Source organism: Netta rufina, assembly GCF_964035555.1.
Source record: "Netta rufina genome assembly, chromosome: 2".
Lineage (NCBI taxonomy): Eukaryota > Metazoa > Chordata > Aves > Anseriformes > Anatidae > Netta > Netta rufina.
In genome coordinates, this window is record NC_140124.1 from 49,195,708 (window position 1) to 49,339,886 (window position 144,179).

The 144,179-nt window shown below is 38.7% G+C and overlaps 2 protein-coding genes across 2 annotated transcripts; one reads left to right on the plus strand and one right to left on the minus strand.

Annotated features, from left to right (window-relative positions):
- Nucleotides 1-6,312: 6,312 nt before the first annotated feature.
- DCDC2 (doublecortin domain containing 2) lies at nt 6,313-64,333 on the plus strand (the record flags this gene model as incomplete). The annotated part of the gene is made up of 11 exons (XM_084306934.1): nt 6,313-6,605; nt 9,955-10,006; nt 21,398-21,412; nt 27,335-27,411; nt 27,542-27,673; nt 32,527-32,673; nt 33,814-33,868; nt 35,822-36,020; nt 54,938-55,038; nt 62,959-63,312; nt 64,244-64,333. The coding sequence occupies 11 exons, from the start codon at nt 6,313-6,315 to the stop codon at nt 64,331-64,333; spliced, it is 1,515 nt and encodes a 504-aa protein (XP_084163060.1).
- Nucleotides 64,334-75,980: 11,647 nt separating this feature from the next.
- On the minus strand, nt 75,981-77,515 carry NRSN1 (neurensin 1; the record flags this gene model as incomplete). The annotated part of the gene is made up of 2 exons (XM_084281222.1): nt 77,324-77,515; nt 75,981-76,379 (listed from the first exon to the last, which is right to left on the minus strand). Exons 1-2 carry the CDS (start codon nt 77,510-77,512, stop codon nt 75,981-75,983), a joined length of 588 nt encoding a protein of 195 aa, XP_084137348.1. The 5' UTR covers nt 77,513-77,515.
- Between the last annotated feature and the right edge of the window lie 66,664 nt (nt 77,516-144,179).

The following is a 144,179-nucleotide window of genomic DNA, read 5'->3' on the forward strand; positions in this document are numbered from 1 at the left end:
GCATTATAGAGTCATCATTGTAATTGTCTGGAAGGGTAGACAATAGCTCTTATTTTTAGAAGTGAAGGTAACGCATTGGTGTGAACTAGCAGCCAGGGGTAAATTATGAAGCACAGATACCATGCCTAATAGCATACTGCTGCTGACAAAAGATAACCGGAGATTTAGAATCACCATCTATTTATTTCAGTTCTAAATAGCAATGAGCTGCTTGTTGCTTCTGTTGTAGTCACATTTCAGGTATCTGGTGTCTCCTGCTAACCTTTAGGAAGAATACCCTGTATTTCATCAGAAAAAATAATGGCTCATCTGCTGTTTGTTGGGAATTGAAGAAGCTCATTGACACAAATAGGCGTGATGGCTATTTTCAATTTATCTAAAGCGAGTGGATAGCTCCGGCACAGCTTTTTTTAGCCATAAAATTGCCATCCGAAACACTTGTCATTTATGAGGATGAATTCTGTGAGCAACTAGTTCCTCTGACAGCCTAATGTCAATGCAGACATGAGGGGTTAATCTGATTGCAGATGGGGTATGCGGAAGTGAAAGAGCAGAAACACCAAAGAAACACAGACACCAAAAACAAACAAACAAACAAACAAAAAAAACATGGAGAAGAACATCAAGTATCATCAGAAAAGTCCTGAAAATTCTGTACCGAGAACTTTTGGGTAAAATTATGGTAGAAAAAGATATCTCCCATTGTTTTATTTGTTCCATGTTCAAGGAAGACGGGATTTGTACATGTAATCAATTTGGAGATTTAGATTTATTTACAAAGATGTGCCTGAACCTGTTACCCGTTTCTTCTCCTGAAAGAAATACTCAAAGGAGCCCCATTTTGTTCATGTTAAGATAAAAATAACAGATGAATCAAAAAATATAAATTCCTACCAGACAGTAGATTTGTGTCTGGTAGGTTATAAGCGTAGCTAAATCATAATATGATTACAGAGAGAGAAAAAAAGACCCCATGGAAAAATAAATACATAATAATCATATTTGAGTATTTTATTATTATTATTATTGTGTGTATGAAAGAATCAGGAGTATTCAGCTGATAATCTCAGGTGCCTGTACCAGAGTTAGCTACTAAGATACTGAGAGGTCTTTGCCTAGAAGGCATGACTTCACTTTCATTACTTTAAAAAAGACCTGATGAAAAATATTTTTCACCTTTTTCTCAACTTAAGATAGCCACCTGGAATTTGTTTCTCTATGGAGAAACTATTTCCTCATGGGTCTCTAAAGGTTTCCCAAAGCCTTTTCCCAGGGCAACCCCTTAACATCTGAGCTGTCTCAAGAATACTTTTTAAAGAGACTTGTATCATAAAAACGAGTTGCTTAAACTGTGATCTTTTAATCTTCTTTAGCAAAAATATTTGATCATAATATGTTAAACTTTTTTTGATCTAGCAATTGTATAATATAAGCAGGTAAAATTGCTCTGACACAGGTTTTAAAATTCACATTGCATCAGTACTTTATTTCTTCCGGTCAGAGTGTATGCATGAAAGCTGAACCACCTGGTATTTAGGTATTTAAAACTGTAAGTGCAAACAGTCCAATTACTCTTGAGTTACAACTTGAAATGCAGTGGCTGCTGTTGCTTAGTCTGATTTTTAGATAAGCTGCACAAAGGTCTAGTTATTATATGTGATTCCCAGCTTGGTATGCAACAGAACAAGATAAATTTCATTCTCTGTGTTTAGAAACTTAATCCTTACCATTTCTGTACATTGTCAGTCCTTTCTTCTGGACTAGGACACTATGTTTTCAAGACACATAGTGTCTTGACATAACGTTTTCAAGACATACTGTCTTGAAAACATAGTGTCACTGAGCCTTGTTGTCAGGGTCATGCAACAAGCTGCAAATTCTTTCCTGGTCCAGGAATGGCAGAGATTTCGAGGTGTTTTGCTGCAGAAAAAGGGATGCTGCTTAATGCTGTGTCCCTGTGCTACAGCATTGGACTCATCATTTGCCCCAACGTGCACTGGTTACATGACTTCAGGTCCATCATATAATCCCAACACACAGCCTGACTGACGTGGCCTCATGCATAGACCTCCAGTAAGATGAGATGTCTGACATGACTCAGTCAAAAAACAATTATGCATCTCTTCACATTTATCTTAATTGTGTGAGGGGGCTGAGCAGCTTGGCGTGTTGCTGTTGAGAATGTGATAGGAGACTGCTTAGAAACTGAACCAATAATGGGAATAAAAGGTCAGGCCCTGGAAAGGCTGGAAGGAGCTGATTCTCATGGATGAAGGGCCTGCTCTCAGAGGCAGTGTTTCAGCTTCTCCTAGCTTTCAGGCAGTGGTCATACATAGGCAAGATGGAAAACATGCTGACTTTATACTTAACGTATTGGAAACACTGTGTGTGTGTTCCTATTACTGCTATTAAACAAAATATTCAATTCTGAAAAAGTTGGTGTGAAATGGTGGACCCTGAAGACCATGATGAACTGGACAGTCATGATTGGTTTTCAGGGACTGAATTTCAAGGTAATAGTAAGAAAATATGGAGATTCCTATGCACCGCGAGTAAACAAAAGAGGGCAGAAATGCAACTAGTTGCATTTGAAAGATGGAGTTTTCCGAGGCACACCTATTAGCTAGGTAAAGGTTAAAATACAAGCAAAATTCTGCACTGCAATTCCTTGAAGGATTCAAAATCTACTCACAGTTTTGGACAAAGGTTTTGCCCACCAGCTTTAGCCTGCCTTAAGACTAGCAATGCTATTTCATTGCAATCTGCAAAAGTGTTTGTTACTAGCCTGGTCAGATGTAAAGAACAACAGTATTTTGATATAGCAGAAGTGTCAAAATGAGTTTAAGAGTAAAATATTCAGTGGCTTAATCCTATGACAAGGCTGTTGTGTGACTGCAAATTAGGTCCAAAATCACTGAAAGTGGTAGAATCTGGCAAAAAATAGTAGATAGTTGACATTGGCTACATGACTGCAGAACAGTGTGAAGGTCATCAGCATTTGGTTTTTGCAGGTAAGTAAAGCATGTTTTTTAATATAAATTTTAATTTCAGGTTGCAATAGATCAATGTTCAACAGTATTAAAACAAGGCTGGTATATGCTTGTTTCTCTTTATTAACTATAAGAAAGCCAGCAGTGTCTACAGATCTTTAACTGTTAACCAATAACAGTAGCATATTTGACTTCACTCACCCTGAAACTGCTCTTTTTGTAATGGTTAACTGCCCTGTTGTAACTCACAGCAGGGGGCTAATTTTCCCATCAGAGGAGGTAAGATAAAAGGAAAGAAAAATTCCTGCCATCACATGTGTTGAAATCTATTTGGAAAAATCATCATTACAGTACACTAAAAAATTCCAGGCAGGAAGTCTAAAGCAGTTTTGGTCTTGCAACAATTAGTGGGGAAAGGGAGATGTTAAAGGAATTCAGATTGAATTTAAGACATTTTCTCTTTATTTACTGCCAGGTTTTACGTTTCCTTGTACCCAAGGTGTGGCAACAGTCTGGTAGAGTCTAAGTCTTTGTATTTCATTATGCAGCTTCCTCGACAAAGCAAAACACACAGCATTAGAAAGCAGAGCTTAAAGTCACGTATGCCTAAAGTGTTTTCAGGAAAACAAAACTTATCTGTAGTCAGAAACTGGATACATGAAAGACTCATCTATTAATTGAGTAAGCCCATGAGATGCATGCTTGTTTAATTTATTATCATTTTTAATAATCCGAGGAGATAAACCAATCTATTATTCTGATAATGTAATATCCAAAATTACTTTCCAAACACTGGATAATATGGAGATCATATTTGGTTGAAGATAAGCAAAGAAAATACAGCTTCAAGTGGATCATTTGTTTACAAAGTGTTCTAAATAGCTTAAAGTCGAAATTATATCAGTTGAAATTATTTCATGACCTATTTATCAGTGAAATCCAAGGGAATCTTTTTATTATATTAGAGGTTGGATCTGGCCCTTAATGTGTATATTAATACGATTATTATATCTGCTATGTCATGTTTACTACATAGAACTATGGAAAATGTCTGACTCAATAGAATGCAAAATCAACCCACCTTGACTTTATATTACATTCTCTGAATCACAAATGAGTTATTTTACTTTTTTTTTGTCTTTCTGTTTTATTCTGTTGGTTTATTTGTGTAAAAATAAATAAATAAATAAATAAATAAATAAATAAATAAATAAAATTGTGCCCAAGGATATCTGTGTGGTCTTTGGCATTTGAGATTCATTTAGAGAGGTAAGTAACCCCTGTATCTGATTAACTGATTGCAGGTTTGGGCCAGCTCAGTAGAAGTGATATTAGCTCTTGCAATAGAGCCCTGATTCTGAAGAAAAGAAATTGTATCTGACTTGGTCAACCAAAGAATGATAAAAGTATTGAAGAGCTTTTAAATGCTTCCAGAATGCAAATAGCTAAATAAATTTACACAACTACTAGGAGACTGCAGTTTAATTTTGTGTTATTTTCTAATTTTGCCCATTCAGATAGTAGACTGGGGGAAAAGCACCCAAATAATATATGTAACATTTACATATTATCTCAAAGAGACATTCAGAGGGCATCATCTGAGTAGGTTCATTAAAACAAGAAAATCAACTGACTGTACATATTTGCAATTAATTTGTGAAGTGTGAAAGCCTAATTTCAGCCCTATTCGTAATCTTTTTTTTTTTCTTTTTTTTCTTTTTTCTTTTTTTCCCCCACAAATATCAAGGAATACCAAAAAGAAGACACTGCCTTTTTTACCCTTTTATTGTGGCTTGCCTGTGTCTTTACACTGACCAACTGAATAACATTTTTGTGAATTTGATCTTGAAGGTGTAGTAAATGTCTGTTTTATTCTTGAGAGGGAAAAAAATGACCACTTAACAAGTAATCCCAGGATGAATTGGTGAGATGTGATCAAAGATGTGTTTTTCACCCAAACTTCTTGTGATGTCAAGATTATATCTTTTTTTTAAAGACAGCAAAGATTTTTCCAGATTTTAATATTTTGAAATTCTGAGGAGCAACCACATGGCCACCAAATTTAAAGCCCAGCCCAAGCTCCTGCCATCCCACCCCACAGTGCTGTGGGATAAGCATCCAGGAGGCCTTCGCTTAGGGATACACCCAGAGAATTGGCCATCGGTGTGTGACCGAGGTTCATCCAGTGGGTAAACACCTTGTGCCTCTCAAACATGTCTTCAACATTCATGGCGTTGAGACCAGCATGCTGCCCGTCACAGTGGGCCAAGCACGGCGTTATGGTGCGGTGGGTGTTTGAACTGTGGTGGGGTCCAACTAATGCTGGGCCAAGCAGCCACCTCACCCATGTGCTCAACGGCACCCATGGGCAGGGCAGCCCCTCCAACGACTGGCCACAGGCAGCGGTCACCCGCCAGTACCGGCCACTTGCCCCACGCTGCCATTTCACAACAGCTCTGCCTTGCGTGGCTTGGCCTGGCCGCCCCCCTCCCTGCCCACTGCCCCGTGTGGCCAGGCACCCCCAGCTCACTGTGGAGTGCCCCTCCACAAGGGGGTGGCACAGCCACCGGGGTGGAGAAGCAGGGACTGCCCTCGACTGCCTTCCTTGGCTCTGCTTGGTCCTGTTCCTTCTGCTCCCGGTGCCTTGTGCCCTCCTGTCCCTCTGCCCGCCTCTGGGCACAACGTCTCTCCCTCCTTCCCCCAGCTACCGCCTGGTGAATAATTCAGCAGGGTTTTGTGCACGCTGTACGCTGTCCTGCTTGTGGCATGACCGCTGGTTCTGGGCTGAGTCTGCCAGCTGCCTGAGGAGCTCTCGCCTGGCTGGGCAGGGAGGAGGAAGAGCAGACGTAGGATAAAGTATCCAGAGGGAACTGGCGTGATAGAGGCAAGTCACTTTCCGGGACAGCAAAGCCAGAGGATAAAGACCCTGGGGGGCTATGAGTCCACAGCTACCCCGGTCCATTATTTCCCTGCTGTTTGGGATCCGCTTCCGTGTGATGTTTTGTTGTGGTGGGTGAGTGCAATCTGTGTGAACCTCCTGTGCACCAGGGAGTAGCAAGACCTGGTTGCCTAGGAGGAGCTGCACTTTGAGAGGCAGAGCAGAGCCGTGCTGGAAACCCAGGGGAGGCTGAGATCCCTCCCCACAGCTGCCGGCTCCCTCCTTTACCTCCTGGAGGTGGGCTCTCCTGCTGCGGCCCTGCTGTGGCAGTTCTCAGGGTGGAGCTGAGAGGGGTGCTCAGGCAGAAGCCCTCTCCCAAATAAACAGGTGCAGGCAGTGCTCCACGGTGGATTTGGCTACGCAGCAGGTCCCGGGCCACCAAGCATGACTAGTGCTGGCACAAAGGGGTCGTTCCTCTCGCAGCCGATGGTGAAGAGTGTGCTGGTGTATCGCAACGGGGATCCTTTCTTCCCGGGGCGCCGCATTGTCATCAATGAGAAGAAAGTGTCCAACTTCGAGGTCTTCCTGAAAGAAGTGACAGGTGGGGTGAAGGCACCCTTTGGAGCCGTGCGTAACATCTATACCCCCCGGGCTGGGCATCGTGTCCGGCAGCTGGAGGAGCTTCAGAGTGGAGAGCAGTATGTGGCTGGTGGCAGGGAAGCCTTCAAGAAACTGAAGTGAGTGGCTGAAAATTAACTTAAGATTTATATGGAACTTGAAAATCAGCATTTGGGATTTTGCACTGTGGCAATACTTGAGACCTCCCCCCATCCCCTGCACCCCTTTTATTAGACATTGCACAAAACAGACTAAAAGGCTGTTTTGCAAGCCAAAAGGAAAGTTAGGTATTTGTGACAGAAAATACTGCAAAAGAGCTTCAGAGGTGAGCCATAGAAAGCCTGCTATAATCATTAGTCTCAGAGTGCCATCCCCTTGACATGGTAATAGAATTGGAGAAGCAGTCCTTTACCCTGAAGGTCATGCTGTATTGGCATGTTGCTGTGATGGATGTGCTTCACGGAGGGATAAGTGTCAGTGTTTGTGCTCAGTGTTAATAGGGAGAAAGCTCTAGAAAGGTGGAGTGTTGACAGTTGTGGCAAAGCTGATGAGCCCAGGAATTTAATTCCCAATTTTTCCTTTCTTGCTTTTTTTTCAGAAGTCTAAAATACTCTACTAAACTATCCACATCTCCATCCATTTCTGTTCATTTGGCTTTCTTATTGAAAGAACATTGGCTTTCTTTCTGAGCTCCTCCTCTTCTTTAAAAGATGACTTTGCTTTGTGTTCCCTGTGAAGACACAAAGACACAAATTAAACTGATATTTTCTGTTTTTTAGTGACTGACTAGGAGAATATTGTAGAGTAGATCTGTGCTTTTATGTGTGGTTTCGTGAGTGGCTCTGAATATGATCAGTAATGATTCTTAATTCTGGCAGTGAATTTTGTTGTCTCAACTGCCTAATTACAAGTTTTGTTCAATATTTGTGTGTGTTTTTTGTACAGCTCAAAAATAATCTCAAAATTAGCAATCCTCTTCTGGGGGGTGGTTGGGAATTTATATGATAAAGTACCAGCTCTATAGAACTGTGCTGTCTTGATCATGTAGCATTTTTCTGGAAAGTTTGGGACATTTCAGAATAAAGCTTTGTGTGTAATGAACAGGTTTTCTGTCGGCAGTCTTACCATTTTTGTCACTGTTTCTAAAAAGTTATTGAAGTGTCTTGGGCTTCAGTGGCAAAGTTAGAGAGAAGATGTATGACAGGTTAAATATAAGCTCCTTTCCCACTCTGCTCTCTTCCATGTCAAATGCAGTGCTCAACTCAAGAACCACTGTATCTTTTGGTATTAAATTTTGTGGTCCTGTGAATGGGTTAAAGCTGTTAATTGTCAGCATGTTTCACCTCTCTAAATGTGTTTTATGTTCAAGAGACAGGCTAAAAGTAAGTAAGTGTTTGACATTAGCATGCACTGTGTAGAGAAGTGAGTGCCCTGGATTTATTTTTGGTGGGAAAAGGCATTTATTTCTGTCATTTCATATTTTATGATCAGAGTGTTGCGGTGAGAGCTTTTTGGACTTTTATGATTGCAACGTGCAACAGGATACTGAAGTAGTTAAGGTCACTGAAGAGAGTACCTTCAGAAAGGCTATCCTAAAGCAGTCAGTAAAAGCAGGCTTTTAGATATATATCCCTTGATAGTATGTGATAGTCCTATGCTGTGGGTAGGATTAACTGGATGACTCAAGATCTTTTCTGTTCTTGTGTTCAGAGTTAGGGTTCTTCACTATTAGTATGTATTTACATGTATATAGTACTGTAAAAGTAGGGAATGCTTTTACAAGCATTATTTAAGGCAGGCTGGATTGTTTAATGTTGAACTTGTTCTTAACTAGATTGTAGACAATGATAATTAGGGGTACTTCTTAGCTAGAAGAGAGGAGGGGTCAGTTGAAAGGATTGCTTTCTGGAAGAAATTGAAAGAATTAGAGAAATGAATGTATGTTTCTGTATGTGTCACGGGCAAAGATAAAGCAGTTGCATCTGTAGGAGACCAGAACTTCTGTCATAAAGGATCTGACTCTGGTTTTACAGCAGCAAGAAGTTTGTAATTTTTTTATTTATTTTTTTTTTTCAGTGATGCTTGTCAGATTCATTTGTTGTTATGATAGACTAAGCAGGGCTGAACTTTGGATTGACAACTTGTGGCACCCATGCATGGGAGCGTAACAGAAAGGAGAGAATACCCAAGGAAAAGCAAGAGCTGAAATTGCCATCGTTCCAATTCAAGTGGTGCATTTGTTTCTTCACAGATGCCTTATGCTGAGAACTGAATCTTATTTTTTCCCTGTCCTCAGTGAATTCTAAGCTTAACTGCTTTTGCTTGTAGCACATGAACCTCCATCAATTTTAACATCTTGAGATAGACAGGTAGATAGATAGACACTTCTGAGGTGTCGCATTCTACATCAGAGACAGCTATGAGAATTAGAAACAGCTCGATGTGCCTGCAGGTTCTGCAGGCTGAATTCATGAGAAGACCAGCTCTCAAAGCTTTTAGAGTTCCAACAAGGGAACGGAGTTAGTGTGGTCTGGGTACCTGTCTGTTGGCCAGTTTCAGGGTTACTCATGCTTGAAGGTTTACTTAATTCCTTTTTCTTTGGACTGACAACATACTCCTAGTCCATCGCAGTGTGTTTTAATTGTCACTTTTGTGTTAATGCAGTGTTTTTGTGGGAATATGTACTCTAATGGAGTACAGTAATGTTCAAACAGATGCATTTTGTTTTCTTGTCCAGTCTTGTTTTTTGTTAATTCCTAATATAATTGTGAATATTCTATTATTTCATCACAACTGCAGTAAAACAGGATATATAGTTTTCAGGTGTGTCTAAGTCATGTTGAAACGCAAGTGGTACAGATCCTCTTAACCTAGCCAATGTCCTGGCTAAACTTGAGTCTGGAGAGAGGCTTTAAATATATCAGACTTAGGGTGAGCAACTAAGAGGCAAGATGATGACTTTGAAAATCCTGATAAATTGATATCATGCTGAGGTTTATTGATCCATCTCACAGTACTATGTGAGCTTCTTTCTGACAACTAGGTTACTGACAGTCTGTACTAATCACCAGTGATGTGAAGTCACATGGTTATCTCTCCCCATCTTTTGTAATGGCCCAGAGTTAAATGTTTTTCTTGTTACTGGTTGGGAATTTTCTTAGCATCTTCTGGGTTTTGTGCAGTGACTTATTTTTGTTGGACATGTTATAATGACAGGATGGATCCTCACCCAGCTCTGTATTTTTAATATCATCTTCGGGTTTTAGTTTACCAGCTTTTTATTCTTCTTATAACTGCTACCTTGTAGTTTTATATTAACACTCCTTTAAAATCTTGAATTAGTTACTATATGTGTTATAATGAGGCATGATAAATTCTAAGAGCTTTGGTGCCAAAAAAAAGTAAAAATATTTGTACTGTGTAAGTTAGATGCTTCTGTAAATAATCAATAATGTTATCCTTCCACAGCTATTTGGACATAGGAGAAACAAAGAAAAAACCTGCTGAAGTCAACAATGAGGTAGGATATCTGAAATATTTAGGAAATAACCCTGAAGTTAGTATTAGTGACATGCCTGCATTTACACCTGCTTTTTAATATATATTTATTATGTTCATAAATATTTATCTAGCATTCTGGCTATAATATTTCAATGACTATTACTCTGATTGCTCTGAACATAATAAACTGATTGTCTTCCATTCAGCTTTCTGAATTGCCACATCCACTCATAAACTTTCAGCAAAGAAAAATTCATACTGTTGTCACTGGGTCACTGGTCATATTTTTTTTTTTTTTTTTCATTCATAAAAGCATATTGGAATTAGAACTTTGAGGGTTTTGGGCCAGGAAATTTTATTCAAAATACAATATTTTCTCTGGAGAAGAGACATTTTTGACTGAAAAGTCACACTTAGTTGAAATGTTTCTTCCAGTCACTGCCAGTGTCAGTTGCAAATTTCTAACTAGTTCTAGTCCATGATCTTCCAAGCTCACCAGTTTTGTATAAATGGTATTACACAATGACTAATGACACAACTGCAGGTTTCAAAAAACTTGGTGAGTTTGGGTTTTTGAGACACAACTCTTCCTTATTTTTACTTTTATTATTATTATTATTTTTTATTCTATAGAAGAATAGCAATGATTTCCAACAAACATTTGAATTTCAGCTTCTGCCTGACAAGAAGCATCAGTTCATAAATTTTTCCATTTCTTCTGTCTTGTGCTCCCATTAATAGTGTGCAGTGTGACTGATTCCAAATGCCCCTTGGTGAGAAGGTAGTTGTCTTCATGAAAGATCATTAACCGAGTTCTGATATTACCACTTACCAGGATAACCACAAGGCTTGCTACTTTAAGGCTAGTTTTCAATCTGTGGATTTTGCTGCAAATCATTAGCAGACTCAGAGGATTATTTTGTTATACATACATTATATGTATATACATATACAGAGATTCTGAATATAAAAGAAATTCTTTCCACTTAGAGAAGTGGTTTTAGAAGTTGTTTCCATTATTTACAGTTGCATGTTTAGTAAGAGAGGCTTCTGTTACTTCCGTATTCAGTGCTTCTTGTATTCTGAACACATTTGGCTATCTCAGGGCTTTGCAGTAAACCAGTATAAGCCATCCGTTATATCAGATTTATTTCCTCCTGTTTGAGTAATGTTTCCAATCTTCATGGTCTCTGTGAAGAGTTTAGCTCTCCACATTAAGTTTAATTTATGTAATTAATTTATTTGAAGAGTCCTAAAAATGAAATAAACATAGTACTGGTCTACAGATTTTTCTCTGGGCCTAAGAATAACAATTTTTTTTCATGCCCTAATGATTTAATTCTAGGAATGAATATGCAGGGGGCTAGTAAGAGAAGTTTTAAACACCTAAATATATTTATGTTAAAATGATTTGAGGATGCAAGTTCTCTTTTTACTTTTTTTTTTCAAGCATTCACTTTGAAATCAAAAAGCTATACGTGTTCTAGGACTAGGGTAGCAGTATTGCTGTATTTTTGTTCTTTGATTCTGCCAGATTTGCATCAGCAAACAAAAAATCATTATTTTCCATGGAGTCTTGTGGGAATCTTTGATTCTAGCCCACAAAGATTTTTTGCTTTCATAAGGCATCATTTTAGATTGAATTTCAGAAATAAAACCCTCCCTGTTTGCTTCATTAGAAGAAAAAAAAAAGAATGTATGTGTGAGTGATAAAAAAAAACACAACACACACACACAAAAAAACAAATAATGGTTCAGTCCTGCAAGCACAGCAACAGGTACCTTTAAAGAAGTTAATTATTTTAGTGACTTCAGTAAGAGGAGTCCTGTGAAATTATAAATGTACAGAGAAATTTGTGGCTTGGATCTAAGTCGTAGTGTTCTGGTTGGCTAAGAGGGTGGGGGCAGGCTTACTAATTCCTTAGTGTCCATTCCTGTAAGGTGATGAGATTTAACATTTAGGAATGGCTTCTGCCTCTGATGAGAGCAGTGTTAGTTCTCTCTGTTATGCCATGTTTCATTTTTAGCTGGAGCTTCTCAAATACCATGGTTCTGCCTTTGCCTTACTTGACATGTTTGGTGGTAACAAGGATGTACAACTTATAGCTAGTAAATAAGTGCCTTTTTTTTTTTTTTTTAATGTCCTTTACAAATGACAAGAGGAGCTTTGGGGAAGGTTTGGTCAAGAATTTTTTAATGTAGGTTTGTTGTTACAATACATCAATGAACAAATGATGTCACACAATAATTCATTAAGCATTATCCATCTATTTCATGTGAAAAGTGGAACATGCAAATAGATGTGATTGTCTGTAAGATGAGTCAGTGTTGAAATAGCTTGAGAAAGCACATTTTATTTTGTCTAAACAGATAGATTTATAGAGAGTCTATACCACAAAATGCCTCATTATGATATCACCATCAGACTTCATGGGCTGTCTTTGGTCAAAGAAAAATGAGGTGGAAAGAGTGTACTATGTATCCCCCACCAGTAGTGAGGCTCAATCATTGACAAGAGTTGTGTCTTCAAAAATATTTAGAAAGTCCTCATTCACTCTACTGATACGAATCAGGCTTCAGTGCGGTCTTCAATGAAATCATGTCATTGTCTGATAATGTTTATAATATCAATTATATATTTATTTAATCCAGTGCCTTAAAATCTAATTCTTTACCAGTCTAAAGCCAGCAAATGACTGAAGTATCTAAGTCAAATGTTCGGCTGATGGAAAAATAGTTATTTTTATTCACTAATCTATACCAGCTGTGGACTTGCACTTGTAGTCCTTTTCTGTCAAGTTTTGTGTATAGACCACTATCAGTACAAAATGACGGAGGGCCATTCTGTCATCTTGCTGTAAATGGTGTACTTTCATAGGAGCAAAGCACATGAAAATGGTACTTAACTTTTATTACATTTCTAAGCAGCAAGAGCTTCAATAGATTCTCTTCATGGGAATGTCTAATTCAGTGATCATTGACTTCAGCAGACTTTTGAGCCATACCCAGGGCAGGAAGGGAGATGGCATGCTGGCATACTGTAGGTTTTGAAAAAAAAAAGAAAAAGAAAAAAAATTTTTTTGATATACTTTATAAGTATATTGTTTAACAACTTGATTATTGATTAACATTTGATTGTGAGGATAGAAGCCTTGTTTCCATTTTTGCTGTTGAGGCTGTCATACTTAGTGCATGTGATGAAGAGAATAGTTCAAGAGAAAATGGATAACTGTGTAGAAGAAAGGTAGGAGTTTAGAACAGCAAAAACCTGCAACATCCTTTTAATTTCAGAACATCTATCTGCATGTTGTTTAGTTTCACATTAACATCTTCTCTCGGTTCCTGGATTTCTGAGATAAGCTTAGATTCAGTAACATTTGAGAAACTGTCAAGTGCGTCTTCACAAGCTTATACCCTACTGCATGCTTCTAGAGCTGGTAGGATTTTAAAGTCACATCATTTGTTCTTTTAACTTCATCCACTGTCAGGTGTATCCACTGTTAGGTATTTCCTTGCCCATTTGTACTCTACTCCACTTAGCATTAGCAGCAGTGCTCAGTTTAGATAAAGCCCCTTAGTCCTCATGCTGCTGTGACACCAGAACCTGAGCGTGCCACTCAGCTCATTTTCACAGTGCTGCACCTTCACTTGAATGGAAGCGTGTGTGACAGTCAGAAAGGTGAGCTGCAGGTAATGAAGAGGGAGAAAGAAAAGAACAAATCAGAAATAAGGCAATGAGCATCAGTGGTAAAGAGAGATAGGCTGTCTGTATGAGCAAATTTTTCTCTGGCTCAAACTTTTTACTGAGGTAGTAGTACTCTTTCCCTTCTGTTTTGATGTTTAGCCCATCAGACAGGTGACAACATATCTTTTGCACTATACCTTGTTATGGTAGTTGGTCTGCATGGAAGGCTGAAGCAAGCTTTCTACAAGAAGTCTGCTTTTCAATTTCCTTTTGTTCGCTTCTGCAACAAGCTAATCCCCCAGAAGTGTCACATCCCATCTTAGTTTAGACTTTCGGGGGGTATTGTGGTGATAGAGAGTAAGTTTGGATTTCTCCCTTCTCCCTCTTTCAGAGACAACAGTAAGGATGAAAGAAGACACTTGGCCCATGAGCATGAAAAAACTGTGTGCCATGCAGCAGAGGCATCCAGGCTCTCAGCCCCTGTCAGAGCCCTAATGCTGTAATAACATGTTTCAAAACTTTGTATTGTTACAATACTGATAGAGGAAGTAGTAAAAATATTTAATCTTAACCCACGCTAAAACTTTTATAAGAAACATTATTCAGGTATATATCTGTCCTTCATGTTTTTTGGCAACTGGTCTTCATGCTTTGAAAGAGAGATTTGTTTTGCAGTGAAGGTGATCTGCAAGTGTAAATACATGTTAAATGATGTGCTTGAGGAATTTAACAAATCTCCTGAGGAAGTATGGACCAACACAGTTACCATTTGCTTATTATAAGCTTAATTGTTTGTAAAAGGTACAGAACATTATTTTCCAATTATAATGTATTAAGAAAGAGTGGACATTGATATTTCTTTAGGCACTCTCTCTACTCTACATAGTTTCTCCTTGTGCACTCAAAAAGATAAATTTTCCTTTGGGCTGGTTTGTGGGTAATCTGCTGAAGAGTAAAACTGGGTTTTTGGATTTGCAGATTCTGTGGGCAACTATTTGTTTTAAGTTTTGTGTTTGAGACAAATGTGTGTGCATCTGAAACCTACTTTCTTTGTCTGACTTTTTATGACCAACAGTTTTTTGAACATACTGAAATAAACCATCTTTGCAATGAAAGTAAAGAATTGAAGGCACCTAAGAAGAATTGATGTACTTTGATATCAAAGAACCAGTCTCTTTCAACAGGAAGAACAAATGAACATAATGAAACAGATTTGATTTACTAAGTTTATAGTAGGCCTGTGTTAAGCTGCATTACTGGCCATATAGATAAATTTGCCCTTGGTTGAGAGCTGACAGATTTTCTTAGGTAGTAACAACACTGACTTTTTTAGTTTGTTTGTTTGCACTTTATTTTTTCTCCTGGGCTTATAGGACAAGGTGATTGTGTAGCAAACACTAACACAAGTATCTCTTGTGCAGCTCAGGATTCATTGTCATTGCACTTGGATCTCTCTTACCAATTTATATTCCAGAAAAAGGTTTTAAAAATATTTAAGAAAACTTTATGTATATTTCTTACTCTACATAAGTCATATCTAGATCTGGATCTATATTATAGAGAAACAAGGATGATGTACACTCCTTTCCTCAAGTTCACCATTGTTTTTTATGATATTTAAGCAGTTGGGACAATGCTATGGAAATATCATGCTCCATACTTTATAACATGTTTGCCTATTGATAGTGTATTTATAACATTATCGCCCTTTGATTGGGAGCCAGTGAGTATGAAAATTGGCACTGTAAGAGCTGGTTGGCAAGTGTTGGGCTAGTTGAGGAAGGATCTCATTAACCACCTTCTTTGAGTGGTGGGTTCACTCTGGAGCACTGTTTTTTAGCATTACAAGTGACTGTGTATATGCATGGTCTTGGACTGCCAGATTCAGTGATGCATGTCAGGGGCCCAGGTGCGAGGGATGCACTAGGGTCTCTCTGCCGACCACCTACCAGACGTTATCCTACCTTTCACAGAATCACAGAATGGCTTGGGTTGGAAGGGTTCCTCCTCCACCAGTTCCTCCCCTCCAGGAGGATCTGTTCCATGATCTTCCCAGAGAAGACCACACAGAGGTGAGACTCACCGATCTGTAGTTCCCTGGGTCTTCCTTTCAACCCTTTTTAAAAATGGGAGTGATGTTTTCCTTCTTCCAGTCACCAGGGACTTTGCTGGACTGGAAGGACTTTTCAAATATGATGGAGAAAAGCTTGGCAACTACATCAGCCAATTCCTTCAGGACCATGGGATGCACAGCATTGGGCCCCATATGGGGTTCAGGGAAACCCACCACCTTTCTACCTCTAGATTTCTTGCATGATCAGCCTGGGTATACTTCTGTAATGTTATTGCCTGAAACTTAGTAGCTGTTTCTTGATCGCTTTTTTTCCTGTGCTTCAATCCTTTTTTCACTGTCTTACATAAGCATGTTTTGCTGTTACATTATTCTATTTCATTTGCAGATTCTTCTTTTATAGGCTGGTTTGGATGTGGTCATATTTGGAGAAGCATTTGTAGAATACAACAATCAGTATTCTCACTAATGATTTTTCAGAGGATTAGTAAAGATTCCTCAAAACTTTCATGCATTTATGACCAGAATATTAGCATCTGTGTGCAACCCCAGAACATCCCTCTGTAGTGAAACAGCTTGATAATTACAAGGATGTGAATAAGTGCTTTAATATTTTGAAACTTTTTCATTTCCTTTTCTGATGCAGTGCCTGTCAGTCCCTCACGCTGATCACATGCTGGATGACACAGTCATGTACTAGAACATGCAGTGGAGTGCATTTGCCTGCTAGGGGACTTCACAGAGTGTGTCTGGTCCTTTGATGAAATGTGGCTGCAGAACAAGATTGTGACTGGCAGAATGTGCCTTCTGCTGACAGTCTCAAGCTGTAGCACATCAGCTATGGGATCTTATGGGGCAGGCATAGTTTATCAGCAGATCACACTCTAGGTCATTTAGATGCTCTGTCCTTGGTAGGATCCTGGATCAGGAAGGACTCCCTAGCACTGTCCAGAGTCAGCTGAAGAGTCAGGCACCTTGACAGGGCAGAGTGAAATGGAAAATACCATGTTTGAGACTTGACAGATCAGAACTTGTCATTAGAATTTTCCTTAAAATACATCTGAGATGTTGCTATAAAAATATTTTGAAGAGTTGTCATTTCTGTTTCCCTCTGTTCTTCCACATTTTAAAATGTTGTTGTAGTATCATTTCGGTCAATTATTTCTTCTGTATCCATTAAGTTCATTTTTCTTGCTACAGTGGAGTCTCCAGTCATCTGTGGGCAATTATATAATTGCATGAATCTGTAAAAATTGAATTTTTAAAGTTTATAATGTCTTGACTTCACAAATGATTTTGATATATTAATGCTGGATATACCTTGTCTCTAACACACTCGTATATTTTTCTAAGTACGCTCTCATGAAAAATCTCAGTACTTGCAATTATTGTTTATTTCAAACCTAATATTTATCATATCCAAGACTTCTAATCATGGGAAAAAGTGGCTGTTTTTCAGTGAGTGGTCTTGATTCATTTTAATTTTTACCTGTCACTGAGAAATGCTTCATCCGTATTTTCTCTGTACAGGATATAATTTTCTGAGGGTAGAGTGCCTGGAAATCACAGAATGGTTAAGGTTAGAAAGGACCTCTGGAGGCCATCTGATCCAACCCCCTGCTCAAGCAGGGACACCTAGAGCAGGTTGCCCAGGAACACGTCCAAATGCCTTTTGAAGATCTCCAGGGAGGGAGACTCCACAGCCTCTCTGAGGAATCTATTCCAGTGCTCAGTCATCCGTACTGCAAAATGCTTCCCAATGTTTGATGGAACTTCCTGTTCTGCAGTTTGTGCCCACTGCCTGTAGCTCTGTCAGTAGGCACCACAGAAAAAAGCCTGGTTCCATCTTCCTCATCCCCTCCCCTCAGACATTGATAAGATCCCCCTGATAAGAGCCTTCTCTTCTCCAGGCTGAACTCCAGTCCCAGCTCTCTCAGCCTCTCCTTAAAGGAGAGGTGCTCTGGTCCCTTGAGCATTGTGGTGACTCTCCATTGGACTCTTTCCGGTACGTCCATGTGTCTCTCTTGTACTGGGGGGCCAAGAGCTGGACACAGTAATCCACATGTGGCCTCACCAATGATGAGTAGAATGCTGTCTAATAAATACCTTAGAAATGATCCCAGTGTGTGAAAGCTACAACCGTTTGATGCCATACTCATGGGAATGAATTTTTTTTCCTAACAGAAAGAAACAAATAAATATTGTGATACTTTATTGTGGTACTTTAAATTACTGTATACAGAATATTCACGTCTGGAAAGAAACTGTGCATAAAGGTCCACTTTATAATTCTATGCCAGTATAAAAACCCTCTCGGAAGTTCACATCTAAACAGCTTGATTTCTTCTGCTGCTCGTAGGAGACTGAGTGACATACTTCTCATTTTTCTGATGCTGTATATAATTAGGATTTCTATAATTAGGAGTATGGGGAATAAGACTATCAAAATGCAAAGATTAAATAATTATGATATACATCTTTAATCTCCTGAGCAGCATCTTTAATAGTTAAACTTTATATTGCATTGTTTGCTATTTAGTATCCTGGTAACATAATTAGCAAAACAAGTCATACAAAACAGATACTCTTCCCGAGTGTTCATAATCTAATACCAGGAGGAATCAGAGAAGAAATGACCAGACATCCAGTTAAAACAGAGCTGTGTCCTTTTTTTCTAACTGGGCCTGCAGATTCATAAAATTACAGTTTGTATAGTTCTGTATACCTGAATTGTAAAATTCTGAGTATTTTAATTACCAGATTGCTTACAGATTGGCTTTAGTGGATTTTGGAGCAACAGAAAGATTTGTAGAGGCCTTGGTCCATGGCACTGGAGATTTAATGGTGTGTATTGCATCTAATATGGAACTTGAAAGTTCGTCACTTCCTCAGTTGGCACAGCTGCCTCATTCTGTAGGGTTACTGTGATGAAGGTGGAGGGAAGGGAAGAGATACAAGCACTGAAGCTTTTAATGAGGAATGTTGGTTTCATTAAAAACTTTTTGCTGCACGTTAAGTTTTCTTACTGGAAACATTAACAACTTCTACCTTTGAAAAATTTGATCTTTTTGGAGTTGCTTTTTATTCTTCAGCTGTCACTGTTTACAGGTTCAGGGCCTTTTAATTAACCAGGAAGGTGAAAGACTTAGCTTCAGTGTGTAAGGAATTCAGGGAAAATACTCAAATAATGAGAGGTAAAAATGGTGACAATTGACAATACTGTGTCAGTGACAGAAATAAATGTCAGGATCTATTTTGCTTGGATAAAATATGCATTATTGATCCCATCATTGTCTGTGTTGTAACAGTGTAGGGTATAGTATCATACAACTAAGACAAAGAATGTGCTGTCATTGGGATCCAAAAGGAACTCAAATGTGATATATTTTGGAACACTACACAGGCTTAGTGCCTGGGTAGAGGAGGAAATGCAGTTGACTCATCTAGGACAACTGAAGATATGGCCCATCGTACAATGCCCCAAAACTATGACAGATCCTGAATGAAACTTTTCTTTCCAGGGTTTAGCTAATTGGGCCAAAACTTGTCCCCCAGATGCACAGGGCATATAACCTCCAGCTCACCTACCATGGCTGAAAAGGAGGGTACTTTACCTTGGAGGTAAACACAGGGATCCCAGCTATTTCTTTTGGAAGAGAGTGGCTTTAAACACTTTGGGAGTTCTGTTGGAGCCTTGTAATCTGGAAGTCTCGATGTAAGTGCCTTCTGGCATAGTTCATTTCCAGTTCACCTGTTCTTTGTGTGGGCTGTGTACAGCTGTGATGTTGTGACCTATTTATGCAAACTTGGAAATCCTGGCAGGTAACAGCAGTTTGAGTGGTGCTTTGTATTCATTCAAGAAGAAAGGCTAGTAGTCTCTTGCTCAAGGCTGTTTTGTACTATCCAGTGTACCATCTAGCAATGCAAAGTGGCAAGAGAAAAGTAGATTACCCAGGTTTATTACTGTGTAAGATAACCAAAATGGTTTTGTACTGACAAAACTCCTCTGTGAATCTGACTCCTCATCTTTAGTTAAAGTGTATAAAAATGCCTGTTTATAAGAAGTCATGTTTCTGTGAAGTAGGTAAGATATTTCCTATGTTGTAATAGCTTTAGAAAAAGTAACTTTTATCTTTCTAATTAGCTTTTGATCACTGAACCTTGAACATTCCTTTCTTTCACATCACAGGATGGTGATGGTGTGTATAAATGGGGTTTTGGTTCTTTTGACCCCAGTTCTACCCTAAGGGAATGCAAATATTTGCTCTCAATTTTCCTGTGCACATTGATTAACAAACAGTCCATTGTAACAAGCTGGTAAAGCCATGGGTCATTGCATGAGCTGATAAATTTGGTATGTAACATTGTGTTGAAATATTTAAAACTTAGGTTAGTTATGAAGTGGCGTGAGTCATGAGTGAGATGGTAGTAGCACCCAAGGCTATACTAATACAGTAGTAAGAAAGGCAAGCTCTTTAGACAGATTTATATCAAACCGGCACACAGTACCTAGATCAGTGAGGTTAGGTTTTTTGGCTGTTGTTTTGCTGCCATCCAAAATGGCTTTATAAATACATGTAAACCTGTAAATCTTGCAGTTGCTCAGTTTGACCCCTCTGATAGGGCTCTCTTCTGGTAAGAAAAGGAAATTTATTTCCTATTTCCTGTCTAAGGAAATTTCCTGTCTATTTTTCTGTCTAAGGATAACTAGCCCATTTCTTCATGGCAGCCTGTAGAGTTGCCACCAGAATTCTGTATTTAGCTTGTCTCTAAGTTTTTGATGTACGCTGGAGGGAAAAGCCAAGCTAAGAATGTCACATTTCTACTTTAAATTATTCTCAAGTGCATTAAAATCACCTTGTTTTTAGAAGTTAAAAGTGTAGCATGGAAATATCAGAGGACAATTAAAATACTATTCAGTGAACTACATCATTTTCTGGTTTAGGATTGATTCTCCGAAGTGTCACACACCTTTTGCAAGCCCTGAGAACCCAGCTGAAATGTTGAATAGTTTGCTAGGTCTGTCCTACCTTCTGGTCTAGGTTTGAGTAGAATGTGTGAAAAGTACAGGGTAGCATTCACAGAAGCAAAAACTTTACACATAGGGATAAGCAAACAGCTTTACGCGAGACAAAATAAATATTTAACATTTTTACCAGTTATTGTATTTATGAAGAAGTGAAAACTCTTCTTTTTAATCTGTGTATTTCAAACCAAAGCATGGGTTGCTCAGAGTCCTTACCTGAATAGCCATTCTCAATGATGATCTTCCTACAGTGCTACACTTCTAACCTTGTCTTCTCTGTAAAACATTTGAGTTAGAAGCACTGCACAGCAAAGCATTCTTGATCTTCAGTTGACGGCTGAACCCATCCATAAGGTTTGAAAAAAGAGTAAATTTTTAGCTGATCTTCAGTCTTTCACAGCTGAACATAAACATAATAGAAATTTTTGTATGAAAAGTGCATTAAGTTGATCTGTGTGTATGTATGCATATATATACACACTATATAAATGTTTACATGGTAAATATAGGCATGATAATTCAAAATGATTTTCATAGAAAAACTGTTTTTCATATATGATAGTATACCTGAAGTAACAGTTTGGCTGCTGAGTATTTATTTATTTATTTTTTTAATTTTTGCCAACAGTCAACAGTGGAAGATGTAAGTACCTAAAGTAGATTATGTGGTGTGTGGTATATGTTTGCTAAGTGTGTTGCATGTGTTAGTTAAATTTTGTGAATATTTAGCATATTTTATAAGGGAAAATGTTGTATAGAATGTTTTTATAAAGCAATTTGTTTAAATGTCTCTGGCTTGCTTAAAGGTTGCTTAAAGTTTCCTCTAAGTTTCAACTAGTATGATGCTTTCTTCTTCCTGTTCTAAATGCTTTTTGTTACTGCTGTATGTTGTCATTTAGTACCTCAGATGAGTATCTCATCACAAATAATGAAATGCTGGCAACAAATTGTCAGTAGGATATGGAAGCTGCCCTTGGATGGGTCTTTTGAATCAAACTGAAAATGCACAAAATTTTAAGATAAAATCATAATGGGACCAAACCATTGATTAATGTAAATCATTGATTAATGTAAATCTACAAAAGCTGACGTAAATGTGAATGTGCTGATTTACATCAGTTGTGAATGTGGCTGGTAAAATTAAAAGAAAATAAAGGACTTAGGGGTCTAGTGATGCTGTTCTGTTAATGTAAGCACACACTTTCACCCAAGACCACTTCCTTGTTAATATGTAACTCTGTAGTGCCAGAGGGTCAGGCTATTCCAGACACTGCAATATTGTGGTACCTCCTACAAGAGAAATATGAGCAGTCTAATGTATTCTTTAATTAAACCCTGGATCAGGTCTTCCACTGGGGTGGTTTTGCATAACTCTGTATACTTCAGAGGAATTATATTGATTTATAGTAGCTGAGCACTTGGTATTTTATTAACGTCTACCTCTGTATATTTAAATTATTTGTCTTGATGTAGAAAATAAGTTCTTTTTCATACCCTTAAGTAGTTTAATATTGGTCACACAAGTTGTTCTAAACAATAAGAGATGGTAAAGTGAAGACTGTATAGGAAGAAAAAAAAAAAAAAGAAAAATAATAGGACAGCTTAATTAAAAGAATATTGTATAGGTTGTTTTTGTTTGTTTGTTTGTTTTTTACAGTGCAGTATAGATCTAGCCAAACCGATTTTTAATAAACGTGGGTAGAGTAGCTTGTGTTGTGTTTTTGCATTGTTGTACTTGGAGAGCTTGATAAGCTATGCTGTAAACAGAACATACATTGACCATCTGCAAGTATGATATCTTGAGCATTGTGGAAATGCTTGCTAGTTTAAAAAATGAAAATGTTGTGCATGCCTGTGTGCTTTAGCAGGGTTTACATTCTTTTGTTTGTTTGTTTTGTTTTGTTTTTCTCCTATGATTTTTTTTTTGTCCTCTCAGAGCAGGTGTGGACCCCATGGAAAGATGCAGTATTCTTGCCTTTACTGTTCATGCTGGGTGTGACAAAAGACTCTTCAGAGAGTTCTGTACCAATATGATCCAGTACCTGCTTAATTTACTTTGGGATACTTTGTTCCAAACTCCCAGAAACAAAGGTGTCATCTATGCACTGCGCCAAGCACATTATTGGGGTGTTTTAAGCACATTAATGTTGTCAGAGTCATCTTAGCATTTGCATACACTGATTTTTGTGGTCATACATTAGTGAATTAGCAAATGTTGCATTAACATATGCTTTTTGCTTTTTGATACAGAAAGGAAATTAGACTTAAACATCCTTAGAAAAATAACTCAAGTTTGTATTTTGTTCTGGTTTAGGCTATGTTTAGGTAGAAAAGAAAAGCGTTAAGTTTCTGCCCAAGCGGGTCCCATCTTACAGTTCCCTGCAGCTTTCTTGTTTAGGACCAGTGCTGTCTTTTCGGCCACAGAAGGCTGTCAGAAATATTAATGACTCTTTGAGAAAGTAACCTAAAAGACAGACTTGCTAGCTGATGCCACAGTATCTATTGTTGGCAGAAATACAATCCTTCAAATAATAAATGAGCCCTTAACATCTGTCAGGTTGCTTGTTTTCTCAGGGGCCCGGTGACTGGGCTGTGTGCAATAACATGATGGCCTTCTGAGGAACCTACATCAAAATTAATGGTTTCATCAGCTCGCAGGAACAAGTAAATAATTGGACGCACCTGGGACTATCCTGAAGGGCTTCTTTATATTTAGTGAATGCTTTCTAACTAGTTCCAGTAAAGATCATTGAAACCTGAGTGTTGCAGACTGGATCAAAGCACTTGACTTTATGGTCAGTTTTGAATGTGTGCGAGCTTGGGCATGGGTATCAGCTGCAGAAGTGAGAATCAGGAATGAATAAAGAATCAGCTTTTAGGAAAAGTGCTGTAAAGCATTTCTGATGGTGAAGTTGTGCATGAACAGCAAACCCCAAACTAATCACAGTAGGTTAGAATCACAGATCAGCCCATGTTGGAATGGACCTCAGCCCATCAGATCACAGAATGGCTGAGGTTGGAAGGGACCTCTGAAGACCATCTAGTCCAACCCCACTGCCGAGCAGGATCACCTAGAGCACATTGTGCAGGATGGCATCCAGGAGGGTTTTGAATAAAACCTCTCTGGGCAACCCATTCCAGTGCTCTGTCACCCTCACAATAAAGTGTTTTCTCCCAGTGTTTCATTTTGTGCCTGTTGCTTCTTGATCCAGCCTTTCATGGAAAAAGAGAGTGTAGCTGAGATTATCTAGTACACCATCCCTGCTGTCTGCTCCCTGATGGCTAAAGGAATACTGCTTAAACCATTAGGGCTTTCTTAAAAAAGTTGAGCAATGCCATGTCATCAGGTTGTAGCTTGTTACCTAAATAGTAATCAGAGGTAAAGTAGCACTGTAGTTTTGAAACAGTTAAGGCTTTATGTAGTGCCTCAGTCACTGGGATCAAATTGTTAGTTCTTAAATATTACTAGTTCTTAAATATTACTTAGTTCTTAAATATTGCTATGACAAACATAACGTAAAGCAGGAGTTCAAAATTCGTTTACAGTGTTGTGCATGAGAGGTGGGTTATTCTGAGAAAGTAAAGCAGATACCTAAAGAAGGACCAGGAAAGCAAGATGTGACAAGGACCTTTAAAAAGTATCCCTACTGTCCTTAAAGAATTATCAAGTGTACTCAGTATGGATTTCTTGTGCTGTTGTTTCTGGGTATCTTACATTGATCTTGCTGTGGAAGGCTGAAGAATTATTAGATGCTGGCAAGCAGAGGAAGAATTTCAATATGTGCATTGTATCACAGATGAGAAATACTTCTCTTGCTGGAAGTGAGAAGCCAGTTTAGAGGGACAGTGTTTGTGCCTGGGAGACAGTGTGGTGTTGAAGATTTGAGTGGGCTTTGGGAGACATAGCCCTAGTTCTTCCCATGGGTTTCTGTGTCATTATTCCAGTGTTTGTTTCTTTGTCATTAGAGAAATCAGTATCAAGTGCTCTGAGGTTTACTAATGAGAGTACTGCATGAGCAGATTTTTGAAAGGGCTAACAGTCCATCTCCTCTCATTACTTCTCTGAGGTCTTCAAATGTAGCATTTTGGATTTAATGAGGAAAAAGTGTTCCAGAACTTTAAGTATTTTCCTTTTACTCTCTAATACCTATGGGTAATGCTGGTCAAGGACATCTGTAGTGACCTGATTGTTAGTTAGGTTTGGAGTTTCTACAAGCATAGGATCAGTCAGTCTTTTAGCCTTGTAATCTAGTTATGTATCAGATACTTTATAAGGGATAAGCCTGGCAACCTAGCAGATATAAGGGAGGTGTAGGGACAGCCTGAGTTAAGTCATTCCCATTTTGAATGCATCCTGTGTTTGGAGCATAAATATTAGGACCAGATGTAAATCAGTATTACCTCAGCCTTCAATAACATACTTTTTAGAAAGTTACCATATTTTTTCAAATTTGAAGCTTTCTATTAGATTGCTTACAGTGTGCAAATAACCATTAATGTCTCAAGCAGCAATAGAAATGTTTTCAGATGTTACAGTTTAAAGTGTGTTTTCTTATTCTTCCTGTGACCTAGTAATTTTTCATCTCAAATTTTAGTGACCTAAATGACAACTTATGCCCTGAAAATGTGCTTTAAATGTTTCTTCAAGAATGGCTGAGTTCTTCCATTATTTGGCAATCTTCAAAAATAGCTTTGCCTCCCATAATTATGAGAAATATGGAATAGAATCATTAAGGTTGCAAAAATATCAGACAACTTTCTTACTCACTTCCAAGCCTGTAGTCATAGGTGTGAATCTTCCACCTGGTTCAGAGCACATTGGAATTAATGTCAAGTCTGGGAACCGAAATTACTTCAGGCAGTAAGGCATTGTTTATGTACAGACTAATGCAAATGCCCTCGTTGTATAAGGGCAAGACAAACATGTATCTATTAAACAGATCTTAAGGTGTAAATATGCTTGATGAGGAAAAGGAGGTCGACAGCCATGCCAGGGGCTCATTTCCTGGACTGGCCCAGAAGCACTGCTATAACAATGCAGCTATATCTTTCTTTCTGTTTCTCCTCTTGAAGAAGAATCTGACTAAAATGTCCCTTTTACTGGTCTTCAGATCACCACGACCCTAACGCTGCTGATTGCTTCCATTTAGTCGCTTTGCTGTGTGAAGGCTAATTCTACCTTCCTCTGTCCACAACCAGTGCAAGCTTTCAAGCCCTCCAAGACTCTGAAAATGGCAGGTTGGGAAGGCTACATTGCTTACAAGAGACTCTAGGAAAGGCAAGATGCTAAAGTGAATTCAAGTGAATTTGATTATTTTAAAGATCATTTTTAGCCACTTTGGAATATCTACTAGACTGAGCACCTCTTTTATTGTTTTTGTGTTTGTTTGTTTTTCTTTTTCTTTCTCTTTTTACAGTCTATGCAAGAGAAATATGTGGAAAGCAGGCCTGTAGCCCTAACTCCCTAACTTAAGTTTTATGAAAACACATGCAAATATTAAAGCACTGAAGCCCAGAACATTTTCCCTAAATTTAATGGGAAGTATTGGTTAAGTTAGCACAAAGTGTGATAAAGCTGCAACACATCACATCATTAGACTGTATTACACAATGATTGGGAATGTTGCCAATTTAAATAAATTTTATACATATATTTTAAAGAATGTCTCTATCTGATCATGCCAGCTATTTAATCCTTTAAGTTTTTATAGCTTTCTAAAGAAATGCTGCCAACTTCTTAATGTATTTGAGACTTTTGAATGTTTTTTTGGGGGGGATTGACACTTTACTTTGATATTCTAATTATGAAGAATTAGGAAAATTTCCTAATGATTTTGGAGTTTGTTTTTATTTTTCCATTTTAAATGGAAATTAAATTTTAAATTTGAATGTATGTTTATTAATTCCAAAGGGAATTGTAGCTAGGCAGTATTGCATAACCTTCTATTCAATATAATGGGATTTATGTTGAGCAACCTTCCTGATCTCAACACAGTATCAACAAAAGGGTACAGGGCATAATGCTGGAATGTTTGTATTTTATTCTGCACTTCACCTCATTTGAGTCAATTCTCTAAAATGAGGATAGTATTCAGCAACCTTTGTAAATCACTGATGAGATAAAGACCTATACATGAGTAAAAAAAAATACCTAACTACATAATAGAAGAAAGACCCAGAGATAGCAGTTATTGTTAAAAAGATAAAAGTTTAATTGTCTGAGCTATGGTTACAAGCAGTGAAGACTAAGAAAATAAGAACAATGTTTGGAGGTATTTCCTCATGTGCTTAGGAACATTGATGGACAAGTCACAAAAGATGCCCGTATTATTCTGTCATCTCACAGGACACTGTATATTGTGCCATGCGGTGGTTGTCATTCAGCAATTATGTGAACCTGCAATAGTAATTATATATGCTTTGTAAAAGGTGAAGCTGGAATGGAATAAAATACATATTTTAAAAACAGGAGCTTCTTTCTCCAGATACCCTGCCCTTCTTGCTGGTGGTCAGCTCTATCTCAACGTGAAGACAGAGTAATTTCTAATTCTCTTTGTTCTTACAGGTCAAGCCAGTTACTCATAGTAGAATTACTGCATCAGCACGGTTTCGAAAGCCACTCCAGGAGCCCTACACTATTTTGTAAGCAGAATTTTATATTAGTAAAATATCTGTCTTTTTTTGTTTTGTTTTGTTTTATTTTTCTTTCTTAATTTCAGATGGGTTTTGCTTTAAATACTCTTCCAAACTATTTTACTTTGCTTTATTTCAGCCTGATTGCTAATGGAGATCTAATTAGCCCTGTAGTGCGACTCCTTATTCCCAGGAAAACACTGAATCACTGGGACCATATTCTCGAAATGGTTACAGCAAAAGTTACCCTCAGAAGTGGAGCTGTTCACAGGTATCAAGAAACTGAACATTTATGAGATACAGTTGATATGTTTAGATATGTTCTTAAAACTCCCTAAGCAGATATAATGGATCCTTCCAGCTTTATGGGAAATTTATAAGAAAATTCTCTTAAGAGCTCACTCCCAACTCAAACCATTCTATGATTCTATGAAAATGGAAATATGTTTACTTCAAGTCACTTTCATGTTTCATTGCAACTGCTATTTAAAATGAAAAAAGCCCCTCAATTTGTTTCAACTGTTATTTCTTGATTAAATATTTTATTAACAGATATGCAATAATGCAGTGTATTCAACATTAATAATTAAGTTGCAAATCATTATAAAATCAATGACCTCTGTCAAGTCAGTAAAATGTTTGGAATATCCAATAATGGATGCAGTCCATTTTGACTGACGTTATGGAGGTCATTTATTTTACTCTGACATGTTTTCCTTTAATTTTGATAGTTCTTTAAAGTCATTGGGGCAAACAATTTCAAGAAAAATGTTTTAGATCCTTTTGTTTTTGAAGACCTGTGCTCAGTCAGTTCAGCCTCCTAATATGAACCAGGGCCAAAGCTGTAGTTGAGGGTTTTCCAGTTCCAATATTTTCTGTAGGTCTGAATTGTTGTGGTATCCCAGGAGTAGCAAATGACATCTTGGATACGTAACTTTAAATCACCTTAAGGCCTGAAAATAAGCTCTCTAAAATAAGATCTGATAGTTATTGCAAGCTTTAGAGCAAAATGATATGCAGTCTCCATGACAAACTTTGCAGAGTAAGCAGACTGCCAAGGTGTGTACTGGCAAATTACTGACATTCCAGTGTTGCCCCATGCAGAGCATATTACAGAAATCCATTCTTCAGACAGGAGAGGGCCTTTTGTTGGAATCATTCTTTATAGCTTACACAATGTCTGAGGCTAGTCTTGCAATCTATTTCTCAAATCAGTGAAGATAAAATCTTCATAATCTCTTTCAGTTCTTCTGATTACTTTCCCAGAGCTGATGCAGACCATAAAAGGTGAAGTTAATGCTGTCTGCTGGGTGTTAGCTCTCATCTGTTTTTTCTTCTCAGTCAGGCATTTCCTTGCTTGTGTTATCAGGCTACTTAGCACTTTTACTTCCCTTAAACTAAACCTAAACACGTTTTGCAGTTTTCTGGATCTGATTCTCAGCTATCATAATTCTGAGGTGAACAGAGTAACAGCTGTTCACAACATCATTTTTTTCCTGCTTCTAGGTTGTTTAGGGATTTAACAACCTTTTGCATTTTATTCTCTTTACTTGGTATCACTCCTTGGTAAACCTGAATAATGTATATGAAAGCATATATAATTATATACATTTTAAGAATTGATTTTAAGAAGTTCCCTTCTGTATTGTTTTAATTATTTAAAAATAAGATAATGTACATTCATTTTTGAATTATTTAACATTTTCCTTTTTCTGGTTTTCTTTTAATGCAGTTTTCATTTTCTTTCCTTAAAATGCTAGGAATGCATATTAAATACGTTAGTAAAGTGATTGTTGTTCTTTAATAAGTTATACATTAATTTCTGGGGTTTACTGAAACTATGTCAGTGTTAGGGGAGGTCTTGTTAGACCACTGATTCTGGGAAGATATAATTTCTCATTAAAGAAGGGTAAGTGGAATTACGAGAACCTGCATTAGGTATATGGCAATGTTTCTTTTCTGAGTAATTAAATGACATACAAAGCTGCCAAGTCCTACGTAGTTTCACATATGGCTTTACAAGAAAAGGAAAAAAAAAAAAAAAAAGGAAAAAAAAAGATCATCCCCATCAGAATAGGGACATAAGTAATATGAGAGAGAAGACAATGAGAAAGTAGCCTTTCTCTTTGCAAAATTTTGCTTGGGGATGGGGTACAGTAACCTGGTTGGCAGGTATCTGGTGTGTGGACAGGCAGGTATTTGGGGATACTAGTTCCACAAGCTGTATCTTTGTTGTCTGCTTCGTTAGTCTGTATGCTTGCTTTGTTTTGGCTGCCACTTTTTTGGCTTGGACTCGGGAGGGAAAATGGAAGTCTACTGACAGTCCACAGGATAAACCTTTGATCATCCCCCAGTGACCAGAAGACATGACACCAAGGACATCTTCTGCATAATACTAACCAGGGAAATATTAGGATGTGTTTGAATGGTTCAAACCAGGTGGGTGGGTAAAAAGCTTCAGAAGCAAGAGTCGCAAGAATTGTGTGATACTTGTTAAGTCAATAGTTACTTATATATTTATCTGAAGTTCCTTTTTTTCTTTGAAAAAATACATTTTTAATTCCCTTGTCATATTCAGTGACTGATATGTTTCATTCAGTTATTATGGCTATTATTTTTAGGATGAAATATACAACTAGAGACTGCTAGATATTTGTCCATAAAAAAAAAAAAAGGGAGTTACATTAAGCAAACAACTTTTGTACTTTAATATTAAAACATAATCAAAGTGAAAGATCAGGTACAAAAACCCACAGTCATGTTTGTAAGTACATTACATGCTGTGTAAGTACTGTAAGTACTGCTGTGTATATGCAACACCATACAAATATATAAAACAGTACTACAGTACACCAATTTGCCTTTTTTCATGCAAGTTCCACAAAGCGAAATGTAATCTAGCAAAATACAGTCAGAATAATTCAGAAATGAGCTTCTGCTTATGCCTAGATTTCTTTTTAAAATTATCATTGTTTGTGTGTAACTGATGTGATCTGAATGGTAATGAAGCATAAATTTTTCTTCAAATTGTTGGGATGTCTGTGAAATGTTTGCATTAGTTAAGTAAATGCAAAATATAAGTAGTACATACAGAATGCTTCAGAGTTAGTATACTTTTTTTTTTTTTTTTTTTTTTTTTTCTTTGAGGCATTTGCTCTTTGCTCTTAGAAAACCGAAGTACTTCTAGGTGCAGTACTTTTCTAGGTGCAGGATGCACCTAGAAAATCAAAGTGCTTTCTTGTGGAGAGCATAAGAAAGGCATGGAGATACTGGAGCAAGTGTAGCAAAGGGCCATGAAGATGAAGGCCTTGAAGGTGCATGTTATGTGAAAAAGGGCGGAGAGAGCTGGCATTGGTTAGCCTGGAGAAGGCCTAGGGAGGATCTTACCAATACATCTAAATATTTGTTGGAGATGAGTGAAGAAGTCAGAGACAGGCTTTTAGTGGTGTCCAGTGACAGAACAAGAGACAATGAGAGCAAACTAAAATACAGAAAATTCAACCTAAATGAAAGAGAGAAAAAAAAATACTGTGTCATCAAATACTGGAATAGGTTGCCCAGAAAGTTTCTGGAGTCTCCATCCTTGTAGTTTTTCAAAACGACTGGACATAGCCCTAAGCAACCTGCTGTAATTGCTCTTGCTTCTTTACAGGACAATTGGACCACACAGTTTCCAACAGTCCTGTCCAAACTCAGCTATTCTGTGGTTCTCTAAGTGGTTCTACACATTGCATTTTTTTTTCTGTATTTATTCAAGATCATGCCACTATGTGTATGAACTTAAAAGGCAGCTTTTTCTCTGTTCAACTGATGTTTTTTGGATTTTATAAGTCACGGATGTTCTCAAGGCAGGCTATTTTTATTATTCATAAAAGGTTCTTTATGTACATACATGTATCTTATTATATCTCCTAATCTTATTATTTGTCCTTGCACTATTAAAATTTATGAATAACATATAAAGTAGCTCCTGTAGTAGGCTTAGAGAAAACAATTTAAGATGGCCATTCAACATTCCTGCATTTAAAAGACTTAGAATCATAGAATCATAGAATGGTTTGGGTTGGAAGGGACCTTAAAGATCATCTAAGTCCAACCTCCCTGCTATGTGCAGGGACACCAGGGATACCAGGTTGCTCAAAGCCCTATCCAGCCTGGCCTTGAACCCTGGGGCATCCACAACTTTTCTGGGCATATTGTTCTATTGCCTCACCACCCTCAAAGTGAATAATTTCTTCCTTATATCTAATCCAAACCTACTCTGTTTCAGTTTAAAACCATTACTCCTTACCCTATCCCTACCTGACAAAGATTCCCTCTCCAGCTTTCCTCTGGTCCCACTTTAGGCACTGGAAGGCTGCTATGAGGTCTCCCTGTAGTCTTCTCTTCTCTTGGCGTCTCTTCTCCAAGTCCCTCAGCTTGTCTTCATAGGAGAGGTGCTCCAGCTCTTGGTCATCCTTGTGATCCTCTTCTAGACTGGATCTAATAGGTCCACATCCTTCTTGTGCTGAGGGACTCAGTATTTTAATGCAAAAGTGATAATGTTGGCTTTTTAATTTAAACTTAAATATTGCCAAATTTTGGAATGTGCTTCATAGGAAAGAGATTAATTCATTATAGAATGTCTCCTCCTTTCCTTATTGCATTGATTATCCATAAATAAAATTACAAATTTGACAGTGATCCCAATGAAGTGATTGGCATAGCTTGGAAATAATGTGTTGTCATGCATACTCCCCTCACCCCTAAGTCCTTGATGTTTCTTCCTTCTCAGTAAAGTGTGTGAACAGAAATGATTATGGTGAAAATCTATCTGGTGTTAAAGACCTAACTACAAAGTAATTTATTCTCCATACTTAAGTAGAAATTGTGAGAGTATTTTATCTGTCATAGTGCTTCGTATTTTATTAGTTCTAACTATGATTAGTTTAACTGTGATTTAGGTCGTTTTGCTATGCCTTTTCTTGTCATTTTTTATATAGCAATTTATCATTGTATCCACTGTACTTTATTGGTTTTCAAATCTGAAAATATACATGATTAGATCAGCATAGCTTTCAGTACTTTTAGTAAACATGATGGAATGATAAGGTTTATTATTTTAAACCTCTCTGTGTTTTTCAGACTTTACACTTTAGATGGAAAACTTGTACAGGATGGGTCAGATTTGGAGAATGGGCAGTTTTATGTTGCAGTGGGTAGAGAAAGGCTTAAGAGGTTGCCATATGGTGATCTGCTGTTTAGCAAATCTACAATAAGAAGGCCACAGGGGTAAGTTCCATATGTGTGTGATATGATTCTTATGCTTGTGTGCGTGTGTATCAATTTATTTACAAAGTACCACCACTAAAGTCAAAATCACAATGTCAGAAATGTTTGTAAGGAATGGATGGATGGGTTTATATGGATGCAAATTTTTACTGAGCACTTTTAAGAAAGTTGAGATATAAATCTCTAATAAATGAAAAATATAAATTCAAAGTATTATTTCACATCGTAAACATTGTAAACATGCCATTGATCACGTTTCACACAATTTTTGCCAGATAAAGGTTTATTTTGGCTTTTTTTTTTTTTTTTTTTTTTTTTTTTCCCCCACTGGTACACAAATGAGATTATGAATTATGATCTGAATGAGATTATGTGTAACTACACCTGTTGACATCTACTCTTATTTGGTTAGGTTTTAAGGAATATGTACTCCTTTAAGAATGCTTTAGGTTTGTGTCTTTTTTTACTTAGACAGCGTTACTGCACAATGGAGCCCTAAACAGGGTTTTAAACAGGGTAAGGAAAAAGGTGGGCTTTTAGTATCTTTGGAAAATACAAAGCTAAATAGGGAGCCATTCCAATGAAATAAATGGAAAAAGATGAATGGAAATTCATCACACAGATTGCAATAATTTAGGGGATTTGTGCAACAGTCTGCACATAAACTGGGGTGCAATTTATTTATTTATTATTTATTTATTTACCTTAGCAAGCAACTATAGACAATATGAATAACAAAGTATTTTGAGAAACAACGTTTACAATAAATGAATTTAAAGATAGGGGGAAATGTTGCTGAAGATGTGTTGATTAAAAGAATTTTATTGAAATTGCTGGAACTTTTCATGAGATTAGTTTTAAGTATCTTACACAGTAATTCACTGAATACTGCTCTGTGGATTTTCAGTACATAAATTGTGCATTTTGGGGAAATGTAATGCACTTGTTTGAATAAGTTCATTATTATGCATTTAAATGTTGTGTAGTGAACAGAAATTACTGATTCTTAGTAAAGCTGTGCAATGGACAAAACAACTCTGTTGGCACAGCTGGCTTGGTGTTATCTGAGTAGGTTATAGAGGGATATTGTCTATGATAGTGACAGTATACAGAATAATAAGATATGACTTATTCCTACAGTTCCAAAGCATCTGTACTACCTCCAATTGTGGGATCTCGAAAATCTAAAGGCAGTGTAAGTATCAAATGCCATAATAAAGTTTGTTTCTGATTTTGCTTAATTCCAGCAGATGGAAAGTCCTTGTTCTTTGGGTTTTAATTAAATATGAAGGGAAAAAATCCTCAGCCACCGGGTGTAATGCTTATTAATGCTTGATGTATCTGTAGATATTTGCAGTGTCAGCTATACAAAATAAATCTAAGAAAATAGATTTTTTAGATTCTAATTTTTTAGAAGACCTTCCATAGCAAAGATTACTGTTGCCTTGAGGTCTTTCCTATAACCCTTTTCAACTTTTCAACTATATTTATGTACTGATTCTTTTTTTGTTTTGTTTTGTTTTTCAAATTATACACCAAAAAGCAAAACACAGGACCTTTTACAAAATTTACTAAAGAAAATGGTGTTTCTGTATGCTGATTCTGATTAAGTCCCTAAAACTGTTTCCTGGCTGATCATTGTTTTATCACTAGCTAACAATTACTACACAGAGCTTGAGTATGCACTGTTTTGTGTCCCGTACAGCTACTTATATGTGTCCAAAATGAGTCCACTGTAGATTTCAGGAAGTGCCAGATCAGAATAGAAGTATCTGTTTGCACCAGTTGCATACAAGTGTAGTTTACTGTACCAGTACAAGACAGCACAGCATCAGACTCTCAGTCTGATTTTTACTATTTTTACATTTTTGCTATGGCAGTTGGTCATATCCAACCACTATTAACAAACTAAAAAAAACCCCACACCCACCCTAAAGCCTCTAAACAAAATAAAGTGTACAAGTCTCTGTTCCATATTGCTGTAATGCAGAAAATAAAACCTCAATAAAGAATATGGTTTCATTTTAAATGTGAGTTTAAATGTGAGGTGAAAAGAATTGTCCATGACCCTTGCACAATGAAAGGCCTTTCTGGTGTGCAGTTTCTAAAATGGCATAAACTGTTCATGCAGCTACACTAAGCAAAAAAATAAAGCAGAGTATACCTGTCTTCCATGATTTAGCTAAGTCTGAGATAAGGTGAATGGTTCCAGATGCTAGTTAGATTTTCTGTCCTCTACTCTAGTGCTTCGTTGTTATATTGAACATTTTGACACAACTGGATTAGTAAGACACTACACATGCCATTGGACTGGCAGAATTAGGAGGCTGACAGCCGCTAATGAGAGGCAACAATGAGGGTATTCAGTTGGTAAACTCTTAACCCAGCCTAGTATGATATAAACAGCACCCTATAGGGCTACTATGTACAATTAAGTTTTTTATATTTCTTGTGAACAGATTTAGACTCAGGAAAATTTATAAATTAATAAAATCTCTAGCTATTAGAATTATTGATAAACTCAGAATCACACATACATCAAAGCTGAAGAAAATCAGGACCAGGTTTCTGTTCCTGTTTCTAGATACACAACAGAACAAGCAGAGGAATGGGCTGATTTCCTTGGAGGTAATTCAGAGGTGACATGCTGACAGACCCATTTCTAAGCATGATCCTGCTACACAAAGACTGTCATCCTCTTCCAGCCGTTTTTGATGCTTAACAGATTAATACCCGTATTTCATTTACACAGGCAAAGAATTATTCACAAGTTATATATTGTATATCTATTGACTTTCTATACATATGCATAGATGAGATACAGCTGTATATTATATGTATGCATGTATAGATTTGCCTAGCCATTTCTTTCATCAGACGAAACAATATTTCCTTTTAGTAAATGCGTGTTTTCTTCTGAGAATTGTTGGGGAGCATTTAATCAGTCAGATCATATAGCAAGTTGATAACACAGTTATGTTTTTTCAGATTGCATTAGATATCTTTTAACTGTACTGATTTTAAATTAATGTGATTCTGTAACACCTGATACCAACCTATAGATGTTAAAAAGTTTGAATAAAGTTAAGATATAAATAATAATAATAATAATTGAATTCATCAGTGATAATTATGAACACTTTTCCAGGGAAATGATCGGCAGTCTAAATCTACCGTTGGATCCAGTGATCCTGGAGAAAACAGTTACTCACCTCAGCCTCCAAAAGGGAAGGACAAGAAATGCCACAATCCGGAGGATTCTGTGTCTAGAGGACACTTTTCTAACAAATCTACAAAAGGAAAACAAACAGGAGTAGCAGCCTCCGCAGGAGTCCTTCAAGATAATGGTCAGTACCGAGATAAACTCAGTCATAGCATAGCATTTTATCTTCTGTTAAACCGGTGAAACACACTGTTAGTATAGTTCTTGAATTGTCAGCTTACTCTGGCTGATTTACCTTACAGAAGTTCTTTTTGCTAGGAAATGTACCTATGCAAGATATTACAATTCAACAGGAGGCTGCGTACAATATTTAGAATATATTGCAAGTGAAATAAACTAATATGGCCATATCATTTTTCTTTTGTTATAAGCGTAATAGAAAATATGTTTTGACCACTGTCTTCCACTGTTCTGCACTGCAAAAAAAAAAAGTGAAGACAAGAAGCTGGCCTACTCAAAGAACTCTTCACTTTCTGTGAGGATCCTTAGTTAGCACTCTGGTTCTGTATAACAAAAAGACTAGGGAAGGACTCTATCAGGGAGTGTAGTGAAAAGACAAGGAGTAATTGCTTTAAACTAAAAGAGGGTATATTTACATTAGCTATAAGGAAGAAATTCTTTACTTGGAGGGTGGTGAGGCACTGGAACAGGTTGCCCAGAGAAGTTGTGGATGCCCTCCTCCGTGGAAGTGTTCAAGACCAGGTTGGATGGGGCTTTGGGCAACCTGGTCTGGTGGGAATTGCCTCACCCATGGCAGGGGGGTTGGATCTGAATCATCTTTCCATCCCAAAACATTCTAGGGTTCTATGAAATGTAGTCATCAACATCCTCTTTCATAAACTGTTTTTCTTGTTTTGTGCTTTATACTTACTACCACCACCTGTGTTTTTTTATTTAATGGCTAGAAGACTGTCCCCTCACTACAGATTCTGCTGACATACTGGGATGGCTATTTTTCCGCATTGGTAATAGTTTTAAAAGTAATTAATAATGGTCAATTAATATCTGTCAGTAGAAATAAATTATATTTTTCATAACATTTGACACCACTTCATACTGCTGTGTTCATAATTAAATGTGCAATACTTAATCATGGTTTAAAACTTCAGTATACATCATCTAACAACACAGTTCTGTTCATCTGCATTTGTCTAGAATCATGAATTGTAAATTTACTTCCAGAGTCAGGAGCATTCTGTAAATCTGAGTTTTAAAAGAACAGTGAAATACAATCTTTTTGCAATGTAACAGTCTTTTTTTTTTCAGAGTAAGATTGTTGAATTTCTAGTTCATTTCAGTCTCGAGTTAAATACCATTTTTATCCTGTTGTTGATAAGTGGATATAATTTTAGCCTATACTTTTTTTGATAGATTTTTTTTCTTGCTGAAGAATGGTGATTATATTAAAATTGAAGTGAGTGGAAATGTTCATCCCTTATAACTCAGGAAATGACTGAATAGTTCCTTCTGTTTGAAATTATCATGGTGTGTCCGTACTTTTTATGGAGTTAGTGGTTAATGCTAAAAACATTTAAGAAAGCAAGTAGCAGAGCTGACCTCTCAGAGGAGAACTTGCATGTTTGGCTTACCCATTTTAAAAGCTCAGTGAAAAGCTTTTATATTTAATGGTTATCCACTCTGGATACCTCATTTCATTGATAAGTTTTCAATTAAAAAAAAAAAAAAGATGCATTATTTTGGGAAGTAATGGTACAGAATTCTTTACTCAGAGCTCAAAATCCATATGTTGTGGTCTAGCATCCTCTTCAGAGTACTGAACTGCTCTTAGTAGAGACTTACCACAAAATCACAGCATGGTTAAGGTTGGAAGGGACCTCTGGAGGTCATCTGGTTATAGCCCCCTGCTCAAGCAGGGACACCTAGAGCAAAATGTCCAGGACTGTGCCCAAGCGTCAAAGCCATCTAGGCTGTAATTAGGTAGATCTCAGTCAGATCTCTTACATTAAGAACAGACAAAGCAGGTAACTTTTCCTGATAGTTATAGTGACATTATATTGATTTTCTATATACATATATATATATAATTTTATTTTTTTTGCCTGCACATTTTGTAGGTAAAATTTCTGGAGATGTCTTCTAGAAGTAAGCAGACCACGCTTGCTAAGGCAAGAAAGATGTGCTCTATGCCTTGTGGACCTTGCATTAGTTTAACAGGTTTCTGATTGCTTCCTTTCTGTTCCCAATGGTGAAAAGATTACTAGAAGCAGTAATAGGTTTTCCTGTCCTTTCAGCAGGCAGTGACTAAGAGTCAAATCTTACTTTGGAAATATAGTGAGACCTTTCTCCATATTTTGCATTATTGCTTCTCCACCTGCTGACAGAAATGTTTGGAAATCCACTGAGTTTATTGAAGAAGTGATTGCTTGCTATTTTCACTTCACTTTTTCCATGCTTTATGAGTCTTGTGTATCTGGGAGAAGTTGTTCATGGCCAATCCTCTGGTTTGAGCTAAAGTATACGTTGGGAGAAGCTCTCAGTTATCTCTGTCCACCTTTATTTATCCTCCATGCATGAAGACTTGCTGGTTGATGTGGGAATGGGCAGTTTGATGTCTGTGCTGTTCTGCATATCTAGACCTAGCTGGTAATGCAGGCAGCTGCTGAAGGAGATAATGTCTCTGGATTGAATTCAAACAACAGTATGGGATGAGAAATCGATAGCTGTGTAATGAGTTTCTGATGGTGTGCAATCTCTGGTCTCAGTTGATGAGAAATTGTATTGTTGATGAGTACAGCTTTCTTTTACAAGCACAAAACCCAAACCATTTCATCCTCCTGTAAGTCTTCAGGCCAACCACCGTTAGGATTGCAGGCTTAATAACATTTACAGACTTTATCTTTCCCTAATTCACTTCCCCTGTATTTGTTCACTTGGATCAAATGGAAAACATCCCAGGAAGCAGCTGCCTTAATATTCATATTATAAGGCCACTAGTTCTAAATGATTTTAAGCCCTGCTTGTATTTTAATAAGTACATCCTCATTATTTAATTCCTCTAGTTCAGCTTAAATGTATTTCTTTGCCAAATGATTCAAACTAAATTTCATGATGTGTTACTTTTTTTTCCCCCTCCCTTTCTGGCTCTATTTGTTTTTCTGTTTCTCTGGAGTAAGTTGGACTTTATTAATATTATTATTAATAATAACAATAATAACAACGATAATTGTAAATTATTAGTGTGATAGGAGTTTTACAGCTGGATTTATTCTTGAGCATATTTATTCTTGAGCAACCTACTAATGGTAGGTTTTATGTTACTCAGATAATAAGTTTTCTACTCCTTATGCATGCAGAAATATTATTTCTTTTTCTATTGAAACCTAGGAATGTAAAAGAGGAGTTAACACACTATGCTCTGCTTGGTAACCAATATTTATCACATTGTTTTGCTTTTCACTGTTCTTTCCCATGAAAATGAATAACAGGCCTTTCTCTGTACAGTCAAAAATACTAGGAAATAAACATCTCCTTGTGTGATACAAAGGATTCTTAAACTGCTTTTGAATGTTTTTGCCCATATTTGTCTGCTTGTGAGAGACTCCAGCATTTGCAGACAAAATATGAGGAAGGAGCACAACCCTTGAAAAAACAGAGCAAGGGTCTTTTCACTTAAGTCTGACCCTGAGTGAGGGCTCCACTGCTGTTAGAACACAGGTAGCTTGTAATGACAGTTTAAAGAACATGTACTATACATGGCCCCAAAGAGTCATCATCTATGAAGGTGTTGTGTCCTGATTGTTTTTTCTAGTCACACCTAAGATGGAGTGACCTGAAGTGCAGGCCAGCAAGGCTGTGGGAGCTGAGAGCTGTTAGTGTAGAGTGCTATAACTTCAGTATCCTCTGGCCCAGATAAACCCTCTGTGTCAAAGATTTCCCTTGTGTCAGTGTCCCAGCATTCTCTCAGCTTAATGTTGGACCATGAAAATATAGAATTGCAGAGGTCAGCATTACAGCATATTTCTGTCGTTTATTATTTGGAGTGACTGAACTGCTGTGTGATTTGTGATGATGTTAAACTTAAAGGCATAGTGTTATGTGACCTCATGCCCTGGTTTATATCAAGCTTGCTTCTTTATTTCTCACTAGCTGAATATTTTGCACCCATGTTTAACACGAGTTAAACATAGTACAGAAGCTTGATTAACTATTTCCACCAAATCATCTGTCTTGTAGAAGGGATGTGAAAGTTCTTAGTTTGTCGATTTAATGTACATTTTGGATCAGAGATAGACAGTGAAATAGTCCCCTTCAAAAGCTTTCCCTAGAGAGACTCTTCAGCCAAATGATCATTGTGAGCCTACTGACTGAACTTGTGGATCTGAGAAATGAGTAGATGTATCAAAGTAAGCAAAATCTGAATCATTCTGTCCCCATCAGCATTGGTGTTGCTTTATATAGTGCATCATATGAGAGTCACCTGGCTCCATTTTGACCTGTGCAATCCTTTCTTTTTACCAAAAAGAAGCTCCCAGTGATGAATTCTTACTACATGTTTTTTTTGCTACCAAAGGAAGCAAAACAGCTTGCCTCCTTTAAGTAGGCTGTGGCTGGCTTCTCTGCCTGCTTCTTTTGACACACTAAATTAGTATACCAGTGAAACAGGACAGAGAGATGTCAAAAATATTCAAACATTGAAAATATTTTCATATCCAGATGATCTAATGTGTCTGTCATACAGTCTGTTTTCATGGCTCGGTAGGCTGCTTGGGTTCAACCTGCTGGACCATCCATTTTTCACAGGGACATCTGAATGTACTTACCACCTTCTTGAAAAAAAGAAAAAAAAAAAAGAGGATTGTCACTTGCAGTGTTCTTCAGAATACGTGTTTTTCTACATCATTTGAGGGACCACACTCACAAGGTTGCACATCTGATGGTATCACAGAATCAGAGAATGGTTGAGGTTGGAAGGGACCTCTGGAAATCATCTAGTCCAACCAACCCGCTCAGGCAGGGACACCTAGAGCAAGTCCTCCAGAACCATGTACAGACCACTTCTGAAGATCTCCAAGGAGGGAGACTCCACAACTTCTCTGGACAACCTGTTCCAGTGCTCACTCACACACACAATAAAGTAGTGTTTCTCGATGTTTAGATGGAACCTCTTGTGTTCCAGTTTGCGCCCATTTCCTCTTGTCCTGTCACTGGGCACCACTGAAAAGAGCCTGTCTTTTCCGTTTTTGCACCCTCCCTTCAGGCACCAACCTTATAGACATAGTCTGTAGACTGTCTACATATAGTCTACATTGGTCTGTAGACTATGTCTATACTTTCCCACCAGGACTGCTAGATTCTTTTTTGCTGATCTGCTTTCCAGCTGGGTGACCCCCAACATGTACTTGTGCCTGGGGTTGTTCCTTCAAAGGTTGTTCCTTCCCCTAGTCTTTCAACTAGTCTTTCATCCTAGTTGTTGGGACCTGGAATTCCACAAGGCTGGTTTTGCTGGTTAAAACTAACGCAAAGAAGGCATTCAGTACTTTGGCCCCTTCATTATGACCAGGCCCCCTGTTTCATTTAGTAGAGGGCCTACATTCTCTCAAGACTTACTTTTGTTATTGATGTACTTGTAGAAGTCTTTCTTGTCACCCTTGACATCCCTGGCCATATCTAATTTTACATGGACTTTAGCTTTCCTAACTCCATCCCTGGATGCTCAGACAGTGCTTCTGTATTCCTCCTAGATTGCTTATCCTTGTTTTCAACCTCTTCAGGCTTCCTTTCTGTATTTAAGTTTGGCCAGCAGCTCCTTACCGATCCACTCAGGCCTCCTGACATTTTTGATTGACTTCCTTTTTGTTCAGATGCATTACTCTTGAGCTTGAATATTAAGTAGCTTTCTTGTGCCTGTCATCCCTCTAGGTCCTTATCCCTTGTGACTCTTTATGGTCTTTATGGTATGATCTTTAAGGTCCATTCAACCCAAACCATTCTATGATTCCCTGGTTCTTGCAGGAAAAGATGTAGGATTCTGCAGGAGATGGCATGGAGTACAAAGTCAAGATGAACCACTATTGGAATATGTTTGTGTCTATTTCTTTAGCCATGTGGCGCTAATATGCACACTTCCATTTTTAAGCACGCAGCTTTAGTTCCATTTGTGTCACTGAAACTCTGACACTTTCTTGTTCAGAAGTAAAATAGTGTGTTCTTGAAGAGACAGTCTATCGGTCACATACTTACTTACTGTGTCTTTGTTAGACTTGCACATGTGCTTAAATTTAAGCATGGGCATTTGGATTAAGAAGATTAGGACTTGCTCTTTGAAGAAAAAGCTATTATCCTAAGCCTAACATATATATTATCCTCCTATATTAACTCCTATGTTTTCCAGATCATGTGTGCTAAGCCTAATATATATATGCACACATGATCTGGAAAACATAGGAGTTCATTTAGTCTTATTATTTAATATTTAATGTCAGTTTTTCTCACACATTTTATCCTCTGTATCATCATTTAACAGTGTGGATAAAACAATATTTCATATGAAAATTTATAATCTTTGTTACAAGAACAGAGCTAAAAGCTTATGATAAAACATCAAGAAAGCATATCGTTCCTATATGAATTACTAGTGTCTGGTATATATTTCACAGAGACATATTCCATGCCACAGAAATTATTCAGCACATATGTGGTCATATGAGTATATCTGCATCACAATATTAATTGAAAGAATCTATTAATGTCAGTGATATTGATATATATTATTTTAAAAATCTTTTATAAGGCCTGTCTTATAAAACCCTCTTACCTATACAGTGATCCAGTGTAAACATATGCCCATTTTACCTCTGTGTTTTATTCTCTTCTTTTTTTTTTTTTTTTATTTAGTGAGTAACAATGTTGTTAAGGATGCTTCTGTCTATTGTAAATTGTACAATTTAAAATATAAAATGTACACCTAAATTTTTATGAAATGGCTGTGGAAATATGTGAAAATCCTTTTAGTAGGGTGGAGTGCATGTTCCATTAGTGCAGTATTAGGCTTTTTGTATTTATTTATTGTTCCTTTTGACAGAAGTATTTTTAAAAGGACTTACACATACTTTATCAGGAGTGTAATGATAGGACAAGGAGTAACAGCTTTAACCTGAAAGAGGGTAGATTTAGATTAGATATAAGGAAGAAATTCTTTACTATGAGGGTGGTGAGGCACTGGAACAGGTTGCCCAGAGAAGCTGCGGATACCCCATCCCTGGAGGTGTTCAGGGCCAGGTTGGATGGGGCTTTGAGCAACCTGGTCTAGTGGGAGGTGTTCCTAGTAAGGGATCTTTAAGGTCCCTTCCAAACCAAATCATTCTATGTTTCTAAAACATTGGCATTTCTGTAGTTCCTAGCTAACATTTGAAGATGTTTGACCTGCATTAGACTTATTTAATGGAGACAACTGAATTTGTCCAGAGCCAGGATCCTGCTTTTTTATGGAAAGAGGAAAAACATAAAATGTCCACTAGTATGTATCAGAATTTTGGAGTGTTTTTAGCTCCAAATCATTATGAGAGTGTAAAAGATAACTTTTTTCTGACTAATACAAAGTTATTCTTTTAAACATGTCCGTTAAATGTTTGTCCCGATGCTCTTAAAAAAGTTCTTGTCTGTACTTTTCATGGTTGATTTATGCATGATGTGTTTTTAAAACAAAAGTAATTTTCTGTACAGGTAGTTTATATTACTATATAATAGTAAATTAGGAAATATAAAAAAAATATAAAAAATAGGGAATGTGGCAAGAACTCACAAGAACAAATAATATTGTTTGTTTGTTTTGTTTTGTTTTTCATTTTTATGTATTCAGTAGATGTTAATGTGAATGCAGCACTACAGCTATGGAACAAGAATAAAATCAAACAGAATAGTCAGAAAGGACATAAAAAGATCATTGAGACCAGCTGTCAGACTACTTCAGGGCTGACCCAAAGTTAAAGCAATACCATTAAAAGCATTATCCAAATACCTCATAAACAAGGACGGGCAGGCATGGGGCATCAATAACCTCTATAGGAAGCCTGTTTCAGTGTCTGACTGCTCATTGCATAAAGAAGTTTTTCCTAATGTCTAGTCTGAACCTCCTCTTGAGCAGGCATTCCTACACATCCTATCACTAGATACCAGGGAGAAAAGATGAGCACCTCCCTCTGAATTCTCCCTCTTTAACTCAGTTAAAAGGGGAAGGTGGGAAATCAACAGGCAAACCCTGAGCACATTTTGCTTAGAAAATGATGAACTGTTGTTTAATTTTAAATTAAAAAAAAAAAAAAAAAAAAGCTAACTACTTCATTGAAGTTAATTGAAAGAGTACAAATGAGTAATCATGACTTAAACTGGCACTCAGACATGCAGCAGTGTTCTTTTATTTCATGGCTGCCGTGCCTGAATCTGTACTTAACCTGTGCATGTGTGCTTTATTTGCATGCGTGCTGAAGACCCATTGCACTCCCCTTGGGTGTGAAGGGAACTTACACTGCTGAGGTGGCATGATAGCAGCCAGAGGGCGGTTGAAGGGTACATGCCTGTTTCTAAGGTTGTTGTTTTTCACAGAATCACAGAATCACAGAATTTCTAGGTTGGAAGAGACCTCAAGATCATCAAGTCCAACCTCTGACCTAACACTAACAGTCCCCACTAAGCCATATCCCTAAGCTCTACATCTAAACGTTCTTCACTTGTTTTCAGTACTTCTTCAGTTACTGAAGACCTGAGTTAACATCCACCCCGAAGTGAAAGAGCAGAATATAGGCAGTTTCTCTGTGTGTTAGTGAAAGCTCTTCCCCTTCTCCTAACCCTAATGCTTTTAGTGCTCTGAAAAGTCTCTCTGTCAATAACCATCTTTCCCACACTCCGTCCTGCTTTGCTAACTTGCCTCTGAGTTTGATGGACTCCTGTGACTGTTATGTGAGACTGAAGTGGATGATGAAGTGCCTTGAAAGATGATAATGGGGATGGGTTTTTTGGTATTAAGGCCCTTGTATTGTCCCTGAAAGTGACTGCTTGAGATACAGCTCTTATGCAGACAACCAGTACCATACATTTAAATAGTTGTACTACTTTGGCTAGGTTCAGTTAGCAGACAGGAACACTGCAGCTTTCTTCCTAGTTCCCCAGTGCTTTTTGAAGCCTGCTTCAAACGTATGTTTGAGGACCAGAAATTGAGATGGAAAGGAGCAAGGGTGTCTTGCATTCTCTTCCTACCTTTGCCCACAGATGCAAGGCTGTAAGAACTGCACGTATGGAGTTAAGAGCAAAAATAAGAGCAAACACAAGAACACCAGTCTTAGCACATCCATTTTCCATCTGCATTATTGGCTGTTAGCCAAAGTGCTACTTGGGCTAATTGCATTTTAACTCCACATAGCAAGACTAAAATAGGATTATTTGCAAAGACTCCAGCTGTAGTGTACTTGGCCTCACCTTTGTGCTGTTCATTCAGAAGGCATGTACAGAAGTTTTGAAAAAGCTTTTTATTTGGAGAGGCTATTTGGTCTTATATTTTTCCCTGTGACAACAAGAAAAGAAGGATGCAGTAAATCCTAAAGGCTTCTTGACCTTGGTAAAGTTTCAGACCTCAGCTGCTCCTGGAAACTTGTTGAGGGCAAGACACATCTTGCCTACCTCCCGTTTTATGAGGATCAGGGGATTAATTCAAGCTTGGATTCTAGGCTTCAGCCATCCAGGAGAGACAAATGTGACAGGAGATGCCCATTCTCTCAGCTGACAAGGAAATTTGAAATCTAGTTTACAATAGGTGCTGGAGTATTGGATGTGATTCCTGCCTTAAATTATGACATTATCAATTTCACTTTAGAGAGAGGAATTTTATTCTGAAACGGACGGATTTTTGATGGAGACCTAGAAGACTGCTCCCGGTCTTCAGTGATGATGATTGCTCCCAAGTACTGTTTTGATCAGTATATTTCTGCTCCAAAGGCTTGTTGCAGTTACTCAGTTGGCTTTGCAGGGTTATTCCAAAAAACTCGTTCAAATTCAGAGACTTTGGGCAGAGTAGGGGAAGCATTTATCAACAGTTTACAAGTTTTTTTTTTCCCCTGATGGACAGTGGAAAAGCCTCTTTGCATTTTATTCAGCTGCATTTGTCTGTCACTGATGTGGGATTAATTTTAATCTGCAACTAATAAACTACAGTGAGTTTACACATGTACATTTCAGAATGTACTAAAACAGACAAAAAGAAAATATTCACAATAGAAGATGTGTCCCATATTCTTTGCTGTTCTCCCTGCCAATTTAGCAGTTACATGAAATCTTCTCTCTCCTGAGTGCCAGATTGTTTGAAAGTGATTGTTTCCTGAGACTTGACATCTGAAGAATTATACTCATACTGTATTTAAAAGCCTAACCTAATCTTCCAAGAGTTTAGTTGGGCTAGTCATGTATTCACTTGGAATGTTGTTTCTTTTTAATACATTGAGAATTTCACCAGTCTGCCATTCATATTACAACTGATCCGTGTCATAATCCTCTCAAATCAAGATGATTAAAGAATTATTCAATTTTGAAAGCTCTTTGTGCAAATTTTAAAGACACCACTTCTTAGAACAAATTCAGTAGTCTGCAAGCTGGTGCTTCAGTTTTTGTAAACTTTAAGGCTTTAAAGAGCATTGAATATATTATATGCAACAGTAATTGCAACTGGAAATATGAGGTTTAGATCTTTGATTAGTACAGCTGTTTCAGTAGAATTTAGGCTTGTAAAAGTGATACCAAAGACATATTTAGTTATCATTATCTTGATTTAAGATTGAAACAACAACAACAATACCCTACTCTCTTTTTTTTTTTTTTTTTTAATATTTTATTTATTTATTTATTTGGTTTGCACCACTCTGTAAATACTGCTTTAAGAAATTGAACAGGAAAGTAGTGAATTTAGAAGCATAATAGAAAATCCTTGTAAGGGAGCACCCTCAATTTTATGGCCTATTCTGTTCAAATGCAGTGGGTTAATTATGATCACACTGCTTGCAAAGTAACTCCCCATCCAAACTACCAAACAAGTTATAGATGTAATAGAATGTGAAGTTTTACTTCTGGCTATGATTTGGAAGAGTATTATACTGGAGATGGGATTAGTCACTTCACAGTTTTTCACATCTACTTTCGGGTATTATAAGGCCTTAGAAATTAGCAATTATTTCAATTTCTTGGTGTTACAGTTGGCTAAAAAAGGGAAGAAAGAGGCCAACCATTAAGTAAAGGGAAAGCTGCACAGAACATCAGGTATGGCCGTTGCTCCTGCTATCATGCTCTGAATTTCTTTCAATAAAATTGTGAACCTGTGAAAAAGTATACTTGTGGACTACTGGATGTCTGCTGTGCATTGTGAGCTAGAGCTGCTGTTGTCCATGTTGTCCTGCTGGCAACTTTTCTGACTGAAAAACTGTACTTGAAACAGAGATGTATAGACTGGATCATTGTTGCTTTGTTGCCAGTGCAGATAATAACTATGCTGAAAAAGAGAGGTCATCTTTTTTTTTTTTTTTTTTTTTTTTCCCCAGAGATTTTACAGGGCCTGGAGGTTTATCCCATGCATAATAGGAGATAGAATTGCAGTCTAATAAGAACTGAGAACTCTTGCTGCTGTTAGTTTGTATCATTATTACAGAATCACAGTAGCCAGAATATGCTGATGCCAGTGGGGAACTGAGGTGATGGTAACCCTTATGGCCTTCATCTCCAAGCACATCATTCTTCTTTAGGTTTGCTTTTGCTAAGATGAATACATTGAAAAAGTGAGCAAACAGTACTGGGCAACAGGTAAGCCATGGTGCTTAATTCACAGCAGGATAGAGTGTAGGTGTACTGACTCAGTTTGGAGTGACAAGAACAGAACAGACTACTCAGGGCTTTGCTTTGTGACAATTAAGACCTTAGGACCAAGCTGTACCCAAGCAAACACTGGCTTATGGAATGAACATGGAAGTCAAAAAGCTAATGCTAAATAGGATTTGCTTTATTAATTGCAAAACGCAAATTATCTTAATGATATGTCATTTAAAAAAATGAATAAAGTAGATGTTTAGAAACAAAGAATAAATGAAGTGAACAATTAAAGTAGGGGGAAGGAAGAAAAAAACTCATGACATGCAGTCCTTTATTTTTGTAGCTGTTTATATACAAAGATGAATGAGCTGTTGCAGCTGTTGAAGGCAGCTTTTCCTTTGCACTAACACTACCACATTTCTTATCAACAAAGGGAACTGCTTTGTACAAGGTTAAACTCTAGAAGCACCTTTGGCAGTTTCTGTAGTGATGCTGAGAAGTCAGCAATCTGTAGTAGCATGAAATGTTAGAATTTGAATATTTTCTGCATAGAGAAAATAGCTGCTTAGCAGCTTGAGGTTGCAATAGTATCAGGTGAAAAAAAATACATATTTTTTTAATATTCCCACCAGTTTCATATGTATTTCCTACCGGTTTCTTTTTAATTCTGCTACTTTTTGATGACAGAGGTCACAGGCACACATACACATCTGTCACCAGGGTGGTGGCTTTTTGTTGGAAATGGGCCTTGATACTTCGAAAGTATAAATAAATAAATAACAGAAAATTATGTTGTAGACAAGCATAAATGCACCTCCTCCCTATTCCTCATAGCAATCTATTCAATTTAATGAGCCACAGATTTTTTACATTTTGTTTTTTATTCGACTTAACATTTTTATGAGACAGCCTCTGTGGTAAGTCACATTAATTTTTTTTTATAGTCACATTAACTTTCTTGCTTACATACAGAGCTTGCAGTTAGTAAATGCCTCTGATTTCCATAAAATATTCAGGGCAGGCTATTATTATGATGATTTTTTAGCCCTACTGCTAAACTTCAATCAGTTTCAAATTTGAAATGCATTAATGACTGTATAATGTTGTAATTTGTGCTGCAATAAATCTTTTATAGTTAGTGCTGTGTAGGAAACAAGCTTATACAAGAGCCATTAATTGCTCTGTTTAATTATTTAAAATATATATATTTCTTATGAGTTAGCTCAATGTATAACTCAATTACTATTTAATAAAGTCATATTACTTTCTTGTTTATCAAATACAAGAGGATTCCAGCTGAAATACTGAATGGCATCAGACACAAGATGTTTGTGTTGTAGCCAAGTTTTGCTCAAGTTATATTTGCACCAATTCATTGCTTCTTTCTCTACATATTAAACTGAATGATTGCATGATACAGTGAACATCTGTTTATGTAGTCAGTTGACAACATGTATCATGTAAAATGTTGTTAGTCAAAATGTTCTGGGCATTTTAGTTTTACCATTGCTGATTAATGTACTCTGTACTTACTGGGGGATTAGCCAGAAATAAAAATATCCAGAAAACTTCCCTGATCAGCCAGTGGCAGACTTCCTTTTCACAAAGTTGAATTCTCAGGTGCTACAAAGTCAGTATAGCTGGCATGGGTCAGTCAACAGGACAGAGTAGGAAACTGAATATGAAGATCTTGTATTGTATTGGTTTTATTTTCTTGTTTACAACTAAGTAATGGAGGTGGAAAAGTAATGTCAGTAATACAGTGCCACCTGTTCCTAGCTTTGCTGAAATTAATAGAGGACCAAGGCACTAAGTGTATGATACAGACCTTAGCCATACAGTAGGTGCCAGTGTTTCAACAGCCGTATCAACTGACTTTGCTTAGGGCAGCTTGAGTTGGTTCACCACTATTTTGAAATATGTGCCACCTTTTTCAGTAGAGCTGTGATCAGGCTCCAGGTGTTCCCTTTCCCATTAGCCCTCACAAGGCTTTGGGGAATTCAGAGCTTAAAGCAGTCTGGATTCCCTTGAAATTTCATAGGTCTTTCTCTCTGTGCGATCATGAAGCTGGAGAAGAGGTAAGGCAGAGCACAACTCTTGAAGAAGCTCCATAGGAATGTACTCACAGTTAAAGTTTTCATTTACTCCTTCATCCTGAATTTAAAAAAAAAAAAAAAAGTTCTAAGAATTTTTACCCAGAGTTTCACTAAATGTTTTTTATAGGAATAAACAATAATTATGAGAAGAAATCAAGAAAAATACTTGCCTGAGAAAAGTGAGCATTTTTTTCATTGCTGCTGTTTGCAGCACCTCTGTCACAAACGGGTATATATGGGAGCATCTGAACATACAAATTCAATTGCAGATAGGTACTAGGAAAATTACATTCCTGTTCTTAGGTTTTTCTGAAGGAAGATTCCTTTAAGACGTTGAAATTGGCATGGGTACCTGCTGTTTTATTCTTTCCCCTCCTCTAATTCTTTCAAGCTTCTGCTCTTCCACTGCACATAACCTGTTTTTTGTTGTTGTTGTCGTTTGTTTTTTAATCCCATTTCTTCCCTTAACTTACACCAGTGCTTCCTCATCTTCCTGTTTGCTCTTGCATAGTTCCTCATTCCGCATGTTCCTTTTCAGGTTATTCTGCATTCATCTTATCTTTTCTCTCTGGGTTCATAACATATGGCCTCTGTATATCCTCTCTATCAAGTTGACTGCTCCTCCTGAATTCCTTTTTCCTCTTATGATCCACTCTCTGCCCTTCTGTGGATTCTTCTTTCTCCATCTTGCCTGAATTAATGAACATGACCCTGCTTGAAAATAATCAGAAATAATGGGAGATGACACTGGTATTTGTTTAGGTTGCCTCACTTTTCTCTGTATAGGATACAGAGATATATGAAATGGGGGATTCTAAATTAAGGCAGTGTGTTTTCAGGTAGTGACTGGCAAAATCTTTAAAATTCCAGTATCTTCTGTTTGCATGGACACAGAATCACAGAATGGTTGAGGTTGGAAGTCATCTGAAGGTAATCTGGTCCAACTCCTCTGCTCAAGCAGGGACACGTAGAGCAGGTTGCCCAGGACCATGTCCAGGCAATGTTTGAAGGTCTCCAAGGAGAGAGACTCCACAGCTTCCCTGAGCAGCCTGTTTTATTGCCATGGAAAGCACCACAGAAAAAATATCCTCGTAGAAGATCTGGAGCCTCTCAATAATATTTTGCTTGGCCTGTTGTCTGAAGCAGTACTTAGTTTGGCATAGAGAACGGAGAACTGAGAACCTAAATGGAAATAAATCCTCTAATTTATACTTGGCAGCAGGCAAAGCAGTAGGGAGATATTTGGGTCTTAAAGTGACCTTTAATTCCTTGCTGCTATCATCTTCTACTCAACTTGGAGCAAACTGGTAAAGTATGCCACAGCTTGACTGTAAGGCTTGGACCTATTTTCTTTTCTTACCCCCTTTTAGAGCAGTGTTGCCAGGACCCTGACTTTGACCACCTCCATCTTTGAAATTTCCAATTAGTTTGAGGCACAGGAAGTCAGAACTAGCTCTTGCACGAGCATCATGTTTAACCTACAAGATTTCATTAACCATTTGGGGGTAAACATAAATGTTCCATCTAACGAAAGTGCTGGGAATTCTCTTTTCAGTGAGATACACTACTTATTTCTAATGTTAACAGAAGTTCAAATATAAACTTAGAACAGAACAGAATGATGATTTACAGAAATGTTATTTCATGTGATTTATAGTGGTTTCTAAAATGCCTTGTTTTTTTCCTCCCTTAGAGAAGTGTGTAGAAACTGACTAATGATTTGGAGACAGAGATGTGAAATATTGCATCAATAAGATATATTTTTTTTTAAACCAAAAAGCATTTCTGAAATATTGCCTATAAAATAGGATGCAAAAATATCCAACATATATACATAACATAATTGCTTGTGAGGAGCTGAGTAACTCATGGAACTGGTAGTAGTGATTAATATGGTCTGCAAACACCTGCAGACAAGATCTTGACACAGAACACATAAACAAGGAATACATTGGCCTTTCAACCGTCCTCCTCCAGATATTTTTAGATTCACATGCAAAAAGAGTAAATTCTTCTGTCTGAAACAGAGTAGCAACATTACTAATGTTTACTTCTTTGAGCTATTTTCTTAACATTCCCTTTAATGAATCTAAATATTTTTTTACATTATTTTACAGTTTTTGTATTTCTTTTCACTTCTGAAAAGAAAGGTATGTGTCCCAATGTAAGCCTAATCTCATTCCTTGCCATTTTCTTTTGAATTTTTAATTTGTTCCACTGTTACAACTTTCCCAGTTTTCAGTTAATGCCATTTTTTAGTTCACGCATTTTGGCACATCTCAGAGCTGTGTTGTTTTTTTTTTTTCCTTCCATGACTATTAATGGTACATTTGTTTTGGACATTTGTCTTCCATACTCTTAATGTTTGCACAGAGACAAATAATTCTTTTCTCTTTGGTTGCTGATTTTCAAACTTGCTTATATATTTTGTCTTTTCTGAAACCAACTAATGTTATCTTCTGTTGTATGCATTTGAAATATGCTATCCTTTTAACTACTTGTTTTCTTTAGAGAACACAGCTGTTCTGAAAATAGTATAATTTCCCACTTTGCCTGAAAACACCATTCTTGAAGTTTTTCAGTGATTTTTGTGACACTTTCTCATTTTTTAGCATCTACCACAAGCAACTCTATGGAAGAGCAGGAATGATATTTCACTTTAGCATGCTTTCTATGCAAGACAGTAATAGTGGCGTCCTTGAGAGCTGCTAGAAGATTGTGCAGGGCTCTTTTCAACTAATGTCTTCTAATTTATCACCAGCTTTCTAAGCAGACACCTGTTAGAAAATCCTCAGTGGAAATCACATTAAGTTTTCAGTTTTTGCTTGTTGAATCCCCCCTGTTACAAGCTTCTTGTGAACACTTGTCTGAATGTGAAAGTCTGTTGCATGAGCCAGGTAGAAAATGATTGTCTTCTCTTCTCTTACAGCTTGTCTGTTGTGTGGATGTTAGTTGCTGGGTTATTCAGCATAGCCCTGAGGCTCATCTGCTTCTCAAAGGAGAGGTGCTCTAAAACTAAAAACCCTCAACTCTTGAGATTAGTTTTGTAGATTTGGCCTGCGTGGCCAACACATGTTCATCTCCCTTGTACCTCTTCTCTTGCCCTGCCAGAGAAGAGCCTCAGCACTAAAGTCCTTTTATCTGTAGAGGACAGATCCCAATTTGTGGTTAAAATAACTGGGGAACTTGAAGATAAAAGAGTGTGAAGTGGATTATGATGATATTAAATGCAGTTCTCAGATGCTGATTTTACTTCTTACAGTTCAGTGAGCCAAGGAATCTAGAGCAAGCCACTGTGGTTATTTTCTCAAGACACTTAAGAGGCCTTGAGTTAGAAGGGTCATCAATGATGGCTTTTAAGAAACATGTTACATTTTCCTCTCAGAATATGGTTGTGTTGTATATCTCAGTCTAATGTCTGTGATGAGAGACAATAATAGCAACGTAGAATAGAATAGCTTCAGTCAGAAGAGACCAACAAAGATCATTATCATTGAGTCCAACTGTCAGACTATTTCAGGGCCGACCCCAAATTCAAACATATAATTTAGAGAGTTATTCAGATGACTTTTAAGCAAGGATAGGAAGGCACAGGGCATCAACCTCCTCTCTAGGAATCCTGTGTCTGAGTACTCTCTCAGTAAAGAAGTTTTCCATGATGTCTGGTCTGAAACTCTCCTGGCACAACTTTGAGCCATTCTCACACGTCCTGTTAACTAGACACCAGGGAGAAAAGATGAGTACCTTCCTATCCTTTTCTCTTCCTCAGATAAGATCACCTCTCAACCTCCTTTTGTCTATACTTAACAAAATTAGTTGTTCGAGATACTCAGTGTATCCTCATACTATATGCCTTCCAGACCTTTTATCAGCTCTGTTGCTATCCTCTGGATCCTTTTGGGTATCTAAAGAACCTTTTTATGTTGTGGAGTCCACAACTGCACACAATATTCACAGTGAGGCTGAACCAGTACTAAACACAGTGGGAGAATTACCTCTTTTGACTGGCTAGCTATGTTAGGTTCAGTGTACCCCAGAACAAGGTTTGCCCCCTTGGCTGCCGGAGCACACTGTTGACAAATTTTGAGCCTATTATTGACCAGTATCCCCAGTGCTGCACCCAGTCTGTACCTGTGTCCAGCATTACTTACCACATCCTGGTTTGGCAACAGACATATAGGGCATAAGTTGACACTTTTCCCTGCAGTTATCCATTTTCAGTGGTATAGTATCTCCAAATTAGATAGATGGAGAGAGAGGGAGGTGATTTAGACCAATCCCCGTGTTTTTTATTTCTATGCTTTTTATGCTTTGGAGGGAGGGAAGAGAGAAATGTGTGTAACTTGGAAATTGGGTGGAAATTTCTGTATGTACTTGTCTTACTTTGCTAGTTAGCTGATAGCAAAAGACCCACATTAGAAACCTCCTAGACCCCCTACTCATTACTTAGACTTGGAAAAACAAACAGACAAACAACCACCACCACCACCAAAACAAACAAACAAACAAACAAAAAAAAAACAGAAAAACAAACACCCCTAAATGGTGCACAATATTTGCAGAATTGAATATCATTGTAACCATTAACCTTGTTAGCCAGGTGTATGAGCTTCTTAAAAGCAGATGTGGAGTTTTAGCTACAACTCTTCTTGTACAGGCTCCAGGGATGGGGGCAGCAAGAATCCCAACTGTCTTTGTTTATCTTTTGCTCCTGGTTCACTGTGTTTGTTGTTGATTCAGAGCCTGAGATTTTTGTTAGATGTGTGTTTTATGCTAATTTCAAGAGGGTGCTATCACTGGCTATAGAACTAGAACTAATATGTTATTACTGTAACATATTAAGTTCAGCTCTACTCCCAACCTCTCCTAAAATGGAAGGAACTTGAGATCCATGTTTTGCTTAATCTGTTTCCTTTCCCTTCCCCAAATGATGTAGCATGTAATTACTTTTTTATTAAAAAGGAAAGGAAAACAATTTTAGAGTAATGGGGCATTAAAACCATTAAATATATATATATATGGAGAATGGTGGGTCAGCTCAGAAACCTGCTTTAAACAAAACCGAGTGCAGTTCAGTAGTTGTGCCACACAGTGTCATAGTTGGACTTCACTTCCTTCCACTCTGCATCTTTTCCCATTGTAGGTGACGGGATTTACAAAGTTAGAGAAGAGCAGTCTGAAATGTGGGGGGCAGCTGAAGTGCAGGAAGATGAAGACACTCATGTAGAAGTTCCTCTGGACCAGGTATTGATCAAACTTTAAATAAATGTTTTGTGTTTGTTTGTTTCAGAGGTTGCGCGTGTTGTTTATTCTTTCCCCAGTTTCTTTCAGGAGTACAGCAGCATTTTGTGAGGGGTGATAATAACTGCTCAACAATACAGCTTCACTTATGGGAACTTTAGCAAATATAACTTTGTTAATGTCAAACATCAGTTACCTTTTCATCATACATCTGTTTCAAAACTGATCTGAGAGCCTTTAGAGGGCCTCAGGATTATTTACCAAACAGATGAACCCTTTATACCAGTGGAACAGCATAAAGGGACTATGGCATAGAATCATGGTCAGAATTCCCTCAGTCCTGAGCCAAAAACAGGCATGGATTTATCAGATTTTTATTCAAGCTGCCAGCACTGTCTTCTGTTGAAACAACCCAGTACTTAATTGGCCAGCTTAATTGGCCATCAAGACTGTTCTGGTTCTTGACATAAAGAATGCTTCAGCTGTGTGTGTCCTTTCCCAGTGAATACCTGCCCTGGCCTCAGAGAGTTGTGTGCTAAGCAACATTGGGATCATCAGCCCTGTTAATTGCAGTTGTCCTTAAGAGGTGTTGTGATAATTAGGGTGTGTTGGATTGTACTGGTAGTACTGAAACTGGGGAAGAACATATTGCCTGTCCTCTTAATCTTTGTTCCTTATGACATCATGAAGCACATTGTGCCCTGGACTTAATGTGCAATAATTGAACTGAGAAATGATTAGCCTGTTTATTGGCCTCTGAAGGTGTGTACAGAATTCCTTGGGGTAGTGTAAAGCATTTGATAGTAAAAATTGGGTCCTCAGGTCTTAGATTTTAGGTTGAATGTGATTCTTGTGAAATCCAGGGACCCTTGAAAACACATCTGTACTCCTCCACAGAGATGCTACAGCATAGTCAAGAGCTTTGCCTGACAGTCTTGCCAGTTTACCTCAGTTACAGGATGGTGACAGTCACTGGAGAGGGGAGAACAGTTAACTGTCTGCTGCCTCTTCTGTACTTGGCAGTGGGAGCTGTGGTTGTTGATACATTTGCTAGTGAGCATCCCTTGTGCTGATAAACTTGCAATGCTAGGCACTTGCTTGATACCTCTAAGCTCATGTGCTGAAACCAATGCGTAGTCCACAGATGGAAATACTTTTAAGTTGCTACCAATTGATTTTGATACCTGGACAAGGAACTGTCATCTCTGGAAGCAAGTGTGTGTGTGTTGGGGGGGGGGGAGAGGGGAAGGCATGCACACTATTAATAATCTGATTTTTATGTCTTCAGAAAAGCAAAACAAAGCACCAAAATTTATTGAGAACTCAAGTTATGATTTATTTCACATTTTAAAACTGCATGTTTCCTAGGTAATCTGGCAAGAAGCCAGGTCCTTCTGAGTAGCACTGAGTACTCTTTATTCCCAGATAACTGAGGTTACTCAGCTCTTGGAAACATATAGCATTTTAAATGTTCAGATTCTTATTAATGAACATTTTAAGTTGTTTTTAATTCTGTGGTATAAACCTTTAGATATTTTTCTTATCTGAAGTGCACTTTCTGTTATGTGCTAGAAGTATGGAAAAGGACAGGCAGACAGGTCTTGACTGTCTTGCATAATGCATAAATATTTACATGCCAGCTTTCACTAAAATGCTGACACTTCTGATATGCTATCATTTTTCCATCAGCCACATAAATGATGTGATGAAGATAGAGCTTAGTGTTTTTTTCTTTTTAATTATTATTATTATTGTTATTTTTATGCACCTTCTCTGTCTTGCCATTTGAAGTACACGGTTGAACAAATGCCAGATAAGCCATTAACTAAACTTAGTGTAATACTGGCTAGACACACGCTTATGTCCTGTTCTGTAAAATGCAGTCTGCCAGCTGAGAACACATTGAAAGAACAGGATTTGCTTTATTCCAGACTAGCTGACAGTTGTAATTGAACATCAAGGAGGAAAAATCAGTGTTTTGCCTAAAACCAAACCATAGCCTTCTGTTCTGTATTCTGTACCAAGACTTCAGCTTCCAAATACAAAATGGGTAGTTTCATCTTTTGACATGCAGACTTACTCCAGGTTGGTTATTTACATCACTGTGTCAACATCTACGGGAACTGATGACAGACTATGAAATCAGATGTGCAAATAGCAAGGGAACAATGTGGTCCTATTGTAGTTCTTGCTAAGAAGGGAGCAAAACAATACAAGTTTCATATTTGAAATGCTAATTGAATATATTACTTTGAGTTTGTTGTTCCTAATATAGATATATTTAAAGTAGCTTTTTCTGACAGATAAAATTTTCCAACTAATGAAGTTTTGGAATAGACTACTACTTTTTATGTAAATTGTGAAATACAAAAGCAGCATTTGATACTAATACTACTGAAATAACACTGGAAATTTCCATTGATTTATCGATTTCCGTAAGTCTGGTTGTTGTTCTCCTGCACTGAGCCCTTGGGAAGTGGGGTAAGCATGAGAGTTACAAGATATGAAATTGTCCACTGCATGATCCCTACAAGGAATTCAGGCACGTTGCTGTGCCAGCCTTCTTTGCCTTGGGGGATATGATACCGACTATTAAGATCTAAGTGATGCATAATGATTCTGAACTCTGTTTTTTCCCCCTCCAGATTCATCATCCCCATCTCCCTCTCTATGTCTGTGTTTATTTATAAAAATCACTGAATGTTAAATTTTTTTAATGGGCATTGATTTGGGGGTCTGTTGTTGATGTTCATGCTCCTGGTTCTTTCACTAGCCATTTGCTTTCCATTATTCCAGATGTGTCCACTGATTAATGCAGTCCTTGATGCCACTCATTATTTTCCATTTCCTGGGCTGTGAAGTGATGTGAAATTGTGGCGCTCTCTTAGGTGCTCTCTCTAGGTGGAACATATCATCAGTAGCAGAAAATTTGCACCTTTCATTGGCGGTTTTCATTACAGAGTATATGTTTTGCTTTAGAGACCCAAGATTCACCTCAGTGTACAGAACATGATGTTTATCTTCCATATTGCTTAAGGCAAAAGTTTGCATTGATTAAACATTAAAATAGGCTGACTGCTTACAGAGACATTCCTTGATTAAAAGGCTAGAACTTTTCATGAGGAAACATTTTGTATTACATTCATAAGGATTTCAAAATGGCATTTGGAAAAAAAACTTTTTATGCTGAAGTTTTGCTACAATTGATGCCACTGCAATTTAAACTTTCTGGATTTTGAGTGCTGACAAACCAGCAGATAAGAAAAACCCTGCCTGTTTTTCTTCCAGCTCCACTAATTTACACTTTTTTTTTTCTTTAATTGTCTGTGGATGAAATATGGAAACCTGTTCCAGTTGGTTCCTTGCAGCTCAGAGTGAGAACGGAGACCTTCCCTAGTTTTCTGCATTAGATAATTGTGATTTCTGAAGCTGTAACAGCAAGGCCTGATCTTTTCTTTATAGACCTGTGCAGCCAACTGTTGAAGGGCCTAGATTCCTCAGAGTGAAGACTGCAAATACAGTTCTATTATAAAATTAGTGTTGATAGCACTTTGAAAGAAGTTCTCTCTCTCTGTGTGCACTTCTCCGGAAAAAAAATAAAATCTATGAGTCTTAGAGCAGACAGTTTTTCAAATTGCTTAACTTTCAGGGTGGTTTTCATTCACTGTAGAACAGTCTGTTTATGGGAAAAAAAATATATCTGCAACCTTTGTAGGGCTTCTTTTGAAATGCTTTTAATTTTCTCATTGTCTATAGGAGTGAATGTATGAAGTTTAGGCAGGTTTTAATGTACTCTTGGAAAATGTTATAGAAAAACTAAACATGACTATCAATGCAATAGATGGAGAAAAATACTCTTGGCTTAGGTACATCTTAGAAAATTAAGGATTTGTTCAGATGTTTTCTCTCTTCCATGGCCTTCTACTGATTAGGGAGCTGTGCACACTTCCATTTACCACACAATGAAACTGAGGAATGGATTTTGAAAACCTGTTTTCAGTATGCTTCAAGTTACATAGCTTCCATTCATTCATGTTAGCCTTCTGGGCACTATGACCTTACAAAATTAGACTCTATGGACTCAGGTGTTGAATTTGTTGCAAAAAAACACATCCGACCCATAAAAAGGTTGGAGTTTAAAGTTGTTTGTTGTGGTGATAAAGACATTTTTTTTGCCTCCAGGAACAACAGCGCATTTACTATGTGGGAAGTGTAAGACTGATGAACCTTAACTATTCATTTGCTTGTTTTTAAGTGCTTGGGTTTTGTAAATGATGTGGAAGAGAAGAGGGCTGCTGTCACTTAGCAACCCTGCCTCATTCAGGAACAAAATGTTTTGCTGCTGGAATCTGTGCAGTGCAGCTACAAAGCATTCCTGGCTGGGTGGGAGCAGGGGTAGCTCTGTTCTGGAGACAATTGCTGCAATCAAAGTTAAGTGTTCCTGATACTTCATTTGTGCGATGTATTCATGCTGATATATTTGTGACCATTAAGATTTTTGTTGTCTATCTCATTGTTTGTCTGTTGTGACCATTAGCCAAGTAAACATTTACAAATTGTCTCAATAAAGGAAAATCATATTTTACATTGATGGTATAAAATAATTTCTACCTTAAATGATTTGCGATACTGCACTTTTCAGTATTCTAGTATCAGTCATGTACAAACCTACTGAGAGATTACATTAGCATCCCTCGAGGAAAAGAAGCCAAATGCTTCAATGTCTAAAGATTTCCTGACTTACTGCTTTTGAATGATGATGGCATTTGGTAATGTAGCTCTTAATGAATGATAGCATGATGAGTGCAATTAGAATACATCTTTCTTTTTTAAACACTGTGTTTTTGTTGACATTAAAAAATACCATCAAGCAATCATACTTCTTGAATGCAAAATGAAATTCACTTTGTTCCTCATCAACCTGCTAGTAAGTCAGCAGGTTTCCAGAACGCGAGCTGGGGCCATGTTTTCAGCATGAAGTTGAGATTGATTTCACTTGTTTCTAGTGCCTTTGGTTGACTATACCTTTGAATATATGCAATTCTTTTGTCAGCGATTCTTTTTAGTGGTAGTCTATGACAAGCAAAGAATTGTGCTTACAGTCATTGAGATATGGTTTGAAAAATAGTTAACTAGTGTAAAACCAACCAACCAAAAAAAAAAAAAAGCACAAACAAAACACTCTAATGTGAAATAAATAAATTAAACAAAAACTAGTGTTATATTAAAAAACAAAAACAACAAAACTGGGTGACTGCAAAAGCATTGTCTTCACTTAAAGAATGCAGTCAGCTGCAAAAGGAAGAATGTTACTTCATATTTTCCTGCAACCATACAGAAGGCAAAATATAACCCTTATTATGAATAGCAGGAAGAATGAATATAGTCCATCGCAGTTACTGAAAAGGTTTCCTGTCCTGGAAGACACTTAGTCCTCTATGATTATTACCCCAAGGAATAAGAGTGTAATCACCTCATGCTTCTCCAGTCCTAGGTTTATTGCTGTTGGGTTCAAGTTGTCCTGTGTCCACATCACAAAGAACAGCAGCATTACAGTAACACAGGAATACTTCTTGTCAACTTCGTTACACTATACCTGTTTAGTTACCTTTGGCTAGATCTGGCTGCGTGCTTCCAACATAAATTTTAGAAGTGCCATTTGCTTTCTATTGTTATCAAGGAATCTCATGTTAACATTAATATTTGTTATTCATGTTTCTTTAGTTGAGGTAGTAGACCTCAGTCACTCAAGGCTGGAGATATAGCTCTGGAAATAGCAATATAGCTGGAAATAATATCTTAGATCACTGCAAGAGCTGACTGAGAAAGCCTGGGTTTATTTTTATTCTTTTCTAATGCCGTCTTTTCATTTGATGATTGTAATGTAGCAAGCAGTTGTCATTACGCAAAAAAAAAGTAAAAAAAAAAAAAAAAAAGGTGTACTTTTAGCTGGAAGTGCCAAAGCGTTCAATTTGTCCAGTCCTCCCCTGATATGGTCAGAATCCAAAGTTGCTAAATTCCATAGCAGATTGAAAACAAATTAGTAGGTCACGTGTGGTATAGTAGGTGGACTAGATCGACAGATTCTCAGATTCTTTGCTGTCTTTATGTGCTGGTAGTTACAAGAGTTTGCTCAAGTTTGCTTTGTATGGTAGCTTCTTTGAAGGTGTCTATAAATACTTGGCTTGTTGAATTTTTATTTTAGTAGTAACAAGACCTGTTTGATGTTACCAAGTGAAAGTAAGTTAGGAAAAAAAAAATAGTTAAGTTAAATAAAAATCAGACAGAGACCACTGTACTTCAAAAAGTACTTTTGGAGCCATTATTTATCTGATCAGGTGACCATGTAATATTCCTAGTAATTTGTCATTCCATGGATCATCACACTGGAATAACTTGTCCTGTTTGGTGCTGTGTCAATGGGGTATTTTGTACTGCCATAGTACAGGTGCCTTACATTGCTACTTAAATACCAAAGCAAAAGCAGGGTGGTTCATCAAGATGCTCCAGTCAATTGGTGGTATTGTTGAACTGGCTCTTACTAATATGCTGAAGAGAATGAGAGATTTCTTTTGAAATGTTGCTATTAGTGAGGTAAAGAGGTTTTTAGGACGGAACTTACAGATTGTAGGAGATTCCTGCCTCCTTAAAGGATCTGCTAATGATAGTAAACTTCCAAACATTTTTGATTAAGTGAGAAGCTATCTTTTGCTCTCAGCTTGTTTGCTTTAGATTTAGAATCTGATGAGGCTATGTGAGAGGCAGACACACTTTCTGTCCTGTGGGATTTTTACTCTTTGATTCAAACATGAGCACAAGTACATAAGTCAACTTGGCAGTAGGGGCAATGGTTCACTGGTCAGGTGAATCTTGAAAGCTGAAACTAGAAGACAAATGACAAAAACTAGATAGCATGCACATCAGTCTTGCAGATTGTCATGAAATAATGCTACTAGCAGCATTATCTGCAGTGAGTTTCTGCTTAGTCTTCTTCAATATGGGACAAGATCCTGTTCCTCCCATCTGATGGTCTGCTGATGTAGGAAAGATGAATTGCTAAATGTCAAACAAATCCTAACTATGCAAACCTACACAGGTGTTTTGGTGAAAAGGAATGATGTTATGCAAGTGACCAATAGGTCTACCTCTTCTCTCTTGCTACTTTTCTGTGGATGCAAAGATGACAGGTTGCAACCAGAGTGACTGGTATGGCACAGTCTGGTCCATATGTAAAACTGGGGAACAGTTTGTGGAAAATAACAATGAGTTTATTTTTTAACAATATTTTATTGTGCTAGGAGTTTATAGAAAAGTATGTACCAGATGCCAGAATGTTGGAAAACCTGTAATATCTGGAAGAAAATATCTGCTTCTGGAATAATGAAGTCACAGAATCAGAGAATGGTTGGGGTTGGAAGGGACCTCTGAAGATCATCTAGTCCAATCTCCCTGCTGAGCAGGATCACCTAGAGCACATTGTGCAGGATGGCATCCAGGCGGGTTTTGGATATCTCCAGAGAAGGAGACTCCACAGCCTCTCTGGGCAGCCTGTTCAGTGCTCTATCACCCTCACAGTAAAGACATGTTTTCTCACGTTCAGCCAGATCTTCCTGTGCTTCAGTTTGTGCCCATTGCCTCTTGTCCTACTACTGGGCACTACTGAAAAGAGGCTGGCCCCACACTCTTCACACCCTCCCTTCAGATATTCATACACACTGTTAAGATCCCCTCCCAATCTTCTCCTCCCCAAGCTAAAAAGGCCTAGCTCTCTCAGCCTCTCCTTGCATGACAGATTCTCCAGTCCCCTAATCATCTTAGTAGCTCTCTGCCAGACTCACTCAGAAATGTCTGTCATGTTTCTGAATTGCTTGGTGTATTCTGTTCAAAAATGGCTGATAACGTTGCTGTGTTTCCTTTCATCAGAGGCCAGCAGAAACTGTAGATGAAGAGGAAAATGCAGAAGAGGAAGATGACAGGGAAGAGGAGGAGGCATATAAACTAAAGGAAGAATATCCAGAAATGAATGGAAAGGAAAGCAGAGAAATTGTTAAAAAAAGAAATAAAGTGGAAGAAAATGAGAAGAAATTAAATGGGAATTATAAACACAACACGGAAGAAACAGAGAATGTTGACCAACCAGAGGAAGAGGAACTCACCCATTTAAATTCCAAGATAAATGAGGAAAATGGTGAGGGAACTGAGCAGTTGAACAGCCAAGGTAATTTTCAGTCTAAAGAGGACATAAAAGAAAAGGAGTATTTTGACAGTCAGAACCAGGTAACTGTTTTTTTTTTTTTTTTTTCCAGTTTGTTTTTCTTAAGTTACTATTCCTCATTTGCATCAGCTTTAGGCTTCTTCTCAGCTTGTCTCTAAGTATCTCACTACTGATAAGTCTCTGGGTGTCCCTAATAGAACTGAAATATGTGGGAAAAGCTATTTCCCATCTATATAGATTTGTTATATCAGTAATTACATTATATGCCCTCCAACTGAGAAGGCAGATGTTTCTCACTGTTCAATGAAGCTGCATGTCCTGCTTCCTGAGTATGCTAGACTCTGAAAAAAAGAAAAATCTTGCAATTTCCAGGAAAGCGTAATCATTATATATTTTCCACACTTTATTGTCCTTTAGGACAGAGGATAAAGATGTGTTCATGAAAACACAGTGCCTTATTATTTTGATGAGTTGACTTTCACAGAAGTCGTATTTCTTGAAAGGTTCTTGCCATTGCTTTGTGGAAGTTTAATTTCTTTTTCTCAGAAGTCTGAAGAGACAATGGAGATGATCAATGTCTTGAAAGCAAAGAGCTTTAGTCAGCTTAAGAGCAAATATCCTGTTAATTTAGGATTTCTGGTAACATGCTGTTGGCTTAGATGGAGTTATGCAGCCCAGAAAAATCAAGTGGACTAACTTGAATGTAAGAATGTGGGAAACAAAGTGCTTGATAGGAAGAATCCAGCTTTTCCTAGAGCTGGATCAAGTGTTAGAAGCAGAACAACTTGCTGCATATACCCTGCATATAGACTGCTGAAAAAACAGACTCTGCCTCTTGGGATACTGGGTATGGTTTCTCGTTTCCTTGCTACTGGGCTTTCTTCTGTTTCTGTATTTCACACAGGAACATTTTTTGAAGAAGTTATCTAGAAATCTTTGTTACCTGATGAAGTTAACAATACCTCTTTTTTTTTTTTTTTTTTTTTTTTTAAGGTTGATTCCCGTATCGAAAAAACATCCACAAATCCAAGGGTGACAATCACCAGCCCACAGGAAAATGGAAAAAAAGGACCAGAACAATGACTATGCTGCAGTTGTATAGATATAAAAAAGTAATGAGTAGAAAATGAAATATTACAATACTTTAAAACATTTTTTGTGATTGATAACTTAAAATGGGAAGATAGGTTGAGTACCCATGTGTTGCACCTTGAGATGATAATGCCATTTGGAATGATAGAGAAAATAAATGTTAGTAGGTATTAAAGGAGCATTGAATTATTTTTACAAGATATGACTTTCTGATGGAATTTGAGAGGGAAAATGTAAAACTGTTCTATATTTGTATTAGAAATAAGTGGACTATTCTGTGATATAAAATGGTTAGCAGTAGCAGAGTCAAACATATATATGGTATTTTTGTTACAGAAAAAGGATAAACAAACAAGTTAAATGTCAGAACATCTTTGCAGACTTGTTTAAAAAAATAAAAATAATTTGTGACTTTTAATGAGGACATATGTAGTGCTTCCTTTAAAATTCCATGATATACATGATTCTCAGGCATAACAGTAAGATATAAATAGAATACATTCCTCAGTTAAAGGACACAAAACACGGTGTAGTAAAATGAGAAGCCAGTCCTAATATTACCGAATAGTGGATTTTCAGTATATTAATTTGATCGTTAGGTTTTGAATTCTTAAACAGCACTTATTTGGCATTGTGAAGATGTGTTGACAGCCCACAATACTGCAGTTTCTTCCCACTTGCAGCAACAAGTTATGTTGATCGTCCTGCACTGATTTACTAAAGAGTGAGTTGTAGTGAAAAAGGAATAAGGGAAGGGTATGTAGCAGATTAGTTCATTTGTAATTCAGTCCTTGTGAAATGTAATTTATTAATGAAAAAAATGAAGAGGCCCAGATTCAGACTGAAATTGGTGTGAAATCCTTGCTATCAACTGAACCATTTTAACATTAGGATAACCCACCAGTTTTCTGTAAAACTCAGAAGCTATTGTTGCATTTATGAATCCTTTACATACTCTTAATGCATGAAAGTATAATACCATATTTTTGAGTAAGATGGTTCCTGATAGGCTGTGGCTTAATTTGCATTAGTAAATAAGGCATTGATCCACAGTATTACTTCTCTTAATGACACCAATCCCATTTCTGTTATTGTTTCTCTGTTAGCAATAATTTGTAGTTCATGAGATACAGCTCTGAGCATTATTTCATTAATTATACAAAAGAAATAATGAGTTTCCTTATCATTAATTCTTGTAAATTATTACTATGAGAAATTAAATGTCACTTTTGTTGATTTCATGCCATTAAAACAAAAATTACATTCATGAACAAATTTAACTTGAAACACCATTTGAAGAATGTATAGAACCACTTGTCATGACTGAAACTCATACAGATATCTGTGCTTTTCTGCTGACTAGAAATGGAGTAGTTTTTCCGATGGAGTAGAAACATGCAGAGTATTGACAATGGAAGTGTAAAAAAAATAAAATAAAATAAAAAAATGTAACCCTAAAGCTAAAAACCATAGGAACAGGGTTAGAGTGGTTTGCCCGGTTTGCCCTATGGTAACTCTGAGATGTCTATGATTTGTGTGTCCTTTGTTGAACTGTCTGTCAAAGATCTAAGGGAATATTACAAATATTACATCCATGGTTCAAAATCAGATGCTAATCTAGGCAAGCTCTTAAGCAAATATATATGCTTCTTTTATTTGATGTAGAAATTAAGCCTATGTTCAGATGTCTTTGATTTCATTGGGATTTAAGAAGACACATAAAAATAAGCAGAAGTAAACCCAACCAAACAACAAAGTAAACCGCCAAACAGTACGAATAAAATAACTCCAAGTGCTAATGAAGGAAATGACACATAGCGATCCTCTAGGTACCTTTGTAGTTAATCCTGCAGTTGACCAATGTACACAGTAGCATAGAAAGCCATCAAACAATGCTAAACCAGACATATCAGGCAGCTCTGTTTCAGCATACCTGCCAAACTTTCTGTGCAAAGACCACCAGGGAAAATGGCTAACACTACATCTTTGCTTACTGAATAGCTCATGTGCTTAACAGTGAGCATGGTCTTAAATATGCTGCTGAATCAAGACAAATAACAGTGAGCTTGTATTTACTTTACCATGAATTAGCCCTTTGCTATAAGTTAATGGTGTACCCAAATACAGGACTCTACTTGCTGCCATTGTATCACATGTTAAGACTTGAACAACCTCGTAGATGTTCTTCATCCTCAGAAGTTTGAAATTAAATTGACATCCAAAAATATCTAGTGGAGATACTTAATTAGGAGAATATTTACTTCAAAATGTTGTACTTAGAAACAATATTGAGAAGAAACAGGGATTTGTATGGTGACTCTCTCATTGCTTTCTATTTGTAGCTTCTGTCTGCCAATGGTTTTTTCTTTACTTCGTTTTCATTACTTCGTTTTTCCCCAAAAGTTCAGTGTCTTCTGTACTTAAAGACGTACAAACATCAGTAAGAATTATTTAAATGCTTAAACTAAATTCTAGTGAACTGTGATATGGTAACTGTCTTTCATGGGAACATGAAAGTCCCGATGAGTGCTATTCTGCCTTTAAAATGTTCCCTCTCTGTTGTTTATCTCCTGAGAGACAGAATATTTTTCTTCAGAATAGCAAACTGGACTTTCTGAAAATGGAGATGGAATCATTTTATCATTCCTTCTCACAGTACTGAAAACATGTATTTTTTTGTCGGATTCTCTTATACAGAAAAAAATAACTTATGCATAACAATTCTGATGTCAATATAATAATTAAACAATTAAACAATCTGAAAGAATTCAGATTGTCTTGCTAATGTTTTGTGTGTGTATGAATTTGCTGTGTGATAGCTTACATCAGCTTTACATGAAAAATATGTTATTTTGTTAAGCTTATATAATGTTATTTTATTAAGCTTCTAACATTTCTGAGTTTTTTTTAAAGAATAGTTTTCTCATTTTGATGTTATTTTTAAAAATAATTTGCTATTAAAAAGAACTAGCATACAGACACTCCTGTTTTTGTTTCATATCGAGGCCAGTTTGCCATTAAGTCTATGTGTTGATGAGGGATATTATCACCAAGACCTGGTGATATTTTTAGCTGTTAGGATACTTCCATACCTAGAACTTCAATAAATAAATAAATAAATAAAATGTGTTAGTTATGGTATTGCAACTGTGAAAGAAAATATGCTGACAATTTGGGTATTATATAGTCTACAAATCTAAGAACTAATTCCTAATTTTCAGCAAAGCACTAAAGCATACACTTAAATCCCATAAGGCTGCAGTTTTCATTACATTTTATTTAATGCTTCAGTGCTCTAACATGTCAGAGCCAAAATAAAGTTAATTTCTGGAAAGAAATGGGTGAAAATGAGGAAAATGTGTTCCTCCCTCAGTCTCATCTAAAGTAAAGCTAAATAAATCTGCACAACAAAGAAAAAAAATAATAAATGCAACTATTTGGGTTATTTGAAAATCCTGAAAAAATGAGCGTTTCTTGGGTATTTTGATGGATTATCTCAAAGGTACATTAAAGTAAGTATTAGATAATAAATGTAAGTACAAAATGAAGTATATTGAAGAAGAATATTTAAATGGTAACAATCAAAATGATTTAACGAGATGCAACTCAAGGACATATTGTTTTGGGTGGCTGATAGTCTTCAATCTAAATTTTAATTAAACAAATTGCTTTAGACATGGCAATAGACATTGAAGCCATCCAATGTATTTGGATTATTCTGTATGCACATATTTGCATTCATTAACTTAAAGGAGTGTGTATGAACATGGTAACTGAGTGCATTTTTGTGTGCTTGCATATACTGCAGACACAAACAATTTGCATATACAATAACCTAGCAGTGGGGAAAAATACTATTGATTGTAGCTGGAATTTCCTATACTTATACAAGAAAGATATCAGTAGATCTAGCAACCTTTATTAAAGGGTGATATTTTTTAACATTATGTGCGTACTTTGGTTCTTTGCTGAGACAGGTTTCAGAATACTTGACACCCTGAAGTAAAATGGAAATAGCAGCCTAAAACTCCCTTGGAGCTAGGCGAGTCATAAGGAATTGGAAAGGAGCTGGAAAATTCAAGGAAGAAAATAGAAATCTTTACTACAGAATGCAACACAAAAACATTCAAAGTTCTTTAGTACTAGGCTACTGCATAGATAACTTCTGTTTTAAGCAATGGGATACTTTTGAACAGTAGTCAAACATCCAGCAACCTGTGCAGTTACTATGAATGCTTTCAAAATGTTCATGTTTTCCTTGCAGTCACCTACAGATATTTTCCAGGCTCCAAAAACAAAACATAAATATAAGAAAGTAATTAAAAAAGGCTAAATTCCCCTCCTGAACACCCAATTCCTGACACAAGTGATTTCCATGAGAGTGGCTCTGCTCTGTTCCAGATTTCCAAGTGTGCAGAAAGCACCAGCCAGATAATAAAACCACCTAAACACAGTCATCCTCTGGTTATACTAGTACACTAGCTCAGTTTCTCTAGGCTGTCCAGTTTGTGACTGGTGAAAAATTGCCCTCCAGAGGATAGTATGAAATACCTGAGATCCCGGTTGAGTCACCTGTAATGGACTGTCTGGTTCAGCAAGCAGCTTAAGAATTAGCCTAAAATTAGATGATGTTGAAGAATAAAGTCCAGGTGAGATCCACTTCACAATGTGGCCCCTTTGCCATAAAGTCAGATTTATTTTTTTTTTTTCAAATTTAAACAAGCATGAAATAAAGTATAGCTTGCAAAGGTTGTGTGTAAATTAAAACCTGTGCTGTAAAATTGAAGAATGCTCTTATTAACAGAAAGCACATAACTATAAAGAGAGTTGTGTTTTTCTTTGTAGTGATACTTTTGGTTTGGGGTTTTCTCCTTCAGCCTGGGTACGAGATCTACTGAAAAAAGAAGTGTGAAAAGAAAATTAGAAACTGACTTCTGGATACTTGATTGTGGCAGCTAGGGAAGGTGTCAAATACAGAGGCAGAGCCTAGCACCATGAACCTGAATGTTTCTGAAGTCAGTGGAGTGACCTCCAGGTGTCACAGCTGTGGAGGCTGTACCTGAGTGAGGAGTGTCATCAGGGAGGCTGTGTGCATAAAGAGATAAAGAATTAATGCAGGTATCACAGATCAAATCAGTGCTCTCACATAAGGTTCCCCCTCATCAGCCCCTCACCTGAATTGTGGCCCTAAATCAAAAGCACATCAAGCCTCACCATTTGGAGTACAATAACATTCTCCCAATAGTGGGAGAGTGTGTTGAGGCTTTGAACAAAAGGTTTTGTAAGAAAATTAAAAGGGAAGCTACATTTCTTAAGACTCACTGCATTGCTTTCAAATCTTGCAACCTTGGGGCCACTTCTCTCTTCTTTCTCATCCTGTCCATATCAAAAACTAGAAAAAACAGTTCAGCTTTCAAATATGAAAACATTTGAGTTTCTCTATCCTTCAAAAACTGTTTAACTCTGCAGAATGAAAAAGCATTGCTCTGACTCCAAATCCAATGCATTATCTAGTAGGATAGATCCTGTCAAGATGTTGGGGGAAAAAAAAAAGGCATAATTTTAAAGGATTTTATTTAAGAGGTTATTCTTACAGAAATTAGTCATTAAGACCTCGTGACTGTTCCCAACCTTCCCCTTTCTCCTGTAGCTGAGCAAGACTCACCCACACTGTGACTATGCCTGATGCATACTGGTAGCTGGCCCAGCTGCTTACCAGATAAAATTTTGATGAGACAAATGTGGCTATCAGGAGTATGGGGGCAAGTTTGACGTTGGCAGCTCAGCCATCACCACTCGCTTTGTCACAGCGAGTCACAGTCAGCCTTATTTCTCTCCCTTCCAGGGATGAAGCAGTAGCTGTATATGTTGTGGAGTAGTAGTGGCCATCTGAGCCCTCATCCTCATCTTGGTTCACCTTCCCATCCCAGGTGAATTGATCAGAGGGACTGAGATTCCCTCTTGCACAGTTGCAGCTGAGCTGGCTGGAGGGGAGCTGCTGCTGCTCAGCCAGAGATAATCCTGGTGGGACTCTCTGGGACACCTAGGAGATGGGTCCCATCTCTTCTACGCTTTCACGTGCTGTTGCTTTTTTCTCCTGCTCTTGAGGAAAGAAAATATACTCAGTCCTCAGCACTCACTGATATGCAGATTTTTCTGCCTGTCTCAGCTGGGAAGGACTGCTGATTTCACTTGAGGTCTGATTTAAATTTCCTCTGCCCCAGTGATGAAATGTTGGTGTTAGAGATGAGCAGTTGTAATGTGCTCCAGATACCCAGGCTGGTATCGTTGTGAAGAAGTTAGCTTTGTTTCCTCTCCTGCCATGGGTCATCGTTTCATTACCATACACCATCCCTCTGTTTCTCTGCTGCATTTGTTTCTTCCACTTTGGCTGTGAGAAATCATCTTTCTAAAAATAGTGCCTGTGCTCTACATTATTTGCGGGTTAGAGATTGTTGGTGCAAAGTGAGTGTCCTAGGAAAAAAATGAGCTTTGCACTTTCCTCTGCCATTCTCATGTTGCTCCCTTAGAGTTAGCAAGAAACAGGAATTAACTTGGTTAGCCGAGGTCTAGGATTTGTGCCCATTGGATAGAAGTAGTCGCTATCCATAGAAGGGGAAATGAGTGAAGGCTATTTCTCTTTTCATGAAACATAAGGCCTTGTTCAAGGTGACCAAAGGGTTCATTGTTAAAAGTCTGCTGACCATGTGGCTTATCCCAGGACAAGGAAGTAAGTTTAGCGAAACCTCTTAAGTGCTTTTGGCTGGGGATTTCATCCTCAAGGACAGCTCTTCCACAGCCCTGCCGCTGTGGCTGTAAATAGATGCAGGGCTTAGGAAATAAATGTCAGGGCATGAGGCTGCTGAAGAAGGCAAGGAGAGAAAGGACAGCAGGTGCTGAAGTCGTTATGAAAGCAGGCATGGAGAAATAATGATGCTCCAGAAAGGGTTCGCTCCATCTAATCCTCATAACCTTAGACTGGAGGCTGTCTTTAGCTAGACATCAGCCTAAAGTTGCAAGTGATTACTGGAGTAGCATATCTGGTGTACCATTAAATTGACTGGCTTATTAGGAGTGTTTAAAAATGATCTTCCATCTTTATTTGCAAAAACCCAGAAATGGTAAATAATGGAAAAAGTAGGCCTTCGAAGACCAGCTGCAAATGATTAGACAAAACAATAAAGCCAGTTGCTTGCTTGCTGTTTTTTTCTGTTTGCATGGCCATGAGAAATGTTTGCCTGACTTATTGTTAATATGCAGAGATTATTTTCATAACAGTCCCTCTGTAAATTATCTGAGAGCAAAACTGAGCTTTGCCCTGCTTAATGTACATCAAGTGAACTAATACAGGAAACACATGCTGTGTGGTCTGCCTTGTGTCCAGATAAGAGCTGAGGAAAATGAGGGCGTGGGCGGATTGTTTGCCCAGGCATCAGAAGGCTCCATAAGGAGCACAAAGAGTCTCTAAATACTGAAAACAGGAGGATCCTACATGGGTCTCCTCATATGTGGTGATGCTCCCTGGGGGCAAACTATGCTGTGGGGATGACCTGGCAAAACCCAAACATCACTTCTATAATGATGTGTGGACATTAACCCCAACCAGCTGGAGCAGTTTAATGCTCCCTAAAAACGCCACTAAAAACACCGCTAAGAGAGCAGTGAGAGTGGTGGGATGAGGAGGGGGCAAGTCTGTGCCTCCAGAGCCCATTCAAGGAGCATCGTGTTGTCTTGCTAACCCTGTTGGGCAGTGTGTGAGCTTAGAGAGCAGCCTGCCATGCAATGGCAGGATCGCCAGTCAGTGCTGATTGAGCTCAAGTGCTAATTCCTTTATTTTAGCCCTTTGATAGAAGGCTACGGGCAAAGTGCATCCAACTTTGGCTCTTGCAGTCTTTTGCTGTCTCCAAGGGCTTTCAGATCCCTGGGGGGCTGAGCAGCCTTCCTCAGAGTGAAGGCTCTGTGTGCTGCTCGCTCCCTGTCAAGCCTCATTCTCCTCTGGCTGCTGGTCAGGATGCTGCTGCTGCTGCTGCTCTCATGAAGAGCTGTTTGCTTGCACTTGTGCATAATTGCAAACCTCATACTTGGAAATGGCAGGCAGAGGCTGTAGCAGAAACTGGAGAATTAAATGTGCTTATAGGCAGCTCAGGAGGAGAGAACACTTCTGCTTCTCTGCCTTAACTTGTGATTCACTGTGCATTGGGAACAAATGGAAAACAGAGGGGTCAAGGCAGCCTGGAGCGGGGAGGAAAGAACAGATGTGAAGAGGAGCTTTTGCACAGTGTGGTAGAGGATGCAGACCTAATGATCAGGAGAGCATGTATTAATCAAGTCACTGATTACCAGTCAGACTGAAAAATGCAATTTATTTTTTTTGCCACAATTGCAAAGAAAATGGTGTTGGGCTAAAAGGCGTTTCGTTATAATTTTAAGCCAAATAAGGCTAGAAGGGCAAGAAATAAGCATGAAGAAACTGACAGAAACCTGTTTATCAGGAGGTCAGTAGGTGGGGAAAAAAAGGTCTCCGCTGTTCAAGACATGATTTATTTGCACTAGTTAATCCAGTAATATGTCCTTTGGAAAGGTGATGGCAACCAATGTCAGGAGGTGAAGTCCTAGGCAGTCCTGGAGTGGAGTGATGATTCAGTGGACATGGGAAAAGGGAAAATATATATGGCAGGGAAAAGATATGAGCAAGGACAGACTGTCCTTAGCCTCACTGGGAAGTTCCCAGAGAGCTGGGCTGCCCTTCATTGCTCCCCACCTGGAGGAAGTATCACCAGCATTTTCTGTGGTAACAGCAGAAAGCACATCACCACTGCTCTTTTGCCGACATTTCAGTTCCTGCACCAAAGGCTGAAGGTGCTAAAACATTACAAGGAATCAAATCTCAAAAACGTTTCTAATGTGCCTTAAACTTTCTGGTGTATGACTTATTAATATAAACAAAATAATTTTATGCTCAGCATTTCCAGAAAAACCCTGTGTGGATCAGAAACTCTGTTGTGAAGGATTTCAGCCTTCAGAGGTGTCAAAAAATCTGCTGGAAAATCTCTAATCAACTGAAACAAGGGTTTAACAAGATGAAGTGTGTGCGGCACCATTAGCTGTTACAGTGTCAGCAGCTTTGCTGCTGCTAAATCCCTGACACATTTCCTATCCCAGCAAGCTTCGGTAAGATCCTTGAGGCTTTTTCTTTTCCTTAACACCTGAGTAATGCCGTGCATGACTCATCCTTTCTCACAATGTCAAAGATGTTCAGTTCTGCAGGAGCGATGCACTGTGGGACCAAATGCCTGTTGGCTGTTTCAGCTCCATGCACTGTCAGGTCATCTGTCCTATGTACAAAAAATTAACAACACTTGTATGATATTTATGCATGGAGTGTGTTTAAAGGAGAACCGTATTCCCATATAGCTACTTTGGGTAAACAAGCCCAACCTGGGCTTTCTTTTCCAAATGGATTTTCAGTACAACTTTCAGTACAGCATTAACAAAACGTGCATGGAAAGATGCACTCAGTAATAGCTACGGGAGCTATCATTCCAATCTCCTTCAGTGAACTTCACTGTGAAACTTAAAATGTCACATCTCCTCCATGCACAATTTTTAATTAAAAACTGCATTGAAAAGGTCAGGACAGCTTGACTCTGTGCTGCCCACATACTGATAACCCAACAGCAGTGAAAGTAAGTAGTAGTAAACAAAATCCTTCCCAGCTTGAAAAGAAACTGATAAGGACTCTCTCCACCTGAAGTAACTAACAAACAGCAGTGGCAATGGCTCTTTTCCATATACAACTCGTAAGTAATCACTACTGCTCATCCCTGATAATGAAATTCTTGCTGGCTTTCCTTTAAAATAATACACAGCTCCTTGTCTTATCACTCTCTTCCTCTTTAGCACTATTTTCATCTGCTTCTACCCTGAGATTACAATCTTATATTTAAGAATTGGGTCCAATGTGCTTTTGCACTTGTAATATATGGGTGTAAGCAGCACCAAAACCAACTTCATTTCATTCTATGTAGTTAGGTGCTTGTGACAAGCTCTTAGTTGGACATCTCTTTAGTGTTAACACTTGGAGACTGCACTTGCATTGCTTAGATAGGCAGTTTTCACTTCTTTCAGAAGAAAAAATTACTTCTGATGCCATTGTCAGCCATCATAATTACTACAGATTCAGCTGAAACTTCCCTACACATGTATTCAGGTTTATTTATGTCATGGAAGTCTGAACTGAGTAATGGAACATGACATGTTTTATCATCAAGGACGGGAGCATAGCTGTTACAACATACCTGGCACTACCACGCCGGAAATTTTTGATCCAGCACCAAAGTGATTTCCTCATGTAAGAAAGCTGAAATGCAGACTGCATTTGAGTTTTGACCACCAATTTCTCCTTTCCAAGTGAAATATTAGATTCATAGAGAAACTTGTCTGACTAGAAAGAGATTTTTCACAAATGTCATGATTGGCTCACGCCTAGAATTTTATTCAATCCATTCAAAAAATAGACAGAACTATAAGGTGGCACATATTGTCAGAGAATACAAATGTCACATCCTCCTTTAAACAGTTTAATTTAAATCCATAGATTAAGACAGTGAAATAATTGTCCCAGGTGAGAAAATAATCAAGGGTCTTCAATGAAAGTATAAGTCTTCAGGAAAGCATTTACACAAATGTATCTGGTAAGCATAACTTTTTCTATCATCTATAAAAATATAAACAGCATTTCAAAATGTCTTTAGATAAGTATGTTAAAGTCATCTAACATGGCATTAACGTACTGACAGAAAATGGGGCCTGGGCATGTCAAACCGCACCTAGTAATCCATACCCAGCCAAAACTGAAACGATCTGTATGTGTTTCAAACATAACACAACATAACAGTAGAAACAATTTCAAACCAAAGATAGACAAGTATGATGTTCCTCCTTTCATATGAATTCCTTATCTTTTTTTTTTTTTAATATTTTTTTTTTTATTACTATGACAATGATTAAGAGAACAGTGGCAGTTCTGCACAGCTAGCTGTAACTCTGGAACAAGTATAATTTGCCTTTCCCAGAAAGTAACCTTACTGGGAAGCGAAGTGTGCCAAGATCAAATTAAGGACATTCCACTGTCATGGATGTTTTACTTGTGCATTATTACTTCGATGAGGACCATAGCATGTGATAGGAGGACAAGTGCACATTACAAGGGCAGAACCTTGGCTCCCTGGACAGCAGAACCAGGCAGAGTAAAGAGTATTTTAAAGACAGAAAAAACAAAACACCAACTCATCTAAACTTTAAACAGTGCAATGTAAGGTATTCCTGGTACAGCTGTCATAAATGCACCTTGTATTTTCTAGGGATGCAATCTGGTAAGCTAGACACCTAATCATTGTTGCAAGGACTTACTGGTTCAACACAGATTAAAATGTTTGAATACACTGCATATATTGGTCACAGGTCTAATCACATAATTTCACTTCTCCGAATCCTAAATTTGCACTGGAACAGCTTCCCAATCAGCTGTGAATTTGTATAGCAGAGCACTTGATGTTGTAATTGACTAGCACGTATGCCAACAACAGCTGATATTTTCCATTAAAGTGATCTACAAGTGAGAAACAAAACCAAAGGGTCAGGTTTCAGGTAAAGGTTGGACATTTTGAACTTTGGACAAAGTGACAGGTATCTTTGATTCTCCTGGTGCTGGCGCTTTTGTGACTGGGGATGCATGGGCTTTTACATCTGCTATTCTCTCTTTAAATCTTTGCTGGAGGTACTTTTCTTCTTTGGAGTAACTTTTAGCAAAAGCAGACATCAACAGACATGCTGACATGGCGGTCCCTCCAATGCAAAACAAGATTGCTCCCGCCAGCTTGCATATATCAAGGGACCCATTAAACTGAATGGCACGAGTATCCACCACAACAAAATCATCTTTCCCAAGAGCTTCAATTTTCGGTGGCACAAGAAAACCCACTACAAGAACCGTTAAACCTATCAGCATAAAAGCCGTCCCGGAGATGAGTCCGACCTGGAAGACAAAGAAAATTAAACAATGAATATAGCCTTCTAGTTTACTGTTAGTAAGCAGTTCTAGAGAACATTTATCTTTTACAGTGCCTTGCAGATGCATTTTTTGTTGTAACCAACGGCCGATGTTTTCCTTTTGGGTGGCTCTACTGGAACTAGAATATAGAGAGGAACTACCTTTTAACAACTCATATAATTCAATATTGACATTTCTGGAAACACCAGAATACATATCTATACTTCTACATAGCACCTCATGTCCAAAGGGCCTGTCACAGAAAGGATCACAGTTTAACCCCAGTACTGTGTGACCGATTATTTTTTTAGCTTTAGGTGGTGCTTAGCACCAACTCTTCAGTCCCCAATGGTGGTCTGTGTCATATCCACAACTTGCCATGAAGAATTCACAGAATATTCCTAGCACAATTCCCATTAGTGCAAAATTTGATTCACACAGGATGGGCTACCATCAGAGCAGAAGGTTTGGATTAGATGACCTCCACAGCCCCCTTCCAACCTCTGGTATTCTCAGACTCTCTGAAGTTCCCTGATCTTAATGGAGATCTTACTGTTGTTCTTAATCTCCAGCTCACATGGTTCCACTGTTAACCTGCCATTGCCATTTGTAATTATCTTACAGGACTATTAAGCTCTTGAATTTGGAAAACCCTGCCCATAACAAGACTTTGAGGTTTCAGTGATGTGGCTCCCTGTGACAGAGAAGCTAGAGGATTCAAAAACCCCAGAAGTCCCCTGGAAGCTGATGTATCTTGGTTTAAAAAAAATAAAAACTAACAAACAAAACCCATACACTTTTGTGTTAAGACAGATGGTTACTCAGTCATCTCAGTGAAACCTGAACAACTGAATCCCTAAGATCGTTAGTTACACATGAGTATCTCAACATAGGAGTTTCTCTCTCCAGCACCCAGCAATGGGTAGTACCTTCCAGAACGTAGAGCTCCACCTGCTAGGCGATCTCTGGATCTGAAAATCATCCTCATACTCCCATATTGAAGCTGTGCAGTCCTCATAAAACTGATGCAGGTAGGACCGAACTCCATAGCGTTGGTAACCTCCTTCAGTGCTGCCCTGCGTGTGCTTGGTCCCGCAGATGTCAGCATAGGAGCTCATCCTTCCTACCTGCAACGAGAGGTTTCATGCAAAGTAGATCTAATTATTGACGTGGCAGGAGATGAAAGCTAGCTACACACGCTCCAGGTGACACGAAGAAAAACAGCCTTGGTAATGAGCCTGGTAATGTGTGCAATGACTCAGCTGAAGCAAACCCAGGGCACTGAGCATTTTGGTGCAGCACAGCCTAAAGATGCTGCATGAACACTCCCTCCCATATGTAGGGTGCCTGGTCCCCATCCTTCACACTAGTGTGCTACTGGGTTTCCGTGGAGATTGAAAAAAGCAGAAGATGACAGGTAACAGAAGCCATCATCCCTCTAGGGCTCAAATTGCTTCTGAGGCTGACTCTAGTTCTATCAGTTCACTAGCATTTGCAACCTTACAAACTTCCAAATTGCTGGATGAGTTGGTTGTTTTTCTGTTTTTTTGTTTGTTTGTTTTTTTTAAATCCATTTTTACCTGACCTTTTGAACTTTAAGGCTGTGTGCTGATGTAACATTCCTAGCCATAAGAAATGCAGGCAAAGTAAGTTCTAACCAGATTGAAACTCTCTGTATCCTGCACTTAAATACAGATAGTTAAAAATGAAAAAGATGGAATGGTACAACAGCATTGATGTGCTCACCTAAGAATGAAATGCAAATACTGAATTTGTTGCAAATTACTGCTCCCTTGGAGAATTCAATACCCAAGCTCCCGCTGACTTTAATGAAATAAGAATTTTGCCTGCTATGGAAACAGCTAACAATTTTTTTTTTTCCACTTCACTGAAGTTATCCTAACTTAGAAAATTAGTATTTAACTATGCAGGTCTGAACTTGCACAGGTATGATGCTAGTGAATTCATTAAAGTAATACTAGCCCCTCAAAAACTTGAGCAATAGGTCGGTATTATTGAAGCTGAATGGCTTCTTTTTAAGGAGTTCAAAAAGTCTTAGTCCAAAGGGAACTGTTAATTCCTACCCAAATCTGAATGTCACAACTTAATTTATCAACTTCAAACAGCTTCAGCTGGTTTACCTGATTGCCACAGCCACTGCAATTTTACTTGGAGGGAGGGAAGGAAGGAAGGTTTGATGTGTTCATCACAACTAGGACCTCTGTTTTACAGCTTTGCAGTCCCTTTGCCCTTCAGTAATGTTTGATCTTGCTGGATATTAAATATCTGTTTATGCAAGGAAAAAAAATAGATACTGCTGCATTTAATTTCAGCAGAAGCCAGAATGTGCCAACAGGTAATGGCAGCCAGCTGGAGCTCTTGGCTGGTTTGGAAATCAGCACTGGTATGATGATGACCTAAATTTTTAGAATTTGGTTGCATTCTTGGCCCAGTGAGAGAGGGCTTCACTGTCTCCTCTTAATTGCTAATCATCTTGGCTTTCATTTACTTTGTATATTTAATATGCATTTAGTTTAGGATTGCATGATCTCAACATCTTATGGTTGCAAGTTTCTCTACTGTGATTCATGGCAAGGTTTCAAGGCTCTCAGAGAAGTTATGGCAAAGATGACATTGATAAAAGAGCTTGAAAAAACCAACTTTTTCAATGCTCTGAAGTTTTGATCCATAGTTCTTTTTGATACAGCAACAAGATAATAGTGACAAGGGTATGCATGACATTGTCACATGCATATAATCTGCACCCTTATGGAGAAACTCTGGAAATTATTCTGGTTTTCAAGTCTGCTTGTTCTTTTACAACGGTGGTCTTTTTGCTTGCCTTGGAAGTTTCTCCTTCTATTTATTCCTTGACCAAAAAGAAATGAAAGAGTCCTCTTGTTTCACTGCCACCATTTCTTCAATAGCTACCTAGCTGCCAATTTCCACATGACAAACAATGAAGAGAGCTCTGTCTACCCACTACAGATAAAAAAGACAATACCTCAGGGTAAAAGAAGAACATGGCAAGATCATCTATATGTAGATTTCTCCAAGATGACAAGAGACAGTAAAGTACGTTTTGAGTGTTTCCATGAGAAATCATAGACAATTTCACCATTCAAAGGAAAAGTAGCAAATGATATTCAATAAAAGCGAGAAGTGGCTTAACCTAGAAGAATAGTGTTCTGAACTCCTAGTTAACTCCTAAATACTTCATAGACAGTAAAAAGTCACTTAGTTGTCATGTACCCATTATCCATGCCCATTCAAAGAATGAGGGGAGTTAGGTATGCCATTCGTCAAAAATCATCCCAAACTGGTGCTGAACTTAGAACCAAACTGAGAAAGCACTGTACCTAATCTCAGTGTAGGATTGCACATCACAACAAAGCCACAGTGTGCCACAGTGTATTTTACCACAACCACCTCAACTGTCACACACAGCCTATATTTTGATATCACTTAGGAGCAGGCCCACATACCTGAACCTGCCTTTGGTTATCGGTAAGCAAGTACTGCATCTCCCATATCACAAAGAAAAGAAAATAAAGAGGTCAACCAAACTCCACAGAGAATCAGGCTTTCAGACCCTTACTCTGCTTTTTATTCTCATACTAGAGCTACCTCCTTAAATTACATGCAACTGGTTGCCAATTTAGTGTACTCAGGTGAGCATATTTAGTGTCACACAATGAGCAGAATGGGAGGCACTTTTCCTGGATGTAATTGACTTGACAAGGTCAAAGTAGGGAAGTACTGGACCCAGCATCAGCAGGAAACAATTTTAGAACATTTTTTTCATTCCAGAATTCTGGAAAGAAGGTGGAAAACATTGATGAATTTGGATTTTCTTAAATTAATGTAACTGTAGTAAACTAAAGTTGCTGATTCAATGCAATGTGACAGAAACCTATACAAATAGATTTTTCTTGAATTCACTGCACTGTCTGTATGTTTATCTGTTGAGAAAGATGTAGGGAGGATTGGTGTTTCTAATGATGAATTACCTCCAAGAACCCCATACCCCGTAATCACTTATCTTACACAGATTCTTTTTCTGTAGCAATCTAAAATGCTAATAGGTGGTTTTGGTCAGGCATATGAGCAAAATGATAAACAAGAGCTTGGGAGGTTGAATACTAGACAAAAGAAAATGATATTTTGTCTGAAAGAGCTGTGACAACATCAAGTACTATGACCTTTTAAAATGGAAAAAAAAAAACTTGATCTAGTCGGCATCATTAGTCCTTTTCAAGCGCTGCATAATATGAGTGCTACTGCACATTTTCTTTACTTATTATAAATGGAAGAGTCTGAACATAATCCCCTACCTTTTGGAAAAATCTCATCCCTTAGAGAGGAAAAAAGAGAAGGCTTCCCAGCCCTATATGACTCACTGAAGCAGTCTGGTAATTTGGCCTAAGATGGTCTCTTTTCTCAGCTGCAGTGTAAACATTATGTTCTTGCTATGTACTGATGAGGCAGAAGAACTGAAACACTCAGAGCATGGTGGGAAAAAGCAGCTTTACATAAATGTTAGTGCCTGCATCGATTTACACTGGGTGAATAAATGCTGCAGTAGATATGTCCTCTTGCATGTTGATGTCTATTTGCATGTCTCACCTTCATGGCTGAGAAACTAAATGCTGAGATGTTGGGAAACTTGCTGGAAAGAAAGACTGACTGTTACTCAAATCTGCATTAAGCACGAGCCTAGAACACGCACCCAGGCCGCAGGAAGTCATTTATCTTTACAAGATTTTCAGTGTCTAAACCCAAGATGTCTAGGAACATGCGGGATAGATGACCGCGGCTTCAGCGCACGCCACTGCGTAGCAGCAACCCATCCCCTAGCAACTTTTGTTTCCATGGCAAAAGCTGTCCTGTTTACGTTAAGCTTTACTATTCCCCACCGATCCACAGAGATGTAACCGGACTGGCAAGCAGGCAGGTAAAAAAGATGAGCACGACCCCTGAAAAATTACCCGATAACGTTTTCCAGCTCCTTCGGATTACTTCCCACTGAAGGGTTGGTTGCATTTTAAAAGCCGTAAGGGACGAGGAGGGCAGAGCAAATTCGGGGATGCCACTTCTGCACCCCACGCAACTGCCGCGGCGACGGGCAGGAGCAGACCCCGGCTCCGCGGGGGGGGGGGGGGGGTCCTGAGAGAACACCCCTCTCTCCTCTCTCCTGTCCTCTCCGCAGTCGCACCCCACGGCCCCGCGGATGCCCTTCCCTGCTCAATTTCACCGCGCTGATGGGGAGGCAGAGCCCTGCGGGGAGCGAGCATCGCAACGCGCACCCGGTGGCACCAGGCACGGTCCCCCCCCCACGACAGCCCCGGCCCTCGGGGCCGCTCGCTGAGGGACCCCGGCCGGCCGCGGGCTCGGAGGAAAGGCTCGGCGGGGCTCTCGGTGCCCCCCGCGGCCAGCCCCGCTCCGCGCCCCCCGCCCGGTGGAGCCCCACGTCCCCGCTGGGTTTACCTGTCCTCCCGCCGCGGCGGCGCTAGCTGCGGCTCGCCCGGCCCGGCCCCGTCCCCATCCCGCTCGGCGCCGCCCCGCACGGCCCCAGCGCGCAGCGCCCGCCGCGCCCTGCCTCGGCGCTGCAACGCCGCCCACGGCCGGGACGGACCCGGCTGGGCTGGGCCCGCAGGGACAAGGGACCGAAGGCGGCCGCCCACTGAGCACGGAGCCCCTTGGGGCCCTGCCCGGCCTCAGCCGGGTGGCGGTGGGCAAGACGTGGATGTCCTGGGTCTGCCCCGATAACGAGAGGTTGTGGGGTCAGCAGGAGGGGCTGCAAGGCAGGGAGTTTGGGGGAATAGGGAACGGAGCGAGGGAAGAGTTGGAAGGCATGACGAGACGCTAAGGTGTATCCCGCAGAGGCAACGTGCGATTCCCCTGGAAAATAAATACAATAAAAATAAATACGTGGAAAGAACGCTAAAGAGTCATTTTAATATCCCACACTGAAATACATACATACAAAAAAAAAAAAAAAATAGTGTCACTGCATGCAGGAAATACAGAAGTGCATTAAAGCAAAATGAGGTAGTAATAATGGAAGGAAAAATAATCGTTTTACTATTATTATTTTTAGTGTTTGAATCACTATAGTATCTGAAGAAAATAAAATTAATGGTAGTTTAATTAATAACAATGTCCAAGCTCCTTTAAAACAAACTGCTTTTGATGACAAAAAAAAAAACAAAAACAAACAAAAAAACAATGTTGAACAATTGCAAACTAGGAACCTTAAGAATGGCTATGAAAAGTGGAAGTAAGGGAGTACATTCAGAGGAAAAAAATGCTCATTTATTTGGGTTCCATCCTCTTCTTCCAAAGCTGACGTGCCCTTTTCAGTTCATGAGCAATGACAAACGTGGTTTTCCTAACCTGAGCAAAGCTACTTCCAGAGCAGTATCGTAATCAGTGAGTAGTATTAGCATGCCCTAGCCCAAGGCAATTAACAAGGCAATAAACTGACAATTATTTGTGAAAAAAATCCAGAAAATACAGTGAAGCCATAAATTAACAAGTAACAGGACAGAATAGCAGAACAGATTTTCTGTTTATTTGTACTGTAAGGACAGCTAACACCTGTTTTTACAGGTAGTATCACTGTTAGGTTTGAATGCTGCTTTAAGCCAAATCAAGTGGATGTATTCTATAGAAAATGTAATTAATCGACACGAGCTGTCCTCTACTTACAAACATAGCTTTTGATTATTTACATAGTGACAAGGGAGATAATTACAAGATGAAACACATGTGTTAACTGGTACAATTTTGTTTTCTTACACAGAAGGAATATGCTCAGCAAACTATGACAAATTAGCATTGTAGCAATAAGAACATTTGCAGTAAAGCTAAAAATGAGCCGTTAACTCCAAACTAACAACCTTTAAGATTCACCATTGTTAATCTCAGAAGTTGCTTGTAGTGCACATCTGGATGCAGCCACGTTTGGCTGGGAGGGGAAGGTGGCTTTTAGGCATACAACCGTGGCTGTGTTGTGTCAATAAAGGACAATATTATTTGCTATTGATGGACTTTGAGTTCCCTCCTGCCTGTGCTTAGCACCAGCGGTGAATAGCTAGTGGCAGCTGTTGAAGTTGCTAGGTTCACTGCTCCCATTACTGTTCTCAAGGACAAAGCACACACAGCTGAGCTGGAAGATGGCTGTGTTATAGCTGGACACCACCTGAAATAAATGAAGGAGGGAAAGGGGAGAAGGTATGTCTGCAGAAGGGTTTGGAGGAAGATGTTCGTTAGGAAGGGCATAAACTCAATCTGAGATTGGAACTGAGGTTTAAGTATAAATTAACATGGTTACGAGAGATGTTGAACAGAGTGGTATAAACGTCCCATTTAACCAAGAAATTAGTAACATTAACGTAAAGATTTTTTTTTTAGAATACTAGCACATGTAAGTCATACCTATGACTCATAATGCGAGCTGCTGTTATAGGAAAGAATTTCCAAATCTAAATTTTTCCTCAATTTGCAGCTTTCACAAAACTTAGGCTGTGTTTATACTGAAGGTTTTAGCTGGGAGTGACGTGGAGAGTGAGCTTAATGTCTCTGTCTCTCAAATTGTAGAACTTATTAACTTGATTTCTTTCACTTTTGAGGAAGGAAGCTTTCTGTAGCTTCCAGTGGTTGTGCTAAAGGTACGTGATGGACAATAGTGAACATTCAGAGGAAAGAGTCCTGTACTGTCAAGAGCTTCTGGAGGTGTTGGTTGCCATAGAATTTACAGGCTTCTCCCTTGCTAAGAGGTGAAGTGATCATGACAGCCAACTTGCTGAACACAGCTTAGTTAACTTCTGGGAGCCTGTGCTGAATAGGAGGAATTACAGCTTCTGGGAAACATGCGTTTCTCTTGTAGCAAAATACTGCAATTGGTATGAGGGTCATGTTCACTGAGTAGCAGATGTCTGTCCATATTTGCTTAGCAGCCTTGGCAGCCTTCCAGAGACTGTTCTTCAGTTTCATGTGCTGCAGAAAACCTTGGCCTGAATAATTTTGCAATAGTGACATTATTGGCACATTTGCCTTTCTTTTCCCAGTGTCTGGCTCACTTTCACCTGGAGAACAAGGTCCTGTAATGCTTCCACTTTCTGGAAAAACTTCAGTTGACCTGGGAAGCTTAAAATAAATTTTTGTTTTGTTTGTTTGTTTCTTTTATTTGTCTCTGTTTGTGCAAAATGATGTGATGTTACTTAAAAAATAAAAAAAAAAACAGAGATCCAGAATAGAGGCCAAATCCTCATTCCACATAGCTGTTTAGGGAAGGATACCTCCAGGTGCTTATGGGGAATCCAGAGTTTCAAGTCCTGGCCATATCCACCCTCAATTGGTCTCCATGTTTGGCTGCAACATGAGTCTATGTGTGTGGAATTGCTTGACACCTCTCTTCCTCTCAGATGGCATTCAGTAATAGATCGTGGTAGCTTTATGAGACTTGTCCATGCAGAGCCACAAAGAGGAGCTCAGGTATCTAAAGATGATCCCACCCTTCTTCTCTGTAAAGAAACAGCAGGAGAGAGGTGGGAGAGCTTTTGACACTGCAGAAGTTGCTGATGGGGGCCATGTGGATCAAGAGCTAATAGCTGTTGTTCTGCCCTTCTGGCTTTGCATCTCTGCAAGGGGCTGTTGCTGCTGTTTAGATGGTACCTCTAAGTGGACAGAAATACTGGGGAAGAACGTGGCAAAAAAGGTAGAGGTCATTTCAGGTCTGTAATGCTTCTTTCTGCAGCCTCTCTAGCAGTTCAAAATAATGAGAAAAGGGTATGAGGAGAAAGGTGCCAATTTTGCATCCCTTTCTCTCCCATGTGAAATTAAGAGCAGATGTTGCTCTTATGACGTCCTGCATCCACATTATTTTCTGATAGCAAAAGGACAAACCTGGAGGACAAATTTGCACAAGTGCAAACTGAACATGCAGAGCTACCTTAGGAGACATGAATACTTCTATGAACACATTGCGTTCTTGCCTGCCTTTCTCCTGCCTGAAAAGGGATTGGTGTCCTCTTCCAACTACTTTTGGACCAATGTCTGGTGAGACAGGCTAGTTCTGTGGGGGGTAGCCATTGCCATTCACCCTGCATACTAACTTGAATCCAGGACCCAGAGCAGCTGTCATGTTCTTTCTGTTTGGTAGTAATATGAAACTACCATTCTGATGGCCTGTGTTGATATCTGGAAGGGCTCTTCAGAGGGTTTCCATAGGCCTGCACTACGTTCAACTCCAGCAAGTGATATCTTCTTGTTGTTCCTTTTAAATATTTTTAAAACTTATGATGTGGAAGGTAATTTACAAATTGAAGGCATTTTTTTTTCCCCAGATTCTAGACATATTAGTGCCAGCTGCTCCATTCCTGTTTTATCTGAGGTAATTTGGCTATTGATATTGCATAAAAATCTGTGCTTAATTTCTTGCCCTTCAAATATTGCTGTATTTTCCAGAGCTTTCTTGAAAATGCTCTATCTGGCAAAAATATTCTGCCATTATCTTTTTATATGAGTTTGTCCTTGTTCCCTGAGCTGGTAATAGAAGGGGCTTTCTTGAGAATCCACACCATTTGCCGAGGTGATCGGCTCCGGGGCAGACGCGTTCTGCAGCGGAGCGGGGGATCGGACAGGCAGGGCTCATTTTTCCAGCACCGAGCCCACTCGACGGAGCCGCCAGGGCCCGGCAGCCCTCGTGAGGTAGGCGAACGAGGCGAGAACGAGGCGGAGGCAGAGCCAGCAGCGCCCCCTCCCCGGCTGGTCAAAAGCTGCCCCTAGGGAGCAGGCAGGGCGAGCAGGCAGGGCAGAGCACTCCCCCCCGCCCATATGAACACCTCCTCTAACGGCGGTCTGCCGCTAGCTCAGCTGCAATGTTGCACACCAGGCACAGTGCTCTCTGTAGGAAGTCTGTACACAGCCAGACCGACTGCCCACTCCAAACTGCGGCAGTTCAGGTCTCCGGGTGCAGGGAGTGCCTGAGCCTGTTGCTACCACCTGCGAGGGGCAGAGAGACTGTGTGTGTGAGGTGCGAGCAGGTGGACGACCTGGTCCGCCTGGTGGCAGAACTCGAGGAGGCGGTCGAGAGGTTGAGGGATATCAGGTAGTGTTTTTTGACCATGGGGCGCTTTACTTGTCACCTGGCCTTATGGCCACAGATGGGTCCCTATCTCTAAGGGGAAAATGGATCCTGGGCCAGGAGCTGTTGAGGCTCATTGAGAGGGCTTTAAACTAGGTGAGAAGGGGGACGGAGCTGAAACAAGGCTTGTTGGAGGTGTGCCAGGGGGAACAATGGCAAGGCTGGGAGAGAAAGCAATGGCCCAACTGAAGTGCATCTACACTAATGCACGCAGCATGGGTAACAAACAGGAGGAGCTGGAAGCCATCGTGCGGCAGGCAGGCTACGACTTGGTTACCATCACGGAAACGTGGTGGGACCACTCTAATGACTGGAGTGCTGCAATGTCTGGCGATAGGTTCTTCAGAAGGGACAGGCAGCACAGAAGGGGTGGTGGTGTGGCTCTCTATATCAGAAAGAGTTCTGATGTCATGGAACTTGAGGCTGGGAATGATAAGGTTGAGTGCCTATGGGTTAGGTTAAGTGGGAAGGCAAACAAGGGAAGCATCCTGGTGGGGGTCTGTTATAGACTGCTGAACCAGGATGAGGAGACTGATGAGGAGTTCTACAGGCAGCTACAAAAGTTGTGAAATTGTCAGTGCTTGTTCTTGGGGGGGACTTCAACTTCCCAGATATATCCTGGAATCACAACATAGCCCAGAGAAAGCAGTCTAGGAGGTTTCTGGAGAGCGTGGAAGATAGCTTCCTGATGCAGCTGGTTAGTGAGCCTACCAGGGGAGGTGCCCCACTAGACCTTCTCTTCACAAACAGAGAAGGACTGGTGGGAGATGTAGTGGTTGGAAACTGTCTTGGGCAGAGTGACCATGAAATGCTAGAGTTCTCCATTCTTGGAGAAGCCAGGAAGGGGACCAGTAAAACCGCTGTCTTGGACTTCCGGGGGGGTGACTTTGAACTGTTAAGGACACTGGTTGGCAGAGTCCCTTGGGAGGCGGTTCTGAAGGGCAGAGGAGTCCAGGAAGGCTGGGTGCTCTTCAAGAAGGAAATCTTAATGGCGCAGGAGCAGTCCGACCCCATGTGCCCAAAAACGAGCCGGCGTGGAAGAAGACTGGCCTGGCTGAACAGAGAATAGTGGCTTGAGCTTAGGAGAAAAAAGAGGGTTTACAATCTTTGGAAAAGAGGGTGGATCACTTGGGAGCACTATGCGGATGTTGCGAGGCAGTGCAGGGACAAAATTAGAAAGGCCAAAGCTCATCTGGAGCTCAGTCTGGCTACTGCTGTTAAAGACAACCAAAAATGTTTTTACAAATACATCAACACAAAACGGAGGACTAAGGAGAATCTCCATCCTTTACTGGATGCGGGGGGGAACTTAGTTACAAAAGATGAGGAAAAGGCGGAGGTGCTTAATGCCTTCTTTGCCTCAGTCTTTAGCAGCAAAACCAGTTTTTCTCTGGATACCCAGTACCCTGAACTGGTGGAAGGGGATGGGGAGCAGAATGTGGCCCTCACTATCCATGAGGAAATACTTGGCGACCTGCTATGGCACTTGGATGTACGCAAGTTGATGGAGTCAGATGGGATCCACCTGAGGATACTGAGAGAACTGGTGGAGGAGTAGCCAAGCCACTTACCATCATTTATCAGCAGTCCTGGCCATTGGAGGAGGTCCCAGTCAACTGGTGGCTAGCAAACGTTACACCCATCTACAAGAAGGGCCGGAGGGTAGACCTGGGGAACTATAGGCCTGTCAATTTGACCTCAGTGCCAGGGAAACTCATGGAACAGATTATCTTGAGTGTCATCACGTGGCACTTACAGGGCAACCAGGTGATCAGGCCCAGTCAGCACGGGTTTATGAAAGGCAGGTCCTGCTTGACGAACCTGATCTCCTTCTATGACAAAGTGACACACTTGGTGGATGAGGGAAAGGCTGTGGATGTGGTCTACCTTGACTTCAGCAAGGCTTTTGACACCATTTCCCACAGCATTCTCCTCAAGAAACTGTCTGCTCATGTCTTGGACTGGTGTATGCTTTGTTGGGTTAGAAACTGGCTGGATAGCCGGGCCCAAAGAGTCGTGGCGAATGGAGTCAAATCCAGCTGGAGGCCAGTCACTAGTGGCGTTCCCCAGGGCTCGGTACTGGGGCCAGTCCTCTTATTATCGATGATCTGGATGAGGGGATCGAGTGCACCCTCAGTAAGTTTGCAGATGACACCAAGTTAGGTGTGTGTGTTGATCTGCTCGAGGCTCTGCAGGAGGATCTGGATAGGCTGGACCGATGGGCTGAGGTCAACCGTATGAAGTTCAACAAGGCCAAGTGCCATGTCCTGCACCTGGGGCACAATAACCCCAAGCAGAGCTACAGGCTGGGAGAGGAATGGTTGGAAAGCTGCCTGGCGGAGAAGGACCTGGGAGTATTGGTGAATAGTCGGCTGAATATGAGCTAGCAGTGTGCTCAGGTGGCCAAGAAGGCCAACAGCATCCTGGCTTGCATAAGAAGCAGTGTGGCCTAGGGAAGTGATTGTCCCCCTGTACTTGGCTCTGGTGAGGCTGCACCTCGAATACTGTGTTCAGTTTTGGGCCCCTCGCTACAAGAAGGACATCTAGGTACTCAGAAGAGTCCAGAAAAGGGCGACAAAGCTGGTGAGGGGTCTGGAGAACAAGTCTTATGAGAAATGGCTGGGGGAGCTGGATTTGTTCAGCCTGGAGAAAATGAGGCTTGGGGCAACCTTATCACTCTTTATAAGTACATTAAAGGAGGCTGTAGCGAGGTGGGTCTATTCTCCTACATGCCTGGTGACAGGATGAGGGGGAACGGGCTAAAGTTGCGCCAGGGGTGTTTTAGGTTGGATATTAGGAAGAACTTCTTTACTGAGAGTGTTGTGAGGCATTGGAATGGGCTGCCCAGGGAAGTGGTGGAGTCACCATCCCTGGAAGTCTTTAAAAGACGTTTAGATGTTGAACTTAGCGATATGGTTTAGTGGAGGACTTGTTAGTGTTAGGTTAGAGGTTGGACTCAATGATCTTGAGGTCTCTTCCAACCTAGACAATTATGTGATTCTGTGATTTATCTAGGTGCTTTTTTTTTCTTTCTTTTTTTTTTTTTTTTTTTTTTTTTTCTTCTCCTGTCTCTCTATTTTACCCTGAAAATATATGGAATAGAAATTGTTAGTTCTCTTTCATTCTTGTTGTTCCTGGTGATTTTGAATATATTGATACCAGGCAATAGTTTGGAGCTGACTAATCCAAAATATGAGTAGACAAGTGAATAAAGACTTGAAAATAACAGAGTTTGTATGATGGAGTGAACATTTGCCTGTGAGGGCAAAGAGGGATAACAGGACTTAGGAGTATCTCAGTGACCAACTTTACTCAAAAACTTCTTCCATTCATGATGTTTGTGTTTTTCAGCAGTTCAGCATGAAATCTACTTGCTCTTTGACCTGGTTGTTTCCAAGTAATCTTTGCAGATGCAGTGTGTTGAGGGGGTTTAGAGGCAAAAAGCCTCTAAATTTAGTTCCAAGCAAATGTCAAAAGTGCCATTTTCCAGAAGTGTCAAGTGTTTGACAGCAAAAGTATGCAGCAGTGAGCATTTTATTTGCAGCAGCTAGTACTACCACCAGTAGTTACAAGAGTAACTCTTGCATGTCTGTCCTTTCTGTTTGCATATGTGAGGTTTCTAATGATGCTCAGCATGTCATACTCTGCATTCTTTTGTGTTTTGGTGCCCACATGGAAATGGCAGTGTCTGAAAACTTTACCTCTACTACAAGTGTTGAGAGTCATGAGGGTAACGTTACTAACCACTGTCAAAATGTCTTGGAGTCTTAGTATTGTATCTGTCTGATTGCTATTCCAGAAGTCATTATGCTGTTTCCTATCAGCCCTTGATAAAAAGAATGACATTTATAATGCAGTCATTATAAGTTGATAATGTAATTACTCTTTGGTTGGTCTCTCATATAACTTTATGCATAATCCGAATGTTAATGCAGCAGAGTGAAGGCAATACACAGTCAATGTTAGTGGAGTTTTAAAAGGCATATTGTTATTATAAGGCCAAAGATGGGACGGATAGCACTGCAATATTGTTATTGTCCTTGTATACTGACAGTCACTGTGAGTAACTGTTAATCAGATGGGATTTGCACTGTGTGAAAGATGCACACACTGCCGTGCAAAGGTACCTTATCATTCAAATAACTGTTTATTGTCTAAACCAGTGTAATCACCATAGCTGTAATACCACCACATCAGGTAGTCACTGTATTAAGTGCCAATTATTAGTCTGTCATTGTCTATTAGTCTATATATCTTCAGAAGACACTGATAGATTTTAACAATGAAGGTCTCTCTCCAAACTGTTGCTTCTCTGAAAGAGTGAGGAGGAACAGATTAACAGTCTCAACTCTTGTAACCAGCTATATTATTACTTGAAAGAGAACACATCAAATTGCAGCCCAAAGGCAGTGCCTATGCTGTTACAAGACTCTCTGGAACTTTTGACCTCTATTTATAAGAAAAAGCCCCAAACCATTGGCTGAGGAGAGCACGCACTGATTATTTGCATGATTTATAGACATTTTGACAAAATAAACATGTCAAATGTGTCCAAGGTGTTTGAACAAAGACACGAGGGAAATGTTATTTTGTTTTTAGTCAGCTCAGTAAGAATTTTGTTTTGCCTTTGACTCTGGTGAATTTTGGAGAGCATGGCACCAGTGGGATTACAGGCAGGCACCATCAGGAGAGCAGAAAGCAATCTGTTATTTCTGGGCTAAAAAATAACTGACATTCGGTTGTGGCATTTTCTACCTTAATTAACTGATGATGCTCAAAAGCAAACAGGCAACAATCGCAAACAGCCAAGTTCCACTCTTGTAACCCGAGAGTGGAAGGAATAATGTGTGTTCTTTGATTTATAAAATAGCAAGGGTACAGTTTGAATATCGTCCTTTTGACATTACCTCCCAGTTGCCCACAGGACACTTAAAACACTGCTGCCTTTGCAAAGATGTCCCAAAGACAAATTGTATGATGTAAATCTTCTCCTTGTGCCTATAGAGTTTTAAAATCCTTTTGATTCTAAAACCATATTTTACAGGGATTGTGGTGTTCTGCAATTGGTAGAGGTAACTGAATGTAGACCCTTTTCTAAAGTTGCTGTTTGCATTGCCACACATGCACAAAGTTTTTTGTTGCTCCCCAAAGATGAATTACGTGCACCTAGTTAATAGTCTTTTCACTTTGCATAACAATCACAGATTCACGGAAAGGTTGAGGTTGGAAGGGACCTTTGGAGGTCATCTTGTTCAACTCTTCTGCTCAAGCGGGGACACCTAAAGCAGGTTGCCCAGGACCATGTCCAGATGGCTTTTAAAGATCTTCAAGGAGGAAGACTCCACAGCCATTCTGGACAACCTGTGACGGTGCTCAGTTATTCTCACAGCAAAGATGTGTTTACTGATGTTCACATAGAACATTCTGTGTTCCAGTTTGTGTCCATTGCTTCTTGTCCTGGCACTAAGCACCACTGAAAACAGCAAGGCTCTCATCTTTGCACCTGCCCTTTAGGTTTTTGTACATTGATGAGAACCCCCCAGTTCTCCTCTTTAGGCTGAACAGCTCCAACTCTCTTAGCCTTTCCTTAAATGAGAGGTGGTCTGGTCCATCGTCTGGGTGGCCCTTATTACTTGTATATTTAAACGTGGTAGGAAAACTGTTGTGTGAAGACTTCATGAGAAAGCAGCATATGTGTTCCCTAACAAAATCTGTTTCACATTCTCCTCCCTGCTGTTCACTTGCTTGCTATTAATAGAATGGTTGGGGTTGAAAGACACCCTGAAGGATAATCTAGTTCCAACCCCCCTGCCATGGACAGAGACACCTCCCACTAGACCAGGTTGCTTAAAGCCCCATCCAACCTGGCCTTAAATACTTCCAGGGATGGGGCATCCACAAGTTCTCTGAGCAAGCTGCTCCAGTATCTCACCACCCTCATAGTAATGATTTTCTTCCTTATAACTAATTTAAATCTACCCTCTTTTAGTTAAAAGCCATTACCCTGTTACCAAAATATCTCAGATAAAACCCTTAATATCAATGTAATGGTGAGAAGCAGACATTCTTTTTTACAGTGTCGGATGCATGTGGGATCGTTCAACCAATCACGCATGTCAGTTGAGTGATGCAGGTAGGTTATATTAATGTTACTTGATACATATTCATTGTTTATTCTTGGAATTATTACACATATTCATTACTTTCCCCAAAAGTATTTACATAGGCTCCCCCTCATTGTGAATGTGCCACAATGGGCAAGGGTCTCCAAGGGTCTTTAAAAATCCCTGGGGGTCACAGTCAAGTGTTTGCTGCTCCTCCTTGTCCCATTGAGGCGTGCACAATCTCATATTTCTTCTCAAGATTCTCCATTATGCTGTTTCAGCGGATAAGAATAAAGAGGCAGTCTGTTTCATGCAGGCAGTTCCATATATTCCCACTGCAAAATTTCTGTTATCTTATGCGTAGGCAGGTGCTTTAAAGTTAAGCAAGCATCGCACAATTGTTCAGCTTTGAGCTCAAATATTTACAGTTATGATGAAGAGTCCGTTAGTGGTAACAACCCCTTGTCCTATCCCTACACTCCCTGACAAAGTCTCTCTCCACCTTTCCTGTAGGCCTCCTTTAGACACTGGAAGGTGGCAATAAGGTCTCCCCAGAGTCTTCTCTTCTCCAGGCTGAACAACCCCAACTCCCTTGGCCTGTCTTCACAGGACAGGAGCTCCAGCCCATTGATCATATTCATAGCCCACCTCTGGACTTGCTCCAACAGGTCTGTGTCCTTCTTAGGCTGCAGGCCCCAGGGCTGAATGCAGCACTCCAGATGGTGTCTCACAAGAGCAAAGCAGAGGGGGAGAGTCACCTCCCTCGACCTGCTGGCCACACTTCTTTTGATACAGCCCAGGATATGTTTGGCTTTCTGGGCTGCAAGTGTGCATTGACGCAAGTGCTCTCAATCCGTTCTCCACCCAGCCTGTATTTGTGCTTGGGATTGCCCCAACCCAAGTGCAGGACCTTGGTCTTGGCCTTGTTGAACCTGATGAGGTTTGCACAGGCCTACCTGCCAAGCCTGTCCAGGTCCCTCTTGATGGCATCCCTTCTCTCCAGCGTGTTGCCCTCAACACACAACTTGGTTTCATCAGCAAACTTGCTGAGGGTGCATTAAATCTCACTGTCCATGTCACCAACAAAGCTGTGAAATAATGCCAGTCCCAATACTGACCCCTGAAGAACACCACTCGTTACTGATCTTTACTGATCTCCACATGGACATTGAGCTGTTGACCACAATTCTTTGAGTGTGACCATCCAGCAAATTCCTTACCCACCAAGTTGTCCAACTGTCAAATCCATGCATCTCCAATTTGGAGCTATTGAATGCCATTATATTCCAGCAACCCACAGGACTGAAAGGAGTAATTCCTCTGAAGTCAGAGATCAGTTAAGAGTACTGGGCAGCCCCGTGGCCCTGTATCCACGTGTTTCTGATGGTGGCCAAGAGCAACCAAAAGAAAAAAAAAAAGAAAAAAAAAAAAAGAATACTCCCCAAATGAAACAAAACCTCTCATCCAGTGCCAGTTCAAAATAAATGTTTATGATTTGTCAACCAAACCAATCATCACTTTGTTTCTCCAGGTCTAGCAGTGGTAATTACTTTCTTGGTTCCTTATTCTAATGGTTAAATGGCTTTTCTTTTGTAGTGGTACATCTTGGTCATTATCTGTTTAATGACATTGAACTAGACTATGGCTTTTGTAGGGTAGGATTTTTAGTTGATTTGTAACAGCTTCACTGCTATAATCAACACTGGATATTGTAGTATAGGCAATCTCTGATAGCTAATGACTGTAATCAAAGAGAAAATAAGGTGTTGTGATAAAGGAGTTCAAAGCTAATGCAAGTGCTAATGCAGACTGAAATAAGGAACATTATTCTAACTGTAAGGTTAAGTAATTGTTTTAACAATGAGGCTAGGATTATACTAGATTCTTCTTCATTCTAATTCTTTACCAAGATTGGCTATCTTTTTGGAAGGTACCTCAATCCAGGAAATAATAGGATTAAGACTATAACAAAAATTTTATAGCTTGAGTTATGCAGAAGATATCAGGAGACTTGTGTGCTTTTCAGGATTGTCTTAAAAGAGAGTAATATGTCTGTCTTATTATTGATTCAGCAATGGGATAGCCCTTTTGAAGTTCATGAGAAAATTGTCTATGATTTCAATAGAGTTCATATTTTACCACTGGCTCAGCAGTAGGTATCGCCTCAGTTTAAGTGCATTTGTGGAATATAATCTGAGTTTCTTTCAGTCTCAAACTTAATTGCATGAGTGGGGTTGATCAAAGTGCTTTGCTAAGATATTTGACTTCCTTCATGGCTGTGGCAACAATGGCATTCAAGTGGAATAAATCTTGTAGCACTCTGGAGTCTCAGATTTCTTCAGGCCTGATGCCAGGGGCAGCACTTTCAAATGCCTCTAGTACCTGCTAAGTACCTGAGTCAGGTTACCATGTCTAGAATTACTACACACAGATGAAGTACTGCAAGGAGTTCTTCTAGGCTTTCTTTGGCAAAGAGGTTAGCTACTTTCTTCAGACATTTTATGTTATTCAGAGTTTTTTTTTTTTTAATATATTATTATTTAATTAAGCTCATGCTAAATAATGAATTAGCATTTCAAAATAAGGCTATTCAATTTCTTCATGATAAATCACAAAGGAGGAATTGGCTCAACAGAGAAGCCAATTAAAACCTGCTGCTGCTGCATTGGCTTAAGGGCCTCCTGAATGCATGATTAACACTGTTGTGACCTTTGACTTCCAATTAATAGGTATTTAATCTATTACCCTAATTAAACACATTTTCAGGAGTACATTATGAGGTTCAGACCTGGTACCTGAACTATAAAGGGAAGAAAAACTTCTGTTCTGGTAAGGTCAGTATAAAGGTTGTAGAGCTGCAGAGTGATGAGTGTGAAATAATGCTAATAGTAAATCTTTCCATTCTTCTGCCCTACTCTATCCCCCTCCTCCTTTGGAGTGCGTTATAGTTAGTAAGCCTCAGCTTAAATTACATGCTGCAAAATATAAGTACAGTTAGTTTTAAAAATAAGCTTTGTCCCTGGGAGAGCCACCTGATCTAGTTTGCATTGGAAGGAAGAAAGTTCATTCACTAGTTGTGCATCAGCTATAATTTCATGTGCTTTTATATTGAGTGCATGCACTTGACAATGGTATCCCTTGAGAGATAATGCTTGCATTGTAAGCTGACGATTATATACATATGCTCGTAGCTATGAATAAAAAATGCTTCGGAAGTGCCAGAGGAGAGAACCAGGTCTTGCCAGCATCTTTAATGATTACTGCTGTCTCCGTCTGCTGCTGCTCAGTTTTCCCCTCTTGAGAGTCAGTTTGTTTTGACTCTTGTTCCCCTTGTATATTAACTAAATTCATGCTGTCCTCATCTTGATATAAATATAAATAGGCCAGCAAGGAACTCACTGTTATGTGTGTCAGTTTGCTTTAGTAATGCATAAGCGTTCTTCTATTATGCTTTTTTTTTTTTTTTTTCTTTGCGATCTTGATCTTAGAAGTTATAAAGTAAATTAGGAAAATCTCTACTGGGATCTATTAGTACCAAGACTTGTTTTTGCTATCAGATGTTTAATTGGACCAGATATTTTATAAGCTCCAGATGTCTTCATTCTCTAGAACATACTATCCTTTGGTTTGCATCTCTTTACCTGACAAGGCTTAAATGAAGTGGGTGCTGATGACTGAAAAAAGAGCACGTTGTTCTTGAATTTTGGTCTGATGATTGTTTTGATTGCTTTGTTTATGAAGGTCATTTTTTTGAGGTAGTGGTTCCTTGTACCCACTGTTGTTTCTTCTTGGAATATCCAGAGCCCTAGGAGGCACTGAGGTAACCTAATGTAGTTTCCAAGAAGGACCTTACCAACAACATATTCATATCTCACAGTAGACAATTAGCTCAATGAGTAACTCCGGATAACGTACTCAGAGCACTTAGGAGTACAAAATGGAGAAAAAAAAATGCAGTCAAGTGGTCTTGTTTTTTGCCTGTTAGGTATCTTGGCACATGTTTTTCAAAAACCCATTCCATCCTTCTGCATTGCAATCATTTGACATGTAAGTATGTTCAACGTCTGATATATTTTGAGTGAGTGGCTGGAAATGAATAGAGAGGTGATGATGGCTAAAGTGGGATTGACATTTGTTGAAGAATTCGAGACCCATGGATTTAGAGACCTGAATCAACCTATAATTTGCTAAATTATCTGGTTGTTTGCCTTTTAATACTGTAGTGATTTCTCATTGCGTATTAGCAACTGTACATTTTTATGGAAAGTTACAAACTATATCCTTAAGGAATAAGAAACAATATCTGATATTGAAGGCTCAAGTACTTTAGAAACAGACAAAAATTTCCATAGATTTTCCAGACAATGAGTTTTAAGGAATGGAATATATCTGACAGCTTCATCAAGATTATCTGAGGTGGTGGTTATTGTAGATGGCATGATTTATGCTCAACATTATATAGGCTTACTCTGTTCCTAAAATCATGTACTCTTCTGCTTAGTACATGAATATTTCAAAAAAAAAAAAAAAAAAAAGTAAACTACACTTCTATTCAAACCTGTTGCTGTATTCTAGTGAGGCACAGTAGTTTAGAAAGTATTTAGAGTGCTCTTGGAAATGAGTTTCATCTTATGACTTATACAATTTTTCTGGTACTGATGTTCAAAAAGCATTTCTACAATCATTGCTTTAGGGTCTGGAAGTTATGAGAGAAAAAGGAATCTTGATCCCAGAATCTTTGTTGTTAGCTCTTATAATGATCATAATATTTTATTTTTTTTTTAATGGACATTTTATCAGGAAGGACTCCAAAAGTACTTATTTACATCCTGTTCCTCCATGGACTAAATTGATACAGCTCTGCTTGAAGTTGATAGAACTGTGATGAATTTTCTCTTCTTGAACTATGTCCATAAAACCAGAAATTCTCTGACAAGTAATTTGTACTGCAATACTTTTCATCTTACATAGAGGCTGGTGTTTTAAGGTGACTGGATTTTATGACTACTGCTGAAGCATAAGGTGGCAACCTAGGGACAAGCTGTTTGACTGTTATGGGACTGTTATGTTTCACAACACTGAAATATAACCAACAATTAGAATAGGCCTGTAGTATAATAAATTTTTCTGCACTCGTTGATACTGAGCAGCATATGTAATATTAAGTATTGCATGTCTGCAGTGCCTTTCCAAGACATCTTTGCTAGGGAAAGCTCAAAATGATCCAGAGGAGATGCTTTTAGTAGAGACCCATCTAAATCTGGTTAGAGTCTAACAATATAATAAGGCAGATAGCTGCCTATTTGGTCACTGTTTGTCCCTGTTCCAACCGGGCACCGCACGTCAACCGTGTCAGAAAGTTGGCCGAATAACTGTTGTGGAGGTCATCTCCTCAAGTGGTTAATTGGTACCACCAGGTACTTTCCTGGATGGTGCTGATTCCAAGAAAAATACTCTGACACCACCAGGTACTATATTGTCACTTACCATTTTGGCAGTGAGCTGGTGGTGAAAGTGGAAAGCCGTTTGCCATCACTAAGTGTGTACTCTCCAACTGATCTAGGTGGAGAGCTAGGACTTCCCATTTGGACTTCAGTCCCACATACTACAGGATTTCCAGTCCTGGAAGAGCCCTTCCCCTCACCATCTTATCATGGTGGTTGTGTCCTGTAACCTCCTTTTTATTCTCCACAGTATTATGCCTCTCTTCTGATGCAAAGAACCCTCTTCCTCCTACTCTTTGTGGAAAGAAAAATGCCTTTGCCAGGTACTGTGGAGCTGGACTGTAGCCCTGTGGAGCTGGACCGAAGCCTGTTTCTTCAGCCTTCTGTGGGAATGTAGAGGAGTTGTAGTACTGGTATACTGCCCAATGCTAACAGATGCTCAGTTGAAAATTTCTCAAATATTTTGTATCAGGCAAAATACTGTTTTCTCTTGCTCATTGCTGGAATAGTTCAGGGATCTTTAAAGAATGGCTGATAATAGGCAGTGCTGTCTGGCTGACTGGGCTCATCACAAGCAATATATTGCTGTGATCTGCATGACGGAAAATTCCTGATCATATTTTCTTCTTGCTGTGTTCTCTTGCATAAGGAGCTATATTTGGAATCTGCCTTTCTTATCTGCTGACTCATCTGTGTCAAAAATAAAACGAATGTTAGTTTTTTTTTTTTTTTGTTTGTTTGTTTTTTTAAATCAAGGAGGAAACAGTTATCATTCTTACACTATGTGGAATTTATTGAAAATTGAATCAATTGTCTCTGTAACTCAGTACTTCTATAAAGTACATGTATATCAGTAAATAAAACAGGCCAGGTCCTTCACTGTAGTCTTGGGGGTGATTTGGCTATGATGACTTCATTCATAGGGCTGCATGACTGTTTGTTCCCAGTTCCTCCACCATCCATGCTGCATATAAGAAACATGCTTTGTCCTGTGTACTTGCCTGTAACTGTGTCCTGACGTTGTCTGGCACAGTGCTAGGTGGCATGGACCAAAACCGCGTCAGGCAGTGTGCCAACAAGCAGTGTCATGAGATAGCCACAATGCAGATATGAGCACTAGTTTGCTAGTGTAGACATGGTGGCAAGGGACAGTAACAAAATTCCATCATCCCTGGAGGTATTATAAAGATGTGCTTAGAGATATGGTTTAGTGGTAGACTTAGCAATGCTAAATTAATGGTTGGACATGATGATCTTAAAGGTCTTTTCTAACCTAAATGATTCTATGATTCTGAAGATTCTGCCTGAATCCTGGAAGTATTGAGGCTCTAAATTATCTGGCCCAGGATGCTGTGAAGTTATAATTACATTAAAAGCTAACTGGATTACTACAGAGAGTTCTTGTATTAGACATTAACAGATTTTGTTCTCAGGTGGTAAGGTTACACCTCCGCATTTCTCACTGCTTTCCTCTGTCTTTGGTCTCTTTTCTTGGATTCAGCCCTCTTGAATTTTCAGTGCTGTGGACAAATACATTTATAAGCAATACTCATTTATAAATCTTAATGACATAGTGAATTTTGGATTCTTTTGAAAATATGTATGCTCTTAACTTTTTCTGCCCTGGACACACAAGGATAGTATGTATGTGTTCTGGACTCTCCTATTCATGTTTTGCTGTGTTTGGACATGACTGCAGATCTCACCTAGGCTGACATGGGAGGTCTTTTTTTCAATTGGTTCAATAGATATCTGGTAGCTAAGTTTTGTGGTGCTCATATATCAGGAGAAATGTGTAGTCATGGTCACATAGAATCTAGTTTCAGAGCTGTGTAGCAGATGCCTATGAACCTCAGTAAAAATACAATGGCTGAAACTGAGCTTAATCACTTAATCAGGATTAAGACTGACTTCAGTACATCTGTGTGAATTGCATTCACATCTTGGGACTGCACTGGGGCATCTGCCCTTGAATAACTCTTTAATGTTTTTACAATAGTATAATGCTAGATGGTGTTTTTATTATTTATTTATTTAGTTAGTTAGTTTTTTAAAGGCAGGGCTAAGGCAAATTACTTCAAATTGGTATGTGTTCATTCTAGGATGTTTAAAGAGTGCGCCAAGCAGGTCTGGTACCATTAGTAGCTACTTCTTAAGGGCTGTTACAGGATGGGTGTCACCTCAGAACAGGGAAAGGATAAATGTGAGGCATGATTTTTAAAGTTACTGAAGAAAACTGGAGGGAAAGTAGAAATAGAGGACCTGGAAGAGAGCTAAAGGTGACTACAGACTCAACAAATCATCAATATGATACTTTTGCAGATACTATTCTGGTTTCTAAACAGGACAGATGTATATAAGATAATGTTCCTCCTGCAACAGTGGGGAATTGCTGAATTCTTGTATTTAGTTTTGAAACTTCCCAGAAAGGGTGTCAGAACTAGTAAAACTAAGCTTTGAGAAATATGCCCTTTAAAGGAAGTATGAAGGAGGAATTGTGTTCTGTTTCTTTTTTGTTTGTTTGCTTGTTTTTAAAGTAGCGACTGAAGTCAGTACATAAGATTTCAAGAGTGCTATGGAAATGGGATTACCAGATGCCCACTAATGCTGCATAGAACAAGACATACTGTGCAGCAAGAAGAGTTTATTCTTGATAACAAAGACTCTTTCCTCATTGTGAAGTCAGCTGTACAGTTAAATATAGGTGTTCTTAAAATTACCATTCCAAAGAAGCTCCTTAAGATAAACCACCTCTGTCAGGTTTTATTCTATAATTAGTCCTGTCCTATATTTCATACGACTAACTCCCACAGGAGCCAATGGGAGAAAAGTGTGCTTGAAAATCCCCTACGTTACACATCGAGGTGCTGATCTGTGAAAGCCCCTACATGATAGTGGGATTTAAATCCTTAAAATACCCTTGAGAAATGTGAGTATGAGTCCTTCCAAGGTTTTAAAATGATGACTGAAGAGATGTGAATTTGAGCATAAATTGTTCCTATATTTTCTAAAAATGGGATTCATATGGTGTTGAATCTCTCTCTCAAGGTGCTCTAGCCCCTTGAGGTGTGTCTCCTCAGACACTCTCCTTCCTGTGATATGGTTGACTGAACATGTCTGATATGTCAGCTTATGCTAGTATGTTGGACTGAAAACTGCAGATAAGCTATGGCATGTATAATAGTGGACATCCATTGATTCTTGCACTTACAAAGTGCCTTCTGGAAGTGTTTTCTCATGTGCTTTTTGGAGTGGATGTTAGCAGATCTGACAAGGGCACTGCAACTGATGATCAAACTGTTGTTTTTGGAAATTCCCAAAAGAACAGTTCAGTTGGAAGGGACCTACAAAGAGTGAGTCCAAATGTCCAACCACTTCAGGGCTAACCAAAAGTTAAGGCATATTATTCAGGACATTGTTCAAATACTTCTTGAACACCATATGGCATAGGGCATCAACCACCTTGCTAGGAAAAGCCTGTTCCAGGGTTTGACTACCTGCACAGTAAATACATTTTTCCTAATGTCCAGTCTGAACCTCCTCTGGCACAGCTTTGTGCCATTCCCATGCATTCTGTAACTGGTTACCAGGGAGAAGAGTCCAGCACCTCCCTCTCCACTTCCCCTCCTCAGGAAGGTGTAGAGAGCAGTGATGCCGCATCTCAGCCTCCTTTTCTCCAGAGTACCCAAGTGTCCTCAGCCTCTCCTCATAGGACATGCCTTCCAGTCCTGTCACCAGCTTTGTTACCTTCCTCTGGATGCTTTCCAGTACCTTAACAACCTCTTTTGTTTTTTAGAGCCCAGAGCTGCACAAAGTATTCAAAGTGAGGCTGCAGCAGTGCTAAATATAGTGGAAGAATCATCTCTTTTGACCATCTGGATGTGCTGTGTTTAATTAACCCAAAATATAATTTGCTCTGTTCACTGCCAGGGAGCACTGCTGGCTGATGTTGAGCCTACTGTTGATGAGCACCCCTGATCCCTTTCTGCTGAGCTGCTCTGTAGCCATTCGCCTCCCAGTCTGTACCTGTGTCTGGCATTTTGACCCAGGTGCAGACTCTGGCATTTTTTCTTGTTAAACTTTATGCCATTGCTGATGCCCAGTGTTCCAATCAATCTGTCTGCCTCCGTAAGGCCACCTATTCCTCAAGAGAGTCAACAGCACCTCCCAGTTTAGTATCATCAGAAACATTCTAAGGATGCATTCCCCTCCTGCATCCAGATAAACCACATGCAGTTTGCTAGGAGGTCAGCCTGTTCTGATGGTTAGTAAGCTTTTAGAAACATTGTTCCTGCAGTGATGTCTTTTCCCGTCTCAGTTCTCTTGAGTAGATTGATACTCAAGCATGTTAATACTTAAAATTTTGATATAGTGACTTTTGCTTCTTTTTTCCCCCCCTTCCATTGCCTCATTAACAACTATACTCAACATCATGATTGTCCTCCTAGTACCACATACTCTGCATTTCAGTACATGTCTTGTGATTTTGTTAGGGCAAAGAGTAGCTGTGTTTGCTTAACACCCTATCCTAATGCAGCGTTTTTATCTCTGTTGCTCTCATCAAGTTCAGTGAGTGCTGCTCAGTTCCTTTTTGTTAAAGGTAATAACGGGCTTTCTTTATTCTGGATGCAACTTGCTCAGCAGTTCTATATAGCAGTTTGTCAACCATTCCTGCCACTCTGCATCAGAATATTATGTATTTCCAGTACAGAATGAATAGTTTCCAGTTCTGCAAACAGCTTGATGAGAGGAAAGGACTTGGGAGGAATCTTAAGTTAGCAAGGAGGCTCCACTCCCTTCTCTGCCCTCTCTTCTTCACACACATGATAAAGTTTGAACTCAATTCCTTCCTTGTACTGATTTCTTACAAGTAAATATTCAGTTTGGGAGTAGGATTGATTTGAAGCTCAGAAGCCTCTAGTGTAAGAAATGAAGTTGCACGGAGCTTCACTGTGTAACAAGTCAGGTGTTTGGTGCCCACTGGACCTGGAGAATGCTGGATGATGACCTGATACCACTCCATGACATTTTGCACGCTGAGTGCAAAAAAAAAAGTTGTGCCTCATTTTGGTCCTTACCTGTGAGACATCTAGAACAATGTAAGTGAAATTTGGAATCAGGCCTTGAGCAAATCCACTGGCAGAAGGCTGCCTTTCAATGGTCCCTTCCAAAGCTATGCTTGCTTAACTACTTTATATGCAATAAGCAACTGGATTTCCATTTTTCCAGTAGGTGACAGAGGAATGACAGGAATTAAAATCCATATAAGTGGATATAAAACTATGCCTTTATTTAAATCTAAAGATTGGTAGCAGAATCTGGCAGTGCTTTGCTCTGACTGCTGTGATGACAACTTTAAGAGATTAACTTTAAAAGAGAAGTGAGAACCTAGTTTTCCTCAGCAAAGGAAGTGAAAGGCACTGCCTTTGTGGGTGTTCTACAACTAAACTGCATTTGGAATAAGAGAGACCAAAAATAAAGTGATGGATGTTGTGATGATAGTAAATGCTACAAATACTTCAGGTCAGAATGCTGTTCCAAAGGCCATGGAAATAGTAGACAGAACTTAGTCCGAACTGCTTTGTGTCTAGGTGTAAGCTTTCTCTCTCATACAATGATGCTGCTACTCTGTAGCATAAGCCATGGTATCTTCTTCCCTGGCAGTTTGCAACACTGTTCAACTCAATTGTAAGAAGTGTGCATGCCATCCATCAAAGTCATTCATGCTGGTGGTTTCTTTCACGATTCATCTGTCTTACATGTACCTGAGTCAGGCTCAGCCCCTGACTGTTTCTATCAAAGGTGCTTTTAATGGCAGAAAAAGGAAAGGAGTTAACTTGGAATTTTGTATTTCAAAAGTCAAATGGGCAGGTGCTCCTGCTGCATTCACTGGAATGAAAATTAAGAGGGTAACCATAATTAATTATTCATGTGATAGCTGCTCCCTAATTTCAATGTTAAGTAGGCAGATTTCTAAAGTTAGTAAACAAACATGCAACCTAAAGTTGTGGAAAGGGCTGCAAACTCTTGCAGGCTACGCACACATATAACTTGAAATTTACTTTGTTTGCATAAACTAATGCTTAGCATTTTTTACTATCTGGACTTTGATTCTGTGTAGGTTCTGTGTTTGTCTTTATATTTATTTGTTTTAGGAGTTGTGTTCTCAGCTGCTTTTGAGAGGGAATATCAGGAAGGAATCTCCCATAATCACAGTCTCATTCCAAGCATGCCTGTGGTGGTTTCACCCTGATGGGCAGCTGAACTCCACCAAAACTGTTCTCTCACTCCCCCCTCCTCAAAGGAAGAGGGTGAGAAAATACAATAAAAAAGGGCTCAAGGGTAGGGATAAGGGCAGGTAGATTGCTCACCAGTTACCGTCATGGGCAAACCAGACTCAGCATAAGGGAGATTAATATAATTCATTGCCTATTACTAACAGACTAGAGCAGTGAGAAACTAAAAGCAAACTAAAAACACCTTCCCCCCACATCCACCTGTCCACCTGTTCCTGTGGGGGCTTTCCTTGGCTACAGTGTGGAGATCTGGTATACACCATGGCCTGCAGGGGGACAGCCTGCTCCACCAGGGGCCTCTCCACAGGCCGCAGGGGAACTTCTGCTGTGTGCCTGGAGCACCTCCTGCTCTCCTTCACTGACCTTGGTGTTTGTGGGATTGTTTCTCATTACATTTTCTCATTCTTCTCTCCCAGCTGCTGTTGCACAGCAGTATTTTCCTTTCTATCTCACAGAAATGCAACCAGCATCACTGGCTGGCTCAGCTTTGGCTGGCAGAAGGACCCTTTTGGAGTTAACAGGAGCTGGCTCTTATCTCACATGGGGCAGCTGCTGGACAACTCACAAAAGGAGTCCACCCCTGCAACCCCCACACTATCGAAACCTTGCCACACAAATCCAATACAGTACTGTTTTTAGAGAAACCCAGAGAGACAGGTACTTTTTATATACATATTTTGGGAATATTTAAATCATTAGGCTAACTTTAAATTCCATTGCTAGTTTTGAGAAATATAATAATGAAGCCTTCTCCCTCAAGTACTACAATGGCAGTCTCAATTTCCCTTTATTGCTAGTTTCTGTTCTTGGGAATGGTAACATACAGAATTAATTTCTGTCTTGATGTTCTTGCTTTGTTACTTAGTGAAAATCTTTCTCATCTGCCTGGATAGGTTTTGTTCCTCAAAATCCTAAGAGATAAGTTTCTTAGAAAAGCATGAAAGTGAGATTTTAATTATATCCTTTAAATTGTACTTGGGTATTAACCCCCTTTTAACTCCAAAAAAATAAATAAATAATAAAATTCTTTGAGTCTTTAGGCTACATCAGGAAAATTGCTGCAGTAACATCAAACTTTGTGAAAAGGTTCAGATTCATTACACAGATCATAATTATTGAAGTGCTAGAAGCTACAGATATACTACTTTTTGCAGTTCACTCGATGTTACTGGTTCTCCAACTATTTCTGGGATGATGAGTTAGTAAATTATTGGAACTGCTAAGAACAACTGGGAGCTGATTTTGGTAAAAGTAGTAAAACACCATGCTATATTTATAAAACTGCTCAAGCCATTTTTTTTCCAGTCTCTTTATTGATTAATGTGAATAGTGACAGGATAATAGAGACGCTGTATAAAAGTATTTGCTGTCTTGTTTCAGTAATATAAATGCAATCTAAGGGTCAAAGAAAAAGAGATAAAATTTATTCCAAGGCAAAACATCTCTGCCACTCTTTTGAAATGAAGAATCCACTTAGCAAGCAGCTTAGATTTGTATATCATGCTGTCCATTGGACTATCATTAGTAAAATTCATATACCTGATATAAAAAAACAAACAAACAACAACAACAAAAATTCTTGGTTAAGCATGGAGGGCAGTACAACCCTGTATAAGGATGCTCTGAAGGGAAGGTGTTGGCTTAGGAGTGTGTGAGCATGTGTGTGGATGTTATACTGCTGTGGTAAGAAGTTTAAATTCATATCTTGGGTTATACAGAAGACATTCCATTTTAATGACATAAAAATACGTTTTGGAAGCCAAAGATAAAGCATCATAACTATCAGTGGTGTTATCAGTTATGATAATCAACTTCTTGTTTCGTTAAGCAATTCCGTATACAGAAATAAGAAAATACTGCCATTAGCAAATCTCCATTGTAGAAAGTTTTGTTCAAGGTTTGGCGCATCCACAGGCTTATAGCTTGGAAATTGACAGGAATTTGAAAAGGAGAGAATGTACACAGGTGATCAAGCATTCCAATAGTGGAAAACATTTTGATTAAAAATATCATCTGAAGGCAAGGGTTATTAAGCGATGATCTAGGATGAATCTGTTTGTTAAATAGGGGCTGTGAATCTTTGTGCTCTGGGGCACGTAAACTATGTTATGTTGATTGAAGGGGAGAAAAAATGTAAGTAGTTGAATATCACATGACAGCCAGGTATGGATTTTTTTGCACCTTTCTCTAGAGTGCATATAGGACTTGATTTCCACATGGGTCTAGATGGACTACTTATGTGCTGCACACTGAGATTTTCTCTGTACTTTTGTGGAACCACTTAACAGCATGAATATTTGTCTTGTACATCTTCCATTCTAAATGTAGTTTGGCTGATTTCCAAATAAGCCTGGATCTGCTACTCATTCTGATTCATCACTGTAGATTTAATCATTTGACATTCTCAGTAAAGAGACTCTTCGGGAGGCAATCAGTGCTTATCTTAAAAGAAGTCACTACAGGATTCCAGGCTATTATAATTAATTTTGGGGGACTTGATTTTGCCACTCCCCATTAAAATCTTACAATAAAATTTATTAAAAAAAAAACAAACAACAAAATACACAACACCACACAAACCAACCCAATCATTCCCCACCAAACCCAAAATCCATCCCCTCAAATGCTGAGAAATATTTTAAATATTGTCTGCATCTTCAAAAATTTCCAATTAAAAATTTTTAATATTTCTTTCATCAGGAAGCCGACAGTGTGTTGTACATCTTTACTATATCCTTGATAGGGATATTCCCCATGATATCCTTGTCTGTAAACTGGAGAGATGTGGATTTTATGAATGGACCACTTGGTGGGTAAGGAATTAGCTGGATGGTCACACTCAAAGAATTGTGGTCGACAGCTCAATGTCCGTGTGGAGATCAGTAAAGATCAGTAACGAGTGGTGTTCTTCAGGGGTCAGTATTGGGACTGGCATTATTTCACAGCTTTGTTGGTGATATGGACAGTGAGATTTAGTGCACCCTCAGCAAGTTTGCTGATGAAACCAAGTTGTGTGTTGAGGGCAACACACTGGAGAGAAGGGATGCCATCAAGAGGGACCTGGACAGGCTTGGCAGGTAGGCCTGTGCAAACCTCATCAGGTTCAACAAGGCCAAAACCAAGGTCCTGCACTTGGGCTGGGGCAATCCCAAGCACAAATACAGGCTGGGTGGAGAATGGATTGAGAGCAGCCCTGAAGAAAAGGACCTGGGGATGTTGGTAGATGAGAAACTCAACATGAGCTGTCAATGCACACTTGCAGCCCAGAAAGCCAAACATATCCTGGGCTGTATCAAAAGAAGTGTGGCCAGCAGGTCAAGGGAGGTGACTCTCCCCCTCTGCTTTGCTCTTGTGAGACACCATCTGGAGTGCTGCATTCAGCCCTGGGGCCTGCAGCCTAAGAAGGACACAGACCTGTTGGAGCAAGTCCAGAGGTGGGCTATGAATATGATCAATGGGCTGGAGCTCCCGTCCTGTGAAGACAGGCTGAGGGAGTTGGGGTTGTTCAGCCTGGAGAAGAGAAGGCTCTGGGGAGATCTTATTGCCACCTTCCAGTGTCTAAAGGGGGCCTACAGGAAAGAGGGTAGATTTCAATTAAATATAAGGAAGAAATCTTTACTCAAAGGGTGGTGAGGCACTGGAACAGGTTCCCCAGGGAATTTGTGGATGCCGCCTCCCTGGAGGTGTTCAAGGCCAGGCTGGATGGGGCTTTGAGCAAATAAGGTGTCTCTGCACATGATAGGAGGGTTGGAATTAGGTGATCTTTAAGGTCTCTTCTAACTCAAAGTGTTCTGTGATTCTATGCTTTACCACAAGTGCATCTTTGACAGCATGGTGACAGAGTATATTATTTGATGGCTAATGTGAAGCTGTCTTTTTAGTTGACTTTATGTTCCTAGTAGCTGTGAACACGTCAATAAGGTGCATCCATACACTGTAGATGCATGTTATGTAAAAAGGCCAAACAGGAGGTTTACCATTTGCACAAATTGCTCTGGCTACCACAATGTGTCAAGCATGTGCAAAAGAATAAGTGTCGTTATGCTTTTTGCTTCTGTGTCGTATCTTATTATATTTGTGATAAATGTTGGCAGGTTTCCATGGTTAGGGAGCTGTTCATGGCCACTGTCTAGCCAGCTGCTATTTCTATGGATGTTACCATGGGCACTGATGGACAAAAATTCATATTGAACAGAAAACAGTCATGGAAAAAAGGCAGGAGGCAGAAAAGGAGAGACCGAGGTAATTGTGTTAGGGTTCAGGATGGTCTTGTAACTGAGGAATAGTTATGGAGCTGTATCATCATATGATACAGAAATATTCAGCATATATACTGCAACTATGAATGGTGGTAGGAAACAATAAGGCTCCCATCCTAAGAGCAATCCTACGGCTGTCGTCTTATTAATTTAGGAGCTGTGACTCTTAAGCTCAGTAAAATAAATGTCATTTTCCCTAGACCATACAGTGTGTGTGTGTGTCTAATTTGCTCCTTTAGGAAGCATTTTTTTTATATACATAATCATATTTGTGTGCAGTATGGAACATGTCATTTCAGAAACACTACAACACCTAGGCAACTTTACTGATCTGACCAATTTTCTTCACTGAGAAGAGGACAGCACACTTGAATAATTATAAAAAGGTAGCATCAAACTGTTTTTTTGTTCTTTTGATCCAGGTTCTGATGTGCAATGTTGATTCCCTGCTACAACTTATATACCACGTATTTGGGGTATATAAGGTGTAGAAACCTTATGGCCATGGATCTTGGCCACTCCATTATGCAAAGGTGATCATCTGCTGGCTGAACATTTTGAGAAGATCCAGGCCACTGACTAGTATTTCTGATGTGCTCATTTTCAAGGGTAGAAGCTCATGGTAGTTCTCATTCTAAACCACCCCTGTGTTTTTGTAGCCAGCATCTTGTCTTTCATTCTGCCTTTGGTTTTTCCACTTTTACATTCCTGTCTTCACCATTTCCTGACTTAAAAGCTGACTGCTTTTTCATGACATGCCAAACCTACTGTTAATTTCCTTCCTGAACATCTTTGTTTTGAGCTGAGTTCTTGCGAAGAGTACAAGCTATTCAGAAGAGAACATTGGAAGCACCTCCTGAAGTGAAGCTCTCACTTGAATATAAGGAAAAGCTAAGAAGAGAAGTACAGGAACTGCCTACTGGGGGGATTTTTAAAAGTACATGTGTGCGGGAGAGAGGTGGCAGATGACAATTCTTCATCCTCATGCATTTTAATTCTTCAACCACCTTCCTTCTTTTTGCTACTGAGCAACCTAAATGGTGTCCTGACTTGTCTTCCTTCTGGGCAGCTTACACGTGTGTGAGAAAAGAGACCTTTATAGGCTACTGTTGTCTGTTACGCCTACTAGAGCCATTGTCTCATGTCTTTCAATGAGTGGCAGTTGGCCTACTGCAAAATGCTTGATAAAAAAAGTTTGTGGAAAAATGATTCCCAGTTGTCTAAAATGTAATCCCATAAGTTCCAGAGTTTTTCAAGCTTTTTCTGAATATGTCAAAAGTATTTCCCTAGATTATCAGTGTTTCTCCTTCTCTAGAAAAGGAAACAGAAATGTGACAGTAACAAAACTAATTGTAGGTCTCTTTGAATCTCAAGAAAAAAAAGTATATTTTTACATTTATTCGGTATTTCCCATCTTTAAACTAAATCTTTATCGTGCCACACAAACTCCTTCCTCCTCCTCTCTGATCTCCTCCCTAAATTAAACTTTTTTTTTCATGAGGTTAGTCTTAGATCTGTTCATTATGTCACTTATGCCTTACCTGATTCTTTATGGTACTTTATCTTCTGTGAAAATCTCTGTAAGATGGAATCGCATTTTATAACGATGTTTTACATCTGTCTTACACTTGTGTAACTTCAACAAGCCCCAAGGCAATGGTGAATAGGTTTCAGTAGCTTTAATAATGATACAATGCTTCTGCTTTAAGACGTATTGTTTTAATCTGAAAGTTTAAAGTTTTAATTTTAAGATGTTTCAGAACATTTCCCACACCTTTCAATGTAGCATCTTTCTGTTTTTTGTTGTTATTGTTGCTCTTTTTTCCCCTCATAAATCTTGATGAGAAATAGTTGTTACATACTGTCCTTTTTATTAAAATTTCTGATAACAGGAAATATTCAGGGTGGACAAGTGCAGTGCTTTCCCGATTAAGTCAATTGAGCCAGTACTACTTTTCTTTCCACAGCTTTTTCTTGAGTTTATTTTGAGAAAAATATTTGGGTAGAAAAAAAAAAGAGAAAAAAGACTTGTTCTAGCTGTTAACTTTATAGTAGAATTTTACTAGAGAAGGAGAGCATTACCCACAACATCATTCATGTTTACTTTTCTTGTCTGGGTTTTGCAAGAAAAAATAATAAGATTTAGTGCCCCCTTTCTTATGTTGAACATATAAAAATACTTCTGACTGCCCTTTGGGGAAAGAAAAGCCTGTTTTGCTACATTTCAGTATGAAGGAAGTTGGGGAAAGTGAAAATTTTGCCTTTAGAAGTGTGAAATGTCACTGTAAAAAGCTTTATAATCTCTGGTGTAAGATGGGAGAGCTGTTCTCAAGACTATTTTCAGGAGAACTGGAGACTTCTCATGTGACATGTTTCTTTTGTTTTGCTGAGTTTTACTTCACCTTTTCTTGCTTTATTTCTTCTTGTTTTCCTGTTAGGTATGTTCATCACCTCTTGTATGACCTTGAGGTCAAGATGCAGTCCTCATTAATCAGAAACGTGTAGAAAGAGAAAAGAGCCTAGGCATGTCTGACTCTATGTGCAAGAGTGAAGAAGTGACACTTTTATGATTCCTTTTCAGACCAAGACACTTTTATATCTGCAGCTCAGGAAGGGCTGGGGGCACTAAATCTTTACATTCACACTGGGAACCTAGAAGATGGAGGCTGGAGGCTCAGTGCCCTGTGTGTGCAAATTCACTGAGTGTTCACAATCCATCATTCCCTACCATACTCACTCAAACCAGCTTCTTTATCCTGTGGTAAAGGCTATGGAAAGGGTGTATGATGGGGCAAGAAAATAAAAGAAATGGAAGGGAGGTAAAACACTGTAGCTGATAGCAAATTCATATGAAGTGGAAAGAATTAGAGCTTGCATTGGTTAGGTCATTTAGGACCACAGCAAAGAGAGGAAAACTCCCCCAGGGAGAGCAGCAAGAGAAGAGAGTCAGGCTACCTGATGCTGTTTAGCTTCTTGTTGGTTCTCTGAATACCTTTCAATTTTCTAAGGAAAAGCAGAACTTCTAAAAAATACTCCTAGAATAGGAGACTGACTTCTGTGCACAAGATGAAGGGAAGCATCCAACAGCTGGATGGAAGCTCGGGGTAACTGGCAGTCAGATATGTCACCTGTCTGTGAAGAACATAAGGTGGTTCCCACTGTGGCTGCCAGATCAGGAAAGAAGGTTGATAACAGCAGGTGTCTGCAATGCCTTTTGTCCTGAAGGGTTGGGTAAGGCAGAGAGTAGTATGCTCATTGCAGATGGGTCCTTTGGTTGTGGGACCCATACAATTCCTCTGTTTTCTCTACGTTTTAGACTACAGAACTAGCTGTACCACCTTTTTCACTCTTTAGTCCATGGAAGCACTCAACAGAGATATTTCACAGTTGATCTATGGTGTATGAAGCAGGCACAACCTCTTGGGACTTGAGCCTTGGAAGTCTAAGAATCCTTCTGCTCAGCCCCACCACTTTTTGCAGTTCACCTCTTTTCTGTTTTAAGGTTGGATGTAAGTCTTGGTGATTTACACCTTATGGAAAATGATAACAGTAAACATATATTATACTGTAAGTATAATACATATATTATACTGTAAGTTATATCAGTTTTCTAGAGAAGTAGGCTGCATGAGGAGGGGCTGCACTGTCTCTCCTCCAGCTCCCACAAGCGCATTTTCCTCTTTGGCAAGGTGAGGCAACTCAGAAGGAATGGATGGACTTGCTAGGATGACTTAGGAGGTGAGAAGTTTTATTGTGTAAGCATATTTACTTCCCATACAGGTTTCAAAAACCTCTTTTGACAGTAAGGCCCTTTGACATGAGGAAAAAGAAAAATGAAATAAGCTTCTTGAAGGTTGTGATCTGAAGCTAATTTAGCTTCTGTTTGGCTGGTCACAGTGAGCAAGTGAGGTGTGCCATCCCCCTGGTGTCTTTCTCCCCACTTAGCCAGGTACATAACACTTCTGATATGTCCCTCCCTGTCACATGTGGGAATAGTGGGAACCTGTGTTTCAGCCTGTTTGCTGCATGTTGGGCAGTGTCCCACAAAGCAGTTGTCCAGTCTGTACAAAGGTTCTAATTCTTGATTTCCCTACCCAGGGAAACAGCTTTAAAGTAGTGTTCTTTTTTTTTTTTTTTTTTTTTTACATTTTCATTTATTTACTTATTTAAATGAGGCTTAAAATGTGACAAGAAGAGGTAGGACTCACCCAAGAAGTAGATTCTGGAACAGTCTCATTAGGGGCTTTAATTTTTTATATGTTTTTTCCTGGTTTGTTGCTATGAAGAACAAATGTGTTGGAATGTTATTGAATCTTTGCATTGTATCTGGGCAATGAAATGACTTTTGGTATCATAATTGCAGTAATAGTTGATTAGAGATCTGTATTATGTGTGATTCCTCTATTTCCTGTTTGGATTTATGATGGCCATAGTTGTTTTACCCAGCAATGAAATGTGGTCTGCCTCTGGGTCTGTGTTTTCATCACATTCAAGAAAGTGAACTGTACCTATAAAAGGTGCCATCTGTGTGTCTAGAAGGGATGGTAAATGTGTAGAGATTTCATCTCAGTAGTGGAAGTATAAGCAAACACACTCTCTTTTTTTACTGAATCTGTAAGAGTGGTGCCATATGTTGCCCATTTTCTGAGTTAATTAGAGCATAATGGTGTTTCCTGGCTAATGAGGCAAACACTTTCCCTTAGGTTCATATGTGGAAAGCTTTCCATCAGGACATTTTTTTTTTGTTACGCTGCAGCAATAGCACATGACCAGTACAAGAAGCTGCATTAAGATCAACAATTATGCAGGGTGATAAACAGACCTAATCAAGCACTGGAAGCTTTATAAACCCCAAACCAATTGGTGGTGCATTACTGTTACTGGAATGGGATTTTTTCATGGATCTTTATGTGGATCTGTAGTTTTTGTGTCCAGGATATTACAAACACAGGTGCTCCTCAGAACAATCCTGATGCAAGTGAGTTAAAAGTTTGCAGAAGTACTTCCTTTCCTACCTGCTTCTCAAGTACTCTTGAGCTCCTTGGGAAGGGGCCCTTTCTTCTCACTCCATAGTCTGAGGTCAACTGCAGTGACCAGAGCTGGCATCTAAATTGTGATTGATTAATACAGTCCAGTTTGCAAAGGCCACACCACAGAAACTCTGTCTCATATCACAGTTAAGGGAGGCAGTGAGATGTTTTGTGTTCTTACTGGGAGGGCCTGTGGTTTTTCTTTTTCTTTTGTTTACTACTTCCCAGCCTCTCCTTCAGTTCTGCCCAGGACAATAGTTTTGGGAAAATCATTTTTCTTTCCTTTTCCATTAAATTATCAATATTTTCTTTGTAAGATGACCTAGTAAAATATTTTGCTTGTGCCTGTATTGTTCTACTTGTGGCACACTCTAGTGCTTTCTGCGCTGTGAGCCAGAAGAAGTGCTAATAGCTTCCAATCCCACAACATACTGTTTTGTGAGAATCATCTGTACCACTGTTAATAATTTCTACATCTCAGGATGTCTTTTACTATCTTCCTGGCCCTTCTAGTGCAAAGCATGCCTAGAGCTATAAAGACATGGAACTTGCAAAACAGAATATAAATACTGAAGGATTTATTTTTTGAGGCAGGTTTCCAATACATCATTATTTATTTTGATTAGTTTGCATTATTATATACTCTCTGTAGCATGCCTCTTTCTTAGTCCTGGCACAGTATATGCCCAAGAAAAGTCTGGCAAAGTTTACCTATTGAAGCAAAGGTTTTGGAGCCCTCATAGAAGAGGACTCACTGCTCTGTGGTAAACAGAAATGCAGGAGTGCCTGCAGAGTTAACAAATGTTAGCAAAAAAGGAAGCAGTGTCTGCAAACCCAGTTCGTGGTGCCATGAGCCTGGCCTAAAAATAAATGACTGTAGTGAATGCAAACCCCTCAGCAAACACGTATGGTGGCCATGTTTCTCTGGAGCTGTGTCTGCACAGTGCTGTGAGTGCTGTATGGTCACCTTGGGAAGGTCACTCTGCCTGAGCATGGTGTGCTGCTGTGGCTGTGTTGTCCTGAGTAAGCTTTATACGTGAGTTGTCTAAGCATTAGGTGACTGCTTGAGTTTTGGTAATGGAAGATGAATATTATCTCTCTGCACATACAAAGCTTATCTTGGTGCCAAATAATTGCACTTACAGGCTCTTGGTCCTGTGACTTTAGACCAACCTTAATCTTGCTGATTTAACTCTGTATTTTGTTCAATGCTGGTAGTTTTCCTGGCTTCATGGTCTACTTGTATGCATTATCTGCCATCTATTATCTCTGCCATGAGAAATAGAAGGCAGCTTCCAAAGAGGTCTTGTCCTTCCCTGCACCCCTCAGTCACAATGAGCAGAAGACTTATAAACCAGTGAAAAATACAGTTAACTGGGGAAGATTTATAGGCTTGTTAGTGGGAATGTTTCTTAATTTAAAATGTCATTGTATTCCCTGAAGGGAGACATTACTTCTTGTTGAAGCCTTAATTGGAGTGGAATAATTTTCAATGCTGGGACTACTAATAAAAAAATCCTTCAGTCTTGACCATGAAGAGAGCCAGTTAGACCTCACAAGCTGTAAAAGTGTCAGGAACACAGTTTTTTAGCTTTTCTCCTGAGGCCAAAGAAGAGACTGAAAACTGAACAGCAGCAATGGGAAGGTAGTTTTCTTCCAGTGTTTTGCCTAAAGCCAACTTGGAAATTTTTTTTTTTTTTTTTTTTTTTTTTCCCCTCTCTCTCTCTTTTTTTTTTTCCATTCACTTAAACAATAATGATAACATTTTCATACTAAAATTGCTTCAAATCTGTATATAGTTATAGATTGCAATGTTAATGCCCACAGTACATAAAACTGAGATCTCTCTAGAAATGAAATTGTGTGCTTGTATGTAGAATAATCACTAGAGTTATTAATTTTCTTTGTTTTGAAATATCACGAAGTGCCAATGTTTGCAACTAGGCAATGCCAATGGAAGTACTCTATAGGTGATTTTAATTTCCTGTATTTTTTTTGGATGGTATAACAGAATCTTGTCCAATATTTCTTCTAATGAGCTCACAAAATCCCTTCCTCCTATTTTATATATTTCCTTGTTCCTATTTATTGTATTAGGAAAGAGCAACATTTTCCATGCATAAAATGTAGGATTCTGGAGTAGCTTCTAGAAAAAAGAAGTAATTATTCTCTGTTATGTGGAGATTTGTACCTGTAGACATGATGCAAAAACATCTCAGGTCTTCTTGATGCTTTATAATGGGATAATGCATAAGAAGTACTTAGGCAGCCAGCAATGATGTTGTACAGAGCAGCCCTCCTGATAGAAAACATTAGGCTATTATACACAGTTTGCTCATGAGCAGTGGGACTCTTGCTGGTGAAGAGCTTCCTGGTGGCCATGTTCAGGTTCTTTAGGCTCCAGACACCAGTAGAGGTTAAAACAGCTCACCGATGTTCCCAGTATCATGAAAATGGAAACCTAGAAGCAATCCCTCCTAATGCATTGATGAGGGGAGAACAGTAGATGTTGTCTACCCGGACTTCATTGAGGCCTTTGATATTGTCCTCCAGAAGATCCTCATTGAGAAGCTGTTGATGTAGAGGTTGGATGAATAGGCACTGAAGTGTATCAAAGGCTGACTAAATGGATGGGACAAGACTGTGCTGATCAGTGGTGCAAAGTCTACTTGGAAGCCAATAATGAACAGAGTACTCCAGGGGTCAATAGTGGGTCCAGTCCTCTGTCTTTGTTAATGATCTGGGTGATGGGGTAGGGTACACCTTCAGCAAGTTTTCAGATGACACAAAGCTGAGGGGGGAGTGGTGGATACAGTAGAAAGTCATGCTGCCATCTAGAAGGACCTTGGAAGACTGGAGAAATGAACTGAAAAAAAACCTTGTGAAATCAAACCTCTCCTATGAGGAGAAGCTGAGAGAATTGGGACTGTTCAACCTGGAAAAGAGAAGGCTCGGAGGATCTTATCAATGTCTATAAATACCTGAAGGGAGGGTGCAAAGAGGACAGAGCCATGTTCTTGTCAGTGGTGCCCAGTGCCAGGACAAGAAACAATGGGAACAAACTGAAACACACAGATTCCACCTGAACATTGGCAAATACTTCTTTGCTGTATGGATAAATGAGCACTGATGCACATTGCCCAGAGAGGTTGTAGTCTCCATCCTTGGAGGTCTTCAAAAACTACCTGGACATTGTCCTGGGCAACTTGCTCTAGGTGTCCCTCCTTGAGCAGGGAGTTGGACTAGATGAACTCCAGAGGTCTCTTCCAACCTCAGCCATTCTGTGATACCGCCAGATGTGCAGCCTTGTGAGTCTGGTTCCTCAAATGATATATGAGAACACTGCTAATGACAATCCTTTTTTTTTTTTTTTTTTTTCAGGAGGTGGTTAAGTACATTCAGATGGCCTTGGGAGAAAGAGATGGTCAGGTAGGTTCCACTTAGGTGGAATATTTTCCTCCCCTTCTTTCAACCTTGTTGTTTTTTAACTAATACTTTTTTTAGAAAGCCTTTTTTTTTTTTTTTTTTTTTTTTTTAGCACCTTATGAGCTCTGTCACTGAATTGCCTCTATAAATGGCTCTCTGATGAGAATGAGCAGCCATAGCGAATTGCGTTTCACTTTCCTTCCAGTGGAAATGAATTCTTGTTAAGTGGCTTGAACTTCCTAATATGTGCACTAACTCCCTACATGGCACAGATGGACAGTAGCATATATAATTACTGCTATGTAGTACTAATTAAGCAGTAAGACATGACTTTAGAAACCTCTGTGTGCACAAGAATGTCAGGTGGTGTAAGATTTTTAGTCAAGTGTAGTAAGCCAAAAAATTCACTTCCTCAGCCTTCCTGTCACTTGAAGTGCCAGGCAGGGCTAAACGTGCTCCAGTCTTGGCAGCAGCCACCTGCCAAGACTGGGGGGCCACAGGCCCAAAAGGAACTGGGGTGGGAAAGGGGCCATGAGGGATGCAAGGAGGATCTTGGTTTGGAGCAGGGCAGGGGGTGGTGGTGGTGTGAGATTTCCATGGCAACGAGGTGTCTGAGCACGGGTCAGCTGTGACTACAGTGCAGAAATAACTCCTCAAGCCTTCTGTAAATAAATGTGCCTAGAGCTTGATCCTTCGCTCTGGTTCAGACTTGTGTGGTTGCTTTTGATATATATGACTCATGCTGTGAACATACAGCTTGTGGAAAAGGACAAAATAATTCACAGTTCCTTGATACTTCCCTATATTTTAGGAAATAGGTCTTTTTTTTTTTCTTTTTCTTTTTTTTTTCTTTTTTTTTTCTTTTTTTTTTCTTTTTTTTTTTTTCTTTTTAAATGAGCTGAAGTAATCTGATACAATGCATATGAAGGACTCTATCACAAAACAGTTACATGCTATAAAAGCTTGGAAGTCATTTTGCGTCAGATATTACCTGAAGAGCTTTAATATGACTTTTTGTAATAGACAGGAATATTTAGGATTCCCCAGATAACAAATGATTTTGATACAAACATAGGCTCCTGAAAGTATAATAATTTATAATATCTAAATTTGGTTTATGAGGTCTGCCATGGCAGTTATGAAAAATCTTCCATCAGTTAGGGTTTATAAAAACAAAGGTGGAAGCATCTTAAATGTGTTTAACATAAAAATTATAAATTTTGGAGAGCATTCTCAAAATCAAATGCTATTTTGCATTATATGTGATGCTTTTAAAAGGCCCACATCCACTGCTTTGGAATTAGAAGGTCTCTTTTTGTGTGAGCTAATTTATGTTTGGAAATAAAACTAGGACAATCTCTACAAAGTGATGCTGACAGTCAAGCCAGTTGGTGTGCATAAAACTGGATATCTGACAAAAAAAATCAGAGGGAAGAAAATTAAAAAATCCTATCTAGTTCTTTTTTTCTATTCTAAGACTTTGGTAGCTGTTAACTAACTTGTGGCACCATTCTTTTCATGTCAAACAATTTTATTTGCTAAGCTTTTCTGTGTCCTAAATAGTATGTATTAGCCTCATCCCTTTGGTTTCCCTGGCAACCGAAGCAATCAGTTCAATGACAGTTTCAATGCCAGGGAAAAGCATCAGCTTCTACAGTTGTGGACAGAAGTACAAAAAACAGGTAGGCTGAAATCTGTTTGCAGAGCAGCTTTCTTTTTTCTCTGGTCCATTCTGTTTTATTATGTCCAAGACAAATGATTAAGAACAAATCTCTTCATACTGTGCTGTGCTTGTGCATTAGTGATCCTTAATGCTGACTTTGAAGAATCCTTAGATTCACTTACCCTAGCTGTGAGGAGCTTGATATTTGAGCTTTAGAACCAGGGCCCTTTCATAACATTCATATTCTGGATTGTGTGTATGTGCATGTAAACAGATATATGAATTACATGTATATGAACAAATTTAGTCCAGAGCAATAACTAGGAACTGACATCATCAAGGTCATGCTTGATTTGTTCAGTGGGCAGAGAAAAGTTTGCAACTTTAATTCTTTTCCAATACAAAGGGACAATGTGCATTTTGAGTTTTCTGTCACTCTCAGCTTCCTGAAGAAGGAATTCAGAAAGCCAATAAAAATGGTTAATGTCCATACTGCATAATGTCCATACTGTCCATCCTGCAGTCTCTGAAGGAAGATGATTTGGCTAGGAGATATATACATGTATTTCTTTCACGTGTCTCTTATAAATAAATATATACGCACACACATTTATATATATATTATTTATTATTTTTTTTTCAGGGGCTTCTTTAGAGTCCTACTGAAGCTTCAGGTCAACTTCATAAGTCCATATCTGCCTGCGGATAGGCTTACTTCTCTTAATTTGCACAGTATTGTCAGTACCAAAACACTATCAAGGAGGGTAGTAGTGGTATGGGGGCGAGTTATTTGTAAAGCATTAAGTTCTTTACAGGAAAATGCCTAATAGCTTAACATATATATGTATTTTTAATATAACAACTAGATGCACTCTGCAGCAGCCACCTTATATGCTGTATTTTTTTCACTCATGAAAACATGACTGTGTCAAACACTGTCACTGAAGCATAGTTGGAACACCTGTTTTGAAGCTCATGTTCCTTTAGATCCTTGGAAAAAAAATGAATCAAAGGCCTTATCTAAAGCCTCTTGAAGTGAGCGCAGAAAGTCCCCCAGGTTCCTGTGGGCACTGACCCAGAGAACAAAAATTCAGAAAACTATAAATACAGTGTATGCTTTACTTAGTTGTGGAGACTGAAGTTGCAGAACTCAAACAGTGTCTGTATTACCTCTACCAGTCTCTAAGCCTGTGAGCATTGCAACCATGAATAAGATTTCTTGCAGGCTTCTGAGTTCAGCATTGGAAAAAATTGGGTTGACAAGTCAGGCTTGCTCACTGTCATGAGTGCTGGTTATAGTATTTACTCCTCTGAAATAACAGAAGACTGAATGAATCACAGGCTTTTTTGGGACTCTGCTTTCCCCTGGATGCTTCATGATTCAGTTCCTACATTTGCCATGAAGGAGTTGTGAAAGAAGCTCAGACTGATGACCAAGAACCTTTATATTGCAACGGAACTGAGGCCTGGATCTTATTTTAAATGTACCATACAGATACCCTAGCTGCCAGTACAATTTGATGGGTGCTCCTAACAAATAGCTAGCCATGAGTTAAAATACCTTTAAATAAAGACTGCAGAAATATAACTTGCAAACAAAATCATCGTGATCTATTGTTTTTCATGCTATTAAAGATATTCTTCATGAATCAGGCAATCAAAATACTTATGGATTCTGATAATACTAAGGACAAACCACCACATCATGGGTTTTTCTGTTACTTTTGGACACCTAGTGGATCCAAGCAATAATGAAATTAAAGGATCTTTATAGCAAGATACCTGAGACTTTCAGAAACGGCTACGTGAACAGGCATGAGAAGTTCAAGTATGATGGTCCCACCTCTAAAATACTTTTGGAAAATGAGAGAAATGTTCTGTTTGAGAATTTTATGTGAGCTCTCTTCCATTTTCATTATTAATGCTTAAATTTTTCTTCATTGTAGTAGCTATGTATAATTTTTAATTTGATTTCACCTTGTAAATGTTATATAAGTGATGGTGATGCAAAATTAAGACATATTCATCAAATTGGTGATATCAAGTGATTTTTATTTTCCATTTTCAAGTAGATTCCCCACAAGAAAATGAAAATAGAATGGTTTTATTAGACCACTGAAGTGATATCAAGTGTGCAAGGAGCAGAAGAATTGGGGGAATATTACTTAATCTCACATGTGAAGTCTTCACCTCATCAATTAATTTGCAAGACTAGTTATATTTGCTTTAGATAGAGTGCTGTGTGAAAACATCATATACCTGAGAAATACCTACAGCCTCAAGAGATGTAACTGGACTCTCAGAAACAGAGAACTATTGATACAAGTTTTGATGTCTTGTTCCACTCTACTAACCTTCTCAAGCTTCTACCGACCAACCCCTCTGGAACGATGTAAAATCTCAAACACAGTGTGGCACTCCCTGTTTCAACCACGTCACTACAGATTTTGTTAACACAACACCATCCTAAATGCTCTGAGCAGTCATCCTTATCATGAAAGGCTCTGTTAACTATCCTGTGAAATGAGCTTGTTGGAAGCAAACAGTCTGGAACAGGGAAAGAGTGAGCTGCCTACCACTGGTCTTCCTTTGACAATGCATTCAGATTGCATTCTAGTCTGGCAAGAAATATACAGCTTGTTTGACTAAAAGCATTCACAGACACCATTTTTAACAAAGAGCTCTGTTGGGAAAGAGATGCCATTAGCAGAGATCCTGCAAACAGTTCCCTTGTAAGGCAACTCCTATGCTGATCTCTAAAACATTTTTAAAATGGGGGAGGGGAGCAGTGGCAGAAGAAAAAAACTTTTTTTTTAGGAAGTTAGTACCTGAAAAAAATGAAGCTACTGCATCTGTTGAGAACAACCTTAAATGTGCTCTGCTAGAATAAGCTGTCCCCAGCTACACATGGACAAATTTTGGTGGTAAGTAACCATACAGACAGCCTGAGAACACAGTGCTCCAGCTCAGACTGTGTCTGGGTTCATTCATGCTTGTGAACATCAGAGATATAGTTTGAAGAGTAACTTCTGAATGAAAAGAGGTATTTTCCAACAGAGCTTTCTAATAGTCCTTTCAGAAATAAATAGAATGTCTGATGGTTCTGAGTGAGACACTGTGTGTTTTAGATGATATGATGATTTTTTTAACCTTTGTTTTCTATTACAAAGTATCATCAGTATTAAAATATTTTGTCCAGAAACACATGACAAATGTCTAGAACACTGTTTAATCTCCCTCCCCTCCCCAGGAATCCTGTATTTGTTGTGGTTGTAAAGACTGACGACTGGACAGGCTGATTCACATAAATGTTTTTAGATTAGTGGGAAGAAACTTGCTTATTGTTGGTTCTTGGCTTTTCCTGCAGAAGCCAAGATGTTTCTACTCGGAAACATTTTGTGAGGATAATACACATTTATACAAGCAAGAATTGTTAGATACTCATCAGCAATTGCCTTTCATAGTGTTTAATTTGTTCTCTAACCTCAAGTCTATATAAAAGCATTTCTCAAGAGCATTAAACCTTGTAAGCAATTGCATAAATGCATCATTTGAATAATGACGTCTGCCATTTGTTTATGCATGACCGTACATCTGTAGCAACTGAAAGGCAAAGGTGTCTCCCGAGGTTATCTGACAGTGCACTGCAATGAGCATGTATGAACATGATGAACTGATTGTGCATTTCCAGTTTGTACCAGATCCAATGCCAGAGTATGACGAATGAAGGCTTTTTTTTTTTTTTTGGTCATGCTCTTACAGACAACTTTATTAGGTTTTATAGAAATGGTATAAAATTCATCCAAAAAGCTCTGATTCCATTGTGCCACAAGTTTGAGTTACAAAGGACTTCCACCCAGTTCTTATATGTAGTAGTCTGTTTGTGCATTTTATATCAAATTTATAGCCAGGAAAGCAACACAAGGAAGAATACAAAACAGTATCTACTATAGGGAATGGCACTCCCTTGATTCAGAGAGTGAACAAACTATCATGTTGGACAAAATGGTGTATGTCAATGAGAATCTTTCTCCACATCAAAGTTAAGTATAATAGGACTGATCTCTTTTAAAGTCCTTTAATATCTTTAATATCTACTTTAATATCTACTCATGAAAGAAATAAGATAATGCATAAACTGCTATAAAACTTTGGAGTGAAATCATGACTCAAAATATAGGTGTTTCATTTACCTCATGGATGCTTTCTGAGTACCTATGTTTTGTTGAGGCATAACATTCTTTAAAGGAATAGGTGTGATAAATCATTAACTACAAAAATAAATTTTACTGTTCTGAACTTGTTTTTCCATTAGTTCAAACACCTAGTAAACACAAAATGTATTCATGAACAAATGAGTTCTTGGAAATGTTCATGTTGCATCCAAGAGGCTTGAACTTTATTTCAGAAAGGGCCTGCAAATTGCATCTCCCCAGGCTAAAAAGAAAAGAGACCTTTTATGACTTTTTCTGTGATGCAAAAAATGTTGTTAAATCTTCTTAAAGAACATTTTTACTCAATCTCAGAAGAAACAGATCTTGATCTCTCAGTATGGCATAGCTTTTCTAAAAGCATAGGAGGATTGAAATAGAATGATTTTGTCTCAGCACACTGAAATTGGAATTCAAAGTATTATGCACTCACAAATGAGTGATATTGAAAGAGAGTCATCGTGTTTTCATCAGAAGTCTTGGCTGACCTAAGCCCTTATTTCTTTACAGGCGGTAGGAATGCAGTCCGCTCTTAATGTTCATCCTGTAGATTGTTGTGTCTGCTGTGTAAGCTAGGTGTGCATGTACAGCTGAATAGATTTTTAACAAGCACAGCTGCACAGGAATGTAGGTAGACTATCTGGGAGTAAAGAATCTTGTCAGTTAGAGCTATTAGGGGAAAAAAATCAAATGGAACATTTTTCTAATAAGCCTTTCATCAGGGCTTTTATAAAGCCATAGTAAACAAGTTAAGTGTGACATATAAAATCACAGCTGATGTCAGATTGTTTGTATAGGATCCCCTAACAAATGCAAACCTGAAATGCCTGTGGATGCTTTAAAAACTAACAAATCCTCCTCAAAGTGTTGCTGCTATGTAGAGTTACATTCTCTCTACAGTAATATTTAAACCCATTGCACTTAAGTAGTGTGGCAAATAGAGACATCCAAGTAGATTTTTCTAATTGCCTGGATAGGATGTGTGATATTAAGAATTCAGATATTCAAAGGAAGAACAGTACTTGGTGGGAGTGACACTGCCTGTGGGATAGGTAGCAAAAGAGAAATCTTCTGTGGCTATAATTTTCAGGGCTAATTAAAGGTTAATTCATGCTAAGATAGATGACAGTTTATTCTTGGATCTTAAAGCTGCACAATTTCTGACTTAGGTCTGAGAGTGCCCCCCCACCCCCCCACCTTTTTTTTTTTTTTTTTTTTTTTTTTTTTTTTTGTGGTGTTGCTGATCCTGGTTATGCTAAAACAATTCCTAATCCATTTTCTAGGCAGGATTTGATTTACAAGTTAGATTTGGAAGATATGTAAGTTCTGATCATCTGAATGAGATTGATTCCTTTAGCTTAATGCAGACCTACCGCATGTTACCAGCCTGTATTTCAGTAGTTTAATATATGACAGTTAGGATCCACTACCTCTGATGAAGCAGACAGAATATTGCTTCAACTGATCTCTATTTGAACAGAACTTTAATCATCCAATGCCTTATAAAATTTCACAGTACATTGGAAAGGTTTTTTTTTGTTTGTTTGTTTAGATTGCATGTTATTAGCTAGTGAAATGTTCATTTCTCTTTGCTGCTTACCACTGACAATACTTTAAGACTTTAAGCTAGGAAACTGTTTCAGTTATTTTTGGGAGCATTTTAGGTTCTTTATACAGGAAGACATAAAATTGCTAGATTCATTATAGCATATCTTTTCCTATCAGAAATACTGGATAGTATCCAGAAAACAGGATATTTCTGCCAGCACACATTTTGAACTAAGAAACTGTCAGGACACAGGAAAAGAGTGGAAGATGATACCTAATTTTTAAAAACGCAAGACTGTCCCCTAGGCACTAGTGATATCTTCACGATTCATATTTTTTTCTTCAGCATTTAAGCTTCCCTTTCCCTTCTCTACTTCCATGTTTTCTGAACATGCTACTTTCATCAGGAATCTGTCACATACAAGTAGCTTTTTTTAACGTGTTTGTACTGCTCAGATTTCCAAAAGTGATTAATTTTATTGTCCAGACTCCCAGCTCTTTCCCTGGTCTCAGAGGACTTGGATGTTTTAGTTAGTTAGTTAGTTTTTTATTTCATTAAGCACTATGTTCAGATGACTCAGGGAATTAAGAGAATCTTGCAACATTGCTCAATAAAAAAGGAGCTGGATGTTCTACTTCATTTTGAATAATTAATTAGCAGTAATTTTATGAGGACTAGTTTCCATAAACAGACTTCAGGATTTTCATATCTGTCTTTTAGGGTGGTATCTTTTAAAGCATATCTAGTGCTCTAATGTCTATCAGCTGTACCCAGGTGTTCTTTCTTTAGTTCCAGCCCAGTCTACAAGCTTTATTGCATTAAAGTGTAATCAATTCTGATTGCTAGCTCTATAGAATTAATAAGATATAGCCATGCCCATTCTGATGGCTATAACATCGAAAATGTTCTTTCAATGGAACAGGTTAATCTGTTTCCTCTCAAATGGAAAATGTCTAACATTTCTAAACAATTTTTCCTTGTGAGGGAATTTTTTCACAGTTTTCACCTTTATGAGTTCTTGGGGGAGTGGTGTGGAATCTGTTGGGCTTGGATACAGTATTATGTTGTTGTTGTTTTAAGTTTGCCATGGAAACTGTTAATTGTTCAAACAAAATTTCATGGAAGAAGTTCAGATACAGTATGTTGTTTCCTGACCTTTTTTTTTTTTTTTTTTTTTTTTTGCTTGTCTAGCTCTAATTATTAAATATGAATGGGAAATGAGGAAAATGGTTTACTGGAGTCTGTGAACTGCTTTTTAGAGGTTGTTCTCTGTGCATGGGGTTTCCAGTGCCCTGTTCAGAGGGGACTGGTTTCTTTGTTGTTTATTTCAATAGGCATTAGGTCAGCTCCAGAGTTTATACTGGTCTCAGGGCAATTCCTACTGAAATTAATAATGTTAGTTGGTAGAGAGCTGGTGTTCCCTTCCTGTTCCACAGCTTTCTTCTGGTCTGAAGAGAGGTTGAGAGCAACCCAGCCTCTCCTGTGTGGATGGGGAACCATTCCAATGCCATGCTCAAAGGGCAGTAGAAAGGGGTAATTGGACACCAGGAAAATCCAAATTCTGTAGGAGAACTAGACATGATAGTGCAAGATCATCTTAGGTACCTAATTTTTATTGTATTAGGAATAATCCATTTGTTAGTCCTCCATCTATTATCAGCTCTTATATGTAGTGTTCTGAGAAGATCACAAGCTGAAAAATTGGCTGCGGAACTGAAGAGCAGGTGCAGGTGTGTTTTTTGTTTTGTTTTGACAGTGTCAGTTTTATACTCCTAATTCCTGATTAGAAGTGTGCATTCCCAGAATAATATTATAAACTGCAAATTATGGGACAAGTAGACAACTGTTCTTCTGGTAGCAACCCTCCTCAGGACAAGTTACAATATGTGTATGAATAGTATTATTTTCCTGCAGACAGTCCCATAACCTGACTGTAGTAGTCTGTAGATCTGAAATTGTCAGATCTAGTGTCCTTTTAGGCTGGCTATACATAGAAGTGTGCTAGTAGAGTGCTATTAACTTCTCATAAGACTGAATCAGTAAAAATCTGTTTTGCACATAAAACTTCTACTGCTACCCAAATAAGAGCATCTATTTGGGCTAGTTTGTCCCAGTTTCTTGATAAATTATTTCTATCCCTGTGTGTACTCTATTTCTTGTCATAAAAGCCTTGTGTTTAGAGAAGACATGAAATACAAAGTAACTCAATTTTGTTCTAATGACAGTCACGAGGTGTGACAAGGTGTGCTTATGTCTTATGGCCTAGGACCTGCTAGTAATGTTGTAATTTCCTCTTCCCTCCAAAAAGATGCAAGTGAGATTTGTTAACTCTTATGTACAGTATGGGGACTAGAGTCCCTCTTCAATATAAGTAGCAGAGTTATGATACAATTTACCTCATAAAATGAGAAAGGAACTCCATTTTAGCTATGTAGTGCCACGATCTGCAATTTTAGCACATCCCGGCAAGCGTCCCAGGAGCACTACTATTGACTTCACCTCTTGCATGGGGAACTTGCCTGTCTTGTTGGAACAATTGTGTTTCCTTACCTCACCTGCATAATATATGCAGAAAAAGTTGTGAATTGATCTGTGTTGAACTAGTAGAAGAACTTTTTCATGAAAAAGTGGAAGAAAAAAATGAAAGCACCTCATGTTTTCCTTAATTTGTTTGTTTTCTCACTGTCTCTGTCTGAGTGGAATAAAGGCTCTAGCTGCAGGAAGAATTGGGGATTTTTAGTCATGTTATACCAGCTGAGCTCATGATGCTGTTTTAATAGTCTATCTGAGATGATTTAGCCAGCTCAGACTGTGTAAAATCATCAATTATTTATTTCTAAGTTTTGTGCAGTGCCAGTCTATGGAGATCATTAAGTCTGGATGAAAAATTACCGTGGAAAGGTGGTGCTTTGGCTCTCTTGCAACATCATTAAAAATATTCAAGTAGAGATTGTAAACAAAGATGTTTCCCCTAGAGCAATTGCAATCTGAACATTTAAGGGACGATTCCTCATTTCATATTCTGTGCTTATTCTCTCCCTCTCAAGCTTACCTAGCCAAACTGCCATGCTTCCTGTCGCAGTTGAAAAGAGCTAAGTTCATACTAATCTAAAATTGTGTCTTGGTTTCCTTAATGATTCTTCCCTACTGTTGCACAAAATCATGTTACTTGGCTATGACTCACTGGATTTCTGTTCACATGTCATTTTGCAATTAGAAACAAAATAAGATCAAAGGGACCTCTCTTTCTTCCATCCTCTGTTCTAGATACTAATATGATCTTCATTTTAAAAGAGGGAGTGATTTGTGGGATTTTTTATTTTTAGTTCTGATAGTGATTTTTCTGTTACAGCCATGATATGTTTGAGGCAACATATGTAGAGGTACTACCCATTACTACCTATTTGATGCAGTTAGCAAAAAACAGTACTCATTTTCTGGGTACAAGAGGTCCTTCCACAAAGTCCACAAAATCTTGCATTTTTATTTTTTATTTTTTATTTTTTTTGGTACCTTCGCAACTTAACATCCAAAGAGGATCTTGTGATCTCACTAACCTTCCAGGGACAACAAATTGGTTATAGTAGCTGCAGAGTTTACTTTTGACAAGAAAAATGATGCAAACCTGGTTCCTCTAAGGGGGATTCATATATGTAGAAAGTGTATAATAATTGTCTTTATGTTCTTTGTCTGTAGTTCTTTTTCTGGATATTTTAACTTTTAACAGAAAATCTCTCATGCAAAATAGGGAAAGTTTAATCTCATTCAGATAAAATTAAGAGCCATAAGTGTTCAACTGTTCAAATGACTATACCAAGTCTGTATCAGACTATTACAGCTAGGTCTTCATAAGTATATTCTCGTGTCTGCCATAGGATTGTATTTTTGGATTATTTCTTGTTTTTAGTCTGCCATCTATCAATTAGATTTTTATTATGGTAGGTAAAAATGCAGGAGAACATGAAAATGATTCTTACTGAGTTTCAGGAAGTCTGTAAAGCTAAACTTCAGTTTTATTATCCTGTGCAAGGATTATCCTAGGATCAGATTAATATATATATATATCTCAAAATCTGAGAACTGCCTATTTTTGTACTGCATCCAAGATGGACACTTGTTACTTGTTACACTGGTAACTCAGACATTAGACAGTCTTTTCTTAATTTTGGAACTAAACTCAGTTCCCATTACATAGCATTAAAATGATACTTTGCATATGCTGCCTGTGGGTGTTTGTAGAAAAGAAGCTGTCTAGAGGATTTTATAGTACCCTGAGACTTGGAGGTGTCTAAATAGTGGTTTGTGACTGATGGATTTCAAGTATGACGATATCTGAACTGTAAATCGCTCAAAGGCAATAGCATTACCCATTTCACATTTACTCTACTCCTGAAGGGAGAAGGCTCCACTCTCTCCAAGAACTTCATAACACCAGTCAGGCTCTGCTACGGAAGTTGCTCTGTATTGTGCTTGGTGAGTGAAGGTTGTAAGGGATTTCTGCCTTACCTCTGTGTTTTGACATGAGGTGCTTGACTTTCCAAATTTAATGTTGACTCAGTGCTGGGAGGCTTTTTCACATAGAATAAATCTCCCAGTTTCCTCCCCAGTCCTCTTTAATTTATGCAGGTGAACTGAAAGCAATTCACATTTGGGAGAAGCTGAAAAACTGTCATCAAAACTGATGTTCCCCAAACAAAGAGAATTACTTGGGAAAATTAGGACAAATTGTTGATGAGAACAAGAAGAGCTATTTAATTTCAAAGTATGTGATTTTCCTCCAAGCCCATGCAGTGACAAAAGCTCATCAAAATGTGCATAATCAAATACTTCCAATGAATCATCAAATGCAATGTAATGTTGTCACAAAAAAATTGTTCATGGAACACTCACTGAAAACATTCTGCCTGCTGACTTCCACTGCTAGGCATATATTTAGACAGAAACATGAAGTGGAGTTGTGGGAAATGGAATTCCACCTAGTGGGAAATTATCTTTCCCTCTTTTAAATCCACTAAATTGTATCTGGCTACCATAAAGAAGGCTCTGCTGTTGAAGAGACTGATTCTTTCACTCTGCATCACTGACCATCCAGAAAGGTTGGAGCAAAATCCCAGATTGGGATCTTAATCAGATTTCACTGTAGGGACAAGTTGACTTTTAAAACTTTTGCACTGATATAAGCTTGATGTCTCATGCTTATGATACAGACAAGTAAGTTGTCGCTGAAAAGCCATACGAAGATCACTTATTGGCAAACCATATAGTAAAGCATTACTACACTGATTTGTAAAGAACTATCTGTTGTTACTTGCAATAATACCCATAAAAACACGTTTAAGATCAGCCAGTATTCTTTCTGTGGTATTTTACAATGTGTGCAGTTTCTGGCACTCACCAGTTAAGCCACCTTTTGCTTGATTATTACTCAGACTCACTGTATTGCACAATTTCTGATTTTGCTTTTACAAGAAGCACAAAACCCCAATCATTTCTTTTTCTCTGCAGGTGCTTTACTCTAACAATGCTGACTGTTCCCACTCCAGAGTCTTTCCAGCCTATTGCTACAGAGCACCTCTGTGGAGGCAGCTGCTTTGTGCTTGTGCACTCAGGTGCTCTCACTCCCTTTCATTTCATCAGTTCATGGGTGTTTTTTGCATGGCTGTGACAGGGCAGCTTGCTCCATTAATGAGCTGTTTGTTAGCCCTGCTTAGAAGCTCAGTGTTCATTTTCTATCTGGAGAGAAGAGCAGTGAAGCTGTCTCTTCAGGGGGATAAGATGACTGGTAGAGATGATAAGGTCTCCTAGAGATCCCAAGGGGGAGGGCTGATAAGGTACCAGTCAGTATGTTAGTGGACCAAGCAATAAGGAGGGTGGCTTTGAAGGCTGACTTGTCTTGGGAGTCATTTGCACTGCTGGTGTTTGTATGAGTATGCAATATGTAACCTAGCCAGAAGACTAAATTGAATGAGCACTGAGGAAAAAGCCAGAAGGGAGGAAATGTGATGATGACCAGTTGGGCCAGTATATGCAAAAATTACGTTTCACGTGGCTTTGCTACTCAAATTCCTCATCTTGTTTTCTTTGGCCTTCTGTATTCCTGCATTACAAGCACAAAACACTTGGCTGTGCTTTCCAATGTTGTCAAGCCTTTCACAGCACTACATATTTAAAGGATGTAGTTCCATCAGTGAGTGCTGTGGTATGACACTAAAGCAAAGTTGTGAAAGGAGAATAAGAAGCAGCCTAAGGACTTTTTTTTTCATTCTTATCCACCTACAGCTGCTTTGTACCTAAATAATAGTACCAACAATGAGGATATTTCTACCTGAATCCCATGCATTTTTTTGGGAAGGACGGACTGAAAATGAAAATTAGTTCACTAGAATAGTGTTTTTATTTTTATTTTTATTTTTTTTTTAAATTTCTATTTATTTGTATATTAGGAATTTTGCATCATCATTGCTTTTCTAAGTTTTTCTCAGTCAACAAGAGATACCTCATTCAGAGGGCTGGTGAAGATAAGTTGCACCTTTATAAATTGGTAACATTTAAAAATGTAAAAGAACACCTATGTGGTCAAAGAAACTAAAAATGACTCCCAAGTCTTTCTGAAATCTGGACCATGTGGATTAATTTTAAAAACCTGTTTTAAGCCATGCCTGGGTAAAATGGTTGTGCCACCAAAGAGTGGCCAGACCTCCCCAAATGTGTGCCCCTCTGTCCTCCGGCTTGCCTGAGCCTTCCTGTCTGAGTGTACTGGTGGTGGATGTGTCAGAGGAACTGGGCAGCCTGGAGCCCTGGAGTGGTTGTGTTTTATCTTCTCTGTGTTGCCTTTTGCTTCAGCTGCTTCAGTGTTTTGAAAGGTCAGGTTTAATGAGCTGTAAGGGGAGGAGATTCAGACAAATCTCAAGAATCTGTTTTAATTCATTGAAGTGCTGAAGGTAGGTGAAAAGCCTTTTTCTTCCCTCAAGCCCAGGGTAAGCATTATTTTATTGTATTACATTGCCTTTAAAACATAGCATATGTAAATGCCTTTCAGCTGTATACGAAGGAAAATGGTTAACAAGTATTGCATCTTTCCACCAACTTGAAATGAGTATTAGGCTTTAAATTAAAATATACTTTTCCTTCATTTAAAGTGTATATCAAAACAAACAAAAACCCAGGCACAAAACAGTCAATTTCCCATTATAATCATCTTGGGAATTATCTGCTTTCCTGAGGCTTACAAGCTCAAAGTGAAATACATTCAATTATGCTAAGTATTTTATTTTATTTTATTTTATTTTATTTTATTTTATTTTATTTTATTTTATTTTATTTTATTTTATTTTATTTTATTTTATTCATGTAATGTTCAAAAGTACATTAACTGCCCTCACAAAATCCTAATAGGAAAACAAACTTTCACCTTTCACTTTCTTTCTCCTTCACCACACTCTATTATTTCTTTTTGCATATTTCTTTGGAGCGCTGAGATTTTTTTGGCCTTAGTAGACCAAATCCATAGAGAAGTGAGAAAAACTATTCCGTGTCTCTATATAGAATTATTCTCATCTTCTTCCCTTTCCCTCCTCCCCTAGATTGACTTCTGTTGTTCCAGACAGTGCTTTTATCTCTCTTGTACAGTTTAAACGGAAATAATTGTTTCTAGACCTGTGCCTCCAAACACTGTTCCTAGGGCCATTTTTTTTTCTTTTAGTTGTTTGGGGAGATAGCATAGTACATCTTCACTTCTGGTGCTGATGGTCAAAGCTGAAGATGCTTCCTGCAGCCTGAATGTCACCTTCATTTGTTTTTCCTCTGCTTACTTGTTTTTGTTTTTGTTTTTGTTTTTGTTTTTGTTTTTGTTTTTGTTTTTGTTTTTATTTTTATTTTTATTTTTATTTTTATTTTTATTTATTTTCCCCTTACTGCTATTGCTTTTTCAACCTACTGGCCTTTTTTGGTACTGCTTCAGTCAACAATTTCTAATAACCTGTGTGAGCCTGCCTTTTCTGCTCTTTCACATACTTAGTATTCTGTAGCTTAAACAGAAAGCTGCAAACCTCTATCTTAATGTACTTAAGAGCTTCAAAATTAGTGTAAAATATTTAGAAATCTAAAAAAAAAAAAATGAAGGATGTAGAGAATAGAGCTGTATGATATGTTGAAATCAGCATGTGCATGCTGGCAAGTTGCTGTTTTTCATCTCTGACCAGTTGTGGCCTTCTAAGGGGTTATAACTAATATAAATACTCTTGCTACTCATTCTGCATGACTGTATTACTCTGTTTATTTTGTGTGCTCTGCTTGTAAGAGGCTAAAATGTGTGAACACAGAAATTGTGTTAAAGTTTCAGGTTATGTTGTTTGTTGTTTCTGATAATGACTGATGCTTTAGAGGAACCAAATACAGCCTTTTTAAAAAATATATATATTTATTTAATTTCAGAAGTTAATTTATTCCCCCAATATTATGCACATTTCAACTCTTGGTTTCTTTTTTTTTTTTAATATTTTTTTTCTCCTCTGCTTTTTCTATGAAATGGAGTTTTATGCATTCCTACTAGTTATAATCTAATCCTTCTAATAATCTAATAATCTAAATAATCTAATCCTTCTTTGAAATCTTCTAGCTCTTGACCTCAGTGATGTTTTCATAGCCAAATTGCACAACCACTTCCCATTTTGAACAGATCAGAGGTACAGAATTGTTATATTTCAGCAAGCTATGCCAAGTACTTGCCTAAATCCCATGCCAGTTTTTTAATGCTTCATGTCTCTGTCAATATTTAGTAAGCCATATTCATTTTTATCCCTTTCTCTCTCTCTTTCTCTCTCTCCTTCTCTCTTTCTTTCATACAAATGTGTAGTTTTCAAGTGTTTCCATGCTCTGAAGGGAAATTTTGTTGGAACAACTTCAGTTGCAAGGGTTAAGCAATGTGTTTCTAGCTGATTGCCAAGCTATGCATAAGAAGTTGCACTTATCTTTAGCCTTTAGCTTACTATGTCGACTTGCAACATTTCAATCTGTCTATACGCAGGTAACACAAGCACTTTTAATGTCTATTATTTTGGAAGAAGAGCTGGTATCTTGGTTATCTGAGAAATGTATGTATTATAGTAGTCTCATAGATCTGACTTTTCCTCAAGGAAAAATTAGTACACAAAAATAGGTGGGTTCCCAACTGATATCTCTGGGGTTGAATCCTAACAAATAATGCTGAATTGAATGTATTTGAGTTTGCAAAGTGACTCAGGCAGTCCATTCTCCAGCAGTCCTATGTAGACATGTAATTAAGAACATTAGAATTAAAAAGAAAAGAATTAAGATGCTGTGTAGAACTTAGGAGAGTTGCATTGGCTACTTTAGGAGTTGATAATATTTCAAAGGGAGATTCATTGAAGAAAGTATCCACAACAGTGTATTAACATGCAGCAAAAAAGTAGAAAGTGGAAAGAGAGAGGGAGGGACATGCCTTAGTTTTTATGTCTACTCGTAATTGCAGTAACCTTTGCTATGGCTATGTTCTTTGCTTCATAATAAAGAAGTATGCCAGAATTAAATGTAATATTTCCGTATTGACCATAGCAGGTCATAGCTACTGTTTTCAGGTAGAGTACTTGTAGGTACTTCCCCTCTTTGTATAGTTAAAAGAAAAGAGCAAAATTCACAATGGATATCTGTAAAGTTTCTTATCTATATTTATTTAAAGACTAGAAAACACTGTAATTTACTCTGAGGATTTCAGAACATTAATTTCAAGATACGGTTTTCAAATAAATGTTTACAGATAAATCATCTTTTTGTTTCATATTATGCCATTGGGGGTAAAAAGGTTGACTCTTAGTTTCTGTACTAGTGCCATCTGGCGACTGAATGTTGTTGTGGATCCCTTCTGCAGCTTGAAGTATTCGGGGTGGCTTTGACTAATGACTCAAAATTTGAGGATCAGGAGAAATTCTTTATGAGGTCTCCTTGGATTATTTTCAGAGGGCTCAAACCTAAAATACACTTTTGATAAAAGCAATTCTATGACTTCTAAGAGAGAATATGTGTCTATTGAGATTTAATTTTAATGATGGAACAATTAGCTGAAGCACTGAACGACTACAGTTTATAATCTGTCAGAGCTGAAATAGGTAATTTTGACTGAGGCAACAATACCATTTTGGAATCAGTGGACATCACCTTCAATTTAAGCTTGTAACTGTCTGGCAGCTAAGTTAAAGAATGGACTCCTTGTTATATATTTGCAGTATGTTTTTTTTCTGTAGAAGACAACAACCTTCTTAGCCCATCAAACTACCTGAGTGAAGATGTGAACCTATGGTCATCTTTTCATAGGCTTCTTGGCTTTGCCTTAGCCACTGAGTTTGTAAGCTTTAATTTAGAAGCTAAAACTATGCAGAGAAAACAGATGTAGGTAATTCCTGACTAAGTTTTATTTGAAATGAACTCTCTTATCAATAAAGTTCATATTTGGGAAATTCTTAGTATTTAAAAACTATTTGCAGCACCAATGTATGGAAACTTGAGTCTAGAATGCTAAGCAGCTTTGTTTCAGTGCAACACTATGAAATTATTTACTGAAGGAGTTGCATTGTGAAAACCCTGGTTTTAACTGGGAATTAATTGACATTCAACATTATTTGAAAATACTCTTTAAGGTAATAAGTTTTCTTTTTTTTTTAATGTATATATTTCTGAAAAAAAAAATACATCTATATATATTATTTAAAGAATACCATTCCTTAAACACCTGCTGGCCTAGTTTGGAAAAGACGTAGAAGTAAAAATGCTTGTAGGTGATCAGTGAACTTCCTCGCATTTCATGAAGACCCTTCAGAAATGTAGAAGAGCAAGCTTAAAAAGGCTACTGAAGGTCAGTGATTTAAAAGGCTAGAGAATCTGTCTTTCTACAACAGCCACAGCAGGAGGCAAGATGCACAGAGCAAGGAGAGAAATTGCTGGAAGCAGAGTTTAGGAGCCAGTGCAGCCTTGTGAGAGACTGGGGTCCCATTGACTGTCTCCATATCCCTCTATGTCTTTCCCCAGAGAAGACAGAGCCAGGCTTGGCAAATGGCCAGTGCTGCTCAAACAACTGATCTCAGTATCTTTCCAGGTCAGCCATAGAGAGGCAAAGAGTGTGGAAGAGAAAGGGTCTTGCTCCTGTAGAGGTACCCACCCTTGACAGCCATATTCACCACACCCACCCTTTCCTGCTGGCAGCAACAGACACAGCTCCCACTCTTCATGCCACATACAATAGGCAGAAAGAGTCCTGGGGCCTGTTTTTTGTCCTTATTCTGCTTTTTTGCTTGGGCAATGACCCTGCGAGAAAAGCAGGCTGCTTCCAGGGCAGAGGAAATATTGTGGAAGGAAGCACGCTCAGAAGTACTGTCCTTAAGGCAAGTCAGCTTTAGGTAAACAAGTTTAATGAAGGGAAGAAAGACACACACAGACACTCATGCTCCTGAGCCTTAATGACCTTTTCCACATTTGGACTGTAGAGGTTTAAAATTAATTTGCTTAAGTAAGTGCTAAGGTGTTAGGCAGAAGTTGGGCTGTTTGAATTCTAACCTTTGTGTCCAAGTCTGTTGTCTTCCAAATAATAGGAATTTCTTGTCTGATGGCTAAGATTTGGAGACAGTACTATGTCTGTCTCTATGATACTATGATACAACAGGTACTGGTACTATGATACACAGGTACCTGTGATATATATGATTTCTTGATGCCTTAATTGCCAATGCTATACGTGTTCCTTCTCTGTCTTATTTGGCATGGGCTGCCTCTCATGTTTCATGTAGTATTTTGACCCAAAACTCATTTAAAGCAAAGAGGCTTTTATTAGATGAAGTCATAGGTAGGTTTCAATAAAATGTATAACTGGATAAAATCCTCTAGAGGTACTGAATCTCTTTGCCTTTATGGCTGGATAACCAGATCTGTAAGTTAGGAAGTCTACAGGCAAATAAGAAGTTTCAGCTTAAATTCAGAAACAAGTTGCTTGAAAAAGCCCTACTTTGTCAGTGTGAAAAGTACAGTTTTATGATGATTAACTCTTAGATCTACTTGAGAGCAATTTTAAGAGGCAGAATGTGGGCAGGTACCAATTACCTGTCACAATTAGTGTGCATCTTATTGTACATATTTAAGAAATTAATGACAGTGGGTGGTTAGAACTGTCTCATTACTACTAATTAATATGATAAGTCTTTAGTAGGCCATTGGCAAAATAAGAATACCAATTAAATGTGATGTCAATAGAGAGTCATTAATTATAAGAGAACAGATATACATGAAGTCCAGTAACAATAGTGGGAAACAATCTGTGCTTTTTTTCAGAGACATTTCAATGCATTTCCTACTTGAAAAGCAAGTGTATATTTTATCTTAAATATTTATTAAATGGAAATCATGCCTAAGAAGTGCATTCAGCTGTTCTTGAATGCTAGAATATGAAGTTTTCTGGCTGCTTGATAACTTCCTAATCCTGCTTTCCGTTTTTGTACCTTTTTAATGTTTTCAACAGTAGTATGTGAATATATGGTGTGCCTGTACATGTTAAGAAGGTTTAGTTAATATAAATTCAGGGTGATGTTTCTCAAAGTATCTTGATTTGTGACCTCTTTCTATTATTCGTCTCTTCCTCCTTTTCTATACTATTCAGAGTGGAAGGAACAATCCCGTTCCTTCACATGGACTTCTGGGGAAGTATGTCTACAGATTTTTTAACAAAGTCCAAATATGACTAAATTACTATGGAGATATAAAAGCTGAGAATGAATCCAAGAGTGTCAGGAAAAAATATCTTGAGTGATCTGTCAGTGTTGGATCTGTGATTAGCCTTGAAAAATTAAAAATTAAAATCAGGTCAAACTGAAATCTAATTTTTTATATTTCCTTTCCTAAGCTGTAGTTAAAATGAAGCAATATGTTTAGTTAAAAGTGAGTTACTTTAAAGCAAATTCACAATTATTAATCCATACGTTTTAATTGGAAAGACTAGGATTCAAGACCTTCTTTGCTTCATTCAAATGTGGGATTTGTATCCAGGTTTTCTACTTTGCAATCATTGCCAGGCATATGATTGTTTAGGTCAGTCTGGTCCTTTGAGAAACAGTAACTGAATATTCATTGGATACAAAGACTATGCCACATGTCCTAACCTGCATGCCACTCACAACACAGCCGCTCAGGACGGAAGGAACCTCTGGGGGTTTGGAGCTCAGCTCCCTGCTCAAAGCAGGGCCAGCCATGGGATCAGATCTGACTTTATCCATTGAGTCATGAAAACCTTCAAGGGTGGAGACTGCACAACATCTCTGAGCATCCTATTTCACTTTGTGACTGTTTCCATGGGGAAAAGGTTTATTGTTATATCCAGTCTGAATTGCTTGAATCAATTTGTATCCACTGCCTCTTGTCCTCCCACAGCTCAGTACAGAAGAAAGAGCCTGGCTCCATCTTCTTGATAAGCTGCTCAGAGATATTGACAGGCTGCTCTCAGGTCACCTTGAGGCTATCTCTTTCAGGCTGAACATGCCCTGGTCTCTCAGCCTACACTCACAGGGCCAGTGCTTCAGTCCCTGAACATCCTGTTTGCCATGTGCTGAACTTGTTCCAGTTTGTCAGTGTCATTTTTTTCCTTTTTTTTTTTTTTTTTTTTCTTTTCTGTTCATGTCTATGCGCAGTTACTAAGTGGAGCAGATTCAGCAGATATCTCTAAAGGCTTAAGCATTTTCAATGAGAGTTGCTCTTCAGAGCCATAGAGTTTTCAGAAGGGTTTTCAACTTCTTGTCTCTGGTGCCCAAACTCAGTGTCTCACTGCTGGATGGAGACTTAATGATTTTGTAATGAAACTCGAGTCACTTTGGAAGCTTTTATGTGATGAACTTTTCCTTTCTTTCTCTCTTTCCCTCTCCTTCTCCTTTCCCTCTTTCAAAACAAGGCCAAACCTATTAGCTCAGTATGTCATAGGACATTAATGTTGCCAAGAATAAAATTTATGGTAACTTTTCCAAACAAGCAAACAAAAAATTGGCTGATCTATAGGGCATTTTGCTTTACTGCTCTCTTTACTACAACCTTCTGCTCTACTGTTCTCTAGGATGGAGACTTTGACATAAAATGTGAGTTTTCAGCTCTTTCTGAGTTTTACTTTGTCTAAATTATGGAAGTTAAGCTTCCTTTGCAAGTATGGAGTCTTCAAAGAAACAAAGAAAAAATCATTCAGAAAGTCCAAAATTGAACCTAAAAGATGAAACTAATCTTCAGCTCTGTTGTTGCAGGACTGGAAGCAAGAGCTGTGTTTCTATTGGGGAAAATGGAAAATGTCTCCTTTCTAATTATCTATTTTTTCCCCCAAAAGTCATGATTTCTTCAACTTCAATTTTGCTATAACATTCATAACGTTAATCATTTTTTCAAGGTGAGAGTGTGCACTGGAAAAAGGAAGGGTTTGCAGGTATTGCAAAGGAACCAGAGGAAACCACAGTCAGCCTAGCCTGAGCCAGGTACCAGCACCAGGAGGAAGCATAGCCAGTAGATTGAGGAAGTGATTTTCCCACTCCATTCAGCACTTGTTAGACCAAATCTAGTGTTCCGTTTTCCTAATTCACCACAAATATAAAATGTTGATAAGCTGGAGCAAGTTCAGCAGAGGGACTCCAAGAGGTGCTGTGGCACTTGTCCTGTGAGTAAAGGCCAAAGTGCCTGTTCAGCACAGAAAAGAGACCTAGCAGCAGCTTGCCAGTAGTTGTGCAGAGCTTATCAAGAGGATGGAGCAAGACACTTCTGTAGTGAGTCATGGGAGGGCAAGAGACAGGAGGCATAAATTGACTAGAGAACTCCTAAGCACTCTTCCAATCTTAATTTTACTGTGATCCTGCTTCTGTGATCATAATGAGCTTCTCCCCATCTCCCAAGGGCCCATCCTTGACCTACTATTAACTTTTGACTGTGTATTTTGTGCTGGTGTACAAAAGGTGATGGTGGCTCTCAGTCTAATAACTATCACTTTGGATGGAAAGTAGAGAAATACTGAGGCAGAAGCAGAAGGGGGAATTATGAAATTACAGGGAAAAGACATGTCAACTCTGCAGGATTTTTGAAGGTGTATAAAGTAGTTGAAAACTGTCCAACAGGTGAAATGAAATGTTTCTTTCTGAGAAATTTGTACTGCTATAGAACCCCCTCAGACTCTGAGCATTATTACATGCAATTCTAATACTTGAGACTGCACTATTAATATATTGCTGGATGCAAATATTATGACATTAGAGAAATAAGTGAAAAAATGCAAATAATGTTTCCTGATGGAGGGAGAGAGAAGAGGTTACCTGCAAAGCTGTGTTCCTGCTGGCCTTCCTGATTTTATGAGGATGTTATTTTGTGTAACAAGGAGAATTTTTTTTTTTTTTTTTTTAATCATTTCATTTACCTTCACAAGCATTTAATTTGGCTTGGTAGCAGAGTAACAACCTCTTGCCTCAGGTTACTTACTGCACATGATTTTGAATGATGTTGCACAAGTTTTGATGTCTATGGTATTAATGAAGTTTCTACTGTGAGGGCAGGCACATCTTCACAGATGCTTTTTAATATTTTATTAATTAGCAAGTGGGACAAAAGCCATACTTTCCAGGGGTTCAGTGAACAAAAATAAACATTCGTTTTCTGTGTTAAATTACAGCTAAGCCATTATTATTGGAAGCAGCCTCAGCAGCGTTCTCCCAAAACTTTGCAAAATTGTTTCTTTACTGTTGTGACCCCAGCTACAACCCTCAATCTGTCAGCTTTTAAGTGATCAAGTGTTACACTACTTTACATTCTGCTGTTCTGTACTGACTTCAGTCTGATGGCTTCAAGTATTCCCCAGAACATGTAAAATGCTACTTGTAAAAGGACTGCTGCCCTTCTAGATATATGTAGCAAAAGACTTCATGACAAGATATGATTAATTTAGGGCATCTGTTGCACAGATTAGAGAAGATAGATCTTTTCTTATTCCCGTGACTGAAAGACCTTCAGTCTGGCAGAGGCTTTGAATGTAGTCCAAGTAAATGCATTGAGGTGGAAAACTGACATAGCAACTGTAACTTTTCTGAACACTAGGGAACTTCAGATTAGCCTTTGAGGATGGATAGATATATATACATATGTGTGTGTGTGTATATATATATATATATATATGAGTGTATATTGTGCCCTGAGATAGAGACTCCTGGTTGGAAATTCAGTGTAAACAAAAACAATCATTGCCATTAACTAAGTGTTTCAGTAGTCTCTCATTTGATCTTAAAATTATATAGAGAGTTTTTAACTTAAGCTCAAAAGTTGTTTTTGTTGTTGTTGTTGTTGTTGTTGTTGTTGTTGTTGTTGTTGTTGTTTTTTTTTCTCCACAGCTTTTATATCTCTGAACTGTCATGTCATATAGGAGCAATCTGCTCTATATCATTTCACTGGATGGATTTATACAATACTTACCTTATGTCACGAATATACAATGGTAACTCTTCCCAGTGTTCCTCATTTCATCCTTCGTCCTTTCCCTTCTCTAAGCTCAATGCACTTTCAATACTACTAGTCACTTAAGGGGACAACAATACACTTGTGAAAGGACTTTTCTGTCTCAAGATTGTCAAACGCAGTCTTGATGCAAATATAAGAAGTTACAGGGGAGTATTTTAGACTGGCAGCATAATTAATGTTTTATTGAATAATGTCTAATGGATCACAGCAAATACCCAGTTTGGCATATATAATTTTTCAATGTTCTAGTTAGTGATAGACTAATGATATAAAGCTGCAAAGAGCATTTTGACACGCTCTATATTTACACTGCTCTGTAACCTCCTAGTCTCATTCTATTTACCGTGCAAACACGCTTTCTTTCAGCAATTTCCAATACTTGATTTGAACACACCTTTCTCCCTAGAAAGGTAACATTTCCACTCCCATTTCTCATTGCTTAAATGTCAAAGGCAGTTTGATACTTGAATATGACTTGGGAGTTTTGACTTACAGGATGATGTAGTAGAATTTTTCACATGCATTTTTCCAGAACAATGAGCACAATACTTTTAATAAAGTTTTTGTACTAAAACTTAAAATATTAATATAAATACAGGTTGTATTAATTCACTACTTTATAGAATGTTTCGGGAGTAAATGTCTGCATGGCCCTGATGAGATGCACTGACTAGTGGTGCTAAGGGAGATGGCAGATGTGATTGCAAGGCCAATATCTATAATCTTTGCAGGAAGCGTTTCGTCACTGTGTGAGTAACGGAGTACTGGCACAGGTTGCCTGGTGAGATTGTGAAGTCTCCATCCTTGAAGATCTTCAAGAATTGTCAGGATGTGGTCCTAGGCAACCTGCTTTCAGTGGCCCTGCATGAGCCATTCATTTGGTGTTGAACCAAATGAACTCCAGAAGTCCTTTCCAAACTTAACCATTCAGTGACTGTGTGATTATAATAGATTGACATTGTGACCTTTGTTTTGAGTCACAATAAATGGGAATGGGTAAACTGAGACACAAATGTGATTTGACTAAGCTCTAGTCTCAGGACAGGGAACAGAACTGTAGTTTTTTGAGTCCTAAATCAGTGCTGTGTGCATGAGTTCCTCTACCTATGAAAATAAACAACAGTAGGTGAAAAGCTTAAAATTGTCATCTTTGAGATACTTCATGGCTTTGTAATTCATTAACAAAAAAAAAAAAAAAAAAAGAAAAAACAAACAAACAAACAAACCAGGGCTTTGAGCTCTGGCAGCAGGACAAACCTCACTTCTTTTCAAATTATCAATTTTCAAATTATTTTATTTTATTTTATTTTATTTTATTTTATTTTGTTTTGTTTTGTTTTGTTTTATTTTTTAAAAATAAAAATATTAGCATGCTTTGGCTGCTACTCTAGGGGTGCTTTTAAATGCTTCCGTCCTTTTAGATCAACTGCATGTGTTGAGTTATAACAATGAGGTATAAGCAATAGTATCTGAAATGCTGAGGTCATAACCATGGGTTTCAGATACCTGTAGATGGGAAGGGTCTGCCTCTGTGCTGTAGGCAAATCATTTGCAGAAAGCACTACAATGGCTTGCTGAATGTAATGGTGAAATTATAAGGGGAAGGTTTTCAATATTACCAGGACACGTGGAGTATGAAACATGTGCTGGCTGCTTCTTGGCTTGTGTCTTTCTAGACCATAGTATATTGATTTTTTTAGCTCTTTTTTAAACTTCCCTTTGGGAGCAGAATGCGAAATGCAGTTATAGAGACCTACAAATTATCTGGGCTTGTATTAGCTTATTATCAAGGGGAAGAGGGTAGTTGCTCTCAGACTTCAAATACCAGACTGACTTAGGAAAGTGGAAGTGTGAAAGTGACGATTAAGTCAGAATGGAAGCAGTTTCCCTGAATTTGAAAGGATACATGCAAAACCAGTCTTTTACCAGTCTAAATGTACCAATCACACTTGTAGGGTGGCTATCTGGTTTGTATGTACCTTTCCCTTGTCAGAAAAGCTTTTACTAAAGCACAAATAGAGAGAGGGTAGATAGGTGATAGTTGAACTTGTACTCTTACATTTTTTGGGGGGACCTTTAGCATTATAGAGCTGGTTGAAACCATCAGGATGTATTTTCTGGAGAAGAAGTGGGGGGGCACTTTTAAGAATATGGTTTCTTAGCTGGAAAGCTGAACATGTGGGATACATGCCTGGATAGATACATGCCTGGATACATGCCTGGATAGATTAGAGGACATACTTTATAATGCTGGTGGAGAAGTGAGAGGAGCATGCCATTGCTTAGTTATATTACAGAGTAGGAACACCTCTTCTTTCCTGCCCCTGGAGACAGAAGGGGTTCGGCTCCTCATGGCAGCTGTCAAACTTCGGATCTTGGACAGTGATGATGAGGCATCTGATTTTGAAGCTGGTGTTCCTAGTGGAAAGAAACAAAACAAAACAAACAACAACAAACAACAAAAAAATCAAGAAATCAACCAAACAAGAAAACTGTTTGCATATTGATATTCTTCGTAACTCCATCCCAACTCACTGCATGATGTTCAGATTTGAAACATTTTGTGTGTGTTTTTCTTCTTCTGTGTAGTTTTAGTAGATTCTCAGGATGGAGTAATAGAGTAGTTACTTTAAGTAGAATTGTACTTAGATGTTTTCTACTCAGAGTGGAAGGTCTGCCTGTTGTATGAATGCTATTACTGCTGGTAAAGAGGCTATTTCATGCTATATGAAAACTATCAGGACAATATCAGTGCCACCAAATTACTCTAGGAAATTCTGCACTTATCACTCTGCTCCATATGGGCATGTAAGTTACATCTCCCTGCATTTTCCCTGGCTTTCAGCTTTCACTTTATCTATTGGAGCTGCAAAGACTGTGGACTCAGCAGTGGTAGGGGCTGGTGACTCCTTCCCATTGGCTGGAACACCAGGATTTTCCCCTCACAGCTTTAGAAAATAAAACAACATATGTGTGTGTGTGTATATAGTCTACACTCATGATTTCTAGTGCTGGCAGACCCACTGATAGCTTTTAACGCTTGAACCCATGTCAGACCATCTGTGTGCACAACCTCCGTGTCTGTTGAGAGCCCCTCCTAGACGGATCCTTTTTTCTAAGCTGCCTTCATTG